Raw genomic sequence first — 144,179 nt, 5'->3', positions numbered from 1 at the left:
TTACTTTATCAGCGTCCAAAATCATCAAGAGTCATGGTCTTCATTCTCTTCCACATTTGCATTTTACTTCCTGCTCACCCAGGCCAGGTAAGTGCCTGCGTATGAAGGAAAAAGGTGATGTTTTCACTCCATTGTCTTTACAAAGAGTTTGTAAATGCATGAAAATGTGAATTAAGTTTGGTTTAAAGTTTATAGTAGCTTCTAATCCTTGCACTCATTTTAGATATGTATGTATATGCATGTGAAGAGCTATAAGAGGTGGAGGACAGGAAAGGGCTCCCTAGGTAGGAAAAAAGTGAGTGGTAGGGTTGTATACTGGGATTCATAACAAAGGCAAGTCCAACAAACTTATATTCACCTTGGTTATTTGACATGGCCCTTCTTTGTCATATACAATACACATGATGTCCCCATGTTGTCATATGATATCATCAAATTCAAACTCATCTACAGACATTCTTTTAAGAGTGTGTGTGAGTGGTTTTGGTGGAGGAACAGAAAAAGAGGAGGGCAAAAATGAAGAAGACAGACATTCTGTTCAGCTTTGCTTGTAAAGAACCACACTGCCAAAACACAGATGAGCTAGATTTCTAGATGAAATAACAGTTTGTGATACTAATATTTCCCTTTGCCAGAATCTCTGTACGTGCATCTACTCCTAGTTAAGTTCCAAAGATTGAATATTATTTTTTAAATAGAAAGCTATTTTTTGAAAGCATCAACATTTCCATGGTATTACAAAATCTGCACCTTGGTATTTGAGCCCAACTCAATTTCCCTTAGACTGGGAGACTGGAACATGAGTCGATGATCCCAATGAACTGCACATTGAAGTTGTAGGCTAAGAGAAAGGCAAACCAAAATAACATAGGTGTATAGATTGATCTAGGAAAATCTCACTGCTGACATGGTGATATAAAGAAATAATAGACTTCAATGAGCTTAAAGATTGCTCCATTTTATTAAGTTTACCACCATATTATTTTTAAAGAGGTAGGATAAGGAAAAAAAAAAGTATGATACATGGTTTCTAAATGTTTTAAAGTATATTAACAAGTTCAAGTGATAGGCCATATCAAGCCAAACCTCTAAAATAATGGCTGGTTCTCTAGTCTTTTAAAGAAACCAATACCCAGGCTTCAGGACCTTTGAGGCTTTAGGCTTTCGTGTGGCTGCCCTCACCAGAAAATCAGCATATACTCTAAGACAAGCTTTCCTCAGTGAAAGAGCCTATGAAATGATAGCAGAGAAGTTTCCAGCTAAATGCCAGGGGGGTGGGGGAGTGGTGGTGAGGAGAGGAGGGGCAGAGAAAGAAAAAAAAAAAAAAAAAAAAAAAAAAAAGAGAGCAATCACTTCTCTAATTTCTGTGGGAACTGTGCCTGGGAGATGGATGTAGTGTTTCTCACCACTGCTCAGACACCATTACTGAAGTCCCTTTCTCTTCTTTCCTTGAAGGTCTAAAACTTCTAGTCGAATACTGAAAAATATCTACTATCAGTAGTTGTAATATAATAATTCATAATGCATTTGTTACATAGGTGTCAAGAATTTCCCAAACAAGATTGCTAAAACGTAACATGGGATTTTTTCACAGACTAAAGAAATATCTATGGATTGCTATCACTCAAGTCATCTGGAGTTGTTAATATACTTTAGAACAGCTAGAAACCACTTACTTAGACCACCCCTAAAGCCAAGAAGAGTAAAAATAGCTTTTGGTCTGCTATTTAGTCTGAGCTCTAAAAATACTTTGTGACAAGGTTTTGACATATGTCCTACAAGTAGAAGCTCACTTCTCTACAGGGGAAGTACCTGGCTGCTATTAAAGCTGGATGGGTTGTTAACAACACAGTGCCCCTGTAATTTCACAGCTGCCTGGAGGGTTCATCAGGTATCTCTTCACTTAAACATCAGCAAGTGCCTGGAGGCAAAGCCATATGGGATGAAAAGGACTCTCCCAGTAATTTCTTACTTGTAAATCTTACTAATTTATGACCCTGTGTTAATGCTTGAAGCTCTTTGAAGAACTATTACATAAATCTTTTTTAACTGTATTATCATCTCTTGCACACAAACCATAATTTATTCTAAGGACTTCAAAGGTCATCAGTTATCCTGGTTGCAGCTCCAGACTGACATGGCAATCCATTAATAACAGAGAGACTTTTCCCAACAAAGTTTTTCACTTTAAATTGCCAGATGACTGAAACTGTTAAGAAATCACTCCAGAAAAAAAGTCATCATATTTTTATCATCTTTAAAAGCTTCTGTTCAACTATGCAGTCTATTAAGACATCAGCCATCTTCCCCATGGCCTGTATTTTTCAAGAATTATACAATATCCTTATGATATGTTAATGTATATTTGACCTTGATGAATTCCATCCCCAGTATTATCCCAAACAAACTCTTAGAATGGAGCACACATCAGGGAAGAAGCTCCTGCTTTGTAAATCTATTCAGAAGAAAGGCACACTTTTCCAAGTATTTCAAGCAAGATGTCTTTGGTGTTCAAAAAAAATCTGCCTTCTTCACATCTGTTTATACCCCTGGTTTGAATATGCTCTCTGTATCAAAAGGATAAAACTTCTGTAAAAATATTTTGAGTGTTTATGATAGAAAGTCCAAAAATTACCTCTAGAGGAACTGGAAAAATATACAACTAAAAGAAAAAACAAATTTAAAAGGCTTGAAAGCAACTCAAAAAAAGAGAGATTTACCAAATGGAAAAGGCAGCTGTAATGGCTGAACTCTCTTTATCAGTATTCTAACAAATAACACCTCCTGTGCTTTAAATATTTAATGTGAAATCCATGGATTTATATAGCTTACAAAATGCCAGAGGCTTATTATCTTTACAGATTGCATGACAGGAATATTCATATCATTTTATTCCACTGTTTAAGACAACAGGAATTCCTCCAGGTGCTAATGGTAGATAACTTGTGTGCTGCTTCAATAATCTACTAATTATAGAATCCCTCAGGTAGAACAATGTCATTAATCTGATTAAATTATTTATATTTCTGGAAAGCAAAATCTTATTAGGTCCTTGGCATTTGACTGTGTATATTATGCAGCTGTGTTTGTAGTTTATGGTGTGGAGGAAAAGGTCTGTATTTTACCCAGCCATCACCAAAGCTGGAGGAGGACTAGAGTGTCTTATATCCTAACTTATAGTGCCATTCATAAATTCCAGGGCATGGTCTGCATTGCATAGGTTGCCCATTTAGAGCACTATAACACTTCTGAGAGTGAAAGTTTGTTGTGAGGCATTTATCAGGCACCTCATCTTCTCAAGTGCACTATAGCAACAGATGGGGATGGATTCTCGTCCACCCCCTACAGGATAACAATGCTAACGTTAGGGAAATTATCAGACACTAATGTAAGATCAGAATCAAACCAACTGCCAGAATTAAAGTGAGGGTTGTTTTCTATTAAATACAGCAGGAAAAACACAAATGCAACACATGTTTATATAAAGCACAGTCAGATTCCACTTCAGTAGCTATGATTTTAAAACAGGAGGGAGCCTAGGGGATCGGGAACTGGTATCTACCTTAACTTGTAACTTAACACATAATAGTGACACTAAAACTAGATGCATTATAAGTTAGCAAAACCAGAAATTTTGCTAAGTACTTGCAGCACAGAAGATATTTTCTGCAGCAAGCATCTTCACATCACACGGGGTAACGTGTTGATTGTTTATAGATAAGCAACAAATTCTACTGTCATCTCTGTACACCATTGTGCAGCGTATCTAACTTCTACTCTGCCACACAGCTCCATTTGAAATGTATCTTCCTACATTTGCACAACAATTAGAACAACTGTAAACATAAAGATATTCCCGTAGTAAAGAAATAAAACCAACAGTACATTTTTAGTAATTTAAATATTAAAGCATTTGGAGAGATCTTAAGGATATGATTTGATGTTGCACCTGTTTTAGCTGCCATATCAGACAACTTACACATACTATAATTTACAGAATAATATCAAGCTGTCTCTGTAGGTCATGATTCTGCTAACGTTTATTTACAGTCAACTTAAATTCACATCCATTTAGGGCTAAGAATAGGCTTAAATGTTAGTAGTATCCCTTCAACCAAAAGGTTGCTGTTCTGCTTTTATAAAAAAGCATCAACTAGTATGATCATTTAGCTTTTTGCCCTTCTAAACATCTAGAACATATAAGTACAAAATGTACATCATAGAAAATTTGAGAACACCAGTGTCCCATCGGGCACGTGTTAAAATACATGATCTAACAGTCGCTTCTTTCTTTAAAAATCTATGAAATTTTACATTTTAGATTTTAGTATGAAATTCAGTTTTCAGACTAGAAGTAACTCATACAGTACATACTGTATGTAGTCAGCCACTCTAAATACTATAAAGCATTACAAGTCCTAACATTACTGGATAAGCTACAGCTTTTTATTCCTTTATACAAATTACCAAAGACTCCTTCCAGTGCATTACTGGCCATCTACCAAATGCAAAAGATATCTGGAAAGGGATTAGAAAGAGCAGTTTCCTATATTCAGCTGATTCTCCTAACAAAAAATAATTTTGTTTTGTGAGTCATCTTACTTTCTGGCAACAACAACAAAAAAAGCGATAACACATTTCACCTCTGTCCTACGCAAATCTGGTCATATAAAATGTAGGATGTTCATCACAGTGAAAGTGAGAAAGAAGAGTGCTCTCCACCCTCCAATAACAGCTCCTGCAATGAGTCATAGCAAAAAGTCACCTTGCATAAAACACGGTATCTCTCCTGGGCCAAACTCTCTGCTAGTTCATCTGGCACAGTATAACTGAAATTAATTAACCAGCAACCATTGGTACTATAAGAAAGTTCAGTGCTCCTTTAATCAACAGGTTTCTGATGTGCTTCTTGAGAACAGACTTTCCTAGGGAAGCCTGGCTTGCATGGCACAGATCTGAATGACAGCACATGCCTGCAGATACCACCATGTCAGTAGACTTCCTTAAAGCTTCTTAACTGAGAAAAATGTCCATTCTTTTCAGACATGTCCACTTGAGTCATTGCCAGAGAAAATTTACAGGCCATCTTGGAGATGTAAAAGTGATAATTCTTCCATCTGCCTTAAATCAGAGGGGTACTAAGCGTGCTCTCACAATCAGTTCACTGCTCAGTTGGACAACATGCTCAAGGTTCGAGGCTTTCTTATGTTTAAGAAAGTCCTCTGGGCAGAATGAGATACATAGATAGATACAAGTACACTTTTCTTGTGACGGTACTCACTGTTCCTCAGGCCACGAAGGTCTGATGCATGTTTGCTCTATACGGTAAGCCTCTGCTAAATAGCCAAGTTTACAGAGAAGATAAAAAACATGTAATAACTTACCTTCAAGCTTAAAGACCTCATTTTCTCCTACTCTACAGCTACTGTCATATCACAAGGCATTATCCAGCATATGTAATGTTACAGCAAAGTCTGCTATACTGGGTGACAAAAATCCAAGTGGGTGGAAAAATAACAAGATTATTCAATGCTGAATGAGCAGTAAGGACCTGTTACAAGCTCTATGCTGAAGGATTTTAGCATTTTCTCTAGAGGTTACTCTGATTTGTTTTCCTATGTCCACTAGCCATCAAATCCCAGAACAATGACTTTTTTTCACCTGTAAAATGTTATATCACACATCAGAAGACAAATCTAGATTCAGAAGGCAGTAAAAACAGCACTGGTTCCTATAGCTGTTAGTGGGAAGGAGAAAGTGAAAAGAAATGACAGAATCAGATGTAGATAATGCTGCCACCCTATTAATAGTCCTCAGCGCACAAAGACTTTGTGCCCACATACATTCAGAGTACATTGTGCTCTGCTCAAGGATGAGAGGGATAAGAAGTGGCTTAAACTATCATGCCTTCATATCTAATGTGCTACAGCTCTCTTCCAGTCTTTTGCAGGAGAGAGAATGAACGTCACTAGGAGGATAAGTATGCGAACACTGTTCTTTCCAAAAAACTTCTATGGCTCCACTTTCAAAATTAAATTTGCTTTTGCCCTATACAAAGGACAGTTTCTACTTATCCTCAAAAAATAGAAAACTAAGTCTAATAGAAGTTGTTAAAGGTTTAAATCCTATTTTTTTTTTTCACTGCAGTTTAAATATGTCCTAAGTTCTTATGCGTGTGTACTCCTTTACTGCATAAACTTAAACTGCAAAAGCAGGCAAATGGTTCTTCTGAACCAGATGCAAGTTGAAATACTGGGAGAGTAGAGGGAGTACAGGGCACAAAAAAAGTGAGAGAATGCAAGACGGAACAGCAAAGGACAGGAGGAAAAGATTATCTGTTGTTGTAAACTGCAGAAACTTCTCTGGCTCCAGTAGACTATGACAATTTGCACAGCTGAGAGCTGCCCTAGGATGAGAGACAGGGAAGAGAGATCGGACAGAACAACAGTATGTCACAAAGCCTGGTGAAAACTGGATTTTAGGTGTTAATCTTTGTATTAAAAGATCTTTCATCGTCAGGCTATCAAAGATGGGAGTGCAATGGTGGTAATTAAAGAGAGGTGAGCAGGTAAAAACATCTGCCAAGCCAGAAATATCCTTTTGCAATGTTAACTGTCTGCTCACAGTGGGTATTATAGATGCACTGTTTGGCAGGGGGGGAGGTTGCCATTTTGTTTTTTCTACATGACTGCATACTTGACTATGGTTTTGTGTTTACTATTATTTTTTGACAGATTAAATAATTGTGTGTGTAAACAGAGGATATATAGAACTGTGCATTTTAAAAAATAACTACCCTTACAATATCAGCAACAGGCACATAATTCTTGTATCTCTTGCTCATTCAAAATTATAACCTCAGGTACAAAATAATTCACATTTTAGTCACTGAAGAAAAAAATTAAAAATCTGATTCTCAAAATTGGAATATGCTCAGGCAGCTCTGCTGCCTCCGGCAAAATGACACCTGACATCCTTTATAGGATTTAACAACAAATATCTGCAAGTGTGAATGAACTCATTAGATGTCTGACTGTGTTCTTTTCTACTCCATCATTCTTCAGGCTTCTTTTCCACACAGAAAAACACTTATATCAGTATCACTCAGACTCACTCTTGTTTTTTGTGTGTTTTTTTAGTTCATAATGTATATTGTACCTCAGTCTACTTGATTGTTTCTTCAGATTAAACTGGGATGAAATGCAGTAAACACACAAATACTGGTAGCCCTAACTAAAGAAAGCTGTCATCTCAGATAGCTATAGCCTGTTACCTAAAAATCTACCAGATTAGACCACTTACAATAAAACCATTATAGCACAGAATTATAGAATCATATAATGCAGAGACAATGCAACACAATATAAATTGTTATGTGCACTTGTGTATGGTGGGTAAGGTAGGGACACTTAACTTAGTTCTAATATCCATATGTGCAAACTCAGCTCAAAAACATTTCCCTAAACAAGCTTATAAATTAGAACAGCTTTGCTGACAGTTGAGCTTGTATAGAAAATTTTGAAATTCAAATATTTACCATGCTGAAAAATATCTCATTTCATTATACCCTCCTCCAATTTACATACTTATCCAATTCACCTTTGGACTCAAAGTACACCATTTAGCCAAGAGCAGAGGAGCAGGCTTCATTTCACTGTCCTCTCTGAGCACAGACACAATAACCTACATCTACATTATCATGTAAACATACTGTTCTAGAAACATGCAATACTATACAGTGTGCAGGAAAATACAGCACTTATCTTTTTATTGCTTGGTTTAGCCCTCACATGTAGGCTGAATGTAACATTTAGTAGGCTTTGGGAAAATACAGGGGCTAGTCAGCCATATCCACCAAAGGAAGGAGGCAATTCTGAAGCAGTAGAAATGAGGAGTATGTATATTCTTATTACTTTTTCTACCTCTAACTTTCATGGTGGGATGATCAACTATTTATAAATATTTTCTTTTCTCATAATGCCCTCAGCAACATGTAAATATAATGTTAATTGTATAATTTGTTCTTGTATAATTTGTTCTTGGTGCTTCAGATGATTCAGCAATACTCCAAGCCCCAACCCTCCTTGTGTCGCTCACAAACCTTCACCAGTGGACTACAGTACATACATAGAATCATAGAATCGTTTAAGTTGGAAAAGACCCTTAAGATCATCAAGTCCAACCGTTAACATAGCACTGCCAAGTCCACCACTAAACCATGTCCCTAAGCACCACGTCTACACATCTTCTAAATACCTCCAGGGACGGGGACTCAGCCACTTCCCTGGGCAGCCCCTTCCAATGCTTGACAACCCTTTCAGGGAAGAAATTTTTCCTAATATGCAATCTAAACCTCCCCTGCATCAACTTAAGGCCATTTCCTCTTGTCCTATTGCTTGTTACTTGGGAGAAAAGACCAGCCCCCACCTTGCTACAGCCTCCTTTCAGGGAGCTGTAGAGAGCAATGAGGTCTCCCCTCAGCCTCCTTTTCTCCAGACTAAACAACCCCACTTCCCTCAGCCACTCCTAAGACTTGTGCTCTAGATCCTTGACCAGTTTTGTTGCTCTTCTTTGGACACTCTCCAGCACCTCGATGTCCTTCTTGCAGTGAGGGGCCCAAAACTGAACACAGTATCTGAGGTGTGGCCTCACCAGGGCCGAGTACAGGGCCACTATCAACTTCCCTGGTCCTGCTGGCCACACGATTCCTGATACAAGCCAGGATGCTACTGGCCTTCTTGGCCACCTGGGCACACTGCTGGCTCACATTCAGCCAGCTGTTGACCAATACCCCTACGTCCTTTTCTGCCAGGCAACTTCACAGCCACTCTTCCCCAAGCCTGTAGCATTGCATGGCGTTGTTGTCACCCAAGTGCAGGACCCAGCACTTAGTCTTGTTGAACCTCATACAATTATTGGCTTTGGCCCATCAATCCAACCTGTCCAGGTCCCTCTCTAGAGCCTTCCTACCCTCCAACAGATCAACACTCCCAGCCAACTTAGTGTCATCTGCAAACTTACTGAGGGTGCACTTGTTCTCCTTGTCCAGATCATTTATAAAGATAAACAGAACTGGTCCCAGTACTGAGCCCTGGGGAACACCACTTGTGACTGGCTGCCAACTGGATTCAACTCCATTCACCACAACTCTTTCGGCCCGGCCATCCACCCAGTTTTTTACCCAGCAAAGTGTACGCCCGTCCAAGCCATGAGCAGCCAGTTTCTCCAGGAGAATGCTGTGGGAAATGGTGTCAAAGGCTTTACTGAAGTCCAGGTAGACAATATCCACAGCCTTTCCCTCATCCACTAAGGAGGTCACCTTGTCATAGAAGGAGATCAGGTTAGTCAAGCAGGACCTCCCTTTCATAAACCCATGCTGACTGGGCCTGATCCCCTGGTTGTCCTGTATGTGCCACGTGATGGCACTCAAGATAATCCGCTCCATAATCTTCCTAGGTACCGAGGTCAGGCTGACAGGCCTGCAGTTTCCTGGATCCTTCTTCCAGCCCTTCTTGTAGATGGACATCACATTTGCTAACTTCCAGTCTATTGGGACCTCCCCGGTTAGCCAGGACTGCTGACAGATGATGGAAAGTGGCTTGGTGAACACTTCTGCCAGCTCCCTCAGTACCCTTGGGTGGATCTCATCTGGCCCCATAGACTTGTGTTTGTCTAAGTGGTCTAGCAGGTCACTAACCATTTCCCCTTGGATTATGGGGGCTTCACTCTGTTCCCCTGTCCCTGTCTTCCAGCTCAGGGGGCTGGGTACCCAGAGAACAACTGGTCTGACTGTTAAAGACTGAGGCAAAGAAGGCATTAAGTACCTCAGACTTTTCTTCATCCTTTATCACTATGTTGGCATGGCATTTCTCCATGGTATACTGTATCCTGCACTACTGCCAAACACAAAGACTCCACCTCACCACCTGAATTATTTTCTAGTACTTCAACTGAAGTAAAGAAGCATAAATAAGGATGGCAAATGAAGCTAAGCAATGAGGTTCAATTCTCTGACATTAATGCTCCCCAAGGGTGCATTATCACCATTTAAAATAAGTGTAATTAATTCTAATTCTAATCCTACTCAGAATTTGCATATCAGGAACAGGCCTAATCTACTCTGGAAAAATGTAACATGCCATATATCTGTTGGCCACTCCACGTCTAGCACTCATCACATTCATGCACATTATTCTTCTTCAGGAGCATCTGCACTGTTTGGGATTGTTTCTGAACAAGTCAAACACTGCATGGTAGAGCTAGTTCAGAAATATCCTGATTACTTTTCTGTTCCATAACCAATTCCATAAACCAGCAAAAGACCTTTAAATTTTCCTGACATTTTGTTAAAATTTATGGCCACCTCTGAATCCTTCTCAGTATCCATCCAAAGCCTGTTGGTGAGTTTAGGCCTCAGGAATTCACTTCTCTAGCACAGTTCTGCCATGAATGAGGGCTGGATCATGGAGCTCCCAGTCCTCAAGCCCCCCCAAATTCTCACAGCTACTTACCAAAACCACCAGTGAGCCATTTTGCAGATTGCATGGTGGGTCTGCACAGCCTGTAGCATCCAAGGGCATCCCTTACCACTTGCCACAGATCAAGAAGTCCATGTAAACTGTCCAACCAGCACCTCAAGCACTTTATGACGCTGCAGGAACTGAAGGCATGCAAGAACTGTGGTCAAGAGGATAACTTAGAGGTTGGGTGCTCTCACTACATTTCATCTTGAATTTTTCCAAGTAAAGTCATCAGTTGTTTTCTAAGATCTTTACTTTTCCTTTCTGTGGGAAATTTTGGCATTTCTATTTCTGGTTCCAGAAAGCTAGAACTTTTGACTTTTGGACCAGTTGAATCATCTTTTCTATTAAAGTAGACAAATCATCATCATAAGAAAAGGAGCACCATGGAAAAGGGAGAGCACCTTCTGTGCAAACCACCTTCCTGTTTTCTCACATGCGTCATTTTGATGTTCTCAACATAAGAATTTTAACATAGGGGTCAGACCACACCTCTGCAATCTTCTTTACATCCTTCTAAAGGCTACCTGATTAGTAAAGGCAGCTAAGACCTGAGCAGTTGTCTGATGCAAGGGGGAATCGGGACCTGTTCATCTGCCACCCTGTCTGAGTGTGAGAAAAGAGGCAGATTTTGCTGAGGTGACCTGGCCCAAGGTAGGCCAGCAGCAGCACCAGCTGCAGCTCAGGCGGCCAGCACTGGATGTGCCACCAGCACCATCATAACCAGTGGGGACCCACAGACCACTCGTAGAGCTCAAGTCTCAGCAGAAGGCAACACCTAGCTCATCCAGTTGTGCTACCAATTCCCCCCTGGCTCCCTTCGGGGAAAGGTGGCACCCCTCCCTGAGGCCTCCCATAGCTGCTCACACCAAGCTGATGCAACCAGTACGCTCACCTTGAGAAGGAACATTTTAGGCAGCAGTCACCTCACTATGGGGCACAGAGACACCCAGGTATATGCTCTGCTCCCAGTCTACTTTCTGCAAAAAGTCTTTACACTGCTCCACTGCTGCTGTCCACTCTGCATCCAGAGGAGATGAGAGAGCTGCCAGCTGGCACTAAGCTGACTTATAGCCAGCGGTGGCCATTTGGGGAGACGAGAGGATCCAGGGCTAGCTAGATTTAGTCATAAGATAATTTTGGTGTTTATGACTGTATGTCTGTGATGGGCATTACTCAGAGGTAAAAGCAGTGCCAAAAGGAGAGATCAAGATTATTGCGAAGCCCAAAACAATAAAAATAAATCCAAGTTTGGGGAGGGAGATGCACACATTTCATCCTCGCCTAGACATGACTCATCAGTACTCTCCTCTCCATGCAGCCCAAGTTGCTGCCCCAGCACTTCCCTCCCTCCCCATCCAGCCTCTCACCTATTCACTTACAAACCATGTCAAGCCATGGCTTTACAGCTACATCACTTTCCCTGTACACAGCTGGGCATATTGTGCATAATAATTCAAGGACTACAATTATGCTACTGTTAAATAACTTTTTGTCTGCTAATCAGGATGCAATTGGATTAGCTTTCACTGCTTGACCTCATGGCCACACTACCTGGCCACTTAGAAACACTGCTTCATTTTCATCACAATGTTGATGCAACAAGGAATTATTATAACCGTTTTATAGAGGCACAGAAAGATTAAGCTGTTTGCTCAGAGTCAGCAGCAGAATCCACAGCCTAAATTATAAAACCTAAAATCCCGTAACTTGAAAAATACAGTCATCCATCGTCTGTCTCCTTGATAATTCATGCTACATGGGAGAATTTCCAGGGATGGTCATGTTCCACTGCTTCTCTCTGACCTCAATGACTGTTTCCCAGATTTGCAAATAATAGAACAAGAGAAGGGAAATATTATAGAACAAGTTTATCTTTAAGCTTAAGAAAAAACTGCAGACTAATTACACAATAAAACCTCAGGGGATTATACAAACAAATACCACATTGTAGACATTGAGGCAGAAAGGAAAATAGTTTGTGTACAAAGGAAAAATATTTCAAAAGTACAGCTATAGCCAAAGAGCTACAAATAAATTTATTTAAAGGTATTTATCAGAAATCTTACTAGGAGATGTTGATGACCCTGGAGGTATCCTCTTAGGGGAATTTCCACATTCCTCTAGCCTTTAAAAGTAGTCCTGAGCAGGAATTTAAGAAGAGAATAAGACCTTTGAGTGTATTCCTGTTGCTTCAAATTCCCCCACCTCTCACTCTTGCCCTTGACAGTACACATCTTTCTGTAAGATCTCTCAGTTCAGAAGAACAAGATACCAACTCACTGTATGTCTTTCATCTCAAAAGAGCAAGTTTAAGCACCCAGACAACACCTAGTTGCCAAACAGAATCTTAACCCTGAAGAAGCTGTTTTCTACAGAGAAATGCATTGAAAGTGGGCCAGAAGGATCATCTTCCAGATATACAGGATCTAACTTGAAGACTCCTGCTGTTGTACCACGTCCCACGAAAAAAAAAATTTTCCTCCTGTTTACTTCACAATTAGAGACCATATGAGATGAGGAGGAGTTAGACAAGAACCACACAATTTCAAAGTAACTGTAATGTAAGCAGAATAGTTTCAGTGCTCCTTTCCTTCCTTATGCTGTATCCAGATGTGTTTCTCAGATCTTTTGATCCAAATAATTTTTCCTTGTATTTTTAAGGGGCTAACCTTTTGTTTTGTTTCAATGTAACTAGTACTTCAGAAATGTATTAAAAATTGCACCATTTTTAATTGTAAAATAACTACATGAGAGAAAAATATAATCTTCTGACCATTTATAGACTCTTTCTGCCATAAAAATAAGTAAATTATTTTGATAGATCTGTCATTTTAAGGTAGTTGTTATAGCACTTGGGTTGTAAAGGTGGTATGTTCAGTTAAATTCTGTATTACAGTGAATAGTGTCATTGTTGGGTAGACTTTAATGTTGATAGTTTAGCCTGGCTGATCTCCAGTGATTCATGGAGATCAGCTCATTAGAACTTCAATAAGGAAACTGTATATCACATGAAGGATCAAAAACCAAAGGAAGATTTAGCTGGAGTGTCAGGAAAAATGGCTATAAGAATAGAGAATAACTGCATTACATTCTTCAGAACAAGAAAACAGCAAAGGAAAAATACCATTCTCTACCAAAAGAAACATTCCTTTTTAGGAAATTTTCATGGGTTAAAAGCAAGAGAAAAAAGAGAAAAGAATTAGATATATAGATATTGCATAAACTATATTTCAAGCCTAAGTAAAAATTTTGGCAAATATGATAAATGTTCATTATCCCTCCCCCTGTTTCTTTGTAGTTTTTCTCTAGGTAGACAACTTTGAACTGTTTATGAACTGGAATCCAGAAACCTTTCTTCATGTCTAAATATCCACAGAGCACAACAATTTCTTGAAAACAACTTCACAATAGAATAGCCTAGAAAGAACAATGGAAATGACACCATAATCACTGTCCTTTTAGTGAGGCTTTTTATATTATTCTTGTTTGGGGATTAAAAATATCAAGGTATGAGATTTATGATGGGAAAGGAATCCCACTTTCTGCACAGTTCCACTGTTCAGAAGGAGATTCTGCAGTATCTGCAGAAATACATGCCCCAGATGGTGTGACTTACGCATCCCCAGTACAAGCTTCCTTCTTTTCCTGTGTGAAACAGTTTTCTCAGCACTCTTTTCCGGCAGTTATGCCTAAACCATACTGTAATTTGCAAACCCTTCATAGTATAGCTGAAAGCCTGCTTCGTGGTTCGCAGACCACTCACTCACCTCGTCTTTTGCTTTTCTCTCACTGTCCCATGCTTCTTCTGCAGCTGCACAATATTACCACCACCCCAAACACCTTCTGCTATCTGTCATACAGGGGACCTTCACCTTCTTGGAGTCACCAGCACTAGCAAGGTACTTCTTTCCTCAATGGTTCTTCAGTACTTGGTTGACATCTTGCACTTTCTTGTAATTTGACATCAGGCATTTCGGTATTTTCCCATCTTCCACACAGAATACCCATAGGTAAAACTCAGTTGAAAATTATGAGTTTCTCTCTCTCTCTTTAAAAAAAAATCAGAATTTACTAATCCCAACAAATGCCACTGCTTACAGTGGACACTGATGGGGCCCCCTTTCAGCACTGTCGTGTACAGAACTTCCCACTCAAGCCAGAAAAGGGCATCACTTAATTTTGGCAACACATCAACTGAAGAATAGTTTTCTCTTCCTCCCTCCGTGTGGCCTCCTTCTCACATGGGCACTTCTCTTGTCCATGACACAGACTCATCAGGAAAATGTCATGGTGAAGGACACTCATAAATGAAGCTGTGCTAATGCACAGGTCTTGGTGCTTGGGCATTAGCTTGTTTCTTTTCCCGTAGAGAGATCAACATATTCTTACCCCACGGTTTCCTTCATTTCCTCCAGAGAATGAGAAGTGTTTGCAGGTCTCAAACATATGCATATGCATTTCTCCCCCAACCGCTTTTAAAACAACCATTTGTCTTTCAGTCTTGGATCTTTAATGTAACATTTTCATTTTTCAGGTAAAAGCAGTCTGAGATGCTGTAACCATAGACCTCAGATGTCCTCAGGAAATTCAAAGTGCTTTAGCTAAGCTGTTCTCAGTTTCAATAACGTGGGTGTTTGGAATTAGCACTTGTCACATTTATCTTATGTTAGAGTGGTTACAAATGCATCACTGAAACCATGACACTTTAACAAGCTGCCAGCATAGATTAGTACTACCTAGCTTTTACATGGCATTTTAGCTGTGAATCTCAAAGCATGCTACAGAAGATGGTAAGCAACATGCCATTTAGCAGACAGAGAAGACTGACAGACAGCATGGTGAAAAAGCCTGCCAGAGGCTCCTCAGGAAAGCAGTTCGTGGCCACTGAAACTGGGGTTGGTAACATCCTGAACAAGGGTGCTCCCTGCCTGCCTGCCAGCAAACCTTCAGAAACACCTTGCAGCTGTGCATCCAAAGAGCAGGGTTTCCATGCCATGTTATGGATGTCGAGCTCTTGTTGCTGCAAAAAAGAAAAAGCAAGGCACAAGGCTCCCTACAGGAATCCATTTCCACAGACTGGCCTTCTCCTAAAATATTTTTTTCCAGTTGATTTTTCACCAGGAGTGCTTTTCGGTTCCAGCACACTCCAGTGCTATATTTCAAGACTCTATTCAAGCCTAATCCTACTGCTGAAACCACTAGAAAGCTTCCCAGTTTATACCTGCAAACCAAAGTAAGATTCTAACCAAAATGTGCTCCCATATGAAAATGCCAGTAACCATTTCAAACTGCAATATATTTCTTTAGCAGATGATTAAAATGAAACTAGCTGTTAGCCAGCCACTCTAGTCCTCTGTGTTGTACCGTATCTTCGTTCACTAGAGCATATAGAAGCTTTTTTTACTAATCATGCAGTCTCTAGCATTGATAAAAGACAGGTTAAGCAGCAGATAAAAAAAAAAAAGCATATTTAAACATCCTTTTGATAGAATACAACAAAGGTAGTTTATGCCAGTTTAGAGGTAAGGTGGCAAAAATAGCAGGACCCTAGTTTTCAAAAGTCAACACCTTTTTTAAAATGTTTATTTCAAAACATGCTGGTGAGAAGACTTTGGCTTGAACAAACAGAATTCCAACTATGGCTTTCAAGAAAGAGAAATCTGTGAAGCAGAACTGGATATCCAGAGCTGAAATTCTTGGCTACTTATAGTAGGAAGCAAATGCATAGCATGCATAGAGGACCATGCTTAAGCAGCTTTGAATCCCTGTACATCTGACATGTTTGAAGCATACTCAAAAGGCATCTCAGAGAGGACCACAGCACTAACATCTTTACACATGTGCATGCCTCAGTACCACCTCTTCTGTCTCAGCAACACCTAAACATTTACTAAGGTCGGAGAGGGGATCAGTGTGACACAGCATAGGCTCCCTGTTGCCTATTCTTTCTAAGTCTTTTTGCACACTTTGAAGTGCTGATTCATGCTGCTTCAGGCATATAACATGGTTTAAAAGTAGCCAGAGTGAGAATTAAAATCCTAATTCGCATACCCACGGTACAGCACTCAAAACAGAATGAAAAACACTCTAAGATCTACTTTTGAATTGTTGGACTTTCATGGCAATGGCATAGTTCAAAACAGAACTCGTGTTTCCCCTCAAAATTACTCAATATATTAGGAAGAAAGAAGCAAGAAGGAGATAAACTTTAAAGGACAAAAAGTTTTACAAATATATTTCATAATGATATTACATGGGGCTTGTGGTTTAAAGATTGCATGCTCACATTCTCCTGTGTAGATCAGTCTTCCCAGTTAGCCCAAGTTCTCCTGTGATGCATCACTTGTAGTTCACAGTGGTTGTGTTCCCCACCCCGCTCCCCCCAGTGAAGCCCAATCAGGACTTGTGAGCACTAGGAAGAAGAGGAATCTGAGGACCCAGAAGACTGCAGCATCTGAGAATAAAAAGAATTACATTTTCAACAATAAAAATAGATTTGCTGTGGAGAAGATAACATGCTTCTTGCCAAAAATTCAGATTTTCAGTTAGCCTTAGTTACAACCAGCAAGCCCCTTTTTTATTGGTCAGCAGCTATTCCAACCAAATTTCAGCAGTTAATCATTACAACAACAAATAACAAATTATCTAGTTAGATACTGATATGGAAGTAATATACATTTCTAAAGGAATTACTTTGCAAATGAGCAGGTTAATATAGTTCTTGTATTATAATTTTAAATTTGCGAGCCTGACAGACAATGCACACAGAGAAAATGATGAATTTTGGTGTCTACATAATTCTGCCCCCCCATTGATATTTACTGTATATACACACGAGTGCATGGAAGAAGTGGAATCATTCAGTAAATTACACTTAAACTTCACAGCCAGAGTATCCAGTATTTCATATTAAACACTAGTTGTCAAAGAAGTAGTGAAGATATCTATCAATATTTGTATCTGTGCATTGGTAAGTTTATGCATTTGCTGCTGGGTGAAGAGTTTTTTGTTTTGATTTACATAATGTAATTTATTTTTTTCAAAATGTTGAGAAACTGGCAATAACGTTATTTTTGGCTAAGAAAGGAAATCTCAATATTGTCTGAAGGAAAAGCTGAAAGTAAACAAAAGATAAAAGTAAGAATGTGATATTAAAAGGCTTTAATGGCGCATAAGATGGTACTCAAACCGTCCCACTCTTAACTTCATAAAAAAGAAGAGAATGGAAAATACAACAAAAGTATTTGCAAGGACAGTGTAGGATTATTTATTCCAGCAAACATGGGAGTTCACAGCCATCTTATTCCCTGAGCTAATATTTGGAAAACACTGTATTCTAGAAGCAATTTCTAAAGCCCTCTACATCTTCTTAAGACAGAGGAGGAGGAGGGAAGGGAAATTTCAGTCAGCATCATGACCCATATAAAAGAAATACAGTAAGTAAAATTACTAAAATGATACTCCAGGGGTTACTATACTGAATAGATGTTGGATTTTTTCTTAGAGGACGAGGGTTAAGAAAAAGTGGTTCAAAGCTCACAGGATAATATTCACGCTACTCTCCGAGTTACAAGCTCCATTTTCTTTTCTATGCCCCAAATCCAGTTCTATAGAAATGCTCAACTTTCCATTCCTAGTTTCTTCTTCATACTCTCAAGGCTGCTTTCCTCCTTCTCATCTTTTTTCCATACCAGTTTCTTCAAATCCTATTAGAGATGGTTAGGAAGAAATTATTTTTCTCAGCTGAACTAAAAGTTGGAAGCATTTTTTCATAGAGAAATGACAAATTTACTCTCCAACACAAAAGGAAAAAAAAAAAAAAAGAGGAAATTCAAACATAATTATATGCACTTGCCAAAAATAGCTTTTTTCCCCTGTGCTTTCTTTAAAAAAAAAAAAGTCCAGTACATACTTTCCACTGAAGCTTAAGCTTTCAAAAAACAAAAAATTCAATCAGTTCCTACCAATCTCAAAAAGTCTCAATGCATAAGAGAATAAAAAAAGGCTAACACAAATCCCACAAAAAAGCATGACTCCAAAAACTTGCTTTCATGAGAACATAACCATCTAAAACAGCAAAGTAGCCAACAGCAATCACTCTCCTGCAGTTTCTTCCTTCTGACTGCATAAAGAAACCTAGTCCTTTGCAGACTGTCCTTTCTTCTTCTCCAGCTCCCTCCTCATTGCCTTCCTTTTCTTTCTTTTTCTTTTAGTTCTAGCTCAAACCTGTTTAAACAAAGTTTGGGGTAGGCTGCAGGGAGTCATGCCTGAGGCTCACTGACTTCAGCTACATAGCTAGGACAAGGTTAGCCTCTTTCTTGTTTAGAGTTATTTTCAAAGCTTTAACTTTTAGCTGGAAATCAGGACAGGTGGCAAAATTAAGGGTAACCCTTTATTCATCTTTTCCCTTTTTTTAAGCCCTTCCCCAGCCCTGGTGAAGAAATGTATATGGGGAAGGAAGCTTTGTGCCACATGCCTATGGTCCCTGGGTAGGCAGCGGCTCAAAGCCAACACAATCACCAAAAGTGGCAGACATTGAATTTTGTCTTTCTTGCCTTTTTAGCCTCTGGGAAGGGGTGTTTGGCAGGACTCTGGTCACCTCCATGTCCCCTGCTCCTCACCTGCTTCCAGACAAGATCTTCCCATTTGCAGAAGAGCAGTTTCTAGGCCTGGGAACTTCCTCCTGTTCTCTCTTCTCCCACATGAGGTAGCAGCAGTCACATAACAACTATGTTAAAAACAATTTTTCAGATTAGGAAGAGTTAACTGAAGCCTTTACACAGTGCACACTCCTGTCGATGCTGAGAGTGCCACCTTCCTAGCTTGCTTTCAGATATCATTAAATACAACCCATCAGGTCATTTTTGCCTTGGTTGTAACAATGAAGTTTTAATATATATTTCCATTATTAAAATTGTTGCATATGTTTCTGGTGTTACTTAGCCCTGGTTTTGTCAAATGCAGCTAAAATAACATAAACAATCACTATCATATCCTTGTTCCCAAATTATTACATATTTATTTGACAGTAACAGTTCTTGCCTTTTGCCTTATGTTATCTTCAATAAGAAGTACGGTTGCAATTAGCAAAGACTTGTGAAAGCAGAGCCATATCCATCTAGCTTTTGAAAAACAAAGCTAAAGTAGTACTGATGCGATTCAGCTTCCCTTCTGGAGGCTGACAGCTGTGTAAGACGCCTTTCAACACAGTGAGAACAAGTATTTCCCCTCCTCACTTGTACTGAGTAACCTGGAGATGTAATTTATGATGGATTCACAAACAAAATGGTCAATGGTTCAGTACAAACCAAACATAAGCAGACACATTTCTAAACCCGTCCGTCATGCTGCTTACACAATCTGTTGATCCATTGAACAAATATATGTTGAAAGATTAGGCGGGAGTTGACTGCCATTCAGTAAGATAAATGTAGACTAGACTCATTTTCTGCCTGACTTAACACTTAAGGATTTGTATTAAAGGGGAGGGGGAGGGAATTCCAGCCACCTAGATCTTTGAAATGAGATTACCCTGCCAAGGACCTCACACAGAGGTCCCTACCAGCCCTCTTTCACATACTGAACCATCTGTTTTCTGAATAAAATTGCTAGGCAAGCGAACTGGTACTCAAGGAGCGCTAATTCTGGCTATTCAGTTTTTTTCTTGGCAGAAGAGAAAAAAGGCAGAAGGATGAAGTTGTATGGGGTACAGTTGTAAGTTAAAAGCACTAGCTGTGCTGTCATGGTCTTTGTTACACTGTTTCACAAAAGAGTTTCAGGCTATCGAGCCAGAGAGAAAACTGAAGACCATTAAGTGGAGAAAAGCATTCATGCTGCCTAAGGCCATCCCCTGGCATATAGTAAACCTAAGCTTTACTTGGCTTCTTCTTAGTGACAGTCCCTCTGAAAGCAGCAGCTTTCCTAGAGGAAGACTACTTGGGTTTTGCCAGAAAAATCTTTTACTGAAAGAGATACTGCTTTTTGGAAGTTGGGTCCAACAAGATTTTGGTTAAAGCATGACTTCTTGACGTTAGAAGTAACACCCAGTGAGAAAAGAGCTTGTTTTATGACTCATGTTTCCCTGTGAGACCTGGGAAACACTGGCATCCCCAGCAAAAAGGGCTACTGAAAGTTTAGGTGGGCGAGCTGACAAGAGCTCCAACAGGTTTAAACCATCTCAGGTAACTCATCATCATGAAGCATTTCCTTTTCTGACAAATAAAAAATTCCAACAAAAGAAGAAAGTTTCACATGTCTTTTTATAAACTTCTGATTTGCAATCCTGAATATTTCAGGCAGGTCTGCAACAGAGCCCTGAAGAGACTTTGAAAAGATAGTAGATACAGCTGTTTTGTCACACAGACCTGGCTTTTAGAAACATGGCATAGAAAATGTAAAAATCCAGGTTCACTGAAGTCAATGGCAACATTTCCACAAGTTTCAATTTACATATGTTTTCACAGGCTTACAAAAAACATCTTTCCATTGGGTGACCAAAGTTTGAATCCCATATGCTTCTGGGAATGTGTCTTACTCTAATGATTCCATTAACCTATACCAGGTGTCTATCTTGTGCTCCTAGATCTCCTGGAAGAGATAAGTTACTCAGCATCTCAGAGCCTTCCATCCCATGGCATCTGAAATGCACCTGTGAAGATTTTGGGACAAGTGACAATTTTCTAAGCATCTTGATTCTAACCTCTAACTCTTGCTCCATTTCTCACACAAGACAAGATTTGTCAAAAGCAGGTTGGATATGGACATCATTACACAACCCCTTGTCCTGCCACATTCTCTTGGACTAACACTGGCATGTTCCCTTGGGTGTTTTGCTGCCTCACAAATAAGAACAAACATCTTGCATGCATCAGTGCCTACTTTCCTTGTGTTATAGAGAAGCTACTCTTTCAAATATTTTTTCTTCCACAAAGAAGCACTTATAGTGCTAAAATATTCTTAACCTAGGTCACCTCTCCACCTTTCTCCCAGCTTGTTTAATTTACTCTTTCTAAAGCAGATCCTGTGGTCTTTAGCATAGGATGCCTTTCTGTTTGTTTGTTTCGACAAGTGGAGGCTAATGGAGTGCTGATCTCTACTGGACACTACTGTAATAATGAAAGCAACACCTCAGAAAAATAAGCAAGCCCCTTGTACCAGATACAGTAAACATTGTCCAAACATTACTATGGTTGATTTCATCTCACTGTCTCATGTGCAAACACTAGACTCTGCATATTTAAGTTCAAATTCACTGTAGAAGTTGAAGCATTTTAGAAAACAGAGATGGTTTTGCTTAATAATCACTTAATACATACGATAACAAAACCAAGAATACTCACTTTTCTAATACATTCAATATTACCGCAGTACTCCTACCGCACTCATAATCTGTTCCTCCTTTGATCTTTGACTCACTGTTGTGGTACCACGTACATGGCAGATGGTTTATGTGGTCCTGGGTACTATCGTGCTTTATTTTCCAGCTGTGTTGCTACCACAACACAATGCAATTCTGCAACAGAAATAGATCAGACTTTGACCCGTTACTGGGCTGTGAACAGTCTTGAGATGATGGTCTGCTGCATGACTATTATGAGGCATATGGGGCATCACAACTTTGCACCTGGTATATTCAAGGGCATTCAGTGTGAAAAAATAGCAGACAGTGGCCAACAGCCAGGGTCTGAACTGGACTGACAGACACCTTTGAAGATGACATATTATATAGCTGCTGCGCTTGTTTTAAGAGGGGGAAAGCAACCTTGTTTCCAGCACTGAGCAGCTTTTCTTAGGATCTGATCTACTTAAGTAAGCAAATGGAAACTTCATCCTATGACTTCCAATTTATATGTATTTATTTGATGCTTTGTCAATGAATTAATTAATTCAAATTGGGTAGTTCAGAGGACATGATCAATTTAAATGTCATACCCCTCTCCAGAATTACTTCTGTATAATTAAACAAAGATCAGGAAGAAAAAAAAACATACAACCTATTCCCTTCAGTTCCTTGTCGTGCTGCATTAGACAACATCAGTTGACTTATTCATGTCAGTACTTCTCACGTACATCCAGGGAATAGTCATACTATTTACTGCAAGTAACTTAGACAGTAAGTCCTAAGAAATGAAAGAAGGAGTATGATGCAATTTAGATATTGAGAACTGCCCACTGTAGGAGCTCTTCTCATTGTAAATGGACAGAGTTCAGCTCCTTCATCTTTTAGGAGGGATGAAAGAGGGATGAAACGTAGTTTTGTTTTAAATGTGACAAAAAAAGAGTAAACCTACAAAGTAGTGACACCCAGAAATCTTTTCTACCCTATTCTTTTCCAAGTTTAAAAAGAGACATTGTCCCTTTACAGATGAGTCAGTGAGTATCCTATTATTGTCCCAGTATATGCTTGTTATGTTTCACTAGAAATTTGATTTCCTGGTTTCTCACTATCAGGAAAGATCAGTTAATGACACCTAGTGCTCTTCCATGAGACATTTGGGTGCAAAGCTCTGATGGTTTTGTGTTTTCTTGGTTTTTTAGTCAGATGGATTTTTTTCACTTTGCTAGTAGTAGGTATTAGAATTTCTTTAAGGATCTAATTCTCTCAGAATTAATTTGTATAAAAACATTTTATTTAGGTTCTCAGAATTGGTTCAGCTTTAGCCTACTTTAATTAAACAACTAAATAAGAACACCTGTCCCAAATTTTGGATACTTATGGCAAGTCTTTAAAGCAAACTAAAAAAGAAAATTCAAAACAATGAAAAGGTATAGGAAGAAACAGTCTGGAAACATGGGTAGACAAAGACATCTACCATATTTAGGACCAATGTTTCTTATTCAATATGTGACCCATCCATGATAAGAACAAGGCAGATACCCTGGCTGAATACATTATAACTACAGCTCCCTGTTATTCAAACATCTACATTAATCTCAGATAAAAACAATGTATTAGCTACTCTAGATATCCTAAGCCAATGATTCACAGGGTTGCACACTGGTTTAATTAAAAAAAAAAATAAAATAGAAAAGAGAAGGAGGGAAGGCGGGAAGAGAGAGAGACAGAGGGGAGAAACAAAGAAAGAAAAAGAAAAGCACAAAAGAAAAGCGCGAGGGAGAGCGTGAATTGTTGAAGAGTTTAAATCCTTCAGAAAGAAAATAATCAGGCACTTGAGATTAGTTTGGCAGTCCCAGGCTTTTTAACCTAGCCGCTAACATTATACTAGAAAAGAAAGCTACAATATGGTTCTAATGAATTCACTGGAGACAGTTTGCATTTTAAAGAAAACATAAACTTGACCATCTGGATTAAGTTATGGCAGATTGCTGAGTATTTTTCTTCCTTCAGTCCCACGTATATGTCTAGCAACATCATATTTGGCACTGCAGTAACCTGTGATAGGCTCCATGGCTCTTTTGAAAGTCTGCTGGTACCTGCTCCAAACTTGGGAAGTCGAATGGTAATCATCATGATAAATGACAGTCAAGGAAAGCCTCATTTTGTATTTCCTTTTGCTTAAGATAGCCACTACTATTGCTGTTTCTTTTCTTGGTGCCATGACATATACACAGCAAGCAGCGTCTATAGACAGCCAAGTCAGTATATCAGACCAGTTAATGTCTAAAATAAGTGCCTTACACCAAGAAAAAAAAAAAAGGCAAAATCAGTACCTGCCCATAAGACCCCTGTAATTCATGAGCTCCTAGGAGTGCAAAACATGCATAGTTCAGAAGAATTTATTTGAATTCATCACACTTCACTCTCCTCAAGACAGATGCATGTTCCAGTTTTCATCCCTACTCAGCCAAAAGGAGAAACAGACAAGCTATATCTTTTATATTAGAACTAACAAACAACAACACAGAAACCAACGAATAAAAGTACCCAGACAGAACATAAGATGTGCTGAGTGGGAAAAAAAAAGGTTCAACAGCTACTGAAGTAGCTCAGTTCTTCATTCAGCACAAGGTACTTGCTCTTCACCAAACTCAATAAAATTATGTACAACTTACAGCCACATCAGGCTCATCTCTCTAAAAACCCTTTAATTTTCCTTCCTGGAACCGACAGACAGATTTGCCAGCTGCGAAAAGCAGGAATTTTACAAGCAGTTCCTTACACTGTACTACACAAAGACTTTGAAGCTTCAAACACACTTAAATGCAACTTTTCAAGGACAACAAAAAAATCCTGTTTGAAACACAGGAAGTTGAGACTCAAAGTTTTGCCCAGAGAAGGAATCCCACAGTGTTTTAAAATACCTGATTCAGCAGAAGGTAAGCAGCAGCACGAAGAATGTATTTATTATGTCTTGAGAACACAGCACAGGTCACCCCTGCTTTCTGTTTACACTGCAGTGACCCCTGAAGCTTCTGGAGCAATTTGTTCAGCTGTGTCTACAAGCCACATTATATGCTGCATTTTGTCTGGGAGGCCACATTTTATCTTACCGTCAGTATTCACACATAGTTTTTGATCTATGGTCATTACACTGGAAGAACAGTGTTTCTGCCTCAGAGGAACAATTGATAACTAACAAATGTAATCTGTGTATCTCAATGCCATGGTAGAGTACACGGTGTCTAATTGGACAAGAACACACTGAGGCTTTACAATAGCTGAAGCTACAAATAGCTGAATAAGGATTAGGAGGAGAATAGCTCTCTCAGGATCTTCTCTGGTCCATCACACTGCATCTGGACACACATGCATATCAGACAGCACCAATGGTAGAGCTGAGTACTCCCAGGTCTTCCCCAGTAAGTATGCCCAGAGGAAGATGGTCATGCAAAGACTGCTATCCTTTTGAATTCACGTTTTGTACTATCATCAGTAGCCAAGTTCATTCCACTGCATACAATGTTCCCGTGACTGCTCAGGTTATACAAAGAGCTTTTAGGACAACTCGGACACAATAAGAGCACATAACAGCTTTCTAGTGCTTTTGCACTTCACCCAAGAATAAGTCCTTCTCTATAAAGTCAGTGCTGCATGCAAGTGCTGTGCTTGCAGTTAAGGAGAATTCATCTCAGCTACTGCATGGGAGGGAATGATTTATATACAGAAGAGGTTTAACAGTTCTCAAGGATGGAAACCACAATGGTATTTTTAAGGTATAAATTCCTTCTTCATATAAGGAAAGGGGAAAAAAACATGACAGAATTTTACAGCCCACTCAAGACTGAGTCATATCCATGGAGGAGTTAAAATTACCATTTCTTTTTTCCCTACATAAGGTTGTTTTTTCCAGCTCCTCTCATCCCAGCTGGCTACCACCTTCACTGCTGTTTCCCCATGCCCGTCTAATCTTCTGTCTTTCTTCTTCATCCCATTTGTCTCCCACCATTCGTGATGGCAGGTGATACACCTTGCCATCAATGGTGAATGCAAGTTACCACTTGTCCCACTCCAGTAGATGAGAAATACATAATACAAATTGAGCAAGGACTACGTTGGGTGCCAAAAAGGACTGTGGCTGTGGATAAGTCTATGCTGCAGCAGATATACCTCTGAAGACACTGTGGCTCATCAATAAGGCTCCAGTTGGAGCAGGTACAACCCTAAGGGACTGCAGTCTGTGGATAAGTCCAAGCCACGGCAGGGGCAAGGAGAATGTGCTGGTTTTGGCTGGGATAGAGTTAATTTTCTTCATTGTAGCTAGTACGGGGATATGTTTTAGATTTGTGCTGGAAACAGTGTTGATAATACAGGGATGCTTTTTTTATTGCTGAGCAGTGCTTACACAGAGTCAAGGCCTTTTCTGCTTCACACACCACTCCACCAGCGAGTAGGCTGGGGTGCACAAGAAGCTGGGAGGGGACACAGCTGGGACAGCTGACCCCAACTGACCAAAGGGATATTCCATGCCATACGACATCATGCTCAGCATATAAAGCTGGGGGAAGAAGAAGGAAAGGGAGAACGTTTAGAGTGATGGCGTTTATCTTCCCAAGTAAGCGTTACGCATGATGGAGCCCTGCTTTCCTGGACATGGCTGAACACCTGCCTGCCAATGGAAAGTAGCGGATGAATTCCTTGTTTTGCTTTGCTTGCATGTGCGCCTTTTGCTTTACCTATTAAACTGTCTTTATCTCAATCGACAAGTTTTTTCACTTTTACTCTTCCAGTTCTCTCCCTCATCCCACCGGGGAAGAGGGTGGAAGTAAGCGAGTGGCTTTGTGGTACTTACTTGCTGGCTAGGGTTAAACCACGACAAAAAGGTGTCTAAGCACTGCTCAGCAATAATGAAAACATCCCTGTGTTATCAACACTGTTTCCAGCACAAATCCAAAACATAGCCCCCTACTAGCTACTATGAAGAATATTAACTCCATCCCAGCCAAAACCAGCACAAAGTGGAACAATGAAGAGGAGGAAGATAGTCTCTCTTCTCTCAAAGAGTCCTAGGGAGAAAGAACAGCCCACAAATCATTCTGCCTCCTATTTCTGCCTGTCAGGACAGGGCACAGCTCTCTGGACTGCACAGCCAAAGGAGAAGAGACAGCAGTCCTTATTCCAACCGAATTAAAAAAAAAAACCAAACAACTTATAATGAGAATGGTTAGGCACTGAGATGTGTTGTCCAGAAAACCTGCGGTATCTCCATTCTTGGAGTTATGCAAAACTCAACTGGACAGGTTCCAAGCAACCTAACTTAACTTTGAACCTGGCCCTGTCTGAGCAGATACTGCGCAAGACATACAGATATCCCTTCTAACCTTAATTTTATTCAATGACCCTATGACAGACAGACTGCCCGACTCTTTCCAAGCTAAATCAGTAACTTGGGTAAGAATTGGCTTTGTAGGAAAAGAAGCTAGCAGGATGTCAGAAGCCTTTATAATAAACATCAACATAAGGATTATGTTTCCTCCTTGGTTTTACTGAAGGGGTCATGAATAGAGACTAGGAAGCAAGAACAAGCACGTATGAAGCTAGAGGCCTACACTAAATAAATGGAGTAGTTTTAAGGGACAAATACAAGAGAAGTGGCTGAAAAATAACTAGCTTTTAGCAAAGGCTGGCATAGATATATAATTGAGGAGACCTATCGTGGATGTGCATGTGTCACGTTCCCCTCAGTAGAGCAAGTGGGTCTACTACCCTAAGAGAAAGGCTTTTTTCCAGTTGGTTGTTGGCTTTGGTTTTTTGTTTTTTTTTTTCCCCCCAATAGATTTCCTGCTGGATGCCTGAATTGGTAGTTATGAGACAATCTCCCTCCACCCGCAGCAGGAAATCAAGCACATATTGATTGCACAACATGACATTCATTGCAAAGCTAACAGAAATAACAAAACAGCTCCTTTTTCCAGTATAACAAGATACTAAACACTGTAGCATCCTAAGCTGCCAAAGCCCAGCAGATTGGGAGTTAATACCATTTCTAACTAGTTTCATCTAAAGAGGTCAGTCCTGATTTACCCATTCATGCAGCCCAACCCACTCATCACACTGGTTCCTCAGGACTGTATAAAAAAGAAATGTATATTTTTCTTATGTGCGATCCCAAGACAAACAAAAATCAAGGGGAAAAAAGAGTAGAAGTGTTACAGATGTTAGGCAGGCCTTTCAAATCCTCCCAATCTCCAATTAGAGACATTCAAAAAGGAAATGCTTCTTTTAAAAAGCTCAAAACTGCAACAGAAAATAAATCAGTGAAAGTAAGATCAAATTAAAGTACTTCTAGAAGGGGAAACTTGATTGCTGTGGGATACTCAAAGAATTGCTCAGAGCTGAAGCTGTTCTTATTGTTTATTTTCTGTTTTCTTTCATTTTGCTTTTGTAACATGAGTTTCTTCACACTGGCATAACAGTAAGCTACCTCCCAAGGAGCTGGAGAGACAGTCAAATAACTGGCAATGTTATACTTTTGATTGAACGTCTTGCTTGAGGCATATTTTCAGGCTTTGGAGGAAAGCATGGGAAATTGCTATGATAAGCCTCAGACTTTAAAGCAGCAGTGTAGTGGGGAAGACACTTTGCTATAGCACATATTGTGGAACATTTCAAAGCAACACAGCAGAACACTATTCTGTTCCTGACAGAAGAAGATTCTGTCACTATATAGGAGATTAACAGAACCCACACAAACATAAAACCCACTTTTAAGAATTTCTATAGTACCAGCCCTAGAAAAGCAACAGTGATTTTGAATGATACCTGCAATTTTCTGTATTATTTGCCAGTTTGCAAAGATTAGAGAGCAAAGAATTTTCAGTAGGATTGCCAAAGGATTTTATGTTTTGGAGGGAGGTAAATGCCATACAATGTTCAGCACTTTGTGACACTGGCCTGTATTAGTTCCAAAACAGAAGCTATTAATGTCACATTATAGTTACTGCAAAAGGCAGAGGCTTCACCTGGGCACCTCATCCGTTTCCTGCCCTATATCCAGGTTCCAAAGTTTCTAGCATGACTGATCAAGAGTTAATCATCAACATACTTGCACTGGGAATTTTCAGTCTTTTCTAGATATTGTGTTCCTTAACAGGAAGGTGAAATTCCTTACAAGTAAGATGTTTTCCTGGGAACAGAGAAGAGGACCTCTGACGGTACCTACATACAGTCTATTTTCATTAGAACAATTCCAAGCAAGCTGGCTCAAACCAGAACACTGAGGTCTGTGCCAAAAGCACATTACACTTTAACCATAGTGGTTAGCCATCGCCTGGTTGGATAAGACCATTTCTCAGGAACTTATCAAACATGCAGATAAACATTTGCTTGGATATTTGCTCTTCTATTGCCTTCTTTCCTGAGGGTACTAAGAAAAAATACAGAACAACCAACAGTGTGTCCTGGCTTCACTGTATTTAGTTCAATAACAGAAATGTAATATTCCACCCAGATCCCTTCAATCAAGTATAAAGTCTTGGCTTACCTTTCTGGTGTGACATCTTCATTGCTGCTCAAGTGTGCTATTTCTAACGTATCTCCATTTCCTCTGTAAATGGAAAAGTCTTCCCTGCTGGCAGAAAATAATGTTCCTTTCCAATCCAATCCACAGTCACCTTCCTTTCCAGTAAACAAGCCCCAGATAAAGCAGTTCTTCGCCCTGGCTGTGGAGAGGCAGCAGAGCCAGGGTGTGCAATTCCTTCCCCTCAGGTGCTTCAAATCTGCTGCAGAGCAGCTTGCTGCAGGGAGGTGAGGGAGATGACAAGTTTGCTGTTAATTTAGTGGACATCCCACAAGTGGAAGCAGCCACAACAAGCCAGACACTTGATGCCACCCCACAAACCCCTTTCTTCCAGGTCTTTTTCTTCACTTGCCCCTGGACCATCTTGAACAAGCCTAGACCCCACACAACACTTAGTGATGGGGCTGTAAATTATTTATTCACAAATTCGTTAGCTCATCCTCATCCACAAAAGATTTATTTATACTGCATCTTTTGACCCCGATTTCCCACTACCCGACCCTCCTCCCCTAAATTTCCCCCCAGTGACTCTTTTCCCAGCAGGCCCCAAATGCCAGTCCTGCTCTCTCAGTTCCCCATCCCTGAGCTCCTTGCCCAGCATTCCAGCGCCAGTCCTTTCCCCAGCAGCACTGGGGCTGGCTGGGCAAGCTGGAGGCCATACTACGCCCCACCACCTTGTGTGCACACCATTGCTCACCCCCCCCTCCCCTGACTTTACTGGGGGTCCACCAGAACATGGCACCTGGGCCCCTCCAAACCCTTGCTGGCCCTGTCCTTGAAGCCACACACTTCACTGGCCTCTCCCACCTCACGGCCAAGCACTAATGAGAAAAGTCTGGTCAAAAGGGAGGCTTTGCTCTTCATCTTTCCCCCCTCCTCCCTACTTCAACCTGCCACCCGCCCCATCCTGGCACCAAAAGCTTTAAGAAGTGCTATGGTCATGCTATATGCCTGCTTAGTGCCTTTTTATAAGCAGAAAGCTGAACCTTTATTCAAGTATAAAGAAAAGCTTTGGGATAGTTCATAGAAAAATATGCTCTTTGGTTAACTGGACCAAGCACTATAGGATTTTGTCTCATAGTGTTGGGTTCTTAAGAGCAAATGGTAGGGACTAGGTTGGTTTACTCTCAGCTGGAGTGTCAGAAAGGTATGGTGCAGGAAAAAGGATATTTTGGTAGACTGCAGGAATGCTCAGATCAACTATTTCATAAAAATTAAACACTCAGTGGAAGCCACTGATGGAGAACTTGAAAAAAATTATGAATTGTTTCAATGAATGACCATGAATATGATTCTGGGTACAATGAACTATTCATAGTTAAAAAATTTTTGCTGGGGCTAGGAAAAATGACACCAGCAAAACATTTGATATTCAACAGGATACTGCAGTAAATTAGAACCATTTTATGACATTTGGAATATTGGAAATTTGAACAAAGATGGGCAAAAAAAAGATTCATTTTCCTAGTGTGGCAAGTGAGAAGTATTACACAGGAAGGCATCATTAAAAAAAAAAAGTAGTCAGGCTGATTAAAGAACTCAGATTTTGTTTTTCTGATGTGTTATTGGCTGTATTTATGCAATATGAAAAACATGACCTGACCAAATTGAGACTGACCAGCGCTTAGATTGACAACAAATTCTCTTTGAACCAATTACAGAAAAAGAAAGCAAGCACAGCTTAGTGTCCTGTCTTTTGCTGGAGCTCATAAGCTGTTACAGGATGAAGAGTGCTACTTATGGCTTGCAGATCTTTTCCAGTCATTAAGTGTTGGCTGAGAACTGGTTTGTCTGAGCTGTTTTTTCCCCACCAACCCTCTCAAACTATCCAACTATCCAGAGTAGCATTTGGTGCACTCCAAACCCCTCACGGCCCAGTCTGAATTTTTGTTCTTTCCACAACAAAGCAAGAGCTTGCAACTTTGAATTTATGACAAGAAGTTTCTGCTTTTCATACAATAATAATTTCTTACATCCTTGCTCTGTGTAGAATAATGGGCTTGGCCTCATTAAAGCCAGAGCAAGCATGCAGGTAACAGTGTTCATAATCCCATCAGCCAGGAGAAATGAATTTCTGGATGCTATATCACTCAATTTGGTTTGTTGGTTTGTTACAAGAGAAGGCAAATGCAGTGATTAGCCAGGGCAGATTTTCTGTGTCCTCCAAACTGGGCAGATTTTGTGTCTCCTCTGAATGTTCTTTGTTCATTCCAATATAGGTACTGCACTATACAAAAAACCCATATTTGTTACTAAATGGCAAGGTTTATTTTGAGAATGCAATTAGTATGTAATACCTTGGAAGATGAACAGCTATTGTAAATACAGAATAAAGGCTCAAGCACCATAGCTCTTCTATTCCTGTATTTGTGTTTTACAAGAAAAGACACACAGCACTAAACTGCATAACTTCCATAAAAGGTGCTATAACTAATTTAGAAAGACAATGCCTCAATAAATTAGCATTTCAGATCAACACACGTGTGCATGCATGATCATAAGAATTCAAAACAGGGGCCCAGAGAGTCCTGTAACATGAAGTGCTCTTGATCCCCTTCATCTGTGCTTTGAATTACGAGCAGTACCTGTTTTGTCATGCTGTCCTACGCTCAGCTCCTCTGCCTCAGCTCCATAAGGCAGGCCACTAATTTTCTCTCATCAGTTGTGTGACTGTTCGTAAGCCTTGTCAGCTCATTTACATCAGTGGACACTAATACAATAGGAAATGAACATATTGATTTCACTCAGATCCCTGAGCAGCCGCCAGTTACCAACAGATCTCAGCCGAGTTTGAAAACAGCAATGCTCTTGATTGCAAAATGACTTTTTCCCTGCTGCTGCCCTCCCCATGCTCACTTCTGATCAATACATCATTCTGATTCACACACACATCTTCCTCAGGAGGCTTTGAACCAACTAAGTACAATTGCAAGCTCAAAGAATATGTTGGCATTTATTTTTTTATGTTGCAAACTAATTCTACTATCCCCTCTCTCAGGATTCATGGAAAAGTTGACTCTTTTATTGAAAGGCCCTATAAAACTGAGGTAAAGTACAAGATTAGAAAGGTAGCTCTAGTATGAATGACAGAGGATGAAACTCATTGCATATCACACCATAAAGAACACATGGGAATTTGTTTAAACAAGACAGAAGTGAGCTTCCTAGTGGCAAGGAATTTAATGCTAAAATCTATCAGAACTAATGTGTGTCCCATGACTTTTACACTCAGCAGCTACAGTATAAATCAGCCCCGTTTCACTGTAACTGCTCCAAAATCAAATGCTTATTACAGATATACACATAGAATGAAATAGCCAAAAACTTGTTCCTACTCTTGACCAAGGCTAGACCAAGCAGAGACAATGATGAATTTTCTTTGAGATCAACTTCATAAATTATCTTTCAGTTTTGTCACTAAACCTTTGAATGACATATGTATTAACATCATTTAAATACATGGTGGCTTTTGCCCATCTGTACAATGAAATTTCTGGATAAGGCTCTAACATCTCATTTCCCATCTTCCAATAGAAAGGAGTTGGGAACAGCAAAACCTATCACTAATGCTTAAGCTTCCTGGAGCAGGCTGGCTACAAGCATAGCGAGGATAATTTGTACCCTCTGTCAACCACACATAATACAGTCTTTATTCAGCAAATAGCAAAGTCGTTTCACACCATGCCAAAGGTCAGCTTTTGCTGTATTAATAGCTGCTCTGGGAGGATCAGTGTTGTGCTATCCTACATTTTTTCCAGGGCCTGGAGATGCAATTTCCTACAATCTGCAGGCAATTTCCCACCAATTTTCTTGGGGAGCTAATAGGCTGTGACAGGAGATGGAGCTAGCAAGCAGCAGGCAGCTTCAGAAAAGACAAACTGCATCTCTGCCACCTAACTGGGCAATCTAGAAAGAGAGAGTTTATAGCTTTGTAGTGTTACTGGACCCCATGCTAACAGCAAATCATTCAAGCTGCTATCTGAATTTCATATTCGTTTCCTTCTGAATTTGTTATCACCACATATCACTTTGTAGCACTTTTTCTACAAACGACAGTTAAACACAGATCATGTATGATTACTAGTTTAACTGCCTTTTAACTAGACAAGCCTTGCTAAATGCTATTCACACTCAGAAATATACAGTTTCACTGTCAAACACAGTGATATTTTTGATTATTTTCATACTTGTCAAGGTACAAAGCAGATGCCTACAAAAAGGGATTGATTCATAAGCTAAATTCAAATGAATCACACAGTGCAAACTATAGGAACATTTAAAAAAAGCCACTACAGTGAGCACACCTATTGTGGTAAGAAAGTTCCACTGATCATATATAGGACAAAATGAAAGCATAAAAAAAAAGCTAAATATAACCAGTAAGTACTCCCTCTACTCTAGCAGTGCTTGAAATCTAAAAAGTTAAACTGAACAGACTACGATCAGTTCAAAACCATCCACACAACCATTTACCTTACAGATTTAAAATTATTTAAAGTTAGTAAAGCTAGTAAAGCTCTAAGAATATATCACCATATCCACTTTAATAGAAATGAAACTGATTTAAAGCTGCTAACTCTCACCTAAGATATAAAAAAAAAAAAAAAAATCAATGAATTAAAGAAAATGATTCAAAGGCACCTAACACTAGCAACTATTGCAAGTTCTATCTGTCACTGTACTTCCCCTTACTGTTACAGCAAACCCGGGGATAAATACTGTAAACACATTCTATTACAGAACCCTGTATATCTGTATGTTTTTCTTCAAAATATAGAAGAAAAAGTTTCTGAAGGCATGGAGATTATTAAAAACAACCATCAATATTAATGAAATTATTATAATTAGCAAAAATTTGCAAGGTTATATTTTCCCCTCCCCCCCAATAAGAATAAATTAGGTAGAGTAAAAACAATCCCATCTAAATTATTGCTGTCCACTGGGAGACAAAATTAGTACTGAGATGTATAAAATTTTACTATAATTCAACCCTAAGGATCTTTTTTAATTATTTAAGTAATGAAAAAATGTAAAATTACAGTGAACAAAGCGTTGAAATATTCTAACATGCATTTTGAAACTCTCACATTTAAACCACTTGTCATTAATATCCCCATTTCATATTTGTGGTTTTTAATAAGTTACAGCTAGACAAAATACTGAAGAATCAGGCAGAATTATAAATAGAGTACCAGGTCAATAACTTGCACTCAACAAAGAAAAGTGTCTACATAAACAAATAAAAAAGCTATGAAAACCATTCAAAAAACAGAAGTACTTCCTTAAACAGATTCACTGATAAAAACACAAAAGAATATCAGGACTTGAGAATCTTGAATTTAACAAATGAAAATTAATGATTTCTCTATACAAGTCTATAAACTTCTTGAAGTACACATTCAAAAACTCAATTATATCATAGATTAGCGAATATTCACTCAACTGCTGTCAGAAATACACATCTCACATAATTAACAATCAGACAGACAGAGAAAAGTAGGAGCATTATGAATGTATAATGCATTAAAACATCTCTAGAGGACTAATACATATTCAGGAGGAAACACAGGAGAGCACAGTAGTAAACTGGCCCCTGTAAGAAAAGGAAACTTATTCCAGGAAGTAAATTTAATGTGGCCACAAAAGTTGAATCACTCCAAAGTTTTGTTGCATGCACGGCATGCTAAGCAAATACCAAAGTGACATTAAGGTCCTTTACATACGTAACAGCAGTGTCTGGCTGATTCATCAACAATCAAAAATGTTTTGAATTTGTAAAGCCATCAGATTGTATATTTACTTGAAACCTAATTAAGAAAATACTCAGGTCCAACTGCAAAAAATAGCAATAGCTGATTATTTTTTAAAAATAAAAGGAAGCTTCATTGCTCTCCAAAATATCTTGCTACAGCAAACCACAAAATAAGAATTATTAGATTATCATAATTGCAGACAATTTTTAAAGTAATGGGGTAATCCACTGTGGATTGCTGTAAGGAAGTGGGACAAACACTGTGAAACGAACAGATGATTTTATTTTAAACAAATTAGGCTCGCTACCAGGAAAGTAACTAGTGATTTCTAAGTTTCCCAACACTACGGGTTAACTTCCATTTATGACCCTGTCATTCTGCTTGTTAACTTTTTTAAACTGCCATTAAAATCAGTTCTTGAAGGAAAACCAGCATTTATTATTTGCAGTTACAAGCTATCATCTCCACTTTCTTTGTTAATGACAGAGTATACATAAGGGATAATGATAATAGTACGTTTGATTACTTAATCTCCAAACTATGCGTTATGATCGCCTCTAACTCATTCTTAGCAGAAAACAAAGATAGAAATGAGGTTCAAGAGATCCTATACCTCTGTACTGTGAACATAGCAAAGGCAATCCTTGCCAAGCTCTACACAATAGCAACTGTCTAGTGCTCCTTGCAGCATCTCTTTCATGAATGAACATAACCTTACTGTGGGCAAAATCACATGTTAAATTTTAGGACAGGAAAGATCTCAAAATTTAAGTTTTACCTCAGAAGCCATCACAGAATTTTTCTATGGTGACTCAACTACACCAACCAGCAATTCCACAAACAAGGCAAGTATGAGTATGGAACAATGACGCTATCTTATCTCTGGATGCTTGCTTTAGTAAGGGAAATTATTACAACATGCACTGGCTGATATTATCCATGCAGCTATCCACTAAAAGATTCAATCAGATTTTCCTGTAGTCTACATATCACTAACAGACTTGTTAGCAACAAAATTCTTACTAATGCATGAGCCAGAAAGGGCACAGACTGTTGTTCAGCTTCTAGGACCTGGCAATAAGATATATGGGGGGGAGGGTGGGAAACCACCTTTGCTCAGATTTGAAAATGATAACTAACATTGGTCCCTACATCACCAATTTTTTGGTATTCAGTTTTCTGAGAATAGCACTTTAGCTCCAAGGAAACACAAATCCAGCTCTCTCAAGAATTAATATATCGTAGAAGCAATATATTGTTTTGAGATACAGCATCTTTAAGAGCGTTCTGCCCTCTGAAAACAATTATTTATTCATTCTTATTTCCCTTCATGTTTTCTTGTTGTATTCAATTTACAATTTTTTAAAGTTATGTAAGAAGAAAAAAATTTTAAAAATCAATGCAAAAAAGCAAAAAAACCCACCCCCCACACCCATGTGCTTAAAGTGTTTTCTAAGCACAGTTTTTGCTGGTTTAGAAAACGTTTAGGTGAGCGTTTGAGCTCTCCTGTATAGTCAAACAGAAATTCTGAGTAAACTTCTCAGAAATGCCAGTAAACTAGACCCACAGAGCAGATTTTTAAAGCACCTAGTTCCTACTTGTCTGGTTTTCCTTGCAAAATCTACCACACTGCACTAAGCACTTAAGCTGCAATGGGACACCTGGGAGCACATTGCTGAAAATGCAATTATCAATTGCTGGAAAGCTGATCTTGAGCTACAAAAATATTAGGTTATGGGAAATGTTGAGAACTAGCTGTGATTTAACTCTCTTTCCTCTTAGGATTAGTTGACTGCTTATGGATGTCAAAGATGTTACTATTCAGAAACATCTGAACAACTTTACGGAGAAATAGAGTTCAGTGAAATTGCATGCTGGAATCTCATTCTAGGTGAATTTTGTAGATTACAAGTTTACCACTAAAATGTATGTGTGTGTATGTTCCCATTCTCCCTCATCCCTTCGTGTATTCCCTGCCATGAACTCTTTCTTTCATTTTGGTGTTGATCAGGTCCTACTCTGAGCTTCTTCATCTTTCTCATTCCGTAATAAAAGACCTCTCTCTGGCAGGACACCATGACTCAAGTCTTGTATAGGCCTACATTCTCAGATTCTTTCTACGCACTTGTGGCAGGAAAAAAAATAAAATCCTTCACAGAGACAGCACATTGGACCCAGTCCAGCTTCTCCAGTGAAGCTGCTTAAGGGGTAAACACTTTATCAGTAGTGTGAAATCTGAATTCAGTACCTTCCTTAGCCTGAAAACATTAAAATCCACCTTTCTTAATCACTAGAATGGTGGAGCTTCCCCATCGACTCAAAATTGCACCAATACAATAGAAAATATGAAGGACTACTCTACAAATACATTACATGATCCCACAGGCTCCTAAGTGGGGCTCTCTTTGCACAAAAGAAAAAAAAAAACACAACCCACACCAAAAAAAAAATTTTTGTCAATCTGTGTTTATGTTACTTAAGTAACTTAGACACTTCTGAAAATTCTACCTGCATCACTAATACAAAGATGTGACAGAAAAATCACGATCAATCGTTTATACACAAAAGTATGCACGTGACTAGATGACAGATTCTACTTTGATGTTTATATTAAAAAATAACATTATTATTTTAACAGTCTATGAACTTCCTATTCATTTGGTGCTCCCTCTTTCCCTTAAAGGAACAAAAGCTTTTCAAATGCCAAACGAGTTTAAAAGAATTAATGTGGATGAAAATTCTCTCTCAAGGACCAGCAGCTTGTGGGTTGATGTGGGGAACTATCTTTGCTTGGAACTATAATCAAAAAGAAGTACCCTGACACACTGACAAATGCATTGTGTGGAATAATATAATGATTTTCTGCACAATTGATTTATAAAAGGTTATGCCTAGTGCACATATACAAAATATACATATTAGAGCTGGCAAAGGATTTTGTTCAGTTGAATTCATATTACCACAAATCTCCTCTTCATCAGTTATTGTTTGCACTGACATCCAATATGTCATTTCTAAGGACTCCCTGCTTCTATCTGGCACTAGTGTTTGCCAGAGTGGCATTCAGACATCTCTGAATACTGAGGGCCGCCCAGCAAACAAAGACTGTCCCAGAAAGGGGCTAATCAAAGGAATCTTTTAGCATCGTAATTAAATTGACAAAAAAAATATTAATTACCTACAGCATAGTTACTGCTGTACCTCTTTTTTCCATGTGCTTTTCCCAGTGCTTTTTCTGTTACTGCTGGTCTGGGTAGGTCTGTTTCAGTATGCAATTATTTCCACCCACTACTTTACACAGAGCTGTAAGAACTTACAGAAGTTCTAGCTCTGCAAGTTTTAAATCTTGTAGGTAATAGTGTAGACAGACATGCCAAAATTTCACCAAATGTATCTTTTCACTGAAAATTACATCTGCTGGTGGAACAGGCTTTACTGTTTGACAAATGAAAAAAAAGTTTCATAAACTAAAAGTGAAACCTGAAACAAAAAATTGAGCGGACTATTATATGATGCATCCCCAAGTTTTCAAACCCAAGGCTTGAAGTAGATCTGATTGGGGAAAAAAAGAAGTACTTTCTTAATTACAACCAAGAAACATATGGTACATATGATTAAATTAATTCACATGCATAAATAATGTCCAGTTCCATAACTGCTCTGACTCACTGTGCATTCTAGAAGCTAACAAGACAAGTTATTTCATGATTTTCCTGATACTATGATTCTGAACCTCCTAATTGCCAAGAATGTGGTCTTACTAAAAACCACTATGTCACAATTTAGAGCAGATCCATTATATACATGTATATTTTTTTAAAAGTTACATGAATGTGTTAGAATACTTGCATTCTTGGTTCCTCTTAAATAAACTTTTAAGAAAGGGAAAAGAACACCTATAAAGTAAAAAACAAGGTGATAGTAGTTTGGAAGAAATCCAAATGTTCCTAGCTACAGAAAATTTGCCAGTGCTGCTAAACAAAGTCAATGATCATTGGCAGAGTCAACGTTTGGAAAAACTTCAATATGAAAACAGGGTCAGCATAAAAATCAAGTAACCTAGTACCTACTCTTTTTTGAAGTTTCCCTTTTTAAAATGGCATAGCACTTCACGGCATTTCAATGTAGCAAATATAATTATTTCTTTGAAGCCTGATGATTCTGCTTTTTGTCTCACTATGTGTGAAAGGAACATGACCGCCACATAAGCTGGTCTGTCATTTTCATACAGATAGATATTCACAACACAGCAGTAGACAAAGATATAGATACATATGGATAGAACATTAATTTTAAATGTCTAGGAAACCAGATTATCCTGAATGGTTAATATTTTACATTCCAAATGCAAAGTTAATGTATTAAGGCTATTACAATTCTAGATGCTATAAAATGGTTTCAGTAGAATGGTCATGTAAATTGAAACGAAAACTGATGTCTCTTCAGACTGGAAATTGAGAGAAAATTTGCCCCCAGATGAGAAAATCCCTATCCAGTCAATGCATCTGTCAGTCAAACTTGTTTCTTCCTAGTTATGTGTCTTGAAAGAGCAGGGATATAGGTCATTGTCAAAATGAGAAAGCAGCTCTTCACAGATGAGTCTTAACCTGTCTGCCAGTTTGTGTAATCTGAATTATCTGTTCAAAGATATCCTTCTGTTCACCTGTACTCTCCATTAGCAACAGAAATACTAATTAAATTACAGAATGTAGGAAATGTATGGCCCTCACTGGTGCAATAGCTAGGTTTGTCTAGCACACAGTGGTAGAACTTGTTAATCTGAAAAAACAGAATAAAACGTACACGTTCTCTCCTCATCCATTTCTCTTGAGTACACCAAGAAAACTTGACTTGAAGATGCATAGCTTTGGTAACTGGCTTCTTAGCATGGCTCTTCACAGGTGTTACACACTGATGTGACAGTGGAAAAGACTCAAAGATTGCTCCATATGAATACACAGAACCTATAGGCCTCCGTAACATGGGACACTCAGGAAAATTAATTCTAATTAATTTGTACAGTGGATTAGTTAAAAATCAAAATATTCCTTTGTCAATATTCTCACAAGAAATTAAGAGGCGAGTTTAACTTATTTAGGTTAATTCACTTCACTTGCAGTGCTGCAAGTATTTAACATTGTTTAAGTGATCCCCCGTAAAACTCACACTTTTGGTAATTTAATTAAATTTACCTGAGTATCTAAGTATAGACAAGACATTAAAAAGGAAATGGTCATTAACTACCACTTCTCTGTAAAATACGAAGGATACAACTTCTCTAGCTTTGTTTAATCATAGACATCCTCAGTTAATGAATAAAGGCTCTGATGTACTTAGTTGAAATGTAGTCTTGCATGAATTCTATTCAGCTGGGGGAGAAAAGAGAGGGAAGTCACCTCTTCTTCTAGAGAAATGACCAAATGAGTTATGATCAGGCACATATTACTGTATCTGCCAAAGAACATATCCATGGGACATCAGAATAAACTTAAAATAAACTGCACAACTTTATGAAATGTTCAATTTTTATATTTACACTATAATTAGTACAAAATTGCCTTTTAAGTTTTCTGTAGCACAAGACAGTATCTACTGGACTTGATACCCTAATATGTCAAAACAACTACTTTAAAGTATGATAAAGGAATCTAGGAAGAGTTATAAAGAATAAGACACCATTTTCAAACTATACATAGTGTTTGCTTTTGCTTCTAAAAAGGTACTTATATCCCCAAAAGGTTTTTAGTTTTAAATAAGCAGGGCAGGCAGGGAGGGGCAGGGGGGAAGACTGGTTGTTGGTACTAAAGCCTTTACTGTAATAAACTAAATATATTTACAATTTATACAAATGTTTGACCTTCAACAAAAATACAAAAACATATCAGAAGATGCAAAACCAGGAAACAAGTTCATCTGAGACACCACTGTTCTACACAGGACAGAATGCAACTTGAACTGCAAGAAACAGAAAGGTATTTATCCCCCATATTCAGGCAATGAGAACAATTTGCATGAGGTCACAAAGAAAGAAAAAAATAAAAGGCTCCAACATTCTTCAGTAGACTCGGCTTTTAAAACCTTTGTCAAAAACCTAGGCTACATCTGTCCATCTTGCCTCTGTGTTCCGTTTGGTCCACGTAGCCAATATTTAGTTGCTGGATGTTGCCTTCTATTTTGAAAAATCGGAGTAGTTTCATGGCAAGGTCTGGAACCTCAATACTTTTGTTCCTTTTTAAAAGGCAAAACCTTTCTACTTCTACAATTAAAAACAATTTTGGCCCAGTTCAATTTCTAAAAGTTATATCCCCATCATATTTTTCAGTAGATAACTTCATAGACCGTAGCCTTTTTGTCTCCAGAGCCAGTGACTATGTACTTATCATCCACAGAGATGTCACAGCTAAGCACTGATGAAGATTCTTTGGACTAGAAGAAAAATAGAAATATATTACATCATTAAAAAAAAAGTCTGTTACCCTCATCTCAGCATCCCATTTTGGGTAGATTACATAGGTGAAGATATCCGAGTCCACTCTTGGGACTCTGGGTGTTCTAGTTTTTTCTTTAAAAGCATTATCCTCCTTACCTGGAAGATACTGGCTCCATAAGGAGTTCTCCATGCATTAAGAAGGTTATCTTTCCCAGTACTCACAAACCATTTACCTAGAATATAAAACAGAAGGACTATGAAAACATATGAAACAGACATCTGACAGATTTTGGGTTTTCAACTCACATCTACGTAATCCGTTAACTAATTACCATTATAAAAGCTCTCACCACTAATCAACATAGTACTTTTTTGCTTACAATCAATGTGGACACTCATGCTTTTGCAGTGTATTACATACTGGGAAATCCCTACACTCTGTAAGTAGAAATAGCTTTTTACACACAAATCAACCCTCACAGCAGCCTTTAGACGAACAGATGGTTGTTTATGTAGATAAGTACGTTTGAATTCATAAAGCAGAGATATTTATTCATAACTTAAGAAACTGAGATACTAACTAAGTTTTGATTATCAAATGAGCTATGACTATGTAATAACTAATCACCAAAGCAGGAATTAGAGCCCTGACCTCCACTTCTGTATTCAGGGCAACTTACCACAGTAAGCAAACTTGAGTGACAATACACAGCTTTCATGAAGGTGCAGTTGATATTTGTCTGGTTTATTTACATGTAGCACTTCTACGTTGCTGCTCTCCATTCCCACAGCTAGCCATTCACCAGTAGGACAATAACCAAGGGAAAATATCTGAAAATTAAACCACATTTACACTTTTTATTTTTTCTCCAGATAAACTTTTTATTTTTTTCTACAGTGGTTAAATTAATTGGGAGAGGGAGAGAGAGAAAAGGGCCAAATAAAATTCACATATTTCAATAGCAAGACTGCTGTTCAAAATTCAAGCAACTAAATAACCCCCTTTCTTACCTATTAACTAAGAAAAATAGGAAGAGAGAGAACATATGAAAGCTCCAAAATATTGTGTTGTGAGCAGCCAAAAGGAAGAGGGAACAATCTGCCAGTTGCACTGGGCTCAATCTCAGCTTTCATCCTAAATGTTTCCCTCCCACTCCACCCCTGCACTCAAGTTGTAGGAAAATCCAGTTACCTGTGATGTGAAGTCATGCTGTTGTAGCTGTCTCCCCTCTCTCAAGTCCCAGGATCTGACAGTGTTATCCAAACCTCCTGTCCAGAGCTTGGTACCATCATTAGAAATGTCAATACAGCTGGCTCCGTCTGTGTGGCCCTGGAATTGCCTGATAAAACAAACCAGATTGAATAATGATTTCCTGCCAGAGCTCAAGGTAAACACTGTTGTGGTGTTAGTTTTGGACTCTGTATGTGTGTGTCATCTCTTCTGTGTCTGCTGATGGGCAAAAATCAGCCCCTCCCTCTTACTGAGCATGAAATATAACAGTATTACAAAAACATTTTCCAGGTGCTAGAGAAATGAATTGCATCATGGCTAGCTGAACAAAGTCAAATATTTCCTATCAGGTTTTGAAAAGAAAAAAAAAAAAAAAAAAACCAACTTGTGAGAACATTAAAGTACAGTAACTATAGTTAAAAGCACTAACGACAACTCAGATTAAAACAAGTGCTGAGGGAACAAAAATCCTCCAGTTTCAGAAAACAGCTTCTGTATTTTTCTTTGGCTGCAAGTCAAGATGATAAATAATAAGCAGAGATATTAGTAGGAAGGGGTTCAGACAGAGATCCAAATAGTTAAACACAGGCATTGCTGAGTCAGCAAAGCTTCATTCTCTGTGGCAGGAGATCACAAAAATCCAAACGGTGCAGTTTGTTTTAAAATCTTCTCACTAGTAATACTCAGCTTTCAGCAACCAGAAGGTCATCTCAAGTTTTCCTTAATCCTTTGGCAAAAGCCTTCAGGGGCTCCTGCATTTCTCATCAGCAATTAGCTTTAGGAAAGTCCTATGCCTCAATGTGAAAGGGGGAGGGGGTGGGGAGGAGGAAGACAACTAGCTTGGGAATGAAGCACATGAATCACTAAGAGCTGCCACAGAAAGGTCAGGCGGCACATTGTGTTTTGTAGCTCTGGTCTCAAAATTCCATGTGTTATCAATTAACAAGATCAGCCAGCAAGTGGTGGGAACACCTACAGCAAACATTCAAAAAGCAAGACAGTCATAGACGAAGAGAGTGCACCTTTACAGACACTAAGTGTGCATAGGGCAAACTGCAGATTTTATATAACTGAAATCATCTTTGTTGACCTCGAAGTTCAACAGAAAGTAAAATTTGCATGCACATTAATATGACTCTCTGCACATAAGTTTAGACTAATTATTGATATACAGGCACTTTAATTGAAACACAGCAGACTAAGCAGATTCTTCAGTGTTTGTGTTCAAACTTTTAAAATATCACAGCCTTTCTCACTTTAGGCTCTCTCTTCTCATAATATTGTAAGCCACCACTACTTTGGTAAGCATAAACCAAAATTTATCTTCTAGTAAACCACACAGCTAGTTGCTAAGAGCTGTTTCACACATGGTCCTATCTTTCTTTCTCTGTCATAGCACTAATGCTGAATATTGACCTGCCAGACACTTTAATCTTCTAGTAATATATTCATTAATCAAAGGTCTAACAAAAGATTTCAAAAGTAATTTACATGGCAATGCATTCATTATACTCTTTTCAAGCCATTCTGAAAGTTTTAGAGATCAAATTCCCCCAAAAAACTCAAACACCTTTCTCTCATGAATGACCAAACATCAGTCCTTTATGCTTTCCTAAATAATTGAGGGGATCCACACTTTCAACTGCTTTTGTAACTTTAATTTTATTACTTATCATCACTAAATAAGAACGGAAAATTCTCTTTATTACTTAACAAGGCTTAAGACAAAGGAAAAGAACAAACCTCAAAGAGTTCCCTAAAAGGCATGTTCAGTCTACATCAATCACAAACCAGCAGAAATGCTGCTTGTAGAAACTTGCAGACAAATCCCAACTAATCGAAACCCAACAGGAACTTTTACACTGACTGCAGTAGGTTATGGACCAACCCTTTACGTCCTGAAAGCACATCTTCCAAGACTAGGTTGAAGCTACCAAAACCAGTTTCTGCCCAACTCGTGTGTAAACTGCATTCTTTGAATAAGAAATACTACTTACTTTGCTGTCATGAACCACTATTCAGGGAGATAAGTATTTATGTAGCTGTCCAAAGAGTAACTTCTATTAAAGTTTTCTGTAAACAAGTAATGACTCACCTGACCAATGTCTGATTGTGCAGATCCCACACTGCGATGTTCCCATCACTGCAGCAGGAAAAGCACACCTTGGAATCAGGGCTGATAGCCAGAGCATAGCAGGCAGGGGCTGAGGATGTCAGCTCTGCTTTTATACGAGGAGTTGGTGCTGCCAGGTCCCATATGGATAATGTGCTGGCTTCCCCGCCAACTATTAGGGTGCATCCATCAGGCAGCAATTTACAAGAGCGGATGTAGTTATCTCTGTTCTGTACAACACAAATCACCTCAGTTATGTTAATACGTGCCTGCCAATAATGACCACTAATATGATTCTGACTGCATCCAAGTTTTAAACGTACACTATCTTTTTCCATTACCAAAGTACTGAAGAGAAACCAGCAGATCGTAAAAGGTTTCAAACACCTCCTTCTCATCACTAACCAGAGACTGCAGCTGCAGAAATTAAACTGCAGAATCCTGTTGCCACAGTCTACTCTTGTTTTAAATTTGATGAATGGCAAGTCTTCCATCTCATTACACAAAAACAGAGCTAGCACTCCATCAGCTAAGGTCACCAACAACAGAAATATTAAAGCAAATGACCTTTCATTAGGCATTTAGGCAATCCTATATGAAAATGCAGTTCAAGTCTCATGCCTTTCAGGTTTTGGAGTCTTCTTTCAAATACTATTTTGCATTCACCGTTTTGAAGTTAAAACATTAAGTATTCCCATACTGGGCCTCGATTTATGTTGGTCCTTTGTTGTTCAACATTATTTTTATTGTACTTGTATTATTGGTTTCACATTTGTGATACTACTGCCGATTAAGAGGTACTACAGAAGATTTAGAGGTGGAAAACATTTCAACCTTCACTTATTACAAGCTTGACTCATTAAATTTATTTGACGTCCATTTCTTCATAACAGCTGCCAAATTAACATTATTAACAGTTCTTTAGGAAATGGAGGGTTAAGATTTGTAACTCAAAACATACAAAAAAACCACTGCAAGAAGTAGTCAACAGCTTTCCTACTACTACTACTTTTTTTTTATTCACAGCAAAGGAGCAGTAATGGAAATGTTGGCCAAAGTAGTCAGTCAGTCATTACTGGTCCATAACTAAAATGAAGGCAGCTAGGACTGTGCATCCAGCCACATACCTGCCACAGAACACAGCACATATTCAACCATACTTTTACTACTAGACAACTAACATAAGGGTAGCAGTAAATAAAGGGTAAAGGCTAAAAAAAAAAAATATCAAAACAAAACACCCACCACATTTAATTGGATCAACATTGACGCTAGAATTATTTTCATTCAGCATATATATTACTGTGCTTTACGACATTAAGTCTTCTCAGTTAACATCTCACAAACATCTATGCTGCTTCTAAACGAGAAACATCTTTTACTGAGCTGTTAACTTTTTCGAGTTATATTTTCAGCTACCTATACTACCACACTCAGTCTCTTTTGTATCCTGTAGATATGAAAACAACCAACCAAAATGTGTAACTTGTGGATCACCAACAAAAGCATAGCAAGACTTACAGTGACCGTGGTACCATGTCACATTATTTCATTATGTGGTTGGTACCCTCTTAGAAAAAAAAGAGGTTGTCCCTCCTGGTGTGAGAGAAACACTGAGGAAGATTCTCTACAGCCCTGCATAAGCCAGGCTACATTCCTTTTAAACTCATGCACAAAAATCATCATCATGACTAGAAGGAAAAAAAAAAAGAGGAAAAAAAAAAATCACATATGCTTTCTGCTCAGAAATCTTATCTAATCTGTTATTTGACCCTTAGTGATGATATTTATCCCTGAACAAACCAGCACTCTTCTCTGTAACTCCACCTGTTACATGTTAAAAACAAAAAAAGACAGCTAAATACATAAAGCAGGAAACAGAACTGCCTGCTATTTCCTTGTAATATGAACAAAATCCAGACAAGGACAGCTATTTCCTTATTGAATGTCTCCAAGGAGAAGCTACCCTTGTGCACAAATTCCTGATCACATACCAGGCAGTCCAGCTGAGAGACAGGGCTCTTGTTGCCAGGCTGGCTGATGTCCCAGACTTTGACGCACCCCTTCCCACCCGTGTACACGTGTCTCGTGGGGTTGCTGATGGTAACTGCACACACAACTTCCCCATGGTTCAGAGTGTTGATCTGACGGGCATGGCGAGGGATTCCTGGACCGATGAGGGCATCAGGAGGGAAAGGAACCGGCTGCATCTGACCATCTGCAGTAACATGAAAGGAGTAGGCTCTTTCGGGGAAGGGAGAGAAGAGAGAAGACAAAAAAAATCAGCCAGTTACAGTGCTATAATGCAAGAAAAACATAGTATTTTTTTATTTTATTTCTTTGCCAAGCTTTTTCTCATGAAAATCAGAGCTACAGTGCCAAGTAATGCAGGCACATGAAACCTCAGAAGACAAGGATTCACAATAGATATTTTCAGCTTGCCTCACCTAAAGTATTCGTGCGGTGGAGAAGTACACTAAATTCTACCCTTAACTCTACAGACCAAGGCCATGGCTGCTATCCCTCAGCCACCTGGATAATCAAATGACCTTTCAGCCCCTGGTTTCTAGCCAGCAGTTCCAAGTCTCAGCACCACAAGTCCTGCAGCAGCAAGCCCTCACCAGGCACTACTCTTTCAGCCCTCTTCCATGGGGCTTGCACCTGTTGCCTTGCAGTAGCACTAGACAAAGTTCAACTTTTGCTCTGTTTCTGCACCCCATCTTTAACATCAGCACCAGCTGTGCTCACATGCCTCTCTTTCCAACTGGTAACTAGTGCTTTAAACAGAAAATAGAAACATGAAGAGTGGTTGCACACACCTTTCATCAGAAAGCCGATACCATCTTCTCATAATTATGTTTTCTTGAGTAAGTATTTTGGAAAAGCTGAAAGGCTCAGTTTCCCAGGTAGCTTTGGCACTTCTGCAACACTTTTTATTTGTATTCAGTGCATGATTTCAAGTATATGGAAACAGAGTTGAGGAAGTGAATCCCAGCACTGAATAAAAACACTCCTCCTTGGGGAAAGTACACAAAATGTTCACTGTAATGTTTAAAGTCAGCTCTACTCAAGGACCAGGGCACAAATAGCAGCTAATAAAGGTTTCAGGTGCAGGGAGTTTTCTTTGTTGGTTTGTTTTAAATAATAATGAAAACACTACTGCAAAAGGCTGCTTTTTGTTCTACTGGTGAGCTCCTTTTTTGCTTCTTCTGTTATAAGCACATCCACAGGTCACGTTTTTGATGCTGCTGTTACATTAATAGCATTTTTCGAGGCCAAAGTGGATAAAAAATGGTGACATATGAGTATCCTTTTTTTTTTTTTTACTAATGAGCTACCATCTTCCTAGTGATACCTTTATTTTTCTAATATATTCTTATGTTCAGAATTGCCCTTTCTTTTCCAAATGTACCTTCTTCCTCAGAAATCTTCAGTCACTGTAGCTCAAGTATTAGTACTGCATCCCTCTTCCAAGGACCCAACAATAGATAATTCAATTTAATCTTCTGTTCTGAGCTCTGAGCTAGTATTTTCGAAGTATTTTATTGCATGTTTCCAAGTATTGCACAGTTTGAAAGGAAGGAACAAGCAAGGTGCCTGGATCCCTAACAGACATCACAAAGCAACTGAGTATGCCCAGGAGCAGAGCAGAAGATATTCCTTTAAAAAAAGAGTGAGAAGTGGAGAGATGAAAGAACTCCACAGTTCTTTCATACAGAAGGTAACAGTGGAAATAGTCACCCCATGCAATATTCACAGTTTTCTCAGAAGGGAAGGGTAAAAACTGGTTAACAGTAACTCCTATTAAACAAAGAAGAAATTAATAACACATATACATGCAACTCCTGTACCTCATCCATGTTTCATGGTTGGACACGTGAGTGGAAAGCCTGCTCCAGGAATTTACAGAAATGGAGAATGAATGAGTACAAAAGATGACAAATCTTTTTGTCACGGAAATGTCAGGAATGGGAAATGCAAGATAAGAAAGGAAGTGCAAAGTTCACTCCCTTACATGTATATAAGATGCACAAGGTATCAAAGGTATTTTTTCCCATGGGACCGTTTCTCTTTTTTTCTATGAAAAATTACAGCAACAATAAAGGCTTAACTAGAAATCTGTATCACTTCTGCGAAGAGGAGTAGATACAGATGAGACAGAGGATGGGTGAGGAAGCAGAAGAGGAGTGGTAACAAGACTGCTTGAGGCTGAACAATTGCTCAGGTTCAGGTACAGAATCCAACTAAAGAGTCATAGCACTTAAGAGGCTGAAAAGCTGGGCCCCATCCTGGGCTTCAGATCAAAGTCAGTTGCAGAATATTTGTTAGCAGTAAGAGTACACAGAACTGCACAACTTTGAAGTCTCAGCCTGCCCTTGCTTTTATCATGGACAGAAGAAAAACAATTAAGCAAGTATTAAGCAATCTTTTCCAGCATATTTAAGATGAATAATCCACTTGTACATGACTTTTTTTTTAATGGAAGGTTACAGCATAAATGTTCTGTTCAATTCAAAATACCTAAATAATTGGTGTTTTGAAATGCTTCTGTGCGTACACACAGCTTTCCAGTTCTTGCTGAGATGGGGTGGGAGGAAGACAATAGGAACATTTTTCAAGTGCTTCATGCACACTGTAGAATTACGATGACTCTTCTGCTCTGAAATGCCAGAGACTTACCCAGTGTACTTTTAATCATGTAGAATTTTACCAGTATGACCGCGTTTAAAATGTGGTTACATAAATCATAAGAGTATTCTCTTTTTTATCATCATGAGCAGGCATTTGCTTCCAAGACTGGCTGGTCAGGACTCAGGATGACTGAGTTTGAGGGCTTAACAAACAGACCAGCGATAGTTTCTGAACAATCCAAGACAGTTTTTCTACGGTGTAAGTTACCAGCAGTCCACTGTGTAAAAAAATGGCTACATATTGCCAAATCCCTCTGCCCCTGCCAAGACAAGTACACAAAAAAGTAAATGTTCCTGTTTGCTTGAAGATGTGTGGCATGTCATGCTAACATCACCACTGTCAGAATACTTATGTGGTCTAGTAACTTGTAGCTTTTATCTACTAGGTATTGTGGTGTAACTTTTCATTACACATACCTTTTACTTTGAAAAAACTTGCATTATTTGCAAGACTGACACTCCCTAGACAAGGAAAGCTTCTGTCTCCAGAAGAACACAGTACTGGAGACAGCAGTGCAAACGACTACAGCTCAGTGCTGTTGTCCTTGGCTACCTCTCTATCAGGTCACCATGATAGAGGGCCTACTCTGCTGCTTCTGGGGAGGACTGTACTTCCAGTGCTACACCTACAAAGCTGTAGATGTACTTACATACGATTAAGAAATGACTCAATTTTTAACGTGCTAGATATATTCACAGGCCTGAATTGTCTAAATTGACAAACATTTTGGTTGTCCAACCTTAAAGGAGTCAATAGTAAAATTTGGTAAATTCTTGAGTTCTCTAAAGCTCAAGATATTTCTTGACAGGCACCCTTTGCCCTCCCATCTTTCTTGTCAACAAATTGCTATTGACATCTGAATTCCATGACACTGCAAAAATTAACATGCATTTTTGTCTTTTTACTCTGATCTTTTAGAACTGAAAGTGTATGCCAGAAACTGCTGTTCAGCTTCATGATGATCATGGATTTCTGTCTCACTCACGGCATTCTACCTCTATGAAATGACTGGGTGCCATGACTAGACATCTTTGATCAAATGACTGTTAGCATTAAGATAGCCCTTCCTCATGTTGGGCTAACAACCACAGCGAACAAAGAAAAAGTTCTTATACAATGCAATTATAATTTAACATAAAACAAGCTAAGTACATATCAATTAGTATGTAAATATATACTTGTAATTAATTCTATATTATGAAAAAAACAGTTACAAGACAAAATTGCATGCCTTTTATTTAGGAAAGTTCTGAAAAACAGTATACTGTCACTTATGATTATGTTCTTTCTGAATAACAGAAATAGTCTTCTGATCTATTGCTTCCAAAGAGTTCTCCTCATTTGTGTCAAAGCAGCACTAAGAACCTGCAGAGTTCCTATACATTACAGTGTAGTAGGTGATACTAATACAACCCAGTTTCTCAGCTTATATCTGTTAATTATGGCCCTCCAATTTCCAAATAAGTATCTAATAAGTATATAATAAATAACTATCATCTGACATGCTGAGGAGAGTTCAGAATAATTAAGTCACTGCCCAAGAACATGGCAAATCAACTAAACTACCTAACTGCCAGCTACTCCTCTAAGTATTCAGATTGATATAATGCATGCAATTCCTGCCTACTTGAAGTACCATGGCTTAAAAAAAAAAAAAAGCTTCCACTACATCCCTCCAATTCAAACAGAATTCCTTAACTAACACAAATACCCCAACTATAAAACACAAAAGCAGATAGTTCCTTGTACTGATGAGTGCATTTTACTTTCAGCTCTTCTTTGTACCCCAGCTTATTTCTAGTTGCAGTTACCACAACAAATAGTGAATATCTGAGTATGGTGTTTCACTATATAGAACAAAATGGCAAGAAATAAGGATAAAGGTATTTGTACAGAAATAACAAAATCTTTAACTTCATACATGTCATCAAATAATTCTACCCAAAGATACAAAGGGGGGAAAAAAACAACCTATTATTCTAGAATATAATAAAATTAGCCTTCCTTTAAAATATTCCTCATTGAACATTCACTGAATAAGTGTGAAGATCAGGAGAGCTGAAATCTTTTTATTTTTTGCCTTGAGCAATTCCAGAACAGTATACTATTCCTTTCCAAAAACACAAAGAGAAGTTGACTTATAACCAGAAACTGAAAGAGTTAACATTTACCACATGAAATTTCCCTTTCCTACTAAAATGAGAAACATGTATTTTTGGCTCTTTCTGGTGTCTGACACCTCATGCTTCAATTAAAAACACATTTGAAAAAAATACTGAGAAATATCTTTGCCCTCAATGCTACCATTAATTCACAATTTTAGACACCAGGGAAGCAATACTGTGGACATAAATGTTACCACTGAGCTTGAAAATCTATGTTCAACGCATAATCCAACTATTAGGTGTGGTTCACATCAAGGAGAAATCCACAAGAACATTAATTTAGCAACTATAGAAGACTAAAAGCTAAATAAGTACCTTGCTAGAAAGCCTACACAAAGCAAAAAAGATGATTACAGCAACACGCCAAGAACTTATAGTCCAGGGCATAGTTAAATTTATCAAAACAACTGAGTGCAAGACTCAGACACCACATGTCCATGTCCAAAACTAGTATCAATTTCCCACCCCCAACCTAAGACAAAGATAATTATTGATTAGGTGATGGCTCAAGGCAATCTGGAAGGAAAAAACACACACACCCCCCAAGAAAAAAAAAAAAAAAAAAACCAACAAAACAAAACCAGAAGAGCTGCTAAGACAAGAATAATCTACTGATGGGACGCAACTTTGAAACCAAGAATATCAAAACTTGTTTTATGCACATTCATACACACATACAGATATCAAGTCCTTGCCCATAAAATTAATTACTAAACTACAAACAGCTGAAGAGAGATAACAACTAATATAAGATTACATGTGTGTACACCAAAATATCAAAGTAATACGAAAAACCTGAAAGGCCTCATAGGAAATAATTTAAGAAAACAAAACAAAAACAAAACACACAACCTGCTACCAAATGCAAAGACTAGCTCATTTGTATAATTAAGAAATTGCTGAAGACACTTTGACTTTCTAGATTGCTACCCAGTTTCCCAAGTACATCTGTACCACTGCTAACAAGGTTAGACTCTGCAAAGAGCAAAACTGAAAGATTCACATTCAGGAACATAAAAAGATGGTAGTAAAGACTTACATTTAATCAAATTACAAAATAAGACAAGCAAAAGACAAACTTTGCAGACAACAGTCCCTTGATAAAAGGAGACAGACAAGTAGGAGTGGGTTCTTAAGAGGCTACTAATTTTTCTAACAAGCTGGTCATTAACAGATGTCAGAATACCCAGGGGTTAAAGAAAACTGGGTGCTATCAGAAATGTCATTCCTTTGGAAAGGAAGGAACTCAATCGTCTCTTGGAAGCAGGGCTGGGTGAATAAAACAGTCCCAGCGTAACCATTGATAAAAACGCGCAGCTTTGAGTACACACATATGGCTGGGGATTCAATAGTTCAATCTGAAAATTCTCTGTACCACTTGCAACAAGACTCAGACTAAAACTTCACATCTCATAAAACAAATTCAATGTGGCACCTTAATTGGTGCCACAAACCAGGAGTACTCCACTAGTTTGCATGATTAGATAACCCATGTACTTTGTACAGAAAATATAGGAGACTTCACTAATGTAGGTAAGAGATACTCAAAGATGCTGCAGGTAGCAGATATTATCTAGCTAGCTGTAGCCAGAGACTAAAACAAGAGATCGTTCTAAAGCTGCCAATGGAAAGGTAACAGATCAGTTTATGGAATTTTAGGTTTGCCTCACTTACTATAAAGATAAACAACGAAGTCACTTTAGAGGAAAAAACTGACTCAGTCCAAGTAACGTGACCACAAAGAAACATTACAGAACACATCAAATCAAGTGGAGAGTAGGGAGTATGTATCAAAGCAGGCAATCTACAGTGTGAATAAAGTGCTGAAAACACTAAATAAAAAGATTAAAAAAAAAAACACAAACCACACAGACTGTAATTTAGCTATGAAATACCAGGATACAAAGTGTAGCAGCATACATGCACTGCTTTTGTGCCTTCAATAGTGCAACAACTAGAATTCAGCCACAGAACGTTTCTGACTGAACAAAAACAGGTTTTCATAGCTTATAATATAAAATATTGCCAGGCATTACTAATTGAATAAGTCATTGAAAGTTTATGAATATACTTGTTTAAAGGTAAAAACTTAGAGCTACCGGATTATGCGATCTCCAAAAATATTTTCTAAGTATGCCAAATTTTACTAAAGTCAGCAAGAATGAGTCTGACCCTTAATAGAAGAATGTTTTGAGAACAAAGCCTGTTCCTTACTGTACTAAATTTAAATACACCACCATCTGATACATAACACCAACTCACGGAGCCCTCAGTTCAGTAATCTTGTCAACATACCACCAACTTTTCTTTAAGTAAATCCAAGATTTAACAGTTTTCTCACATTGCCAACAGATAGCTAAGTCTGTTCTCAGAAGCATGGTGGATAACAATGAAAACGCATTCAGGATGACTCTCCTCATCTAAGTCTGCTGCTTTCTTACTGTTACAGAAAAAGAATAGAAGAAAATACACACTTTTTTGCATGTAATCTGGTGTACTTTTAAGGATGTTTGCATGACTGACATTACAATGTATCACTAGCTATTAACAGGCATTCAGAATGAAGGCAAATAGAAATATGTTTGTATACAACTTTCACCACAGTGTGTCTTGTAACTTATAACTTATAACAGTACCCTAAAAGTAATAGCTTCTGAATTTTTCCTGAAGCTGCAAAGGAAAAAATTAAGCCATGATAAATTGCTAAAGAAGACAGTATGTAACAGGGACACCCAGCACAGAAGTGCAAAGCGTTACAGGAGTTTCAAAATTATGGAAGTACCTAGACAGAGAGAAACTACTCTAACTGCAACTTTCTGTTGAAAGAGAAGACAGGACTGAATGCCAAGCGTGAGAGGGCAAAGAACAGGTTCTAACAGCGTGTTGAAAAACGTGTTATAATTCTCTCTGCCCCACTCTCTCCAAGAAAACAGATTAGTCAAATTTGCAGCCTATGCTCTGTTTGTACCTGCATGGACTAGTTTGTCCAGAAATACTTTAAATATAATCACATTTTTTAAGAGGTCATGCCTGTTCATGACTCTACTGCACATGGATAAGCTCAGTCTCAACAGACTACCAAAGCAAAATTACTGAAAAATGTGATGTATGCTGTTTTGGTGAATTTATTTTATTGTAACATCAATAAGCCACAGCATCACAGAAATATTTTATTTAACCACCTCTTCATCAGTAATTAAAACTTTTAAATAAAAAGAACCTGTTGTGAACATTATCCTACATCTATGCACCACCTGCTGCACAACTGCTTCATCATTCTTTTGCTCTCCAGCTGCACACTTACACAAATATTTTAAAGAGCTTGCTCCATTACGCAAGGCGTGCATCAGTTGCTAAAGCAAGTGCTTCAGATACCCACTGTGATCAACAGTTACAAACTCTCATGACCGATAACACAGGTGCCAGACAAGGAGTCTGCAAGCTTGCACCACACATTTATGCTCAGTATAGTACGAAGTTCAGTTTCAGTATGTTTTTATTTTATACATTTTAATACTGTCTCCAGTTTGTAGTTCCCTTAACTTCCCCCAGGAAGAAGGAAATAAAAAACCTTAAAGTATACCTTCAACAGCTTTTCCTTGGAAATAGGTATATGCAGACCTGTTTTGGGATATGACAACTATCATTTGAGAATTCTTACCAGGTGAAGTCTAAAACAATCTCTTGAGAACAACCAGACACTACTCCCTTTGGAGTTCTTGTTCACTGACACAAGATAAGTTTATTCTCTCTAGATATTGCAGATGTTACCAAAATGTTAAAAGTTACTTACGGTTTTCCTCCAGGAATCCCTGCTAGATTTGGAGGGATTCCAGGTACTCTCATGTGAGGAGGAGGATCAAACCCAACCTGACAATGAAAAATGAATTAATCTCACACTTGCAATTTCTCATTCAGCAAGCCCCTTTTCTTCACCCCCAAGATATTACGCATTTAACCAAAATGTGTCTTTTACCCACAGTATTAGATAAGTGTACGTCCCTTCACAGTAGGGGAAAAACAAGTCAATTTCCCTATGCATGCTTCTGCTAGAAGTATTAATGTGCAAATAGAAAACCAATAATGTATATCATGCGTTCACACCACTGAGTGTAACACAAATACCCCTGTGTTAGGACAGACATAGCCCTGGAATTAGAGTCTGTGGTGTGTCGGCATGTAGCCACACCAGTGCTCTTTAGCTCTGCGACAGCTAGCGCGTACCCATGCAGGCACAGCACAATGCTGGAAAGCAGCTTCAGGCCCCAGCTAGAATCTCTGCATGGCTCCGCACTGCACTGTGTGGGTACATCAGCCAAGATCTCTCTCACGGAGCTATGCTACAGGGTGCAGACAAATTTATCTACAGCTTAAATATACTATGCTCTCTTTACACACTGCAATTCCACTAAACTTTTATATCCTGAATAAATATGTACATCAAATAATCCAAACAGAAATTCTGGACCAAATAGACTTAGTTTTTCTTCTGAACACTATACCTGAGTTAAAATTCTTATTGCTTTAAGAAGCGCATATGCTATTTATAACTTCCACGTTTTCACATAAAAGCCCTGTTTACCAGTTTGAAAAAAGTAGCCATATCTACAATAATAAGAAGATGACAAGCTTAAGTCCCATCTTGCAAATATACAAGTAGGTAAGTTTGTCTAGGCATAAAGCTGCCATCAAGCTCATGTTTGCAGAATCAGGCCCCTAGGTTATTCTGCTTGACAGCAGCTATAACTGCTATGCTCCATTTACTTACTACACCCACAACAGCCTCTATTCTTAACACACCTTATCACAGAGCTCCAAGGTATGTACAGACCAACTTTTCATGTTGATTTCCACAAAAAAAAAATACAAGGACAGAGACGTAGATAAAAAGACTTCTACATGCTTGAAGATTAATTTGAGTGTGTCTGTACAAAACACAAATCTGGTTCAGCAAGAGAAAAGCAGATGTCCACAGCACCAGTGAAATACTTTGTAGCTACCAAAACTATCTTTTAATTTAAAGCACAAAATAATTTTTTGGCATTTATTAATCACTCAAAGCATTGATGAAGGTGAAGAAAAAAGGAAACATACATAAATACACTGAGATTCTTTGTTTTCAAGGTGCAAATTTGTTTCTCTAGCCACTCAGGAAAGTGAAACACACAGTAAAGCTGTCAAGCCTCTGGCGCTGTTGTAACTTGGGAATTCAACAGTGCTAAATGAAGCATGTAGCTCTTCTCAGTGAGCCACAACTCACACGACTGAGATTGCATGCAACGTATGGCCTACCATAGGAGATCTTCCATAGGCAACCACAGCAGCTGCAGCAGCAGCAGCACTCATCTGGGGTGACATATTGTGCAGACTGGCATAGGCTGCCCCTGGACTGGTTAACTCTCCATTCATGCCAGCATGAGGTACCATTCCAAATGGAGCAGGGTACGGTCCTGGTACTGCCAATGGTGTCCGCAAACCTGCAGCTATGGAATAATGAAATCAAGTAGTTTTATTTATATATTGCTGGATAGAGGGAAGAAAACAGCCCTTTTTTTTCCCCTACAATACCTAACCTTCCCCTCCCACATACACATACTACCAAGAAACATTGCCGTAACTTATCAGTACCACCACCTCTTTTCACTCAGTGTAAATAAGATCTACTGAAGTCTGAACTTGCTGATTACTTCTAACAATTGCTTCTAGCATTACCTATTTCCATTTCTGTAATATTTCCCTGTTTACATTAATCTCTCCTTTGCCAAATTAAGCAGTAAAGCTGACAGACATGGTTTACACAGCTCATGTCTGAAGCAACTGTGCTGTACCAGCCTGAAAGCAAAAGTAAACTTCCCCTTGCATTTGTCAAGATTTACACTGCAGCAAATATTAGTAGACTCAGACAAAGAGCTAGAGAAGAGATTGCATTCAGAGTAAGTACCAGAAACTTCTAAGAAGTCTTTTTATATTGCATTCAGTCTCTGGATTATTTGCAAAAAAGATAAAGACAAAAGTAAACAAAGAAGGATAAGAGATAGAGAGATATTCAAACTCTTGATAATCCAAACATCTGCTTCTCATCAAGCCCTGTCTTGATATCAAGAACAAAGCAATACATTTAGTTAACATTCACCCAGAACTACATATGTAAAAAAAGATTAATTTTGGAACCATAAAAACATGTGAGGTAATGCATTACCAGCTTGGTTAACCAGAGGGTCCATTGTTGGAGGCTTGCCAAGGCCTGGACGAAGTCCTGGAGTTGCACTAGTGCCTGGGGTTGGCACATCACTTCGAGGAGTTGGTGTGCTGGATTTCAGAACAGGCGTGCTGGCTTTTTCATGCTGGTATCATTAAACAAATTAAATGAGTATTATTTTTAATCCAGGCCATATTATACAATTTATCACAACAGCAGCTGGGATGCTGGGCATCTACTACCTACTCCCTCAGCCAATTTTCATAAATCCACGCAATGCTGACAACATTAACTTGTGAGAGAGAAATGCTGACCTTTTTGATTGCTGCCAAAATTAAAATAAGAAAAGAAACATAGAAAGTTATTTTTCTTTCTTCCATTGGCATGAAAAAAAATGCCTGAGCTAATTTTTTTCAGGACAATATAGTATGCATCACCAAATTATTTTAGCCTGAAATCATTACTGTCTCAATTATTGTTGGACCCAGCAAATCTAAGTACAAAACCAAAATACCACCATAGTTGATAGTATCAAAAAATTGTGACACAAAAGCTACAGACAATCTAATAAAATTATTAAGGATACTGCAGAAAAAGTTTTTGAAGAGTAACAGCTTATTTAGAAAAGTTTAACAAAAGCCTGGAGAACTTCTTAGTGACTATATATAGACTATGTTAAACCACACAGAAAAAGAAGAAAGAAAAAATAAACAATGCTTAAATTCGCCAATCATTTGACAGAAATGTAGGAAATAAAAAAAATCAAAATGAAACAGAAAGTATTGCTGAGAAGGAAAGTTGAATAATACTATAAAGGTCTGGAAAAACAGTAGTCTATTTCAGCTTCAAATATTTGAAGCCATGTACTTTCTGCCACAAGTAGTTGCAGGAGAATGGAGAACTAACACTTTGCAAGAATAAAAACATTTATCTGGACAACAGACTGCTACCCACCAGACTCATTTCTTTGGATTTAAGGGAAGTAGAACTTCCTGAAGAGGCCGTAGATGCTGGACTGCTAGAGGCATCTTTCTTCAGCAGGCGGTTTTTATCTATACCGTTTTCACGTGGTGAATGAGTGGGACTTGCCCTTGGGGAAGAAGGATCCTAAAACAATGGGAAGGGAAGAACAGCACAGAACTGCGTCATAGGTTGGTACACAACCACCACTAAGGAGTCTATGGGAAAAAAAGCTAGAAGAATTTAGGCAGTACGTTCAAATGACATTTTGTTATCCCTATAGAAAAAAAGCTGAAATCCCTTCATCAATTTAGAGACATAAGTAAGTTCATATAGTAAGCAATCTGGTTTTATTTTACATTACATGTAGTCATAAACTGTTTCCAAACATAGAGCTTGCAATCTAAGTATACCTAAGTACAAACTAAGGCAAGCACACACAACACATAGCAAGAGCAAGAAAGACCAACAGTAACTGCACTAAGTTTACACTGTTTTTTTCTATGTACATTCTCCACACACTCCTAGTGACAACAAACATTTCAATAATCTCTTTTAGGCCATACAAACCTTGCTCATCTCTGTCTTCAGAAGGAGAGGTTAAGACACATGCTTTATATGCCATAATATCTGTCACTCCTCGCTAAATACCATCTGTAATAGCCTCGCTACTTAAATCTACAGAAAAAACTGAAAGCACCTCTCAGGTGATTATCTCTCTCTCTTCCAGAGGTACTCTCTGTATTTACTTCAACCTGAAATAGCGAGCCCAGCAAGCTACAATGCCATCAGAGCTCTACAGGTTCTCCATGCTCCTTTGGCTCATGAGAATAGCAGCAGGGAAGAAGCAGTCCTCACAAGAGGGCACTAAGTCTACTGACTGATTATTGAGCAGTTTCATCATAAGTAGGGCTTCTGAAAGGCTCACTAAAATCCCTAGTTGGATACCCATTTTTCTACTTGGCAGACATCATTTGGGCACTCGGAGCTGCTGAAGACACTTCTTCTCTGTCAGCTTCTCTCCCTGTGCTTTTCACAGGGCAAAACCACCTCACTACCATATTCAGGCTTCCTAAATCTCTTTGTTGTATGAAATAAAAGATGAAGAAAAGGGAAGGCCCATCAGTTCACCTTGATGCCACTGCCAAATCTCTGCACTGGAGAAAGTTAAGTGGCTACAATGTCTGGCAAATTTTGTGAACTGACTGACTTCATTCTGACTTCAGCTGACCTCATTATAAAAACCAACACTTCTGGAAAATGCTGTATTTAACATACAATGTTAAAATACTAGTAATATTTGAGGTACCAAAAATGTTCTTAAGAATACTCCCGCTATTAAATACAAGGTTAGGTATTGCCTTCTTTTTTCATTTGAAGACAGTAGTTTGAAAGCCTCAGCCCTCCACCAGCATCTCACCACAACTCTCTCCACTACAGAGCAGCTGTGAAGCATCAGAATGTAACTGCAGAGGGAACAGAACTGGACAAAACAGCTGAAGGAAAAGCCAAGAGGGCAACCAGATAAAGCTCAGAGGAAGACACGGCAACCGCAGTACTAACAAAAAGGAGAAGTTGTGAATATTTTAACATATCCACACAGAGGATTCTTTTTCTTCTAACATCTAAATGCACTTTTCCTTTAACCTTTGGGCAAATGTCAAGACTACAAAAATGAAAAAAGTTACCTCATTGGATACATCTACAACCAAGTTATCGTCACTCTTGTCCCCATCACTGTCCTATTAAAAATAAATAAATATAGTGTTCATTTCAATTAGTACATTAAGAGCCCAGAGAGAAAGACTACGCATCTACTCAGACATTTTTTGTTTTTCCTAAACAAAAAGCAAACAACCTTTCATTACCTTATTACCAATAGGGAAAACAATGAAAACAGGAGCTCAGCACCTTATTTGTGCTTCAATAATAAAACGCAAATAAGGCAGAACTAGTTGAAAGGTGGTGGTCTCACCATCAGTGCAAGATGGTCCAAACCCCCTCCTTATTACCATCAAAAACAGTGTTGTCACTACTCCTGAAAGAGAAACTCATTCTGTTCGTATGCTAATCTTACTTGTTAATCTTATGGAAATTACTGCTTGTGCATACCTGAAAAAACAACAGATCTCAGAAAACTGGAGCTTTTTGGCATTTGTTTGATGAATCAACTTCCTCAAAGTGATAGGACAATTTTTCTCCTTTTCCAGAAAGGAAAGTTTTGAAATGGAAAGTTCTGGGGAAGAAAAAGCTTCAGGAATGCCAAGCATTTCAACATTTCTGCCTAACAAAACCAAAATACTTCTGACATTCCTAAATAGAAATGTTTTATTGTGGCTTGTCAGTCTGCATTTTGACTGTTTCACATAAATCTGTGTTCACCTGAGCTGCTCTAGTGCCTCGTGATAGCTGTTACTCAAGTGCCTTCTGGTCCCTATCTCCAAAATGGGCTGGGATGCCCCAGTAGACACATTCTATGATACACAGTGGTTTAGTGATTTCTTCAGTGCACCATGGTGGTTCACCCAGAAGGTGAGTCTTGACTCAAAAATGAGAACAAACAAACAAACAAAAAAAACCAAGTGAATGACAAAACTTAAAATTTTCATGTGGGCAAGTTTGACATTTCCAATAACAAAACTTTTAGTTAAAAAGATTCTAGGCAAACAAATCAGACGTACAAGATTGCTCAAATTGTCTCCCATCTCTTGCTTTCAAAGTGTCTGGGCTATCACACTTAACACTGGCAGACAGAAAGTAAAACAACAGTTCCTTCCTCTCACTTTAGGCCATAAGTATTTAAAAACAATCCCCCCCCCCCCCCAACCCAACGGGTAGTTTCAACGTTTCCCTTCTGCTTTAGCAGCTGAATATTGCTCCAAGAAATATTGCAAACATATTAGGGACCCAAGAGTGCCACTGAAGACAGAATAGTGGCTCTATCTGCCACTCAGGAAGCTGTCCAACCAAAGAGTGCAAAAGGAGAAGGAACAGGAAAGCTTCAGGCCTGGTTATCTGCCACCTCTTGAAAAGTATGAAGCACCCAGAAGGCAAGAACAGGTTAGAACACCTTTGAGCATGTGGGAGCACAGTAGACGGGACACTTGTTCACCAGAAATACCACCCCTGAGGAGGGCAAAAATAGCTTCCAAGCAATGATTACGTGCACTCCACTGACTTTGTCATATTGAGAAATAGAAATTTACCGGGCTTACCAAAGGCATCTCCTACAGGTACTATTAATGTCAGAAGATTCTCCTCACTAACAAACCCACAGGCTGAAACTATACAGGTCCTAACATGAAAATTAGTCAGAAGTCAAAAAGGAAAACAAAACAAAACAAAAAATGCATTTTGCATCGTATTTCCAAAAGCAACAATTCCTACAACTCATTTATCTCTCTTCTGACAAAAGCAGCACTTCCTTGTCCCTACAAGGGCCTCAATTAAAACGAGCTTGAAATCAGCAGCTCTGTGTTTGCAGAATTGGGGAACCTTTAGGAAGAAAAATCTTCTTCCAGATTAGAATAAGTCTGGAACTTTCAAATATCATTGTTTGGCTCAACTCTTTATTTTGATGCTGCCTTTGTTTGTAAAATCCATTTCAAGCGAACAGCAAACAGAACCACACATTTAAAATAAGGATTAAAACAAACTGTTTCTACAGTGCAATAGTATCCTTTCCATTTCTTTCCAGTAGAAATACAAGAAAAACAAGCAAGTTAAGCTTTTTCTTCCTTTATTTTTTATAGCAAATGTAGCTTAAGAATGCTTAATCTTCAAATATTTAAAATTAAAAATGCCCATAGAATATCAAACCCTCAAAGTTGAGGGAGTAACACAGGGAAGTTTGCCAAACCTTTCTGTAATCAAAACAAGATTATTAGAAAGTGGTGGAAATAGAACTTGCAAAACCGTAACAGTACTACACCACAATGTGCAGAAAGGGGAAAGGAACCCCATCTACTCTCAGCAGCTCCAGGGATATCCAATAGCTGCTCAGAGATATTCTGGGTCCAAGCAGAGAGAAATTACCCTACCAAATACCAAGGAAATAAAGCACCCCCTGATTTTCTCTTGGGTTTCATTAACTAGGAAGTAGTAAGTGACTAGATTCATATAAACCAGACAATTTGCCACATTATTGCTATGTCAAATAATAGTATCTTCTGTTAAATTTAAGTTCTGCTTTTCAGTACTCTTTCACACCAGCCCTAGTCTCTAAAGCCTGTTCAAGTATCATCCTATGACGATGCATTTAGACTTGGCTGAGCATTTAAGACTTGAAGTTGAACACCCGTGTGAGCCTTCTGAGGTTCACATATGCCACGCTGTTGTACTGAAGCATCTCTTTGAAACCAAGTGAGAAGCAAGCTAGTAAAAAATGCAGATCATAAACTGTGAACTTTTTATATTTCAATTTGCTTTCTGCTGAAACTGCCATATCAACCAAAAGCAAACTTTATAAGTTGGTACAGCCTCAAAACATATGCACTTTGCAGTAGTAATTATTACCCAACATGGTAATAGTTCCACAGCCCTGGGATATCTGAAAAATGTAGTGTGTCTGTCCGTCATCCCCCCCCCCCCCCTGCCCCCGCCAAAATCAACAAAATCCTCCATTTCAAACAAACCTGCAGGTTTTAGAGCAGTCCAGAAAGGATCTCTTGCTTGAACTCTGAGAAGTGACCCAGAATACCTGTGAATCCCAAACAGTTACTCCTGGCCCATAATTCCCTGTTGAGGAGTATTGCTTCACAATAGCCCAAACTATTGAGTCACTACTCTTCCCACAACATGAATAATGGTCTCTCTGGCTCATGTATTAATGTACTATATCAGCCATAGGAAACACATTGCCTTGTTCTTCACAGCTCTTTTACTCCTCATACAAGCACAGTATGTGCAAATAAATTAATCATTTCTTTGACACAGATTTGCTTACATAGTGGCTGGAATCCTTATCATCCACCTTTCTCTTTTTGATGTCGTTGGTATATTCAGGGCCATTCCTGCGTTTATCTGTGCTTCGCAGACTGTCCGGGACCAACAGAGAATTACTCTGTGAAGACAAAAAACAAGGTCAATCAAAAATTCCTTTCAAGATTCCTTCTTTTATGCTTAAAAACTCAAATTGGATGTGATAGATGCTTTAGAAATGTGATACCTACGTAGTCTTTCATTCCATTTAATTCAACTCAAAGTCCTCCAGGCAGACATCTACAGTGTCATGCATTCTAAGAAGCCTGGCTTTTCATTGTTCAACTTATCAAAAGTTTAGTTCACTTGTCAGTCACCATCTATTTAACTAATTAATTCAACTGAATTTATTGTTTAGGAGAAGCAAACTTGCTGTTTATTCATGAGCAGGTAACAATGATTTTTTAATTTATTTTTTTAATATGCAGATCCCATATAATAAAAGAGACTTACTAAATATAATCTGATTGATTGCTCACTTCTAGACCATCATAAATATATGAGGCTTTGGTATGTCTACATCTGCAGGCATGGACAGATATATGGCAACTTGCCTTTACCTCTTAAAACAACAAATATTTACCAAATAAAGTTATGCAGTAATCATGTTAGCAGCAGTAAACTGCAGTTGGATGCCTTCAACAAATGTATTGCAAACAAAGATCAAATATTTTTACTTCCAGCATAACATTCACTACTAGTGTGAAATTAAGGCTAAAGTGTTGTTTAATCAGACTTGAGCTGAAAAACTGAGGCAAACACACACACAAAAGACAAAAGCAAAGACTAATCTTTTCCTCAAACTACATGGACTGCTTTCATTCATGCTAAGTTATGCTAAGTACAAACTGTTGACCCAAAGAGAAAGGTATTTTAGACATTTTTCAGTCACATGACAATTTGACATGCCTGCGATTCCCATCTCCATCTCCGTTCCAGCTAAAGCATTAAACGTGTTACAATGAGTTCTTTTAAGTGCAGGATTAGCATATGCAAGAGGGCAATTTGTTCAGTCATGTGTTAATGCTGTGAACAATACTGAATGAGTCGAGAAAAAAAATCTCCTTTCACAAAGACCTGGTAAGCCTAGTTCCTAAAAGCCAAGTACACGCTTACATAAATAAATATATGCTTACATAAATATCTAAGTAAATACGTATTTACACGCATACACATATATCTCACAAGAGAAAGCCTAATACCAACATACATACTATGATACAACTGTAAGCCCTCAAAGGAAATACTTAGATTTACCCAAGAGCCAGAGATATTTACTCTTAATATATCAAACATATACTAACAGCCAGTGAACAGTGCACTGAATGGCTTCCCCTTTAAAATCTGAGGACACCACGGTAGTTTTGCTCAGACATTAATGTTAGTCCCAAGGAGAATGAAAATAAAACCGGGTACATAAGGTAATCTGAATCCTCTTTTTCCTACTTCAGAAGCTGCACTTTAAAGCCAACTCTAAGCTCTTTTATTCATGACTATTCAAGCTAAACAAATGCCAACGGGCTTACATAAAGCATATAGGAGGGTCTAATGAAATTCAGTATAAAGAAGCTCAAAATAATGTCTTCACCAAATGTTTTGCAGCTACAACATGGGGTTGTTGGATCACTGAACTAATTGCCTTGACAAATACAGTCTGAATTTAACCTCTCATCTCCTCCCAGATGCACACAAACTCAGGGATTCACTAGTTTGAAAAATATTAAAAGCCATCTTCAGTATTTTAATATTGAATCCAAGGCATCATGTCTGTAGCAGTAGAAACATCTTAGGAAGCAAGCTGTCGATTCAAACTTGATGATAGATTTGAGTACTGCAAATGTCTTTTCTTAAGGAGGAAAGTCTTTTAGTTAAGAGATACTTCCCTTAAAAAAAATCATTAAAAAAAGATCTATTTTACTACTGAAGAGCTTAAAATAAAACAATGAAGGCAAATGCAGTAAAGTGAATAAACTCAGTTTCTCATTTTAAATTGCCCAAATTAAGCGTGCATAATGGAAAGGTGGCAAAAGGGTAGCAGCTGGGAAAAATATAGCAATGTTGCTATTTTAAGTTATTACACAGAAGTGTAGGGAACAGCTTGCAAATTTTGGGATCAAATACATGTAACTACAATGGCTGATATTTTTTTCTGGTTTAATGTAAAGTCTACCTAGACAACACTGACAATATTCTGTACAATTTGTCTTGTAGGATTTAAATACTGTGAAACATACCTAGGAACTCCTAGGTATGCTTGGCTCCCACTGTGTCCTAAATGCCAAACAAAGATTATTGGATTTGATTTTTCCTGAAAAGACTGATGTCTTACTTAGCACCTAAACATATAATTATAACAATAATTTACAGTCCTCACAAGCCTATTCTGCATAACATCTCCCCTATGGTCATATTCACACTGCCTTTCTCTAACTTACCACATCCATTTAAAGCACTGTTCTCTGGAATCAGAGCATCCACGCTAGAAGCTGTTGTGAAGCAGCTTATTTCACAATAGCTATACTGGCAGTTGCAAATACCATGCTGTTACTCTGGCAAAATTTACCAGTAAACTCAATAATTAAAAAGTTACTGTTTTGTTTCCCTTAGGAGTACAAGGAAGTTCTTACAATTCTGACTAAAATCAGGTAAAGTATAACTTTTGATGAAAAAATAGCTTGCTACTGTAACCTACTACCATAATTCAAACCACCAATTGTGTAAGATTTCATTCAACAATATGAAAATATGCACCTTTTTAAGTAGTACATATGGTAGATCCAGAACACTGAAGTAACAAAGGAAATAAACGAAAATACAAAAAAGAACTGGGAAAGACATGATCATATAAGCCTTGGGCTATTGACATCTCTTGCAGCTGTAACATTAAGGTTCAGGGAACGGTGACGACAGCCTACTAAAAGCCACCTTTCCTCATTTCAGCTCTGGTAGAGTTTATATTTGCTATATGTTCACTATCAAGCATAGGACCAGCTAGGAGACAGCAGCAACAGCTTTACAATGACAAAGTTCTCCTTAACTTCTCTTTAAAAAAAAAAAAAAAGTCTGTTTAGTTCTTCTACCAGGCCTACTAACATCTGACTTATTTTCAAAATAAGGACAAGTATTTTTATTTTAGCTATGATATTTATGCAATTTTTTAAATACCACCACATTTTCAGTTGGGATTGATCTTCAATAATAATCAGTTGGTACAAAAAGGGCAAAAAAAGATATATACATGCATAGTTGATTTCCTAAAGAGAAACTGCATGACATCAGTTTTCGTTTTGTCTGAATTTCAACAGACTAGACACACGATTGAGGATAATTCTTGCTTTCATACTAGGAGTTCAATTTATTAGGGATTACCAATGCAACATCTGTAAATCATGAATCTCAGATCAGAACAAATGGTCAAAATCAATTTTATGTAAATGTTTTCTTTTTCTTCCAATAATTGAAAATTTATTCACATGAATCCCTTTTCTTCAAATAAGTCCTGAAAGAAGAAAAAAAGCCTAACGTAGCACCGCTTGCTGTCAGAGTTACCAGACTGCATAAGGGCTGTATAACAGGCAATTTGGGATCCTAAAGCAACTTTGCTGCCAGCAAAAGTTAAACACTGAAACCACCAGCAGTAAATGTGAAACGAAAACCTAGTCATGATGCACAAGAGAGAAGGCAGGTTCCCCATTAGGAATATAATGCACATTATTCAAACGCACTCCTTCGACTGCCATGCCGTTTCCCATAGGAACTACTTCCAAACCACAAGTACGTGTGCCAGGGGTACAGGCTGAGAGCCGACAGTATCTCATTTAGCCCGAGTTATAATACAGCACAGACAACTCACTAGAACATTCAGAACTGACAATTAACTTTATGCTGATCATTACAGCAATTAAATAACAGTATTTACATCACACCTGTGCTCATGGTTCAACTACACCTGGTCCCAATTAAGATCTTCTCTAGCGCTAGGCTCCTTATCCTTCCCACTCCCCTTTCCCCCAAAGACACACACACACGCACTTGCTCTGTGCTTGGCCATTCACTGACTCGCTATACATCCAAACCAACTGCACCCAGCTGCCATTACAGCCAGTTATTACAGCTGACAACTTGCACTGGCCCGTATCACCAAGCAGGGCTGCTGTGTTTACTTAACCACTACGCTGGACCTGTGCCACTGCACCACACACAAGTGCTATCTATAGATATCCATACGTAGACAGGAACAAATGCAATCCCTTGTTGAGTAGGCAAAACAGGTTCAAGTCTGACATCTACAAACAAAACATCAGTTGCTCAGCAGTCCCACTGCTCATTGTCAGGACTCACTGATAGGAATATAGTGGATGTCGGGAGAGGGACTAGTGCTTAATCATCCCCCAGCAAGGCACAAGAAGATTGCACTCAAAGTTATTCAGCTCAAGAATCATTAATATCCATTTGTTGAATATGCTTCTTGTAAACACATGTCAACAACCCAAAAGTTGACTTATAAAGTCAGTTGGTTTTGTGTTAAATTACCAGTGGTGGAAAGCTACTGACTTTGCCCTCTTTTCGCCCGCTACTTTAAGTTACATTTAGACAAGTATGTTCATATTAGGAGCAAGGAAATCTAGAAGCCTAAATGGATTTGATTCACTCTCCACATTGATTCAATAATCAGGAGACATTAACAGAGAATAAGGCTTCTCTTGATTTCAGTATTTTCTAGCTAATGTTTGTCAGAATCAGGATATCCATAAAAGTTTATACCAAACCACCCCAATCCTCTTGTCCTTCGTCATCAGCCTCATGCTGCTTTGTATCAGCTACAAACTAAACTGCAACATAGCATCCCACAGCTCTTCTGTGTGAGCAACTCCTGCTGAAGCTATTTTGTGGTTTGCATCTGTAAAGACTAAGATTTGACTTATTTTTAAGCTGACAGAGCCAATAAAAATAAAAGATACAACTGATAAAGAAACTCAAGTCTTTCCATTACAAGCTATATAATGGAAAATAATACTTCCTCACAAAGGCCAAGAAGCATACACGTGCTACACTGAAGAGTACCCTACATTTTCATATAACTCCTTTTATGATTCCCATTTAAAAGAATTAAAACACAAAACAAAACCAGCTTGCATATAGTATCAACCAAAAAGTAGTATTCAATTGCGCATGCCACCTTCCTCCAAGACTGGGAGGAGAAGAATAGGACAGAGACCAAAGGACACAAGAATATTTTTCTGCTGTAAGAAAAGAGCATTTGTTTTAGAAAATAATAGCAACATCTATGCTTAAAAATGAAGGCAAAAACATTTCTTGGAAAATTTATGAATACTTCCTAAGTCTTAAAAAACAAGTTCAATGTTTTTCATGAGGACAAAAGATAAACACCAACCTTAATGTAAATCCCAAGCACAAGTCAGATTTCACTGTCTACAAATTGTTACTGATATAATAGAGCATTTCGGAACATTTGCATTTCTATGCTGTCCAAACAGGATACTATAACAGTGGGAAGACGAGTGATAAATGAACACCCAAGATGAGTTTGAAAAATGTTGCCAGTATGTTCCCTAGAGAAAAAAATGTGGACATCAAAGTTCTTTCATACTGATGTCTCCCAAAACTTTATTAAGCTTCAGTTGCAAAACTTGCTTACTTTGCCTGGCTTCATTGGCTTCATTACCTGCAGCCAGACTGTGTCACAACAGTAAGGACGCCTGCATAATAACATGACCCAGTTTTAGATGGTTAGAGCTACATCAGCCAAAACTCACCTGCCGTTGTCCATGTAGTCCTATAATTTCATTTTGACCAAATAATTTTAGCAGTTCATGTATGAAGTATACTAACTTAAATGTTATATATTTCATAAACATGCATTTACAAAGAACTTTCTTTCATTTTATTTCCTGAAACTTTAAGTAATATAAAACAGAAAAGTGTCGCCCTTGCTATTTAGATATATTAAGTAGGTAAAATGGACACTGATCACAATCAAGAATAATGAAATCACTACATGTTTATATTCCTTTACAAATACATGAATCTCACTGCATTATGAAGTATTTCTAAACATACAAGACGTAAAAGCTCGTGACTGCTTATTTGCCTAAGTAGACTTCAAAAAAGTAAAACCAGATGTCATTTAAAAATTAATATGCCCAAATAATATGCCACAATATGCTTTAACTCAAAGTTATGTAAAAAAAACCCTCAATTTAAAACCAAACAGGCAAGCATTAAATTGTGATCTTTCAACCTTGCACATTTAAAGCTGTCAGCTTCTACTGATGATACTGGAAGGTCACACTAGACATATTTGATGGAAATCATACTGTAGAACTGCACAGTAATACCAAATATCACGGCTAATTTAGGTAACTAACAGACAACATGGGTTTTGGTGTCTTGGATGATGAAAGCAAGCCTTTGTCAGGATTTCTGGCAGCACCATTGCACTTAAAATGTTACTCTGAAAATCAAATTGATCTTACCTTGGTAACCCAGACGTTATAAAGTAATTTGCAAAGTAAAAGCCTACTGCTCAGCTGGAACCACATGTAATAATAAAACAGACCTGCTGGTATGCCTCGTGTACTCATGACCAACTTTATATTATCCTTAAAAATATATTTTCAATTAAAGAGAAATACATTAAAGATACAAGAGAATTGGAGAAGCTAAAGAGCAAATCATTCCCAGTTGATCATTTTCGTCATAGATTTGAATTTGACTATCACTTGAATTACGATTCTTTCATTGAAGGCATCGTTTACCATTAAGCCAAGATTCTAATGCAACACTGTATTTAAACAATTTTAAGTTCAAGTTCATCTGTAATCAGCTATTAAAGTTTAATTTAATTATGAAGTCTTATTCTCCACTGGGACCAAAAAGAAACTACGGCCACCATAGTGTAGTAACCTGAACTCAATATATCCATACAGCAAAGTTCTTCTATGTAACAAAGCCTCAGATTGTTTAAAGGTTACTTAGTAGTAAACCCAGCATAAAAAAGCCTACTCCAGATAATAACCAAGCAATCATGAGTTACACATATGGAGACAGAAGTAACTGCAGCAACAATTGTATGTACTTTAATTAAATAAAATTTACATATATAGTAAACTAAGCCAGTGATATTGCACATTTCCCACAACACAAAAGCTGGGTTTAATTTTTGACAGTTCTCCTTCCATAGGCAAGAACTACTCTCAGCTACAAGATGAATTCAGAGTCTGAATTTCACAACACTGTGAAGCATCTGATTTTAAACTCAAAAACCCTTTAGCAAAGTACATAACAGACAGGGCAGGGGAGGATGTGAAGAGAGCAAGGACAGAAAACACAACAACCATAGCAAAACACAAAGCCATCACTCCCACGTCTGCACGTGTGTGTACACACACAGACACACACTGCAAACCTCCTTCCTTAGCTCTTATGAAAAGTTGTTGAGAATCCTGCTCTTGACTAACATCACTCAAAGAAATATGTCCTTCCCAAAGAAATATGTCCTTAATAAGTCTGAGGCTTCAGGAAGACCCAGCTTAAAATTATTTCCACAGTTACACTGTCATTAATAACATTAAGCAAGCTGAAATGAATGCTTCTCGCTTAGTAATCTAGAAACAAAAAAGACTGCCGTAAAAGATATGCAGATAGTTTCCAGTAAATAATTGTCAAGCCCTAGTACAAAAAAGAAAGGCAGCAATAAAAATCAGAAATTTAGTACCATAAAGATACCTATCAAATAACTTTTCCTAGTTCTTGTCTTCTCTAATTGAGAAAAACAAAATAGAGCCCAAATTCATCTATGACATCAACAAGGAGAATTAGCTTTGTTTCTTGAAATGACATGAAAGTTGCACATGTCTATCTCCAACAGATTAATATAGCAGTGCCACTCAAAACACAACATCATAAAAAGCTGTAACAAAGTAGTTCTTTGGCTGGTTTTCGGATAAGATTTTCTCAGACCAATTCTATTACAGCTTATGTCTAAAGGAAAATAAAGTATTGCTATGGAAGTTATACCTGAAGCACAAATTAGGCAGTAAAGACATTAGTACAGCTTAAATAGATTCAGTTAAAGAAACTCCTAGGGCCTAACACCATCATGACACATGAATTTTATATTTCCCACCTGTTCTGCAACTCTTAATTCCTGAAAATCCTGCAGGAAAAATCTTAACTCTGACTAATAACATTTAAGTTGCAGTCAACGTTCTGTCTGATTTTCAGCTTCCCTCCCACTCCCAAAAAACAAACTAAAGTTCAAGCTTCCCCAAAATCATTCTGCTCAGAAACAAACCTGATTCATACAGTTCTCCAAACAAATGACTTGGTGTTCTGCATAAACTAAGAGATATCTTAACAGAAAACACATAAGCTAGTATCATGAAACTGACTAAAAGGAAGACAAAACAGACAAACAGTGCAATGTCTGGTTATTTACATTACGAAGAAGTGGAAACATTAGCAGGAATGTTGGTACTTACTGTGCCCGGCTCTCTGTCTGCTCCCGCAGTAACCAAGAAATGCACAGACATGCCCGTTCAGACACAGAGGCAAGAACAGAAATAAAAAAGGGGGGAAAAAAATTAGAACACAAGCCGCAAACAGTTTTAAAATGGCTTTTATTTATATAAGTCATTGCACATTCCTAATACAGTGATTTCCTGAAAATTACAGTATTTTGTAAACATGATTTACAGTTTAACCATACACAAAGCCTACTTTTATTTCATGACAGAATAAATTATTCTCTTTTCAAAAATTAGTCAAGTGCAATTTTGCCCAATATTTAATTGCGTACTAGAATTTAAGCCTATGAAACTAAAGTAACAGATGCAATTATTTAAATCTTTTGTTTGAACACATTCACTTCAAAATTTAACTTCTCGTTCCCCCTACCTTCCCACCCACCCATTTAACAACATTACTTTCTTTGAAAAAATTACCCATTATGCAGTTTAACAGTTTTCCACAATATGGTGCAGGCCACTGGAGTTACAACTAAGCATTTACCAGGATGTCAAAATGCCCTGCAAACTATAGAGCAGGTGACACCTAGCGATCCCCTTTTAAAATACTGAAAAATTCCAAGCTGAATTTTGCTTCAGTGGTATATATGCAGACATTTTTAAGTTTGCAACAGTTTTTTCTCATTCTATATAACTTGAATTCTTTAGAGATGCACATAATTTGCAGCAATGCGCAAATTTGACAATGTCCTAATCAGGCCTGCCATGCCTCTCACCTCTGTGGTGTTCTGCATCGTGATGCTTCTTGTCATCTTTTATTGCCAAGTGAGACTGCCCACCCAAAGCACTAGAAAGGGCGAGAAGGCCAGCACTGCTTCCGAGTGGAGGGATTCCTGGAGGCTGAAGTCCTGATGGATGTGGTGTTAGAGGCACTGGAGGTCCATGGCCATGGGAGAGATGTTGAGCCTGCAACTGCTGCTGCTGTTCCCAGCAGTATCACCATCCCCAGAAGAACAACGCATAGCACATAGTTTGGGAAGAAGAAGGAAGAAGTTTGGTTAATTATTGAAAATCAACAGTGGACTTTTTCATTTGTTTGTCCGTCTTAAATCTAGCCTCTCCTCTTTGTCCCACCACACTATACATACTGCATTATATCATGCTGTCTGTGGGCACCTCTGCTCATGTCCCATAAACCAAAAAAGGCTAGCTGGATACTTTTTCTGCAGCCCAAGGAATAGGTTCAACTACGGTAGGTTGTTTTGGGCAGCTACCGCCTGCCACAGCATCACCAGTGACAAACAAACAACAGCAGCAGAAGGCCCAAATACCTCTCCCTTTCTGTAGAAAAAAGTATCACTGCTCTGGGAAAAAAAAACAAGTTTCACTGGCAACGCTGATTTAAACTCACCCCCCTCTCTTCCCTCAATTTGGAACCAGTAAGTAGTTTTCTATTTTGAATATTAAAAAACCTAAAAGAAACTGCTCAATTTCATATTTAGTGTAGTTAAATTTATATTTTATTCTAGCCAAACTTTTGGAAAAAAAAAATTATTAATGAACTAACACTGTATTTAGGAACCAACTTTGAGCTTAAAATCCAGGTATTCCAGATAGCATCAATAAGTCATGGAATTCCCAACAAGAAACATGATATTAATGAATTAAAATACCTCCATCTGTTTCAAAAGCAGCTTGCAAGATCAATATCACAATGACTGGACATACAACCCTGTAACCAATCTGGCAAAATAACCTGTAAGCAATTTTAGAAACAGAGTCCTTATAATGGAATGACTTCCCTATGGTTTAAATATTACGATATTTTATAGTAAAGCTGTTATGGTTCTATTAATATTTTCCAAGTTCAGCTAACCATTTAATTTGTCTAAAATGCTCAGCACAGATTTATTTAGAAAATTAAGCTTCAAAACCATCTTTAGCTTAATCATAGCTGCCCTTTAGTCTGCTACAGGTAAACAGATTTTCAGCCTCTTTCCTGCTTCCTTGTGCCTGGGGGTATGAACAGAAGACAGAACAAACGTCTCCACCTTGGCCATGCTCCACCATCTCTCTGCTGAAGGTGGATAACATGGAAAAAGCTAGAGTACCACCCAATTCATGGGATCAATGAGAAGACAGATAAGCAAATGTCTAAAGAGGATGAGCTCAGCTGGACATGAGAGTTTGACCTGGTAAATGCTAGTGGTCCTATAAGAGCTGACAAAATTGTTACTGCTGACAGCTACTGAAACCATACCCAGACTAAAGCTCACAGCATTTCACAAGTTACTCCATAATAACTCAACTCAAAATAATCCAAAAGTATTTTATCTGCTTCCATAGGTCCCAAGACTCTTCAAGACAAACTGTCAACAATACCCGCACAACATCTACTGGCACATGAATGACTTTGACTGACACTGAAGAACTCTGGACTAGACCTGCTAATCTTTCACTTCTGTGCTGTTCCAACGGTAATGCAGCCATCATTTACTATTTTTGATATACAAGACAAATCTTAAAATTTACCACAATTCCTTTAGTCTATTCTATAAAGCCACAACTTTACTAAATCTTTCTCACGCCATGTATCAGGCATTTGTTTTCATGTGCTGCATAAAAAGCCTCGCTAGTCTTCACTGTAATACGTACATCTGATCACTATCCTTGCCAACTTTTCAGCATCTTTAAAAAGCAAGGGAAGAGAGAAGTAGTTCTTATTCTTCTATTTTAATGTGTTTACAACAACCCAAAAAGTAACATTTTGAAGGAAATATTAATTATTTTTATTTGAAGTAGTTAAAGTAGTAGACCACCTTCTACAAAATGAAGCAGCTATTGTTAGTGCAACTTAATTTAACTGAAGAACTATCAGTAAAGAGCGCTGTAAAGTCTGACAAGACTGTAGAGTTTGGGGTTTGTTGGGGTTTTTTTGATCCAGCCTCTAAAGAACAAGAGGACATCTCTCTTCTCACAGACTTCATCAAGACTTTAGTAGTTTCCAGCATGTTTCCTCAAATCACGAGATAACCTGATGTTTTGGCAGGCTCTCTCAGAGAGATGGTATCTCAGTTGTTCCCTTCCTTGTTGACCACTTAAGCTAGGTCAGTCATCTGCACTCTAGCCACGAGACAACATGCATCAGCAGCACTGTACTGCATTCATGGCATTGCTCTTACTTGTCCCCAGCTGCACTATCACACTGGATTACCTAGTTGTGGTGTGCAATTGGCTAAGAACAAAAAGTGATTTATCCCTTCCAAATTGGTTTCGTGGAGAAAAACCTCCTCCCTTCTCCAACAGTGAGCTCAAATTAGCTTCTTTTGCAGTGTGCACGTGGGAAGGTCAAAATAGGGAAACGAAGTTAAATTGTTTCCGTTCTTGTCCCTACCCCTTCAGGAAGCCTGTGAAGATTCCCATTATGCATGCCTCTTTTGCTTGGTTTAATTAGCAAACAAGTTAACCCACACGATTTCAGGAAGCATAGCTTAATGTCTTTAGAAATCAAACTGTTAGGGACATGTTACCTACAATTTCCCTGGCTCTGCTCTGTAGCCTACAGACAGGGTATTTTGAAAGTCTCAGAAATGAGGAACAGATTAATCCCCTCTAACAAGTTCTGAACCTGAAAGCACATGACAAGAAGGGCTATGTCCTGTTTCTCTAACGGGACTGCATACGAACAGTGGGGAGCAATATCCAGTGTAAGGTGTAGAATGGTATATGAGAGCTGTAAGTGGAAACACATCACTCTGCGTAACATCTTAGCAGCTTTGCAAAATGGTTACTGGGGGTAGCAGAGGAAAATGGTACCCAAAGATGCTTAAATATCCAACTACATTAAACAGACTTAATACTGAAAACCTGATCATGGTCTTTTAAGGCAACAAAGGTATATTGTGATTTAATGTTTATTATCTGAAGCTCACTGATGTTTAAGACTGAAATATATTGATTTCTTGTTTATATATTACCTATTCATAATAGGTTTAAAGTTCTCCCTGACATATAGATAAAAATGATTCTTTCCAGAAGTCCATGCTCTTTTTATTTAAAAAACTAGAATTGTTAAAAGTATTGTATTCTCTTTCTAGAAGGGGAAAAGGGAATATGTGCTGCACACAAAGGAAGAAACTAAAGACCAGGGAGATGGATAACAGCAGCGCTCACCAGATGTATTTAGTAACTAGACATTTGCCATAGCAGATCCTAGAAACAATTATGTTATGCATATAATCACTTCCCCGTCACTTCAAAGACACTAATGCCTGCTCTGTCACCTTTTAAGAGCTTAGCAGCAGTGAGATATAAAATGAAATAAGTTGGCAGCAGTATCATGGTCTACTAGGCATGTTCATTAGCAGTTAATTAAAAACCAGACACCTGCCATAAGAAATGTGCTCAAAAAAGGATGAGTAACAGGTCTGTCTTACTACCAATTATTATCATTACTTGCAGAGCAAGGGCTGTGTCCACTTTCAGAGGGAAGCAGAAAGGTAGAGCAGAGTGCAATGATGCATACATAAGTGACTGCACTGAGATAATTAGCCATGGTGGTCATTTTATAAGCATCAGTAGTTCACCCACCATTTTGTTGCAAAAACAGAAGTTCTTCATATTTGCAAAGGGGGAAAAGGAACACCAAATTCAGCTTACTGTGCTGATTAGATGTAGTTTTTATTGTCTCGAATTTTTTTCCCGGTATCACCCTAAACAGACCGCAAAGACCCAAAAATCAACATATGAAAAACACAGCACGTGCTTCTCAGATCAAGCACCTCCTAACAACTTTAAAGGCAGTACACTTTTTCACCTCCAACATCCTAGGCAAGTTCCAGCTATAAAGAGCTCTTTAACTAGGACTTAAAATTTTGAATTAATTTTCAATCTCTGCCAGAGACTTCCAGAGACAGAGTTAGTAAGTCTTTGTGAAACAGATTTCCTATACATAAACAATGACATGTCTGCTTTAGGCTTCTTTCTTATCAAGATAGAGCATGAGCTCCTACAATCCCACTTCCCACCTTAAAGTAGCTCTGTTGAGGTCACAAACACCTATGGCTTACTTAAAAATCTAGTTTTGAATTCCTGGTTTTAAACAGTTAGAGCATTCTTCTGTTCTTAAACACATGTGATGTACTATTCAGTATCTAGTGAAAAGCACTGAATTAAAAATTCAGATGTGATTGTACATGAACAGTGGAAAAAAAAAGTTATACCTGGTCTCAGACTACAATAGCTGTCTTCTCTTGTGCCCTTCTAAATAAACACTTGAGAGTAGAAAAAGTTTTCAAAAACCTTATCAGAACTAGCACCAGTAACACTATCAACAGATTTCCCCCAAGCTCCACAGGGGTGTTCTAAAAAAAATATCTGGCAAGCACAGAAGTCATTCAGAGACCTAAAATGTAAAGGGCACTATTTCATGTCAACTTCTGTAAAACCGAAGAAATGTGATTTTTGTTAAGCTCAAGCAGGCAGAAAGACATGAGAGAAAAACATGTATTACTGTGTTCAATTTCATTGCCATATTCTCTCTCTTCCCAAAGGGAAATCTTCAGGGTTTTTATTTGCTTGCATAAGTAGCAGAAGGAAGTGAGAGCCTGCATCAAATGTCTACAACCAATGAACATATGAGACCACTGTCTGAGCACGTACAGCTAGCCGACTAAGCGATAACCCTCTCCCTCACTGTTTAGAAATATTCTTAAAACCAACATTGCAAATGTAACCTTCCAAAAAAGGAAACAACTCAAGATTATGCTCCTGTCAGATTCAGTCTTCTCCCTCATTCTAAAAAAACCCCAAACGCTGCACACACCACCCACACTACCAACAGTCAAATCTATCAGGAGTAAACGCATTAGACAGTCTAAGCCATTAATACATACCCGCATTTAAGTTTCTGTAGGTACTTTCAAGAGTATTTCAGCTACAGGGAAGAACATATTGCAGGATGACAAACAACCTCTCAAGAATATATCCACATTCTTCTACAATGGAGTGATTGCATCAGTGGACAAGGAAACAGCTACAGATATCATCTGCCTAGATTTCTGGAAAGCCTTTGATACGGTCCCTCACAACATTCTTGCCACTCAGAGATATGGGGTTGATGGATGGACTGTTAGATGGATAAGGAACTGGCTGGATGATCGCATCCAAAGAGTCAGTGAGACTCAAACCAAAGAGTCAATGGCTCAACATCCCTGTGGAAACCAGTAACTAGTGGCGTCCCTTAAGGGACCGTAATGGGACCAACACTATTCAATATCCTCATCAATGACATAGCTAATAGGATTGAGTGCATCCTCTGCAAGTTTGCAGGTGAGAGCAAGCTGAGTGGTGCAGTCCATTCACTTGAGGGAAGGGATGCCATGCAGATGGACTTTGACAAGCCTGAGGACTTGGCCCATGCAAACCTCATGAGGTTTAACAATGCCAAGCGCAAGGTCCTGCAACTGGGTTAAGGCAATCCCCAGTATCAGTACAGACTGGTGGATTAATGGATTGAGAGCAGTCCTGCCAAGAAGGACTTGGGGATACTGGTGGATGAAAAATTGGACATGCACCAGCAACGTGCACTTGCAGACCAGAAAGCCAATTGTATCCTAGGCTGCATCAAAAGAAGCATGGCCAGCAGGTTGAGGGAGGTGATTCTCCCCCTCTACTCCACTGTCATGAGACACCCACCTGGAGTACTGCAACCAGCTCTGGGGCCCCCAGTACAAGAAAGACATGGACCTGTTGGAGTGGGTCCAGAGAAGGGCCAAGAAAACGATCAGAGAGGGCTGGAACACCTCTCCTATGAAGACAGGCTGAGATAGTTGGGGTTCTTCAGCTTGAAGAAGAGAAGGCTCTGGGGACACCTTACTGCAGCCTTTCAATATATAAAGTGGGTCTATAAGAAAGATGGAGAGAAACTTTTTACCAGGGCCTGTAGTGGCAGGACAAGGGGCCATAGTTTTAAACTGAAAGAGGGTAGGTTTAGATTGGACATGAGAATGCAATGTTTTACCGTGTGGATGGTAAGACATTGGAACAGGTTGCCCAGAGAAGCGCGTGCCCCATCCTTGGAAGTGTTCAAGGTCAGGTTGGACAAGGCTTTGCACAACCTGATCTAGTGAAAGATGTCCCTGCCCATGGCTGGGGAGTTGGACTTGATCTTGAAGGTCTCTTCCAATCCAAACCATTCTGTCATTCTATGATAGGTGAACAAACTGATATATGAGCTACCCAATATGGATTACTTACTAGTCCATTTCCTAACTTTGCTTCAGCAGCAGAAGCTGCATTTCCTCTTCATTGCTTTTGGACGTTTCTTTTTCCTTGATAATCTCACCATTAGAGTAACTAATCACAAAGTGTGTTAGCAGTCCCTGCAAGACACTTTTTTCTGACCTATCTGAACCTTAATCTTCAGTACCATAGCAGCAATCTGCAAAACTAAGCTCTGAGTTTGCTTTCTTTTCCTGATGACACAGAACTGGGAAGAGTGGCCGATATACCACATGGCTGTGCTACCATTCACAGGCACCTCAACAGGCTGGAAAAATGGGCTGACAGGAATCTCACAAAGTTCAACAAGGGAAAGTGTGAAGCCTTGCACTGGGAGGAACAATCCCATGCACCAGTATATGCTGGGGGCCACTCAGCTAGAAAGCGGCTTTGCAGAAAAGAACCTGGGAGTCCCAGCAGACACCAAGTTGAACATGAGCCAGCAATATGCCCTTGTAGCAAAGCAGGTGAATTGCATTCTGGGCTGCATTAGACAAAGTATTGCCAGCAGGTCAAGGGAGGTGATCCTTCCCTTCTACCCATCACTGTGGAGGCCACACCTGGAATACTTTGTCCAGCTCTGGGCTTCCCAGTCCAAGAGAGACATGGACATATCGGAGAGCATCCAACAATGGGCCTAGAGAAGGCTAAACCATCCCAGCTCTCTCAGCCTGTCCTCGTATGTGAGATGCTCCAGACCCTTAATCGTCTTTGTCATCCATCACTGGATGGCCCAACAACAGGGCAAGAGGCAATGGGCACAAACTGAAACATGGGAGGGTTCCTCCTGAACGTCAGAAAACTCTTTTTTTTTTTTACTGTGATGGTGACTGAGCACTGCCACAGGTTGCCCAGGAAGGTTGTGGAGTCTCCATTCTTGGACATACTCAAAAGCCATATGGATATGGTCCTACGCAACTGCCTCTAGGTGGTCCTGCTTGAGCAGGGTGGGTGGACCAGCTGACCTCCAGGGGTCCCTTCTAACCTCAGGCATTCTGTGATTCTGCAATTCTTATTGCTTACTGTTTTCTCCCTGTTCAAACATCTTTTAGAAAAATTAGAGTCAGCTACTACTATCATTGCTTAAATTTCTACCTAATTCCTTTGAAACATCTGTGTTTATTTTGTTCATTTAGTTTCCTTACTTCCTGTTCTTCTAAATGCTCAGATTTCATCCTGACAGATAGGAAGGTACACTATACCACAGTAAACAAACTTGAAAGTGCTCACCACTGCATCTCTAGCTAGTGAGCCCAGAATGGAGCCTTTGTAGTTTTGTAGAAGTTATTTGAAAACTATCCATTATGTGAACAAGCCACAGTGCCTTGGGTGCAGGAAGAGAATGTCCCTTCAGTACAAAGAAACAGTGTCTTCAAGCAAGCCTCTTCCATCTATAAAACACTTGAAATGTCATTGTACTACAGAGATTTAAGTCCACAGAAGGACGGTATTGGCAAAAGCTATCCAAAGCCATATATTTTGTACATATAAAATGTGTAGCAGTGGCATGATTATTTAAAGACCCAACTGTCTCATGGGAAAAATCCTGTTCCTTTTTCATCCTTTGTTACAGAAGATGCATAGGATAGCATCTTTGGGTCTTACCATTTGTTTTCCACTCCCACAAAAAAAAAAAAATCCAGCTTTTTACTGTGTAGAGAATTGATGTCAGAAAGAAAATATCCAAGTCAGAAAGAAGATGAAAAAGTTATCTTAAGTTTGTTATTATTTTCTACTATGGGAATCTGCTTTAAACTAATGTTAAATTTCTGAACAGAAGGCTCTTCGAAGTTTTTAACAGTTCCTGTTCCCACTTGTTCAAACAACACAAACCACACTAATAAGTCTCAATTGCACATCAACTTTTTTGAAGCAGTAAGGGGTTGCATAAATTCCCTCATGTAAACCAGAAAACTGATGCTATACTGGGATAAAGGCAGCTTCCCCCCTTACACAATCCCCAAGCAGTCCTTTTCTCACAAATTAACTTCATCTCTAAGCTAACTGAAATAAGGCTGAGAAGTTGTATTTCACTGCTCCGCTGATACAGCGATGATAAGAACATAAGCCCTTCTGCCACCTTATCTATAAAAAAAAAATCAGATACAAGACCCTCAGCATGTCCAAAGTACTCCATGAAGCTACTGCAAAACAACATGAAGTTTATGGGTCTCAGAGTCTTTTATCTGTTTTCCTTTCTGAACTTCTTTTCTACTCAGTCATTTGATTCCTCCCTCCCTGTGCTGTTTCCCTCCTTTTCAGAATTCACTTTCAGTCCTATCTGAAGGATAGGGATCTAAGGGATCCCCCTTTAGGAATCAAGTCTTGTCTCCTATTTGTTCTTCAGAAAACTCAAGATAGGAAAAGCAATGCTGACTTCAACTGGCTCATGAAGATTAAAAAGACCACTTCATGTTCTGGTGCTCTCACTACACTTTTACACTAATGAATACCTGTCTCACTGTAAAATGTATTTCTTCTGCAGATTTATGCTACACAGTTTTGCCACAGAATACTAAACGTGGCCAGCTCTAGAGTCTGGGGTTTTTTTCTCCTTACATTAGAGATTAAACTACATTCTTTAATCTTGCTAAAGTAAGGAAAGTTAGCATAAACACAAGAATAATTCCCCATATACTCGCTCTATAAGGCTAAAAGTTCTTCTCTATCTAAAGAAAATAAAAACTACTTGCAGTCATGAAGCTGCTACACTAACTTCTCCAAAACAAAAATATATATTTATTGATTGGCAGTGTAGTTCAAGAGAAAAACAATTCCATAGAAAAATTACAACACAGGAAGAGAACACAGATTCTAATGTGGGGTCAGCAAACCACTGGTGTACGTGGGTCACCTCTAAAGAGCCCACAGAAGGCAAGTGAGCCAACAAGGGTCAAAGCAGTTATAGCAAAGCCTGCATCTACCTAGCAAAACTCTAAATTCAATTTTTCATTACAACAGGAGAATTTTTGAGAGCTCCTTAAAATCCTTATATAAGACGTATAAATACTAAATATAATCTTCAGCTTGTATTTTAGAGTATGTTCTGTATTTTATGAGAAATTTTTTTTTTTAAACAAGGAAAATTAAGTCTTTCAACACAAGAAAGGCTTGGGTTGCTATCAGTTTGAATTATATAGCCAGTACCACCCTACCTGCAAGTATGCACACAGTACTTTTGTTGAATCACAAGATCCTGTTTTTAAATTTTAATACTGTCATTAGCTTTACACCTATAGAACTGAGAAAAAGGTCTTCAATATTCCCCAGTATAATGCAAATAGCAAATATAAAAATAATTTCCAAGGGTAGCTTATTAACCATTGATTGGTTCCCACATCACCATTATAGATGGCAGACATATAGACTGCAATAGAGAAAGAAGCACTGTCTTTTTTCTAGCATTATGCTGAGCAGCAATTCTAATCTTTGCTGTGCTTTTCTGTCTCACTTTAAAGAGCCAGGTTACTCTGCTCTTCCTTCTGGCATTTTGAAGGGCAAGCCCAGGCACCAGAATTAGAAAGATGAAGAGATATTACACTTCAGGGCTCTTCAAAAAGCTCACTCTTGTAAACAGTAATGACAGATGTGGGTGACCCCACCCAAATGATTTGTCACCGCACCCAGTGAATGAGCACATCAGCTGTTTTTCCGCTAAAGTGATCAGCAATTAACTATTTAACAAAAGTTTAGTGATAATTGTTAAATGGCAAGATTTTTAACATCCCATTGACACAGAGGGAATAATTATATAGTACTGCCAGCATGACTGGCACTTTCACAAGAGTAGCTCTGCACTAGCAACCTAGCTACGCTGTGGAGCCTCTGCAGATCGTCCCACACCAGCAGAGCCCTGCAGCGAGGATGCAGGATACTGCCAGCAGATGGAATTCTTCCAGTTCAGCGACATCTTCTCCCCAAGGTGCATTAGCACTCCACCAGTGTAGCTGCATGAACATAAGGGCTTTTGCCAACAGAAAAGAAAGGTTTTCTTCCCTCTTCCATGCTTCTACGCACTGTAAGTCAACCTAAAACTTAGTAGCTTGTACCTAGCGCAGACCCATTGAAGCATGGCTAGTGCTTGTATCAGCAGCTATGCTGGCAACACAGGCAGCTCATGAGCTACAGAAGCCCCTTTGCTAGCATAACCTCATATATACACACATGTAACATTCTATATATCACATATACACAATGATATACTTCATATCTTAATGAATCATTAATATATTGTTATATACTACATACGTGTTACATATTATATTATTCTGTACACATTACATATATTGGTAGTTTATACTTTTATGTAACAATATAAAAGTTTTGTGTGCTTGTATATATAGCTTTTTCATTGATAGCTATTCTTCTTAAAATATGTATTACAGGGCTGGCGTAAGAACAGCTCCTGTCTCAAACAGTTTATATAAAAAAAGGAAATAGAAACAAGTCAGAAGAGCAAGTTCTAAGGGCCCTTGTATTAATAATGTTTTTTTTTTTCCTTAGGTTAAATAATGTTGGGGATTTTTTCCTTAGGCTAAATTCTGAAGAAATAAGGGACAAACAGAAAAGCTGAAGTCACATTGAAGGAAAAATACTCTGCAACAATGGAGGAACCAGAGAAGCCTACATAAAGGACAGATGCCACAGGGCAGGAGGGAGTGGAGGGGTAGTCAGAGTAAAAATGGAAAAAATGATCCTTGCGCAGGAAAACATGTCTTCACCAAAGGACTTCCCAGACTCTAAAGGAAAGTAACAAATTCAAAACCACATTCTAAAAACCACAGAAGATGACCTTAAATTCTCTTGGTCCAGACAAGACAAAGGCTGGTTTTCTGAAACCAGTTACACTGACAGTGATCAGAAGAATGCAAGTCAGTTCGAGAACAAAGCTGCTCTTTAATTTTAGACAAGTACATACTGCTTTCTCTGAAGACTCAGATGCAAGCCTTAAGCCTCTACAATGAAGCTGTCAGCATACATTGCTTCTGGTTTGCAGAAACTGCCAGCTCTTTTTTTTTCTGGGGCAACCATAAATGCCTGCTATTACTCACCTTCTAACCCCAAATCTACGTATTTGCCTTTTTAGCTACTGTTAGTATGCTGCTACCATCCAATGACACTTCAAAAGCATGTTCCTGCTGCTACAGCAGCCAAAACCAACCAGTTTAAGCATGCACCAATTTGGAAATGACTTAAAGATATTACTCGGGGGGGGGGGGGGGGGGGGTATTATTGATACATGATTATCTTTAAAAGTATTTCTTTTCCTTCCATGCTCTTTTAGTCTCCAGAAATTTAAATCTTGCTGAACATGAAGATAGTAATGATGAAGTAGAAAGGCTTTTTAGCAAATTTGGTAAATCCAGAAGTTAAATATAGTATTTTAAATTATGCTCATCACCCTTTTGTCTCAGCTACTACTAACGGCAAAAATATTTCAGAGATATCAAAGAATGAAAAATATGACAGTCATGAGAAAAGCATTACATTGATTTTTATTTACTGTTCCAAGCCACAGACCAGATTCTTGGAAATTTCCTGTACGATCTTATGACGACTTCCACTACCAAATGACGATCACTTCTGAACATGCATTTGAGCAATCCACTTTTGCTAATCCTTGTTTTACTACCTCAATACTACTGCTTATAAGTATTCAATTTAAAGAGCAACAGTTAGCCAGCACCTTTAAAAACAGTACTGGACATTCTCAGGAAATTGTTATACAGGAGAGCAACCTTGGTATTTCAGTTAAGTACTCTGAAAAAATAAAAAATAATGCAGTTGCCAAATACCAGGAATCCTGCAGTTGATACAAACTCTTCAGCACGTTGAAGAGTTACAGCAAACTGCTGTGCAAACTGTGTCTTTGCCCTGCCTTTAATATTTCCTGAAGTTATCATAAATGCCTATGCTAGTCTCGCTCTGTGCAAGAGCAAGGAAAGCAAGCTTCTCTCCCTCCTCTTCCAGTCCTCGCCCACAACCCCTTATCTCGACAGTTTGCCTTGCTCTTCCCCATGAAAAACATAGTGGGTTGCTGTTTTCTTGCACATTTCCAATGTTTCATATTTACAGTACTTGAGTCCCCCTGTATCTTCCTCCCGCCAGCCCCCCTGCACTTTCCTACTCCCACTGACTCTATCTTTGTCACAGTCACGCAGTTACAGGCACATATTCTGCCTGTGCAGTCCACACCACTCCCATCAGCACACTGACAGTTTGTTCACATCAGCATATCAGTGTTTGCTTCTCAAAAGCAGACCTTAGTTCCTTTCAGATCTGTATGCTTCATTCTTTGCACCTCTCCTACCACAAAGTAGTCCAACTTACAGCCCTACACCATTCAACATGTAAACTCCCAACACCTTTCTCTATTCCCACTCATGTTGCAGGACAACTCCATGACCATCCTTTGCTTCATCTTTACTCAGGTAACTTCTTTGCATTTGGTATCACCACATGCAATCCCAGCTGAGTTTCTCTTTTCTCTGCGCCAACCAATTCATTCTTCCCATCCAACTCCTTCCTCCTCCAAACCTACCAGATCTCAGACTTCTTCCAAGAGAAGCACTGAAGGTCACATCACATTTTTATCTCAGCCTACTGACTCTTCACCTACTCCAATTCCCCCACTTGTCTCACTTCAAGTATGAATGCAAAGCAGATATTTGTAAGAGAGAAGGTATGCTCACCTCTTCAGTTTGTCCCCTTTTACTTCCTTGATAACTTAGGGGAAAAGTGGGTAATATTCACAAAAACTATCTTCAAACATGGAAAGCTATTCTGCCTGCATATGCTTTAATCAAAACAGCGCTTTGAGAGGAAGTAATCCTTTCCTCTGGGATTAAATAAGCTACCCTTCTGCGCCAATGACTTTTATAGATGCTCCTCTGCCTCAACCACCTTCAAAAGCAAACCGATCCCTAACCCCTATTTTGTCTTTCTGTCAACACTTCCATATTGTCTTTGTTAAAGCTCACTGCACACACTTTCTGTAAATCCTTGCCTTGAACTGTACTATTCCAGTGTTTTGACCCAACTTTAGTCCTTTCCATTCTACCAAAACTATTCCTTCCAAATCAGTCTGTTTAACAGAATCATTTGGAGCCAAGTTCACAAAAAGAAGGAATCATCTCTTCTAGCATATCAATCTCCTCTGCTTCTATCTACCTAACTTTCCTGAAACCGCATTCTCCATTGACTTTTCCAGTCTTCTGTATATTATTGCCACATACACAGATTTTTCTAATCTTACCAGTCCCCCCTGCACCCCTCTCGATGCAAAACAGACCAACTTACAGCTCTACACCATTCAAACATGTACATCCCACATCCCCAACATCTGCCCAGTAGACAGGAATCTAGCAAGTGGTACCGACTCACTGTTGGTACCTCACACGCTCATCTCATCACAATCTACCTTCTCTCTGCATTCACAGTTGCAGCTGCATATCTTCAGGTTTGAGCTCTAGCTACCACATTTTTTTCCAACCATCTCCCTTTCACTCCTTTCTTGAAAGCTGTTTAGCTCCACAAATTTGTAACCATATACTTCATCTCACCTTTGACTTATAGCTTAGATATTGGATATAGATGAGAGAGACACCTAAAGATCTTTTGTTTTTCTTTTTGGACAAGATCCAAGATGTAGCTTTTTCTAACCACCCACCACGAAACCTTGCAAAGTAAGGGAGATCTGCCCTGCAACTCAACTACATTTGACTTGTGGATCCAATTTTCCCCTCTTCAGAATGATTGAGAATATCTTCTTCTCCAGGAAATTACTGTCTCATTTAGACACTACCCTCCTCTGTATTGCTGCTCCAAGGCCCTCCATTTCCCTATCATTCCAGAGAGCATGGGGAGGGTGGGGAGGGGTGGCAGGGGTATGTGTCAAGTGGAAACCAAGTTTGGTTAACACTATCTATTCATTCACATTTTATACACTTTCTCCCAGGGCTTCTGTTTTGAGTAGGACAACTACCAATACACATCAACAATGCTTTCTTATTTTTCCTCAAAACTTAGTGGCACTAACAATAAAAATCTGACCATTTTTTCGGGACTGGTATTTTGAGAATACCAATTGACATGCTGACAAATACCTTCTTCCTTTGCTACCTATTTTAAACTTAGTTTACAAGTCTGGAGCCTTTGTATTCCAAAAGCACCTACCATAACAGAATCCTAGCATGTAATTAAGATTTCTACGTATTTTTAAAAAGCAAAATATGAAGAATAACCCAGGATGTTGCCACACAACAAGAGTATCTATTGCCAGAGTTTAGTAATTTAGACTTAGGGTTAGCTAGTTTATGTTAAAAGTGAAGACATAGTGTCTTGTGCTCACTAGATCTCATTTTATTTAATTTAAAAGAACTAGGCAATTTCCCCTCCCTCAGCACATAATGCAGATCATGGCTGAAGAGGATCTAAAGTAATGCTACAGCTGCTTAGCTCTTCCCTTGCACTAAGTTCTGCATTCATTTCTGCTCTAGTCTGTATTTCTATTTTATAATGAAACATACAGCCTAGTTATTTATAGGCTTTCTAAGGATTAACTACACACTCATAAGAATAAACCCTCAAGAGGTTAACCTCATCCTCTTAAGCTTCACACAGTACAATCCCAGAGATAGCTGGCAACCACAGCCAAGAGAAAAAAAATAATCCCACATCTTGCTAATCCTTTAGCCAATCACCTCATGCAACAGTGGAGAGGCCTCTCGGAAGCCTACAACTCAATCTGTCTCAAGAGTACTTCAATCCAAAAGATACATATTTCACAGAACCATTAGCAACCCACCTCAAAAGGCAAAATAAGACATACCTGGCTACTCAGTGGTACACTGAAATAGAGTATCTAAAATGCAATGCTAAAAAAGATTCTAGTTTGTTGCTTACATTTCCCGTTCAAATATTTGCATATTCTGCTCATAAAACTACCTGGTTTATTAATTTGAAAGTAAATCTAACAAACTTTGCATTATTTGCATCTAGATAGACCAATTTAACTGTCCCTTATACTTCCTAGCATGAACTTTGAGTACCTTTGATTTTCCAGCCAGATCATATCTCTCTCTCAAAAAAAAAAAAAACCAAACACAAACCACCTTTAAGGTAAACCACGATAATCTATCTAATTCTTTCATACCATGATCTGGATTCTTTCTTAACGTCAAATGTGGACACTGCCTGCAGCTGCAGCAGTGCCAAAGAGTTAACAGGTGCACTTATCTTAAGTCAAAGGTTTCTGTTTTATTATTTATCTAGCAAAACTGCTACGTCACTCAAGTTTAATATAACAAATATTAAATGGTGTCTTATTAAAAAAAATAGCAAGCAGATTGTTTAGCCACACTGCTACTCCATGGCTGGAAGTTAAAGCCTTCAAAAACATGCAAGAAAAGTATAAGGCCAGAGGTATGACTGTTAATAACTAAATATCATCCACAGTTCTTTCCTGAAGTTAAGAATTTTTAATCAACACAGAGGATCAGCACTGCTTACAAGCTCACTGAGTCCAACTATATTACTGTTTTGTTTTTTTTTTTAAATGTGTCAATTTATTCATTCTCTTTTGTAAGTGCTTAATATATACCTGGCTTTTGACTTTGTAGGTAAATTCTCTGAAAAATCTCAGTCCCATGAGACTGTAAAGTCCCTATCCTCACAGTCTGTCCTCTAATAGGCTTCCACCTTTTCAACTGGTGATAAAAAAAAAGTGTAAAATATAGTTCAAAATCATCTTGTATTTCAAAAAGTTGTTCCCACTAATTAAAGGCTTTGTTCCTTCCAGAATTGACATATGGCCCAGCAGCAACAGGAATTGCTCTAACTCAGGCAAGCCAAATGGGGAAACTCCTAAATCATCTACTGTCAGGAAACAATGGCCCATAAAGAGGGAAAGGAAGGGAGGGAAAAATGTCAAACCCCAACAAAAATGCAGATTTTATCTAATCAAGAGAAACTATAAAAGTGAACATCAACTAGGAAAAGTAAACTTTCCTCCTGTCCTCAAAATTTATTGTACATAAGTATCCTCGACAGTATGACGCCACAGCCTACTCGATCGCGTCTTCTACTGTTACAGATTGCTCCAGCCTCTTTGCATTCTGAGAAGAAGTTTCATGATCTTTCATGCTCATAATAGGTGTCTAAACCGTTAAATTACTATTTCTTTTCTTATCTTGAAAGACACTGCACTTTAACAGCATGGCCCTTCCATTGTTCTTTATACTAAGTCGGCTCCCTGAACAATACTGACAGCTGCTATCAAACTGGGCCGTGCTTACTCTCAGTGCAGCTGCTGCTTGTAGGAATAGACAGGCTTCTGATGTGTCCTCCCCTCTGGGGAGAGGGCTTGACACGCTGCGTGCTCAGTGAGGGGGAGCAAAGGTCCACTGAATTGTCAACCCAATTTTATGCTATTCAGATTTTCCAGGATGCACACCGTCCCTTTCAAACAAAATCAAGCATATGTCAGAGCATGAAACTTATTGTGCGGCACAAGATAATTATTGATCATGTAAGACTGTAAAAGACCACTGTGACATACATCTAATTTTAGCATTATGTATATGCATGCATCTACATGGTCAAAGAAATTTTGTGCACAACGTGTGCATTTCTTCATTCAGTTTTGGATTTGTATGGCATCATTCAGAAGTCTCTCAGAAGACACAGGAAAGCATCTCTTCTGGTGAATCTTAGATAATTTAAAACCAAAAAAGTTGGAGGATTCTATTCTTGCTTCCAAAGAGCTTTCCCTCCCCCCCAAAAAAAAGTTCTTAATTGCATGTGATACTTGTAGATCCTATTGCTTTTAAAAGACTATATTGCATAGACTTTAAAAAGAGGTACATGACATGCTTGAGATAACAAAATTTGGTTTGGCTAAGTAGCACTACCCTAAGTCCAGCAAGAAAGTTTTAAAAAATATTTTAATACATAATTCCATTTACTGCATAAAATATTCTTTAAAACTAGTTCCTTAAAAAGGGTTTTCTATTCCATTTTCATCCTAAAGAAGTAATTAATTTAAAAAAAATGCAAGAAAGTACAGTTCTCTCATCTTTGCTAATCAAATACCACAAATGTACATGTGCTGTATTTCAAAGATCAAATCAGGTATTCATAAAGTAATTCATTACACAAGCAAAGCATAGAGGAGATTGTGACAAATACAGATGTAATTGTGTGGGTTTCTAAGATGTGATTAGCAAATCAACTAAGTAACAGTCAAAAATTGATACGAAGGGAAAAAACAGCACAGATTTGAAGGGGGGGTATGTTTATGCAAAGCTAATCTGTCAAGTGTAATAAAGCAGCTTGAATAAAATTTAAGCTTAAAATCCACTGAAGCTCCCCATTTCAGGGAGGAAAAGCTATTAAAAGGAAATGAAGGTCATCCTCCCAGTTTATTTCACCTAATTGACTGCCAATAGCTTACCACAGGCAAACCGACTGCAGATCTGCAATTGAGAAACTGATGAAAGGAGAGTTTTCAAGCTGAGGCTCATTCTTTTAATCCTCCCTCACTCCTATTTTTTTTTTTCCATCTCCAGTTGGGATGTAATTTTAAGCACAGATGGATTAACTGGTTCCATTGTCTGTAGACGTCATTGGACTATGGCACTGTTAATCCGTACAGCAGCATGTCTAATTATCATTACAAAGTGTCTGAGGGAACTATAAAGACCAGCAGGGCATCTTCTCACAAGCAATTAACATAAATTGATAAATGAGTAATTTGAATCCGCTCAAGGCGCTCACATATGAATAAAATCAGAAAGGACGGGTTCTTGTTTCAGCTACTTCTTTCACTTAGTCTGGAAGGGCAGAAAACATGAGAAATATTCTAGACTTAGTAGCAGGGGAAATGAACTCATGCAGTGGAAGGAATGTATGGTTCAGAAAGTTCATTAATACAAAGCAAATGACTTGTGATTGACAACCAGTCACAAGCAAATAGTATTAACTTATTTCAGCATATTTAGAAGCACATACTTGGTGAAAGGCTATTAGAACACTGTGTCAGACAATTAATACTACTTCAAAAGCGAGTGAAGTTTCTTTTCAGTAGCTTGCTAATTTAAAATTCATGAAAGATTCACAAGAAAGGAAAAGAAAGAAGAATGAATAGTTGTACAGGCTCCAAGAACTTAAGTGTCACAAAAAGCAAAGGTAACTAGATCAACTGACATACAATACCTACAAATAAACAAGCAACTCTCCTAATCATTATACTTCTTGAAGGAAAAGTTTTGTTACGCACAGCGTTGCTGCACAAAATGATGTTCTGACAAAGTAAACTATTAACTTTATACCTGCTAAAAATCTGTGTGAAGCAAGGCAAACACTTCAGCAACACTGGGAATCAAAACAGTCTTAGATATCAAAACATTAAGCTTATTTTAAAAATAGCAAAGCAGTAAGATATGAAAGCAAGTTATACACACTGTAGGAGGTAGACCTGGAAGGCCACGTACCCCGATGATGGCATTCAGTTCAGCCATGGTCACTTGTTTGGCACGTTCTACAGCTTGGGCCACTTGCTGCTGATGCTATTAAAAGAAGAAAGGGTATGGGGAGGAATTTGTGTTAAGGTATTGACCACACCAAATCAAACCAAGATCACAAACACCTGAATAACCAGTTTGTCTGCAGAAGCCCAGGCTACCTATTGCAAGACATCTTATGAAGGTAAAAGGTAACAGTGCCCTATTTATCACCTGTCCAAAAGCAAACAAGAGCCTTGAAGGCAGCCAGCTCACCTCGTCCCCCATGTCACTTCAATATTAATTTTCTGGCAAATGAATAATCAGTTTCTAATTGAGTTGACAGGACAATAATGTCAACTTCACACTAGCATCAATTTTAACCTTTATATACTGTGCCCACACAGCAAAACATACTGAAATTTCAAACAGGGAAAAGAAGTGCTTCACTGAACTCAACAAGAATTACAAATACTCCTAGTAAATTGTAGAGTTTGAAGCAGCATATCCAAAACAACAGGCTTCAAAATGTAACAGCAGCTGCCCACAATATGCTACAATCACAGTCATTCAGACCAGATGCAGGTTTGTAACCTTAAACAGCATTTTGTACCTGAACTAACTACTCACCTTTTACACTAAAATTTGATACAAATTACGTAGACAAGATAAGCATGCATATTTCACTAGATGCACATTTGACAACTGAATATCAATTTTGTTGCATTGGTAATATTTTATAGACTCCCACTCTCCTCAGGCAATGAATGAGGCTGAGCCATTGTCACTAGTTTGAACTCAGATTTGTTAGACCAAATTAGCAGGGGGTTTGCACACTTCAGCTATAACAGATGTTCCTTACACTTGTGTATTGTGATAAAATTAACATCTTAAAACTAGCTAATTTGCAAACAGAAAAGCAACATAATTGCACTTTAACAGCTGAACAGTTTTACTTACTTCCTGAGACAAAAATGGGATGACTTGTGCACAAATTGTATTCAATCTCTTGGCGATTTCTGTCTATAGAGGAAAAGTATTTTGATTAAAACTGTGGTTTAGGTTTGTTGCCATATATTAACTAGTGTACAGGAGTATATTAAGTTCACACAGTGAAGAAAGTAATAAAAAAATCCACATCTTCATGCTACTGCAAACATACTACTGCAAACATAAATAGTTAATATATAAGCCCCGATGAGGACAGAGATTTAGTTAGCTACTCTAGGACATCTGCCATGTCTAGAGAACCTAATCTGTATACACATTTAGGCACAAATCTGGTCCTTGTACATAGCTCATTAACAAGCAAAGCATTTTTGAAATCCATTAAGTCCAAGATAAAGCCTTTTAAAAGGTAGGTTTACTATTACTCAAATTATCAAGCAGCATAACATGAAGGTGACAGGCATGGAAGAAAAATGTTTCTTTCATGATCAATTTTATCTGCCTATTAGAAGGTAAAATTAGTTTTGCTGACAGAAACACACCATCAGGAGAACAGAAGAAATACCAAAATAGAAGTGAGACAGAATGGAGACAAAAGGTACAGACTTCTAAAACATCCATACTGAGAAAGAATTAAAATAATGCAGACAAGAAAAAGAATCAGATCAGAAAATGTGATAGTCAATAACAGCAAATTAGTGAAACTGTAACAGAACAATAAGGCTAGGAATCAGAGAACAGAACAATCCTTCACTGAAAGCAGCAGAGAAGACAGCAGGATGAATTGTTTGAGTCCCACTTTGACAGTTTTAGGTATCTCCCACTCTCGTACCTCCCACTTTTGGCATGTCAACTTGAACACAGGATTTCTGGTGGGGTACAAGGATCTTTTTCTCTCATTACAGTTTTACCTGTACTTACAGCTTTTCAGACCTATACATCTGCCCACCATTCAGAACAACCATTATAACTAACCCTCAAGGTACTTGCACAACTCCTACAGTTTTTCTTAAAAACATCTCCTACAGTCACTGTAGCATAGTTGTGCAAAACCATAATTAGCGTCCAGATGTGAACATAGCCTACATACAAGACACACTGAACAGCTCTTGTTGGTCTCTGTAGTATCATTAATCCATACAGACATTTCTTGGGAGTTTTGTTCTGTTTTAAGACACAAGAAGCAAGAGATCCCTGCTGAGAATCGTTAGGCCTTCCATGAAATTACATGCATAAACCTGAGCAAAGATAAACTCTTTCAAAGAAGTCAGATGAAAACATTACTAACTCATCTGCTGAGCCTTTCCCTGAGCCTTCCCATCATCCTGAGCTTTTTAGGAAGACACTGCTATGTGCTCTGTATACATCAGTCAAGCAGTAATGAGGATACAAAAACCACCCTCTGCTTTTATGTCTCAGTAGACAGGTGATTTGGGATTTAAATACAACTAGCAATAGCTTTTAACACCTCTTTCCCCACCTCTGACAGAGGCAGGGAAAATACTTGATAGCACTGAGACTTGTAAAACACCAAGTCTGTAAGCTGAAGTACTCCATCTGACCAAACTCTGGCATTTGACACATCTACTCTAAAGTTTTGCAGAGAGAGGAGTCGCTGAAGCAGTTCTAGGATGGTTTCTTCCTAGGACAGAAGGGTACCCCTTAAATAAGGGCAATGAAGTGACAGTCGCTTTACAGCAAACCTTTCTCTCCCTGCAACATGGGGAACAGATCTCTATTCTCAATAGAAACAGCTACCGTTTCACACAGTACCACAGAGGTCTGTTTCTGTTTTGTTTGGGCCATGACCATAAAATATCCATCATTCTGTGCAAGGCCTTCAGTACTGGTACTACATACTTACCAGCAAAGGCAATACAAGGAAGTTACCAGCTTAGCTATTATCAGTTATCAGACTTAACTATTACCAAATCTGTTGGTACTTTCTGTGTCTGTTAACAAGAAAAAAACCCCACACAATTGTGAGAATCTATGTACTAAAGGGCATTTTTCCACATACCCGGTACGTCTCTCCAGAAGGCAAGGTCTGTCAGCTATGGAAAGAAAGTCTGTTACACAGCAAGGTGGTTGGCTGATGTTTAGCTAGGATGTTTAGGGGTCCAAGAAGTCCATTGCTCTAGACCAATGGGATTACTTTTGTTTTCAGGACAGAAGCCAGGATGAATCATAGCAGGTGATAACAGGGGAAAGAAAAAAGCAAAATAAGAAAACCATTCAGTTTCTACTGAAAAGTTCTTTGGCCTGTGTTGCCTACACAAAAGTCTCCCTATTCTGTAATACTGAGATAAGTAGGCTTATTGTAACTATAAGAAAAAAAAATATCTATTTTCAGTAGAGTCTCTAAAACATGCAAGTTGTCCATGTTATTGGGTTTTCCTGCACAGGTCCCAGATATCTGAGCTTCACTGTAATAACACAGCATACAGGACAGCACACCGTAAGACAAAAGAATACAACATCATGAGGTAATTACCAGCCCCAATGCAGGTCAATTAGATTTTTTTTTTTTAATTTTTATTACTTTTTTAAAGAAAGGGGGCATAATCAACTTTCCCCCTTTTCCAGTCAATCTTACTTTAAAATTATTGTCGCAGTACTCTCATACCTGACTTAGTATCAGAACTGAAAAAAATCTATCCCTCTGAGTTTATCTTTACCAAAGCAGAGCATCACTGATGATCCACAGCACTAGATAAAAGTACATGCTGTGATAGGTTAACGGTTGGACTCGATGATCTTAAGGGTCTTTTCCAATCTTAACAATTCTATGATTCTATAAAGAAGTTTATTTTGAGATTTATTGCTGCTGTTACAAGTGCCAGTTAAGAGACATTTACACTGAAAGGAAACTGGAAAGGCTATTCCATACTTCATAACAAAAGTCTGCTTACTTTTAAGAGACAGTTTGCCTACTCGCACTATTTCCCACACACAATTAAATAAAGTACTTAAAATTATTTATCCACTATGAGATCTCATACATCTCCTATTTGCTGCTCTCGAATGTTTAGTAAAAGCTATTCCTATTCACAAACATGTTAAATATTCTTATTCTCTAGTGAGTTGTGAAAGTTAGGTTTTAATGCACAACTGACCTAATCTTGCCCATCAGGAGTTGCAAGAGGTTGTTTTCGGAACTGAGAAAAAAGGAACTTTCATTACTTTAAATATAAATCTAGCTGTTCAAAAGGCAATGTACATTCACCTTTCAAGGTGAAATATCTTTGAGTACATATGCACGTGTGTGTGTGTCTGTATATATATTCACTCTTGAAAGCAAAAACCTTTTTTGATGGAGTCTAGGAGAGCCTCTTTAATCAAGACTAGACATCAGTAAATGGTGGCATTAGAGTAAGCTATATATTCCAGATTTAGGGCTCATACATTTGAAAGTCTTAAAAGAAATGTACGTATCAGTTACATTGGGAGGCCTCTGGAAGTAACAAAGCTATTACCTAACTCTTGATCTTGAGACATGTAGGGCAGTCAGAAGAATAAGTAAATAAAGAAAATTTTGCAGAAAGCTGCTCGAGCATAGACAAACATGACTAATTGCCCATGTTCTTTGGCTCCTTGGTAAAGCAGACTGTAGAAGCCTGCATCTCTCATGAAAGCCCTCCTAGCTCTATGGCAGCTCTTAGCAAAGCATCTGAAGTGCCCTTAATTGTTTGTGTTCTTAATGCAGAGCCTCTTGAATACATTCATTTTTAATAGAGGACTTGAGTGTGGGGCCCATCAAAGAATGGTAAAACTACATCATTCACTGGTTCTTGCTGTTGTAGTGATTGTCTTTTGATGTATTTGCAAATGACAAGCTTGTCAGACCCCTGACTGAAGTGCTACCCTCCTTTCTTAAGTATCATTAAAAATTAACATGAAGGAATTCAGCTGTGTTTTGTAAAATTAAGTTGAGCCGAAGGATTTTTTTTCACTCGTAATTTTTTTGCCTCTGTTCCATCTAATTAAGGACTTAAATGTTTTGACCTAACCGTTGCCAAACTCAAGTGTTTGTACTTAAGTTTGTCTCTTGCTAAAGTGAATTCTTAACATAATGACAAAGAGCAAAGCAGCCAGACTAGTTACTAAATATAATATTCATTTAAATAAGTCATTTTACTAAGCCATTAAGAGATTGTATATACAATTGTAACTTTTTTCCTTCTGCATTGCTAAAAAAAGTGTTGAAGTGTTTTCCTCTACAGTATTTTACTCCAGGTCATTTTGCATTTTGACAGCCTGTACTTTCTAAAGCACTATGTAAGATATCATACTTCAATCAATACGATTTCTTAAACAAGTACAGATTTTTGCACTGGAATGAAAAGAAGAAAGTGTAATACAAGTCTCCAAACTATATTTGTATTTCTCAGCACACCTAACACCCATATATATTTTATCACTAATGCTGGAAGTCCTAGCCTACGGGAGCCACCATTCTCACTTCCGAGTGAACAATGCAACCTTCCTCTGAGGAGAATTAGTTAATCACCTTTCAGCTTCAGAGGTTTCAACAATAATAATTTTGGTTTTGCTCCAATCAGTGTCTACCATACATGTTCCAGTAGTGAACTTAGCTACAGCATCTGTGGTGATCTAAAGCAAAACTTAAATCTTACAACACATTATTTTTAACAATCCATTGTATTGTGACAACTGCTCTATTATTAGTGCTCAGACTCCTTAAAGCTGTCTAGACCTACCTTTACAAAACAATGCTCAGCTAAAAATGTCCATTGTATGTCAGAAGCTTGTTATTCTTTCTTGCAAACCGTGCTTCCTATATCACAAAGTTAGATCAGTATTTCAAACCACTCTATCACCACTTCTTAAGGACAGGCTTATGTATTCTCATTTATTACATTTTTATTTACTTTAGTTATTTCAACCCAATTTTGAGACTCACAGTTGTCATTAGATTGGGAAAAATACAGTTTAAGAACAAGAAAACCCAAAGTTCTGATGATACCAAAAAAAAGCATGTCCTAATCTGTTCCTTTAAAGCAAAAGAATCAGAGAATCAGCCTTTAATGCACAGAAAAGAATATACTGTCAAATCACATTCACAAAAGCTTTAGAAGGTAATTGTCAAGTACTCTGCCTCCACTTACACTTTCAACACGTAGAAAGCCAAGTACAACACTGAACTCCTTCTGGAAGAACAAAATGGACTTCCTGCCATTTACAGCATGTAGCACAGTAATCCACCAGGGAGTAAAGGTCAATGTTGCACTTTTGGTCATTACTGAATCATTTGAGATTATCTGTGGTGGGGATGAGGAGAAAATCGAAGGCTATGAGAATGCTGCAAATGGCTTGACCTCAGACCAATTTTCATCTCCATCTGTCTACCAGACATGTGGATAAAAGCCCTCTTTATTGGACATGCTTGACCATTTTTTAAATCTCTGTTGCAAGTCAGAAATCAGTTAAATACTGCATTTCCAAAGTCCTTGGGTAAGAAACTGCATGTGTATATTTTAGTCTTGAGCTAAAGTTTAGTACCCATTTAGTATTTTTCGGTTTTTCAGCAGAATCATTGGAACAAGCAGTACACTTAAAGGATGTAGTCTTTATTCTTTTTGTGATTGAGATCTTCGAAGGCAACAAAAAGCACACATATTCACAGAGCAATTACAAAAAAGAAACATTCCACTGTGCTTAGCTCTCTGCATGCTTTGTTAGAACTTTACTACATAAAGACTCAAGCACTTCCAAAAATTTGTTGCTAAAAATTCAGGGGGTGAGGGGATGTTATAATTAAATCTCAAAACTTAAATATTCAAAAGCCTCAAATGATTAAGGCTAGCATTCTGTGAACTTTGCTGTTCATGAGTTATTGAATCCATGTTGAGCACCGAGATATGCATATATTATTAATGCCCTTTTATTTAAAACTAATACACGACAATCTGTTTTGGCAATGGCTGCAAAAGGAAAAAAAAAATAAAGGCAACATGCCATTTAAAAGTTTAGGCCCCCATAGTATATCAATGTCAAACAACAGCGTGTCAAGCTAAGATTCAATTCAGGTAAGTGCCACTGCCAAATTTTCTTGTTCCCAGACGTGCTTTAAGATTATTTTATTGCTTAAAATTTAATTTGTTCCAACTCGCGTCTCCATGACAACGTTGGCTAACCCTGCAAATCATTTGGGTAATTGGATATCTTATCTTTCTATTGCTCTCAAATCGAATGATTCTGCTAGAACTGCAGCAGCCAATCAAATTTACAGGCCTCCTGAGAAATAGACTCGCACAAGTAGCCACATTCATCTCCCCTTTACCACCGTATTAACCACCCTGCGACAAACTGTGGAAGTTGGCCTTCAAACTCTATTTTAAATTATAAACACTGTCATTACTAATATTCTCACCAATAGAAGGGGGTGGGAAGGTTTATTCTCAACAGATACTTGAAATTCAATCTGACAAGCAGCAATGGGTAGCGCTGATTTCCGCGACAGGAACAATCTCTGTATTTTGGGCGTAAACTGTCAGTTTAACATGACAGATCATTAACAAATACAGCTTTCCCTCTGCCCCACATTTGTACTACTCATTTTAATTCCAAGATCAGCCACCCACAAGATGATGATATTAAAACCCCCAGAAGACTGGCATGAAAAATCTTTAGCTATGAAAAAACCCAAAACATCACCATATTGCAAGTGGGAGTGGGGAGAGGAAGAAGTAACAGAAATATTAACAGAATAAAAACTCAAAATGATAAAGCTACAGAATGCTAGATAGTTTCCAAAGTGAAATTAGTATTTTTTTTAATTCAGTACCTAAACTACATTTATCTAAATCCTCTTAGATGTCAGTTTAAATTACAGAAAGGTCATGTCAATTTAAACATAAGCTACATATGATGCACAAGTCAACAGCTACACTTGCCAAACATCTACTACAGGTTTGGACTTCGTTCCACTGTAAAGTGAAGTGACTGGATATATTTCAGACATCTAATTTTAGTGCTTTCTGTAATAATAGAGAGAGGCTACTGTGTAGCTCTCAATGAACCACTGTACACAACTGCCCATCCCATTTGCAGCTGTAAATCGTGTTGAACCCAAGCCAACTGGCAACAAAAAGCTGTTGTCAGGATGTTAAAGTGCTCCTTTCACATATCTTCACTATGTCAGGACTCTCCTTAAACTTTACTGAACAGGACAGTTATCACAGTTCTCCTTTAATCCCACTTTAGCCCATCTTGCTCAACCACTCACAACTACAAAACGTGTGTTTATCCAAATTTTAGTTCCACAGCTTAGTTTCCACGCTTAAGCTAGCCTTCAATACACAGAGAAGTATTTAAATTCCAAAGTGAGCACCCAGCTTTATTTTACTTTCAAGCTGTTTACCAGCACACACAGTTCCCACTTTTATGTAGATTCCATGAGATTCTGAGTAAGTCAGAGGCTAACTCCAATCCAGAAGAGAAGGTCTTTCTACCTTTGCTTCCAGATGCACACTTTCTTCAAACCACACTGGAGACATTTTGACTTGTCCAACATCTCAACTAACTAGTCAAGCAGAAAACGTTACCATAGGAGGAGGGAAAGGGCCAGCTTAGTAGACCACCACATCAGCAAATTAAAGAGGCTCACAGGAGGCGTCCATCAGGTAGCAGGGCAGTCCGAAGTACCAGGAGAACTGAGCTGGGAGCAGAGGTTTTTGGCGGGAACAGCGAGCTACCAGAAAAGCTCCCCTCCTCCCATGCAACTGCACCCTCATGTGCTCGTACAGTGCTCTGGACAAGTCCTTCTGGCTTTTCATGCAGTTTTGGACATTATTTTAAAACTACTTCCTATTTTGCTCTCACTCCCACAAGTCACATCCAACTTTCTGCATACATCCTTGCAGCACCTGCCACACTGAGTCACTTTATTGGGATGGCAGTAGAAAGTCAGAGCCCCTGCATAGCTGGAGAAGTGCCTAGAACCACACAGCTTCTAAAAATTAGAGCATAAAGTTCCTCAAACCAAGCATATACATTCACGGTATGTAAGTCAATAACAAAACTCCCAGTCAGGATTCAGTCCTTATAAACGTTCAAGTAAGATTGTAACAGCAGTAGAATCTGGACTTGACTAGAACAATAAGCATGCCATCTGACTACATACAAAATACATCAAGACAAAGGCCTGAAATATGGGGAAAAAATTCAATACGCTACATTCACCAGGACTTTAGAAATAACTACCAAATTAAACTTACTAAATAAGTCACATGCACTTCTGTATCTTAAATGTAATTTCATTATTTTACAATAGTTAGTATATTCACAGCTCAGTTTCATTACATCTGTCAAGACAGAGAAACAATTTAAGGCCTTAAAAACATGTTCATATCAGTGCTTCAGGTGCCATCAGGTGACTCACTAATGAATAACAAGTTCAGAAGATTGACAACACTGTTGTTAGCAACTAGCAAAAATATCCACCACACAGGATCTGGAAGGAAGGTGAAAATAATGAAGATTTTTACTACATGGGAAAAGGGTTTGAAAATCTTTCAGCAAAATCTTGGGAACATGTCAGTAAGTTTCTTCTCCATTGTATTATTTTTTTACATATATTCTGTTGCTCACAGACTAGAAAAAACTAGTAAATATATCATCTAGATTACATTCTAATAGAGAAGAACTGATTGAAACTGTCCCAACAAACTAATTTGATTGAGACTGACAATCATTGCAGAGTTTAAAATCATTGGGACAGGAGGGAAGAATGAAAAAGACAGTAAGACTTCAGGAAAGCAAATGCCAACTGGTAAGGTCAGCTTTATAGGGCCTGCTGCTGAGGGGGGGAGATAAAATGGCATTACAGAGAGCTGACATATTCTTCATAAAACAGTATTAAGGACACTGATGACAGTTAATACACCTGAGAATGGAAGAAGGGACAGAGGAAAAAGGGGAGGGGATGGAATTGTACCCAGACACTAAATCCCAAATTCTTAGCTGACTTCATACAAACAGGAAAGCGTACAGGAAGTGGAAACTAGGTCAGGCGAGGCAGTATGAACATATACAGCACAAGCACGTATTTTTGTAACTATGTGCCACTAATAAGTGACAGCTGAAGTAAAGCTAGTGCTCTACAGGTTGGAATAGTCGGAGGAGAACAAAAAAAAAAAAAGGTTCGATCCCCTCAATTAGAAACAGAAACATATGGTCAAGGGACACCGAGAAGGCCAAAAAGTCTATACTTTCTTGCACCTGTCTTAACTATACAAGAAACATTACCAACCACATAATTAATACAAATTACTAGTTATGTAAGGTCAACACTGCAGCTAAAAACAGGAAAGCAACAGATCAGAGCCTTCCAAGTAAGATGTCTTGAAATCGACTAGGCCTGATGAAATAAAAAGAGCACATCAGTGAAGACTAAGCAGCTAGTGGACACCTTGCAGAACCTGCAAATGTCAAGTGGATAGGAAACTACGAAAGGACAGTGCCTAACTGATGGAAAACAGCAAATGAAGGAGCAAAGACACTCCAGCTTAATTACTATTCCTTAAGTCTGGGGCATTAGAAAGCATCTTATCCATAAACATGTAGGTGAAACAGGGATATACATCACAACTCAGAAGTATTTTTCAGCAGTAAACAACAACAGAATTATGCAATGTCCAAAAAGGTAAAGTAATTATGGCTAAGAGAGGCAGATGATGTTAACATCCTCGCTAAGAATTTGACATTTGTAGCACTCAGGAGCAACACAAACAGCACAAGCCAGCTAAAACTTCACAGGAACAAGTACAAAACTGCTTGATGATTAAACCGTATATGAACACATCCTTCTCTTTTGCAAATTAAGAAGGTCTGCATGCATGATAGGCTCAGTATTTTTCAGTATTTCCCACTAACAAGCATGAAGATCTCTTCATTTGCCCTAATCCTTAATTTGCAGAGAGCTTCAAGCTGAGAAACACAGAATATGCTGGAGAATAGCTTCAGAACTCACTTTGCAGTGAATGGAAAAATGGACTACAAAGGCAAAAGAAGGACAGGGATAAATAGGGATAAAGGACCATAGTGTGCCTAGACAGGAACATAAAGGAAAAGGAAATAATGGGCCAGGAAGGAATCTCTCGGTCACAGCGGATCAGAAGTTGAACATAAGTCAATAGCATGCTGTTGCAAAAAAGGCTGCCACCACAGTAAGCCGTACGCTAAGTAAACCTTCTATGCTACTCAGCATGGCATTTCCTCCCCGGGAGTACTGCACTTATTTCGGGCACTGTACTTCAGCTGGGCAACAACATTCTGAGAATGAACATTAGACTGTACAAGTATACCAAATGGTTCTGGAAGGCAGGGGAATGATTTGCTCTCTCTATCCACGGCAAAGAAAATGCATAGTAAAGAACTGAAGCTGCAACAGAAAAGATTGAATTTGTAACTGCAGAAGTACTTCAACAGCAAGAACATAAAATCACTCTGGTACCTAGAGGGGTCGCGAGTCACCACTGCTGTACAGTCTTTGCTCATAGGACAAGCACCCTATCAGGAATGACACTGGTACAGCCGATCCAGCTAGGACACAGGGAAGCACTAGGTCCTTTCTAGTGCTGTGATTCTCCAGTTCATATTTCAGTTTAAAGAAACAACCTAAGAGCTTCCCATAGGTCTTGTTAATTAAAGATTTTGTGTTCGCTTAACTGGCAATTTACGTCCATCATTTGAGGCCACAGACAGCTAGCTGTTTGCAAAGTAACAGCTGGAAGCCTTATAACCAGTTACAAAAATAGAAATTCAGGATGACCTTACACCCAAACTCACACATGAAGAAAAATGATAAACATTTCAGGTTGTTTTTTTTTTTTTTTTTAAACAAAACAAAAAACTTTGTTGTAAATGGGAACTGTTGTGGCAACACCACAAAAGAATGATCTTTCCATTAGTTATTTTTCTCAAGAAACTGTGGGTTTTTCATGCCCTCCCCCCAGGGATTTAATTCAAACTTCTACATTTAAAAAAGCTGAGCTCATACCATGAAGCAGAGACCACAGCAATTCAGGGGTTTTAGAACACTTTAAAACAATTTCATAAATAGGTAGATTTCCACAGATCATAAAACCCACCCAGTTTCAGATGTCCTTTCCTTTTCTCAACCTAACAAAAGCAGGTTTCCTCATAGCCTTAATACCTAATCAAGATGCAGCTGAACAAGCATACCCATTCTTGCTCCCCTTCTCCAAAACTGAAAGCTATCTTTTTGTTTCTGCTTGCTAATCCATAGAAGCCTTTAAAATGGCACAAATAAAGGCAGCAGCATTTTGTTCTCTAAATCAATTTTATCCTCAGCCATCAACTAGATGTTCCAGCACAGAGAAAGAACAGTCCTTCCCTTCTAATTCAAAAATCCATACTACCATTGCCCTTGCAAACTGCTAAACAAGCAGTATTGGCAATTCACTTGTGTTCTGTAATATATTTACTGCAAATCCCAACGGCTTGCCTCCTAATGCAGTTTTCTGTTGCGTCTGTTCTTGTCAATACACTGACTGGTCACCTTACAAGTAAGTTGCTTTGACCGACTGTTTACACAAACATCAAAAAGCTCCAACAGGAACAAAAAAAAAAAAAACAAAAAAAACCACCACACTGAACAGAAAAAAAGAACATCCATGCTGCTGGGGGAGGGGGACAAACAAAAACAAAACCCCAACCCTACGGCAAGACACAAATTAACCTCAGTTTTCTGTTTTGTTACCACATAGCCAAAAAGGCTAGTTAGGTCTTCGGATCGCCTGAGAAGTACAAGATACTTCCAGATAAGCAGTCCTGACATAAAGCTTACCCAATACCCCTCAAAGAACTTTATAATTTAATCATCTGCACTAATTTGTTCACATGTCTGAAGAACATAAAGAAAAGGTGAGAACAACTCAGCCAATCCCCAATTAGAGATCAGAGTCATCTTAAACACTGTGCAATTTATCATTAGCCACAGAATACTATTATCATTATAAAAAGTTCAGTGAAACCGACCAAGCTAATTAATTTCCTGAACTGCTTTCCCCATACTAGAAAGTATATTTTATAACAGCTAGGCTTGCTAACAACTAAAATAATCCTCAACATTTACAAACTTAAAATACTACTACCCTATGAAATAATGCTATAAACCTTTTTCTATTCCAACTTCACTTAAACATACTGTGATTACGGTTCCAAGTGAGAGAATTCAACATTGTTTCCATTTGTTTGCCTGATTCTTGACACAGCAACAGGGGCAGGCTAGTTTTTTTAAGTACCAACAAAAGCACATCACTAGGCCTTCTTTTAAAAGAGACAATCTCAAGAAATAACTGATTTTTAAACCTATTCAGATTTAAACTATGGTTCAGTTAAGAATAAACTCAGTTTCAACAAGCTCTAATCTACTCTTCAACCATATTCAGCACTATGCCATAAGCAGGTCACCAGTAGAGTTTCACAGGGACCTTTACTGCAATACGTTTTATGAATATGTTCAGCAGTTCAGCCTGGAAAAGACAAGAAGCCATGAGTAAGAAAGCTTGCTCCATAAGAGAATTCATTCAAAGTAAAAACAATGGCTGAAGAACTGCAAAGAGACCTTACCAGTCTAAGTGGACAATGAACAGAATTGTATATAAAGCAAATTTACGCACACTGGGAGTAGCCATCCCTAGCCTCAATGTAAAGCAATGGCTCCTGAGCTTACAATCATCGTTCACGAGCAAGAACTCAAATGTGAAAGGTGACTCCAGCAGTTCAGCATTTCATGGCAGCCAAAAGAGAAATTCAATATTGGGAACTTTACTAAAGAAAAAAAAAAAGGTAAAAAAAAATCCAGAAAACAGAATTATATGATAATATAAATCTCTGGTTCACCTGCACCCTGAGAACAACATGTAGTTCTAGTCCTCTCATTTCAACAGGCCAAGTTAAAAATGAAAAAGGTTGAGGGAAAAGCAAGGAAGATGATCAAAGCAAACTACACAACTCTCTAGGCTGGGACTGCCCAACCTGAAAAGGGGTCAACACAGATGGGTTACAACAGAGAGATAAAATTTTGAGTGCATTGAAAAAGCAGCTAGGCATCAACCACCTGTCTATTCTGAGAACTAGGGGCCATCAAATAAAGATAGTGTGAACCAGGTTCAAAGCAAACAAAGGCTGTTTTTTTGTATGCACCTGGGACAACTTCCTCCCCACAACAGCACAGCCAGGGTAGAAACACGGTAGAAAGCAGTTTTGCAGAAGAGGGCACAGGTATCCTGGAGGACAAGTTGCATGTGCGTCAGCCCCACGCCCTTGTGTTGATGAAGGCTACACCTCGTGCTAGGATGCAATAATATGACTGTAACCAGCTGGCTGATTAAAATAAATTGTTCCCGTTTTTGTTCCCCTTGTTTGGCAAGAAAGAAGACATTGCTGAACTGAAGCAAGTCACTAAGTGATGCCAGTAAGATCATCAGGGAACCAGAACACACAACGTACCAGGAAGAAGTTCGTTTAGTTTGAAAAAGAGGAGGATTAATGGGAGAGGAGATCTGATTGCTGACAAAGAGGTGATTATGGAGAAGACTAAGCCAGACTCTTCTCAGAGGTAGACAGCAGAAGAACAAAAGGCAGACTGGTCACCAGAGCAGAAAGGCAAAGTCCCAGTTAGTGAAGGAAAAAATTCTTCAAAATGAGGGTGGGTAAAACACCGGGAAGTGTTGCCCAGAGATGTCACACAAGATTACCTCCCCAAAATACTTCAGATGGAAATCTGACACTTGCAAAAGCACAGGCTGCAAGTTCAGGTTGAACATGGCACCAACTTTCAAGTACTTTAAAAGCCATGGCTTACAAGTAATCGTAAGGACCAATCCGTTAAACTAGCTGTTTTGACAAATACATGCTGAAAAATCGGGAATTCTTCCTGTCAGCTGCTGTTTTCCCCTCTTCTGAAAGGAACCATGTGAGCAACTATTATTGCTCAAATAGTTACATCCAGAGTCCAACTAAGAAGTGTGATGCAAAAGATGAAAATAGTAGTTTGACATAATTGCCATTAGATATCCCTAAATCTTACTTCAAGTGGAAAGATAACCTCATTAGTTCTACTCAAAACTGTTATCATTCTTAAAATAACAGTAACGTGCAGTCTTCTGGTAAGTACCAGTTAACTTAAAATTGTTTTTAAAGGCTTTTTCTGTACACCAACAGTGACCTACTGTCAAACCTAGAAGATCCTATCTTGCATTTTGCACAGGAGACACAATGCAATTTTACTGCTTTGCTACAAACACTTAAGTGCTTGAGTAGGGTGGGAGCAAAAGCAATCTAAATGCTCAGATTGACTTGGTATAACAACTAGCAGAAGGAAGAAAAGCATTAAGCTTTTTCCCCGGACTCTGACAGAATGGGTACTGCACATTCACAAAGCATCTTCCCTCTTAGTCTTTTCCCTGCGCCAAAAAATACCAGGAAATTTTTTTGTCCAATTTTGAACTAATCCATAAAGTACATCAACAGGCCTTCCGTAATTTAAGTTCCAGCAATGCAAGGGAAGTTTAACAACGTAGCTGGGAGGAACACATTTCCTCTCTCCCTCCACGGTTCTGTGAGGAACCTGAAATCTGGTAGACAAAGCCTAAAATGCAACATGATCTGGCAGTATTTAACATATGTACAGTGTTTACACTGTGACATACTTTCAGATTAAGTTGTATATGGAGTTGGCATAATAGATGGTATCTGACAATATGGTTATCTAAAAGCCGCTTGGAGACATATTTCACACAGTGCCCTGAATCTGTCAGATAACTCCTTAACAACAATGCTGGTCTCGAGCTTGAATGTGGTTCAAAAGTGGAGAAAATTGAGGCCATTACTCTAGTCTTTCCTCCCCATGCAAACTAGCAGCTCTAGTTGTGGTTGAAATGGCTGCACCGGTGACACAACTGTACTCATTTAGAAGCCTAGTATTTGTAGAATAAGTACAATTTTTTGAGTGAAAAATATTATGTCCCAATCAACCTTACCATTTTCTCTTTTAAATAAAAGCAGGTTTTGTATGTCTTATGTGGCAGTGCCAACTGTAAAATGCTCTTGAAACGCTCACTGCACACCACCAAAATCTTAAGGATTCATGAAGTTTTTCATTCCAATAATTAAAATGCAAGTAGGAAAAAAGAAAAAAAAATTAATTTATCTTTAAATCCCTTTCAACAGCACAGCCATCCTACTCACAGGAGCTGTAGAGAGCTAACTAAGCTCCTTAATTCTCTTCTATTTAACCCACTCCTGAAGACTGATGTTCTAATGAGATATGAGTAGAAGATTCTGTCCTTTGCCGTAGAGCATTAGAAATGATTCCACAAAACAGTCCAGGCTAAAACAGACATTTAACTCTTGTACAATTGGTTAACATAATGCAGTTTGGGAGTTTGTATACTTTTCTACAAGAGCCAAGGTACTGAATGACAGGTCTGCCTCCAGGCAGGTCACAGAGATCACAATAACCCACCCAAAGAGAGGGAAACCTAGCTGTCACCGTTAGGATAGCAGAAACCCACATACTGTAGTAGTTTATATAGTCTGTCAGTTGGTTCAGCAGTGATGAATTTTTCTTTCTTTGGCTGCCTGCCACTGAACAAAAGCTAATCTTGCACCTAAACAATCTAGGCATTAAATGCACAGGAAGCCTTATCTTCTGACTTATGACAGAAGATGACAGACAGAGCTGGTGAAAATAAAGAGGCACTGCCCTAATAGCCAAGGGCAGCAACCCTTTAAGTACGGCGTGATTTTTAACACCCAACTGACTCTACATCTTGGCACTAACAGCTGATGCATCTGCTTTGCCAGCCATGGATGTCACAGCGGGAAAAATCTGACTTGGGCGGTATAACACAGAAGAGAAACTTAAGACCACATGAAACGTCCTTATTCATTCTGTCTTCTTGACACATACAAAAACAATATCTGAATCAAGTGCATCCATCCTAAAGGAATCCTCAGGTGCCTGTTTCTGTTTCAAGTATGCAAACCTTAGTCAGTAACTATTCACCTGAAAATAATTATCTCTGAAAACAGTGTAAGAATCCACACACAACATCCTCTTAAGAACTAACCTTTGAAATTCTTAAAAAAAATAAAAATTAAGAAAAAAAAACACAACACACAGAAACAAGACCAAAAAAAAAACCACAAAAAAAAGAAACCAACCACAAATAGGCCAAAAAGATTATTTCCTGACCACTGTTCAGCCAGCAGGTTGAAATACAGCAGCAGTACCTGATTTAAGCACACAGTTATGCAATTAAACCCTGCAAAGTGCCAAAGCTAAAGCTGTGAAGGAAGCTTTACGATGGCCGTTTCTGGACTCAAACGCAACATAGTCAAGTGGAAAGCTCTGCAGTACAGCTGTTTGTGTATGGAAAGTTCACCTCAATTAAGTCTGTTTATAGCAACATTCAAGTCCTGACTAACTTTGTTTTAGTCAAATTGTAATAGATTACTAAATCAAATGAAGAGGGAAGTGCTGATGCAACTGTGTCAGTACAGGAAATCAACCCTTTCACACGCAGGCAAACTGCAACTACTTCATTTTATTGAAGTGACTCTACCTTAACAGTGATGTATGCACCACGCTGCATAAAGAAACACTGCTGCAGTGTATTTTGTTTTTCAATCAGCAGCCCAAGCACTCTGAAGGGCTTCACACAGAGTGAGCGCAGCATCCACATAGGAGGCAGGCCTTAAAAACGTTAAAGCTTTTTCAGTGGAAAGTTTCCCCATCACTGCATTTTTCAGTAACAAAGATGTTGTCAGAAATGACAATTTTTCGTGTCCCCTGATGATGCCTTGCTAGCATTTGGTTATAAGCCATGAAGCAGGAATAATTTCAGCCTGTCAGGAGTCTAGCTAATGCCCAGTTTCCCCCTAGAGAGAATTCCTGTCAAACGTAATGAGAGCTCCAAAGGCCCTCTCTACAACATAATGAGCACTTAGGCCATGCTGGTGATCAGCCAGCAAAAAGCATCAATTTGAGCCTGGCTACACCCTTGGGGCTAGACTTCACCAGTTTTAATAAGAATTATGATTACTATCTGCCAAAAGCCTCCTCAGAACTTATCGTCAGCAGTGGAAATCCAGAAGAATGTCATTGGTAGATTACAGGAAACAAAAAAACTAAGACCACTTACATATTGAACTGTAACACCATTTGGCATCTTGATTGCAGGCATCTAAATCAAGAATCTTTAACAAGAAGGTGCTACTTTTGTTGGAAATTAGAATTACTTAACATGTAAAAGCATAGTATCTGAGACTCATATCCAGGGAAATGTATTTATGCCTTCAAAAGCTTATTCTTTTCTTAACAGCATACACAGAGCAAGTGTGCTCTACTCTCCCCAGCTAGAACCAACATAGGTATATGCTGTGTCATAAATCTTAAAAGCTTCCGAAGTATCACTGCCTACTGGGTAAGTAATTGTAGTTGCCATACATACAGAACATTAAACCCTTGCAATACACAGATGTTGAGGTCAAAGTGGAAACCTCAGTTCTGACACTCTTTAATCTTGTGGGCTTAATTGATTTTATCTGAAGTTAATTCCTAGTACATTTACTGAAGTCACACGTTCCCTTCAAAAATAATCTGAAAACAACATCCATTTTGCACCAAATGAGGCTCCTATACAGATGTTGGCTTCCTCACAGGTTACAGTATGCCAAAAGGTTGTTTAGGATAGGAAAAAAAAAAAAATATCCAAGAAAGAAGTTTCCAAATCACAAAGCCTGGAAAAGTCACCTTGAAGAAAAAAAAATTACGTTCTTCTAAATCACGACAACTAACGCGGCTACAGTACAGAACCAAGTCAAGCACTACTTTAGTTGCTCTGTCCACCTATTCGGTTCATTACTCAAAAAAGGGGGCTTGTCGTATTTCTTCTTCTACCAGCATTTTGGATTCAAACAAGTGTACCTCTAAAAACCAAGAGAATACCTACGCAGCCCTGCAGACGTAAAGTTATCATGGAATTACAATACCACCTTATCAAATATAATATTTTTAGGGGAAAACGAAACAAAATCAAAGAGTTCAGAGTTACAAAAGCAAAATTCAACTCTGCAATTCACTTGCTTAATGAAAGTCTTTGAATATACTGAAGATCCGAAGCCTGAACTAATCAATTGCTTCGCTGTGCCCTAGCCGGTCAGCCATGCTCTTTAATTTAATGAAACAAGAGTTTTAGATGAAATAGCACATACACATCACAAAAGAATTGTATTGTTGCACTTTGAAATGTGTCCAACTGTGCAACTTCATCTAATGATAATTTTTTTTAAGAGGCCATCGATTTCTGAAAGACTTATTGTACCAGCATCTTGATGAAAAAGTGAATGTCAGCATATCTACAGAATACTTACACCCTGCCATTAATGCTTTATTTGGCAGACAATGACTACTCAATTGAGGGTCCTCTGGGCTGAGCAATCATTTAGCTTTTCTTCTCTTATGAGGTCCTTAGTGTCTTGTTCCAGTTCAATACTCTTTTTATTCACCATTATAGTGGCCATAAGTGTGAATTTTATGGGAACTTGCAAACTCATAGCCATAACTAGAGCTTTCCAAGTCACTAATCTTTTCATACCTTTAAACAGCAAGGATTTGAGCAGCTATCACTACACATGCTACACACGCATAAGACCAGTTCTACATTTCAAAGGCTCTACCACCAACAAAAGAAAACCACGTAAAGCACTGAATTATATTTTTGAAGCCATAGACTCAAGACCTTTCCTATTTTTGCCAATGTCTTTCAGGACCACTACCAAGAAAGCCTTGTTGCTCAATCTAATCTGTACCTCATTTGACAGCAGGTAGGCAAAGGTTTACTAATCATGGCTACAAATCAGCCTATTGATTCAGACACACGATACAGTCATCCGAACACAAACAGAACAGCTACATTTAAATGCACTAGACAGACTGCAGATTTTGTCGTTTAGAAAATAAATGCCTTACCTGTTTGTGCATTTCAATGTTTAATCCATACGACATTTCATAATACTGCAAATAAAGGAGCATACATTATTTTCTTATGCTGGCTTACGTTGCATTGGGAGATATTTACTGAAATAAAGAAAAACCAAATATACTTACCATCACATAGTGCCTCTGCATTTCTGTCTTTTCGCTTGCCAGTTTCTCACATTCCAATTTAAGGCTACAAAATAGATCACACTTTAATGTAACTGTTATGTCATTCGCTTTGACATCTACCCACTTTATTTGTATTTTGACAGAAGCAGCTAATTAAGAAAAAAAAACTCAAAGTAACATACAACACAGAAAGACTTAATTCATACTTTAAATACAAAGGCTGAACAGGAAATTTAAAAGTTATTTCATGGGTGCTGTATGAGACCCAAACTGCCTCCAGAACCCAAGCATATCCAATCTTCATCCTTTGACAAAGAGCTGCCAGGAAGTGCTACAACTTTCAAGCTATAACAGGATCTGAATTTTTCCAAAACACTTCTCGGCAGTAAAACAGGGGTATTTCTTTCTAGACAAGATTTACTAAATTACCGCCAAGTAACACCACTCACGCTTACAATTACAACTTGCCCACAGCCTGAAAAAATCGGTAATTTTGACTATCATTTACCAGCAAGTTTGTTTTCTATTTTTGTTTTCATAAATGAAAAGAAGTTGCATTTGGCACTTGCATATCTCATGACTAACAACGGTCTAATTCTGACTACTTTCACTGAGGGCAAATGCTTCAATATTCCCTTTGTTCTCTGGCAAACTGATTTTTTTTTTTTTAATGACACTAGTAAGCATCCTAGGGAACAGCTAGTGCTTAAGCCAGCATTTTTCACTTACTGCTGTGATACCGAATGTTTATAGTTTACACTGCATTTCTAAAGTAATAAACGGCTTAAACAAGTTAACGATTTTAGATAAGACTACAGTATCATAGGTAAGAAAGAAGAAGCCTAACCAAAACCAAGTGATTTCTAACTGGGAAACCTCCAAAGCCATCCAGATCTTGCAGGTGCACGTAAGTACAAAATTAAGAAAGATTAATGCCCCTTAAGGCCAATTGCCCTGCATACACAAGAACCCGTACCGTAAATCTCTGTGGGGACCTCAGCAGCAAGCACAAACGCAACAAGAACGTCTGAAGGACAGCACAGCAATCAGAAACGCACACCACAGCTTCACTAGATTCACGTCAACTTTGTGTTAGTACTCCAGCACTCGTGTGCTGTAACAATCCTTCCTGGCTCTTTAAGCACCGCACGCTGGCATTTTATTAATCTTTGCATTAACACCACACACAAATGAGCAAACATGAGAATTAGCCTCCTTAATGCTCTGTGCCACAGAATTAGCGCAGGTCTTCTCTCGATATACTTAAAAAAAAAAAAAAAGTCCTCCACGTAAGGATCCCTAACAAATATATGTATTTTTTTAAACGCATACAAACGCCGAACCGCTCCAGCTTCGACATAACCACCCTGTCGCAGGTGCCCGGGCAGCACACCGGCAGGAGGACCCGCGCAGGGCAGGGGAGGGCAGGGCAGGGCTGCCTCCTCCTGCGCGCCCCGCCCTCCCGGCACCCCCCGCCAGCGCCGGGGACCGGGGCTCCCCGCGCCGCCCCGTACCAAACCGGGCGGCAGAGGCCGGCGGCGGCGGGGAGGCCGCGTCCGGCGGCGGGGCTCAGCAGCGACGCCGCACGCCACCGCCTGGACGTGGCCGTTCAGTGCAGCCCCCCGCGCCCGGCCGGGGACGGGGCAACGACCCCCGGCCCCGAGGCGGCCCGCCGGCGCTCACCTGTGGTACTGCGCCTGGAGGAACTGGAACTCCTCCTTGATGCGGTCCAGCGACTCCGGGATGGTGAATTTGAAAGGCTGGCCCGCAGCCTGGTGCGGGGTCTGGCGTGGCGGCGGCCGGCACGGGAGAAAGAGGCACGTTCAGACACAGCGCGGCCGCCCCGCGGGGAGGGGGCGCGGCGCTGCCCGCCACGGCCGGGCCGGGCCGGAGGGATGGAGGGAAACGGGGAGGGAGAGCCCGCCCCGCCCGCCACCGCCCCGGGGCGCTGCGCACTTGTTACCCACCTTCCCGTCCCTCATCTGCGGGGGGGCGAGGCGAACCGCGCTCCGGGAGCCGCTCCGGCCCCGACCCACCCGCTCCTGCCGCCGCCGTCTACCCGAAAGCGGGGCGTGCCGGCTCCTCCCCGCCGACCCCCGCCGCGGGGGCACGGCCGGCCCCGGCCCGGGCGCCGCGCTCGGCGGGGAGGGGGATGCTGCCCGGCCCGGCGGCGACCCCCCGCCGTCATTCCCGAGGCAAATAAGTTGCCCACGAAACAAAAGGGGTCGGGGGGGGGGGGGAGGGGAAGGAAGAGGGGGGCGTCCCCTCCCCGGCCGCGCCGGCAGGAGGGATGCGCCGCTGCTCCCGGAAAGGGACAAACTTGGGGGGGCGCCCGCCCCCACCTCAGCAGGGCGGGGGAGCCGGGGGTGCGCCCCGGCGGGGCAGCGCCGGCAGCCGGGCGCCGCCCGGACTGCCCAGCCCCCGCCCCGCTCCCCGGCCAGCCCCGCGCCCCCACCCCCGCGGAGCGGCGGCCCGGGCCGTACTTACGGGGTGCCGGCTCTGGGGGAACATGGCTGCGGGCGCGGCGGGGCTCCCTCGCAGCGCGGTTCTCGCGGCGAGCCCCCCGCCCTGCCCCGGCTTCACACCCGGGGCGCCGAGGGGGCAGGAGCGGCGACGGCCGCCGGCCGCCCGCCCTCCCTCCGCCGCCGCGGGCAGCAGCGGGGCGAGGCGCCGCTCAGTGCCCTCGCCGCGGGGACATCCTCCGGCCGCGGCGTCCTTTGTTGCTGTTGTTCCGGGGAGGGCTGGGGGTGCCGGGGGGAGGCGGACGGGCCGCCCTCGGGACGGTCACCGGCGCTGCTCCGGCCGGCGGGCGGCGCCCACGGCGCCCGGGCGCGGCGGGATGGGACGGGACCCGACGGGGGGGGGGGGCGGGGGGGGCCGCGGCCGCCCCGCCGCGGGAGCAGATAATCCCCCTTTCGGGCTCGCAAGTTGCCGATGCAATTGTAAGGCCGGAAAGCCCGGGCGCAGGCGACTCCTCTCCCCACTTCTGCCTCTTGCCAAGAGGGGAAAATCCAGCCGGAGGAAGCGGGACGCGGTGTCAGCGGCGGGACCGTCGCAAGCCGGGAGGGCGAGAGAAAGTCTCCAGGGAGGGCCGCGCTGCTCCCGGGCCTCGGCGGAGGGGCCAGGTCACCGGCAAGACACGGAGCGATGAACAAGGGAGGAAGGCGGGAGGAGGAGGAGGAGGAAGGGGGCGGGGGGGGCTCTGCACAGCCGGCCCCGATCGGAGCAGCTCCAGTAGCACATGCACGAAACGCAGGAGGGCAGAGGAGGGGGAACCACACACGCAGCAGAGACTCTTCCGTTAGTTGCAGAGAGGTCCCTAGGACAAAAGGAAAACAAAACCCCTCAAAATGCCCGTTGGCCCGACCGGCCAAGCAGCCCGCTCCGTCGGGGAGGGGGGCGGGGGCGGAAAAGAAGAAAGAAAAAAATAAAAGATAACAGCGTCCGTAACGGGGCTAAATCAGACGGAAAGCTCCTTCGTGCAACAGCACCGCTGCAGCCTCCTCTGGGCGGGCGCGCATCGGGGAGCTGCGCGCCTCACCGGAGCCCCCCGATCGTGGCACATCGCGGCGGCGGCGGCGGCGGCGGCGGCAGCAGCATCCTCCTCCTCCTCCTCCTCCTCCCCCTCCTCTGCGCTGCCCCACCGCTCCTCGCCGACCCGGGATAAAGTTCTCCCCGGCGGAAAGATCCGGACCCGAGCGGCCGGAAACGCCGCCGGCCTCCTTTCCCCTTCCCCTTCCCCTTCCCTCCCCTCCGCGCCGGCTGAGGGCGCGGGGCAGCAGGGGCGGCCCGGCGGGAGGCGCGCGGCGGGACGGGTGCGCGGCCCGGGCCGAGCGGGACGCTCCGTGCTCGCCCGCGCCGCTTACATTAGCACGCGGTTTCACACTCCGCCAGCTAACCAGGCGCCCGGCCCCGCCCACGCCGCCGCGCGGGGCGGGGGGGCGCCGCCGCCGCCGCCCAATCGCCCTCCCCGGCGCCAACGTGGGGTTGTGACGTAGCCCGGCGCCGCGGACCAATGGCGAGCGCCCGAGTCCCGCCGCCTCTCAGCCTTTCGGTGGGAAGCGTTTCTGGCGGAGCGGCGGGAGCGCTCCCGGCCGGCCAATGGGAGGGCGCGGAGCGCGCGGAGCGGCGGGGAGGAGGGGAAGGTCGGTGGGAAGGAGAGCGGGGAGGCTGAGCCGTCAATCAAAGTAACGTGGGGCCGGCGGGCGGAGGGGCGGGGCGGCGGGGCTGCCGGCGAGCCGTGGCGCGGCGCCTGCGCGTGCCCGCCGCCGGGGCCGGCGGCTACGCAGCGGGGCGGGGCCGCCCCGCCCCCCAGCCCACGCCGCTTCCCCGCGCGGGCCGCGTTTGTTCCCCACGGCCGTTAGGGCGGCTGGTGCCGGGCAGTGCGCGGTTCGGAGCGGCCTCGGCCGCGGCTCTGCGCCTGCGGCCCGCCAGAGGCTTCTGTCCGGCGGGGCTCGGCGGGCGGGCGGGCGGCTCGCCCTCCGGCGGGGAGCCTCTGCCCGCGATGCGTGCGGGTGCTGGCGGGTATTCGCAGCGCGCAGGTGGGCGTCCGCCATCTCCTGCAGTTAACCAGAGGGATGCAGAACCCGGCCGTGTGAAGGAGCCGGCCCCGCAGCCGGGCCGGTGGCCAGGCGGAACCTGGCCCAGGGCGCGCAGGGCAGAGGCCAAGCTTCCCTGTCCCCAGAACCCGCCTTGTGCCTCGGGCGGGCGGGTACTGCACCGATCCCCCGCCTGGTTTGTATGATGGTACCGGTGCGTGCTGTAGCACCTGCTGCAGTGCTCTCAGCTGTACAGAAAACACCGTAAAGAAGGGCGAAAGCTCACGCTCCTTCGCGTCACTCACATACACCGGCTGAAACGTTGATTGGAGTGACCCTCTGATCAGACGGACGTTGTCCTTTGGGGAAAATGGACTTTTTTATAAGACGGGTCTGCTCGAGGAAAGCCTTCAGGAGCTTTGCTGTTGTAAATGGTTTATAGGCCTGCTTGAGGTAGATGAAGGTCAAACAAATTCCACACCCTGTGCGTGACTGCTGAGATGACAAATGGTGACACAGCTTGCAGTGCGAAGTAAACTTCAAAACATATCCTCTATTAACAACCACCTAATCCACAGCACAATTACACGATAAAGTGTGAAATACTGATACCTTCAGACTTAAAACAATGCCTTAAGACATATTTATGCTGTCAGTACACCTGTATACTACCTAAAAAGAGGCCTTAAAACGTTGTATCGCATCATTCAACCACAGTAAGCGTAATTTTATAATTTGCATTTTCTCACAATTCCCCATTAATGTTTACTAGATACACTTATTTAGAATTGTGTTACGCTTCGTCTTGTATCCTAAAGAGGAGTCTATGTTTAAAATTTGATATGAAATTTGATGTGTTGCAATATCAAGATACAGCTTTACTCATTCAGAGTGCTCATTTCCATGCGATATTATTCCCAGTTTTACATAAAACTACCAAAGGAAAAGAAAATTATACTCCCTCAGTCTTCTGCAGTGAAGTTTGGACTTCATTCAGGGACTACAGAGTTTTGACACTGAAAACAGATGCATGTATGTCTCTGTGCATGTGTCTGTGTGCGTGTATATGCGTACATGTAATAGTGTCTGTACCTGTAGGTGTCTGCACCTATACATATGTATGTGTGTGTTCTTATTGATAAATACAATATATATGTGCATACGCCTTTGTGAATACATAAATAAATGGGAGGACTTTTAATGTTTTTTAAGACATGAGGCAAAATACCGTTGATAGTGACCTTTGATAGATTGTGGTTCCCAGGACGGGAATGTAAACTTCTCTGGTGTTCCGCGTGCATAAGTAAAGCTAAAAATCTTGCATTCTGTTCCCAGCTCTTCCCTTGTAGTCTTGGACAAGCCAACTCACTGCTCTGTTTATGGCATTAGAAAGCTTAATTAATTAATGCCTGTAAAGTACTTAGATCTTCAGATGAAAGATGCCATAAAAATGCAAGCTATTATTATATACTTTGTGTGTGTACCTAGTAGCTATGGAGTCTGTAATAACGTAACACTTACCTAACTTTGGTTGTACTTTGCTTAACCTGCTAGCACAAGTTGTTAATGAGATATTAACAGATACGACATTAAAACAACACTATGTTTTGGAACATAAACAAAAGCTTTTTTTTTTTAATTGCTTGCCTACATGAAAGTTGAAATGTCTTGTAACATTTATTTGTCATCATTAAAATGTCCAAGGCATGTTTTAACAGAAACTGAAAAGCTCTATTTTCTTGATTTTTTTTAACAAGTGCTTTTAACCTACTTAGATTCTGGAATCAGACACTTAAGGGCATTTTGAATCTTCTCCATTATAATCGAGGTAGAAAAGCTGTAAAAGCAGTAGCAGAATCAAATGTGATGATTTTTTTTTTTTAAATGAAAGCCACTGACATTACATAGTGTGAACAATAACAAACATGATCTGATATTTAATTAATTTATAATGCATCATCATTGGCTGATTAGAGCATAAAAATTTCCTTTTTGTTAGATGGGTAAAAATCTGGATTAATCCCAGAAAACTGAACATCCTCATTCCATGGCAATAGTCACTATTTACACCACTAAAAGACAGGTCAAAATATGGCTAAGCATGTTGCAAAGAGCTGTATTCCACTCAAGGTGGTATTTTATACCAGATCGTTATGCCACAATAGTGTACATACTCTACACAATTATCAAACTGGATTAAAAATAATTGTGTTTAAACCTTTGTCATGTGTTTTAAAAATAGAATAAAAAGATTACCTTCAGTATTAACCCCCCTCCCAAACCATTCTGTTAAATCGTCCATTTGACTCTGCTGTTTGAAATCAATTGGCTTTCACTGTAAGCATTTTAATGTAGTGTTCCCACCTTGTATAGAAAAGGGCCTAGTCCTGCATTGACTGTGTACTGAAAACTCACACTGGAAGCAGTTGGAGCTTTTTGTCGAAAAAAGCAGTATTGGGTCCAAAATGTAGTTTGAATATACTGAAAGGGTTTCAGATGTAGCATCTGTTCTTTAGGGAAATGACGTATTGTATGATGTTCTGTTTACCACACTGTTTATATTTTTTTCCTTTACTGTTAACAGTACTATTTACAAGCAATATTTTTTAACTTCCCACAAACTGGCACATATAGTAAAAATGTTGATGATGTTAATCACTAGGAGTTTGCTGCAGGTGGGCGGGAAACAATTTAGCAAATTTGTGATTTATCCCACTGTTCTACTACCTATGTAGTGAGAGCAAATCAGTGGAGGAAGTAATTATAGAATTCAATAGATTTTATGCTTTCAAAGTTTTATATTGAGAGATCATTGGATTTTCAACTGAAAGAGAAACAGAGAGTACATTTAAAAATTATGTACATGGGGGAGGGGGTTATTCTATTTTTTTTTTTAATGGCAGGACAGCACAGGTGGAATAGAGAAAAGAATAGTATCTGAGTCATACTGTGCTTGTGGTATAGCAGTGACTACCTATACAGCTGCAAGAATAATAATTATTATGAGGGCGTGCAAAACAACATTACTTTTAAAATATTTCTTTATTTATGAAGTGCAAATGATGTGAGCAGGGTAAAGCAATTACATTTCTAATTATTCGCTATCTTTTGGCTAATAGCCATTGCATACCCTCTTTGTAATTTGATTTGTTTTTAATTAGTAGCTTTCCTTGTAGGCAAGAATGTTCAAAAAGTTGCACTAGGTCATTTTACCATCATGTCTGTATTCCCTTCCCCCATTCTTTCACCCTTAAAAATTCCCCGAGTTGAATTAAAAAAAAAAGTCAGTAGCAGATCGTGCAGCAGTAAAACCTCAAATAAAATCAGATCCAAAGAATCCCTTGTGGTTTCACACAATATGGTAAAATTAGAGATTGCAGGAAACCAACAAAATTAAACTGGGAACATTTGAAGAGAAATGACCAGGCTTTATGAAAATGACACATTGACTGGCCAGTGTGTTTTTTTATCGACAATTTCTTTGTTGAGGCATAGATCAAAGAAACCTGCATATGTTTTCATTTTGTTCTAAGTCTAACTAGAAAATTACATCCAGATGTTTAATAGGCATTCTGTTGGTTTTTCTGCATTGATTGGATATGTTGGTACTGTTTGCTTACAAGTGTAGCCGGATCATTAGCTAATGCAAAGAAATGTTTGCAGCGAGTTGCTAATTAGGTCTTTTGGAAACTCTCCATACTCAGGAACAATTTGTACAGTGGCCAGAAAAACTTGCGGTACTTGAGAAGTCGCTTTCCCTTCTGTGTCTGGGAAAAAACAGTCAGTCGCTTTCCCTAATCTTCTTTTGCCTACAGGGATTGCAGCTTGATCCCAATGGGTTGAAGTGCAAATAAATTAGGAAGAGACCACACACACGCACGCGCACATGCACCCCCCCCCCCCCAATCTGCTCTTTCAGTCAAAGTGCAGTTGTACAATCTTACAAAAAGCTAACCAAAATGGAGTGTTTAAAACTAAAATGTGTTAAATTCTCAACCTTCATGTTATCAAATACACAGCATTTTTGAGCATACTTTAGAGACAGATGGGGAAGCCCTTTATGATAAATGAGTGTACTTGAATTCATTACTGTGGTACTTATAATTAAAGTAGCTCTTTCACAACTTCACTACTTCTGCAGGGTACTTCAGGACAAAGCTTAGGGGAAGTCTATACATGGATGACAGAGGGGTGAAAGAGGCACAGAAGAACTTTAATCTCTTGTGTTTTGTTAAGTCTAAAAAGGGGTCAGACATATTACCTGTTTACAATATTGTCAGAGAAATTGTTGTAGACTTCATGGCTCTGGCCTGATAACCTTCTAGGTGCAATGTCACCTTTCAAAAGATGCTTGACAATGTCAATGACCTTTCTAATAAAGACCACCTGCCAGTATATCACACTTCAGTCTGTTGCAGAATGAGGTCTCCACCACAGGAGATGACAGCAAAAGGAGCAGTGTGTGTCTATTTTGTAGAGTAAACGGGGACACATGCTCATATTAGCTCCCTGATCCTGTCGTCACACACATGACTAAGTTTACTCCTGGAAATAGTCCCTTTGAAGTCAATGACAATACTTGCATGAAAAAGGGTATCTCTGTGTCAGACTTCACCAGATCAGGGCCACGCATACCGAATGCCTAGGTTGTGTGTGACACACATATGCAAAACACATGTGTTTTTACCAGTGAGGCTACACAAGTGTAGAAGACTGGGTTTTATCCCCTTTTTTGGGAGTTTCCTAGGAGAGAAGGGTGTCACGGAGGTACAGTTAACCATTTCACTGCAGTGGACTAGTTGTGGTACACTGTTTTTCCTTGACTTGCGAAATCTTAGAACTTTTCCAGCCTGTTTTGGTTCCCTATATATTGTCTTTTGACATGAATAGTAGATTTATTTTTTTTCCTAAGGTGTCAGTAACATGTTAGAGTCTACAGATGACCAAAGATCCTTAGACTTAAAACCACAGGGGAAACAGCATTGAGACAAATGCTATTGTGCAATTGTTTCTTCCACAACATTTGTTGAAATGAGTGAAGGAAGTTTCATCTTAGAAAGAAGGGGATTATCTGAGAGGGAGAGATGGCTCCAAGTGCACTGGCATCTCAGGGTTAGGAACAGCAACTCCTTGCCGCTGCAAAGGTACAAGAAGCCCTGTCCTTTACCGTAATATCTGTTCTCCGTATATGAAAGCAACAGCCTTGAGGAATCTTTTAAGTATAGATGTAATACAGAAATATTGTGCACAAAATCATGACTCTCTGTCAGCCAATAGGAATTAGGTTCAGCTGGAAGCTGGCTGGAGTTTGTTGCCTGTTTCTCTAATACTTCTGCCTCTCAGTTCTTCAGAATATGTGTTCTTGCCTACACTGAGGCTATTAAACCCCGTATGAGCTGCTCTCATACCAACCTTCTACTCCAGACCTCAGATTTCAGTCTGGTGGAGTCTAGATGAGAGCAGATTGTGCTGTCCTGCTGTCTGTTCATAATGTGGATGCTGTAATACGCTGGCATGCTACGGCTGCAACATCTGCGGAGATGCGCTTCCAGCACTGGTGGCACAGAGGCACTAGGTCTGTTTCCAGCTTTCCCCATGCCGTAAAAGCTCTGGGCTCCCATATTCTTGAGGGAATGGATTTACCAATATGTCTTTTAGGATCCAGTGGGAAGTGGAGAGATTATGAGAAAGAAGTTGCTGGACAGGGATAGTGATGGGGAGGAGAATTGGGGAGAGGGAAAGGAATTATACGGGGAGGGAACATTTCAATGCCAACATGATGCAATTCTTAACAAATGTGGAAATTTCCTTAGAAAAACACCATTGAACTTCAGGTAAGATTGTAAACAGTTACAGTTGCTCACAGTATAAAAAGAAAATAATTAAATGTCTCAGTCATCCAGCACTGTCCACTTCTCTGTTTTTCTTCTTACCCTGAACTTACTGCCCTTCCACATTCAGTGCAGGTGTTTCAGTTTATATCCTGAAGGGCTAATATGTAATTACAATCGTGATTATTAATAGAACATATCCGTCCTCCAAAATATGAAATCATAAATTCCGTAGTTGGACATACACGTAGAACTATCACTAATACAGATGATCGACTCAGCCCTCAAGTGAATGCTCAAATGAAGCATCCCATCAAAAAGACATATCTTGCAACTATTGATCTTTTCTGATACACTGGTATGCTTGTAATCAGTGGCATCACCCAGTATAAAATTGGTATAAAGAAGAAGAAAAATAGATCGACCCCATGCAATTCCACTTACATATTACTGCCTCTAAAATACCAATAAACCTTCTACCACAGAAAACCACATGATATGATTACACAGACAGTAGAGTAACCATGCGCCAGTAATCCAAATGTCTGAATATTTAGCAGTTAGAAAGCACGATGAAGAGTTAAAATTAATACTGGTTGTTGAGGAGAGACCAGCCTAAGTCACTGAAAGGACATTTTTTATGAAAAGAGAGGCCTAATGAGTACAGTATAAGTAGGATGTTGTACACTAAATTGCTTGGGTGAGGAAGGGATGGTTGTGTGGGGTTTTTTTTCTTTTTTTTTTTCTTTTCTTTTTCTGGCTTGCACAAGAATGATTTGCCATCTATCCACCTGAGCTCAAAAGCAATGAAAAGTATGCACATATCCATAATTTACTGTTATAAATTCAACAGTTGGTAGTAAGATATTTTCTATCCAGCCTTTCACATTTTCTGCTGTGGCTTTACTGTCTGTTAATGTGCTTATGCATACTCAGGTGCTCAGCTGTCTGACTTAAGTAGCATCCATGCAGGAGAAAATCTCGATGTTACATGACCCCAGAGCCTAGCTCAGGAGAATGTCTATGCCCTAAAACTGGCAGTAGGTTGTACTTTGGGAACAGACTGGATCACATAAGTGAAATCATTATATCTTCATTAATTTTTCAATAAAATAGTTTGCAAATCTCACCAATGCAAACCACGAAAAGCAGAGAGTAAGCAGCACAAGGCATGCAGATGTGCATATATGCCATTTAGCATAATTATACATTGGATTAAATGTTCTTATATTGCCCATATGGACAGATAACAATTAAGTGTCAGTATTTTGCTTTTGAATTAAGGTCTTTCACTTAAATGAAAGAGATATATGATTAGTCTTCTGAAGGTGGTTCAATACAAGAGCACTTTTACCAGTGCTCTTCACATCTGCAAGTGAGATGTCCTTGAAAGACAAGAACAGTATTTGGGGATTTATAGAAAGCCACCAGTTGTGTAGACCATTATTAGTGAGGTCCTGTGAAGTCAGGCACGTTTTCTGAAAACATTCTATTGCATCATAGCATACTGACAATACTTTATTTTTTTCTTTTATTTTCTCCTCCTCCCCCCCGCCCCCCCTTTTTGCTTTTAGCTCAGCAAAGATGGGGAATATTTGTCTGACAAAAGGAAGAGGTGGGTAAGCATTTAGGGATATTTTCTACATGCATTTTGTATGGCAAATTCTGCAGTCTTGCAGAACAATTCAGAATATAGCATTTAATTTTCAAGAGCAATGTACTACCTGCAGTGAAGGACAGTTACTTCAATGCAACTCCTCTAAAAGAGCGGAGGTATTTCATTCATTTAATTAATCTCATAAAGCTTTGTCCATTTTGTTTTCGTTTACATCCTTTTCTTAGGAGCTTGATTTTGCCTGTGTTTCATATAAATTGTGGTATGTCTGAACTTAGGTAGATACCTGAACATCTATCACAATTTACCATTTAAGTAAGTAGATATTTTTATTTTGAAATCACATACTCTAGTTTGAATTAGAGGGTTGTACTCTTTCTTTTCTTATACTATCAATTCTACTGGGGAAAAAAAAAAGCACATAAATGTGGGGAGAAAAAACAAATCACGGGTCATTGTTCAACTTTAGGTCTGTCATAGGCTGAGATATTATGGGAAGAGAAAAGGCCGTGTTGTAAACCAGTTTTCTTTAAGTGGTTCACATAGGGCTCCTGCTGAACTGACCAGATGGTGCAGACAAGGTCACACATGTTTTTAAATAATTTTTGAATATTGGTTGGTTCTCTCCAAACTAGCCAGCCAAACCACAAGGCAACTTCTGAATCCTCAATTGAGCAAAACTCCCACAAGCAAATTGCTCAACAAAGCCTGTCATATTTTGCCCCTGTGTTTGAAAACAATAGGAATGGGAAGCATATTTCCTGACTTTTTTCTATCCCAAGCTGTGAGACACCTCAGAGAAGGCCCTAGAAGGGTAACAGACCATGAGCAGAAGAAGGGATATAGCACTGGGATGATTTTCTTCTAATGATTTCCCTTGAATGTGGGCTGCCAGTTGCAGCACAGCCATAAACCTGGTCACCTTTTCTCTGCACCACCCATCACTCTACCTTGTTTAATACCATAAATCAAGCTGATGTGCATCCCTGTCTCCTGGGTCATAAAGCATGAGAGACTCTCAATGCATGAGGTACAGAGCTAACTTTGTTAGGTAGGTAGGAATACCAGCTATGTAGGTATCTTGCTGTATGCATTCAACAGGTCCCATTCACTTCAGCTGGGGTAGGATTTCATCCCATACCTGACATGTCTAGTAAAATATACTGAATGTCCTAAAATATACTGAGAGTTTTCCTGCTTGGGATATGAAAGGAGAGATAAAAGCAACCACCCAGAATCACCTATCTTAACCTAATTGTCAAGCATACCTTTCTTCTCAAGAAACTGTGCAACTGCAGAAATGTTACTGGGTGTAGTTTGCAGAATTTTACTGTAGGGAATATTTGTCCCTCTTTGTCCACTCTTTCTTATTTTAAGGTCTTTCAAAATTTTGCTGCCCTGCATGAATGCCTTCTTCTTTTGCCTGCAAAGGACATCTGGGACTTGTTACTTACTTGCACAGAGAAGTGCTAGAATATAGTTTATCTGGAGTACAGTGCTAGAAAATACTTTATCGGCAGCTGTTGAGTTCAGAAAAAAATACATCTTTCTCTAGATAGCCTTCTATCACTTATTTTTGTGGTTGTTTTTTTTTTATTTATTTATTCCACAGAATTTTTAACTTCTAATGGGAATGCAGTGGAACTTTAAAAATAGAAATCTTCAAATCAATCAGCTTATTATGTTGGCAGACCCCTGGAACATTGTTATATCGTTGCAAGAAGTTGAAACTCTGTAGTATACCTCCAGTAAAAGCTAAGAACACATTTATCTGGATAATAAGTATTTGAAAAGCATGAGAGAGTGGAAAATAAAGTTTAATTTATTTTTAAGTGCTACTTTAGATATTTGCTTTGCTGGATTATTTTTTTTTTCATTGAAAACATTTGAGAAACCATTACATTAAGTCTTGGGCCTAATTAGATATTTTCTTAATGAGTGGAAGACTATTACAAAAAAAGCTAGACTACTAGCATCTGGCCCAAGCCAGAAAGATTGTTCTTTTATAGCAGATAGACTGTATGGCCCTAAACCTCTGACTGAACTCCATTTTCTGTCTAGTACGTGACTATTAGTTGCCCATTCGTGAATAAGATGTGTCACTTTTAAAGTGTTACTTGAATGAAAATGTGAGTGTTATTCTTTCCCAAATTTCCTGGAAAAGCACAATTTTGTAATCATCCTGTACAGACAAAATAATAGCAAAAATGTATAAATGTTATTCCCATCTTCCTCTTAGATCAGCTAAGAAGAAAGAGAGACTCTCAGGCACTATTTAGGGCACAAAGTGTGGTATATACTAAATGATGGATGTAATACAAAAGGTTACACAATACAGGGTATAATTTTGTGTTTATTCATTGTTTTGAGAAAAAGAGAGATATGTTCTTCAGTAAATCGGGAAGTTATTTATGCATATGTACATATATGTTGGTAATATACATACATGTACACATACATGTGTACATATACAACAGCATGAGGTAGCAACTGATCTGTTCAATTCCCAGGCAGGGCATTCAGTGAATCCAAAGGGCTGGGAAGAGAGAACATGATCCAGAAGGTAAAACTTTCAGTTCATGCTGTGATTAATTGAAAGTCAAACCAAAGTAACCTCACTTTTTTTTTTTCTCTATCCCTTTTCCAAACGATTATTCAAAATGAATACAGAATGCTGAAAAATGTCCCTGTTAAGAGCGTCAGATGCCAGGGAATGCTGTTGTCTTCTGCTTTCACCATTTTACACCTTCTGTTCCTCAGTATAAATGGCAAACTGCAACTGGCACCTGAGGAAGTGTTAAAACACACTGGAAGTATTGGAGTGATGTTGATAAATGCAAACAGCCTGCCTGAAGGAATACCACCTTCATTTAGATCATCTGTTTTCAAATGTGTATATCTGTGAAAGCAGACATATTAACGTAGCTTTTACCACCAAACCAGTACTTGGAGAATAACTTAAATGAAATCATAAATATCTGTTGATAGCTTAAGAAGAAAAAAAGCTCCTTAAGATAATTCTTTAATTAAGAGTCCAAAAGACCTTGACTTTTTATCATATGATAAAAAATTGTGAAACATTCTTCTCACAGTGTAAGAATTCCCATTTCTTTTTTTCCCCAAAGTTTTATACAAAAATAAGACAAATATTTCGCCCTTTTCAGTAAAGAATCTGATTTTATTAAATGCAAACTCAGATGTAAAAGTGCCACCATATTAACTGATTCAAAGTTATGCTTTAGACTATTTTGTTTTATTGTTGCACTTTCCTTTCAAGCCAGTCTGTCCTTTTCTGGGGCAATATGCTTCATTCAGATGGGATTTAACATTCACATTTTTAAATATGAGAATGTGTTGTTCAACTTTTCTCTTCCTCCATATGCACACGTGTGCACACTCACACACATCCATATATTCACATAAGCAAATGTAACGCTAATCAAAAGATGTTTCATGATTGTGGAGATGGAAAGCCACTGCGATTTGTGATCATTTTATGTAAAATAGAAGAAATTATAAAAAGTATTTGATTGTGTACTGGTGGAAAGGATATTCTAGCTGATATATATGCTTGGTCCTTTAGCTTATTAGACGGAGGTTGACATGATGTTTTACATTTATAGATAGAAAGCAAACAAACTGTGAACTTATCTTCATCCTTGAGTCTGGTTAAAGGAGAGCATAAGAATAGATGTACCTTTCATCTGCATACAACGGATAAACTGCGAGATCATGTAACTAGCTTGTGTATGGTTCACACTGGGTCTGGTAGGCAAGAGTGAAGTGAGTGTCTGCAGTATGCAGTACCAGACTGGGATTTCAGTATAGTGAAGAATGACACATTAGAGCTCATGTGGGGTGGTGATATGTCTATATTTCCTCTGTTAAATTGAAAGTCTCAGATATTGTTTTTGTAATACATGATGCTTTTTCTGAGATGACACTTTTCCTGTTCCACACACCATTCCCTCATTTCCCATTTGCATTACTCCTGCTGCCTACTGGTGACAGAGGGAAAAGAGATGTCTTGCAAGGCTGCAGAGCATTACAACGGGACATGCTCAAAAGTTACGTCTTGGTCTCTGGATGCTGTGCAACAAAATGAAAGAGTTGGTGGTTCATTAGAGGAATCCAGCAACTTCCACTGTGGCATACTCCTTTGGTTTTATGAAGGAACACTAGAGACAGTCAATTCACTGGTTTCTGCGGTACTTGATGTATATAGTCGTGCTGGTTTGGTCCCACAAAAGCACCACTAGGTGGCTTTTTTTTTTTTTTTTTTGTTTAACATGCCAAGTAACAGCCCCAGGGTTTCAGGGTAAAAACAGCTGCAATTATGAAACCTTGTTTCATCTAGTCTTGTAATTCCATATTGGAAAAAATGTTTGGCTTGGTGTCTAACCCATTTACTTTAAAGGGAAGGAGGAACGTTTCTGTCAAGCAAGAAAAAAATTAGTCAAATATTTTTTTCGTTATATTAAAAATATTCTAATTCAAAATTTTAGTTTTGTCAGTCTAGATCAAAGAGTCTGTTGTTGTGTTACCACTTAAAACTTATCTTTTACTTAAATCTGCTGAATATTCATGTGACAGAGGTATTTAAGAAAGAAGATTTAGTCAAGTGGAGTTATTAATCATTTTGTTGCAAGGAGGTTGGGCCCAGGCATCTCCCGGCTTGTTGTAAACCCAGCCTTTTATACATGGGTATATTAAGGACTGAGGGGTTTCTGTCGCTGAGGATAGGGCTGGTTATGTGTCTAGTGATTTTTTTCAGTTCAGAAAGGATGTACAGGTCCAGCTACAGCTCACTGCCAAAGGACCTTTTAGTTCAAAAGGAAGAAGTCTGTAGTTTGGAAATGAAGTACCAGGGTTCCAGTTACAGCATCTGTAGGTGTTGAAGGTTATTAAAGGGAAGCAATCATATAACCGAGATTGTGTTTTATCCCTTTTGTTTTTTATTTTTACCAAAAAGAAATCACATGGAATTTAAATTTAAGGCTATATCTTTGGCAACTAGAATATATTAAAAATGTTGGCTAAAAAAGTAAGTACTTCTTTTAAAGTATTTTTTAATAACTGCTTTGGAGTATTTTGCAAAGTGCCTAGGTTTTAGCTTCAGCTATCTGATTATTGTGACATCTTTGTAGGAAGTGATAATAGGGTTAACAACACTAAAAAATAAGTAATGCATATTTAATTTTTTCTTTCATGTCATCAGAGGTGAGTTTTAAGGGGCAGAAACAAAGATTCATGTGACCAAACTGTTCTTCACAAACCCTATTTAGGATTCTGCTGCAAAATACATGGGTCTATGCTCATAGCAGCTGTGGAAAAGAAGATTTTAAATGGAATAGGAAGCATGCTGAAGTATGGTAAAGACGTGCACAGGTCAGAACCTGCTTTGCTATTAGTGGTCACAGCTAGATCCCTTCCAGTGTCCACACTACCTCATTTAAAGCTTGTTATCAACCTTGTACTGAGTAGTTTGGCGGAAACTAGTCCTTATAGCTTTTCTGTAAGGAAAAAAGGTTTTGTGATGGGATGCAGTTTTGCAGTACACTGACATATCTTGTGGAGCAAGGGTGAGGTAGTTCAACCTATTGCAATGGGGAACTAGCTGGAATAACCACAAAACAACCTTGAAGAACTGAAGAAAAGTGACTGGGTCCTAATGTTATATATTAAAATAATTCCCAAAGATCACACTCGGGCCTCCACTGGAAAAAACGACAGTCAAAACATTTAATGTTTTGTTTGACATTTGCAGTTGCTGACATACAGGAACACCAACCCTGCTTTACTGATTAATGCAAACTACTGGAGTGACACCAGCACAACATGATAATGTGCCAACATGAGAGAGGAGCAACAGCAGCCATCGTGTACCCTGTCTTACCTCTCTACAGAATATCAGGATAGTCAGTAGGTACAACAGCAAGAGGAGAAGTTTGCTTTTTCAAAACAGAGTAGCGTCTATGTTCCTTTTCAAGGAACACTTCGTGCAGTTCCCTTCTCCGTGTGTCACAAAGGGTGCTATTATCAGGTACTTGGACTTGATAGCTGCATAACAGTGCTTTCTCATGTGGAAAGGGCCTGTGCAGGTCCTTCTGTACTGCCACAATTTCCTTCTACTTCTTGAAAAATTTTAGGTGCGTAGTCAGGTATGATCACGAAGATACCTCATTTCTTTTCCTTTTGGTTTTTATTTGTTTGTTTGTTTTCATCAAATATTTGCTTTGACATTTTAGGCAGAAATTCAAGACAGAAAAAAGATGCAAATGAAGAAATAGTAAAAGACAGCTGATGTACCCAGAGATACAGCAAGAAAACCAATACGAGAAGAAAGAACTCCAGGCATCATGGATGACAGCTTTGTGGTCTTACACATCTAGATCTAACAGAACTGCAGTAACTGCAAAGGGAAGGAGTCACATCAGCAGACACAGAGATTTCATGCTAGCAATCCCATGCTACGCTGATAATGTGTGGTCTTAAGCCATGTTGTCTTTCTGGTGGAGTTTCTCCCAATCTTTAGCCAAAAAGAACTTTAAAACAATCTTTTGAGGGAAGTCATAGCAATTTGGGGAACATAAGCAGACATTTCTATACGGAGTGCATGGTTTGGTTTATGTATACTAAAAAGCTCTCTTTTAGGTATACTTAAATGATAAAAATTATGGAAAGTATGAAAAACTCAATTGATCTAGGTTTTAAATCAAATGTATGTTGAACTTTCTCATAAACAGCAAGGCACAGGCATTCCTACATGTTTATATGTATGTTTGAAATAATAAAACTCATTTAATGTGAATATGATGCTCTTTATGCTGTTGTTCAGGTCTTGCATTATTTAACAAAGGGAACTTCTGGAAATTTTTTTGATATTATCCATTTTACAAGGATTGAGTCAGGTTTCTCAAACCTGTGAATGAAGCTTAGTGGGAATTGATAAGCCTTGCTTAAATAAGAAAGAAACCTAATGGCTGTGAGTTGCTGTTATGTGGTAGAAGTCAAACTCAATTATCTTTCAAGCCTACAATTCTCTATCTACCAAGTCACTGTTTCAAACCTCTACCAGGTGTCCTTCTTCATTTAGATTCTCCCATCTGAAATCCAGCATAGTGAGGAAAAGCAAAGAGCTAGTCTGTCCCCAAGGAAGCCTGATTCTTTCTAGTGGGAAAAAATACTTCTCTGTCAATCACAGATGATATTTCCTCAGGACTGAGACCTACATTTTCATAGTCCTCTCAGCTGGAATTAGTAGATCAATCAACAAATGGTCACAGCTTTCAGTATTCAATGACCTTGACTGCACTTCCTGACACATTATAGCTATTACCTTAAATTTACTTCCTTGTCCTTCAGAAATCAACTATTTTGGTTCTTTTTATAAAAAAACAATGGCTTGTTATAGAAATGCAAGTGCATTCAAATTGCTTGAAAGAAGAGACATTCAATTTCTTCATTGTGTAATGTAATGTCATTGCTTCTTGATAACGTATTCCCACTATACCTATCTGCAGATTTGCACATTATGGGGTTGAAAGCACGTATAATTTAAAACTTATATTTAATATATCACTTTTCCTAAAGGAAAATAATTTTTTATTAAAATGGTATAGTAAACTTTTCAGATGTTTCCTTGAGTCATCTGTTGCATGCAAGCATCATTGCTATACATCAATATGTAGAAATACCAAGGAAGGTCTTACTAGCACTGAAAAGTCACAGGTTTTGGTGTGCAGTAGCCCAAGAAGGGCATTAACTGTTGAAAGATCTACAGCCTCACATGGGCTATGTCTTCTGGAAATAAATATTTTGTTTGGAAACATAGGTTACTTCCGTATCTTCCATATCTCCTTGAAGGATTTTTTGCCACTGTCATAGTTTAACCCCAGCCGGCAACAAAGCCCCACATAGACACTCGCTCACTCGCCCCCAGTGGGATGGGGGAGAGAGTCAGTAGAGTAAAAGTGAGAAAACTCGTGGGTTGAGATAAAGACAGTTTAATAGGTAAAGCAAAAGCCATGCATACAAGCAAAGCAAAGCAAGGAATTCATTCACTACTTCCCATTGGCAGCCATCCCCAGGAAAGCAGGCCTCCATCACACGTTAACTGTTACTTGGGAAGACAAATGCCATCACTCTGAACGTCCCCCCCCCCTTCCTTCTTCTTTCCCCAGCTTGATATGCTGAGCCTGACATCATATGGTATGGAACAGCCCTTTAGTCAGTTGGGATCAGCTGTCCTGGCTGTGCCCCCTCCCAGCTTCTTGTGCACCTGGCAGAGCATGGGAAGCTGAAAAGTCCTTGACTAGTATAAACACTACTCAGCAACAACTAAAACATCAGTGTGTTATCAACATTATTCTCATCCTAAATCCAAAACACAGCACCATACCAGCTACTAAGAAGAAAATTAACTCTACCCCAGCTGAAACCAGGACAGCCACTGTTCAAGGTTTCCAGTTGAAAAGAACACCCACTTGCTTTAAACTTGAAAAAGTTGTTTAGCTTTTTTTTTCTTATTATGAGAGGAGTGAAGCATTAAGAAGCAACAAAGGAAAGAGTAAGGTATTTATGAGATAGCACACCATGTTTCTTTTGTAGCATGCTGTATTCAGTCTGACTTGGAGAACGACAGATGCCCTTGGGACTCTTTATAAATTTAAAGGTGAGTTTTATAACTTTGGCAAGTGGAAAATACAGATTTGTTCCAATATGTCACCAGATGTATCTTCTGTTGTACTGATAGACTTTCTAGACTCTAGTCACTGGAGAATGGACTTTACCATAGCATTGTGTCTTTTTCTGTAAGAGTTGATTTTGCCTGTAAAGAACTAATATGTATAGGATTCCAGAAGACCATAAAAAATGTGATAAAACTATTCACCCACAAAGAACCTAGAGCAACATCTGGGTGCTCCTATGAAGGATCCTGCTTCTGCAGATCCCACTCTGCAGGACTGTTGAGTAAGCATGCTTCCCTATCTCAGCTCCTTAGAAGGCAGACCCCTGTAAGAATTTCAAAGCAGTGGCTGTCAAGAAAGGGGGTTGTGTAAAATAAAATGCATACCTAAAATCCATAGATATTTGGTTGCTGACTGGGCAAGGTAAGGCACATGGCTTCCACTTCTGTTGGCCTTGCCTGTTAGATGGAAGCACCCCCTTAAGAAGACTTAGAAGGGTTTGTGCAGAGAAGGCAGGCAAGTCCCAAAGACAGACTGTGTGGGCACACCTCAAAAAGTAGAAGTGCAACAGGAAGATTTCTGATCCAACATGAAAATAAAAAGTAATAGAGAAACTGCTTATACTTCTGGGGAATATTTAGGAGCAGCATAAAGCCACAGAGCCTGTGCTCAGGCACATGGCTGGCAGAAAAATAACCTTGGTTTCTTGTGGTAGACTTGTGAGATTAGAACTATTGCCTTTAGAGCTACTAGAAAACTTCCAGTGGAACAGTATTTCATCTCAAAATGCTGATTCTGCAAAATAAAATTTCTGTGAAAACATGTTGCCTCTGTTGTAAGGCTGAGTGGATACCAGGCAGACAGGTAGTCCAGGATTACTACTGGGTGGGGCAAAATGTTATGCAGAAGTTCAAGCTACGTGAATAGCAGAATTTCCATTTTGTGGCTAAGATTCCTTGATCTACGGAGCTTAAGGTGCAACTTTCCCTTGAAATAAAAGTGTGTTGCATGCTTTGTGCCAGAATATTCCATTGTCCTGGTTTCAGCTGGAATAGAATTAATTTTTTTCTTAGTAGCTGGTATAGTGCTGTATTTTGGATTTAGTATGAGAATAATGTTGATAACACACTGATGTTGCTGGCTGGGGTTAAACCATGCATCCACAAAATACTTCCTAAAACACACAAAAAAAGCTGAGAACAAAGTTTATGTTCTGTTCAGTACTGATTGCTCCCAGTTCTGAGCATCACTTTTATAGTATGGGACTTTATTATGCTATATTACAATTGAGTTTTGATTGATCCTTAAAGTAAGTTCAATTTACTTAAAGAAAAAGAAGGTCTATGAGACTGGAAGATGATTCAATTTAGAGTACGAATTTAATAACTAAAAAATTCCTTATGAGCCTTATATTTACCTTAAGTATTTTTTCCTAGTTATATTCTTTTAAATACTTTTAAATAGTGCATCTCAATTTTGGCTTCTCTTTAGAGATAATTACTAGAGAACCACATTTGCCGTTTCCATTACATGGAACCCATTTTTCATGGGTTTGCAATTGCCTATATTAATTTATGCTGGAATTATTATATTTTAATTCACAGAGGTTGTGAAAATTTTTTAGGCATTACTATGTTCCTGGATTCTTGGCTTCTCTTGTTTTCTAAAAACAGAAATTTTTTAATGCTGTACAAAAATTCATTCTTACATGTGTGATAGACATTTTATGCTGCAAAATCTGTGCTCATATGATTGTGCTTCTATGTGTCTTTCACAGAAAATCATTAACATCTCATTATTGTAGCAGCCCTAGGTGAGACTTGGGGTCCCTTTGTAAAACACACAACACAAAGAAATAACAAGACCCTTCCTGCCTCAGAGACTCATAATCTGAAATGGGACTTTACATTCATCCCTCCTGGAAGATGTTTTCTGTTCTAACAGATAAACAAAATCTGATCTACCTTCTTTACAGACTGAGTCATCATGAAAGATGCAATGCAGGAAGAGAAAAGGGAAAGGTGGGCTCTCCTTAAGTGTCTTTCCATGAACTGCACAAAATAAATGCATGCTGAAGTTCTGCATCCTGCAATCATGGACAATTCAGAAATGCACATAATGAATAAATGCTGGATAAGCTCTTTAATTGAATTGACAACACAATTAATGTCCAGATGAACCAATGTTGTGAAATCCAGTAGCAAAACCTAGAAGTGTGTAATCATAATCTAATTAGTGGATTATCTTTAAAAAACTTTATGGAGGAGTGGAATTATTTCTAGATGGTAAAAAAGTAGGAGAGGAAAAGAGCTTCTGAATTATTCTTATGCGTGTTCTGACTCTGCCTTTTGCTGATTTTACAAAGTTGGTCAGTTACTCCATGGAGACTAAAGCTCTGCCCATCTCAAGGTCATTGCTTTTTAACACCAGCTTTTACTGTAGCAGATGCTGTGTCAGAAGTTCAAGCCCTATACAGTCAAACATCTGATGAATAGTATACTATATCTGATGAATAACATTCTAAATTAGTATTTCTGTCACTCCTTTTTATCTGCACAGGTGTGCTCTTGCATTGTTTGGCCTACAAGAGCTAGTTTAAGACTGTTATGGAGATTTTTCTTTTGTTTAGCTTTGATTTGAGTCAGCATATAGAAGGGAAGTAGTTCCTAATTTTAATCCTGTTTCTTCAGGGTTTAAAACAACTTTTGAAAGTCACTTTACATGAGAGAAAATGTGATGGTAGTCTCATGCAAGACATACAGAGCAAACACCCACTTTCAATAGTAAACACTCATTTTGAATAGTATCATTATAAGGGCATTCAGGCAATGAGCAGGAGATGGAACATCATAATTTTCATTTCTGTTTGTATGTCAGCCTATCAGGGTCATGTCAGCAGCAGTGCTTGCCTGGCTGCGTGACATGTTCGGAAGAGGAGTGGCAAATAGAAATACTGCTCTGAGGCAGAAAGCTGACACCTGGGATTGAATTTCTGGCAGATACTAGATATTTTTTATAATTTTCTGCAGGCAAGGAGACTTTTGAACAAAGGGACAAAATTTAAATTTTGTTGCATACACTCCTCCAATTTTGTCACCACCCTCTTTCTTATAGAAAAATGTCATTGATCCTTCTAGGGAAAGTGACAACAATTAAAGTTCTTCTTAAATACAATAACAGTATTACATATGAGACTAATTGTTCATAATTAAAATGAGCTGTTTCTCTTCAATGTAGTACACTGTTACACAGTACCGGGACTGCCAGATGGTTATTTTTCACTATGACAAGGCTAATCTTGGTTCTGTGCAATATTGTACTTGGTGTTAAGATGAAGGCCACAATCAGGGATTTTGAAGAATGTAGGAAGGAGAATGATTTAAAGAGCCTTCTGGGTTAAAGAATCATTCCAATATTTTTTAGTTACACTTTGCCCCATTTCAAGTAAAACTGAAGCCTTATTTGTAGTGCAGCTTGATCCTTTGTTGACTTGGGTAGGGATATGGTCAGGCCATGAGCTGAGGCACTGGTGCCTGAGGGGGTTTAGGCATTTTGACAACCGTTGTTTTTAGGCTCTTGTCCCTGTATTCCATGGTGAACAAGCAGCTTTCTGTTATACCTTCAGGCTACTGGTACAATGCATGTGAAAGGTGAGGTCCCATGAGAGCACTGGGTAGCAAACAGAGCTGCCTGGACAAGGATGTGGGGAGATTTCAGGACAATCCATGTCAAGGCTTGGGACTGTGGGGGGATATTTCTCACACTGAGCACCTACACACACAGCCCAGGACATTAGTCTTTTCTTTTGACAGCTGTGCAAGGCAGAGTCTCATAAGTGCATTGAAGGAATAGGGGGGAGAGAGAAAGAGGGGAATTTCACTCCCTTTTTTCCAGCATAGCACCCTGTTTCATTTGAGTGCCAGCAGCTGGAGTACTCCCCCGAGAAAGGGTTCAGCCTGAAGAATTCAAAGCTTTCCTCATGTGAGGATACTTTCATTTTTTCTATCTTTGCTTGAGCATACCTAAAAGGCCTGCGTGACATGTTGTTCAGCAAGTTGTAGCATAGGAAGGAACACTTTCTTTTCCTTCTCAACCATTAAGTTATGAGAATTCGCTCAGCGTACATATTAGGCAATTATAAATAATGAAAAAAGTCATGTACTTCAGAAGTGATGAGGGACACCATCATGCTTACAATGAGAAACCTGGCTTAGAGCTTCTTGACTTTTTGGACAACCAGAGTTTCCACTTTAATGTTGCTATAATATTGCTTTCCAGTATAATTTTTATATGTGTATTATTTTACCTTGCCTTCGTTGGAGTGGACTAAAAAAAAATCCTAGCTACAGTTCAGCCTCCCAAAGTGTTTCTGCATCTTCTGATGAAATACTATTTCATAACCACAACAGCGTTTCTTAGAAGATGTCTCTTACCCTTCCACAAATAAGAATATATTTCAGAGGACTTTTCTAGTTTGCATAGCATCTTACCAAACAAACGAACTGTTGTAACAAAACTGCTGAACTGTTCCTGTCTGACACATTACTAGTAAACTGTTACTTTGAAAATGCATTTTGTTATGAGCCTCCAGATAAAACTTTAATGAGGAAACCTGTCTAATGTCTACATTTTCTGGGTACAAAATGGTGCCTCAAGTCTTCCAGTATTTCAGGAGGCCCAATTACAAAGGTAATGACAAAAATACTCCCCTTCAAAAAATATCCTTTAACTTCCTTAATATGCTTGTTTATTTTTTTTATAACTGTGGTATCAATCAAGCAGCAGGTCTACTTACTAAAACAAGCAAGTACATACTAAAATCAAACCTGATATAAAAGGCATAATGTCACTGACTTCTGTGGGGTTGTATTAGGCTTGCATTTGCCCTGAATATGTAAGTTTCACATGAATCATTATCTCCTAAGGCACTGAAGGACTGTGATAGTTTTAAAATCAACTCTGTCCTACATACTACATATGAGTAATAGCATTTCAATTAGTGGAAAATAGTTCCTCCATTTTCCTCTTGAAAGCATATTGGCAGCATTATAAAAATCAGTTTTGTGAGCTTTTACTCCCTCTGAGTATTTTATAGTCTTTTCTCAGAACAAGAAACTGAAATGCCATCTGTTTTTAGCCAGTCTTGGCTAAATTTCAATGATTTAGAGATTTTGTGACATCTCTTTATAAATGATATGCTGATAAAATACTTTTACAGAAGTAACCACATAGGACTTCTGATCCCATGATTGTCTTCGTCCACACTTGAACTAGCAATCTTTATACTGGTGGTGTATGCATCCTATTGCAACACTCCTGAACCATGCAGTCCCTTGAAACTGAGATATCTTGTTTGTCACTTGTAAATACATCTCAGTATTTGATAATGTTTAGCTCTTGGCAATGGCATAACAGTATGGTAGACTATAATTAAATATACTGAGTCAGTTTCGTTAGCCTTCCTTGTGTTGAATGAAGCTATTATTTTTAAATAGCTGCTCTAGTTTTAGTGGGATGTCGTGGTGTAACCCCAGTCAGCAACTAAGCACCACACAGCCGCTCGCTCACTCCCTGACAATGGGATGGGGGAGAGAATCGGGAGAGTAAAAGTGAGAAAACTCATGGGCTGAGATAAAGACAGTTTAACAGGTAAAGCAAAAGCCACGCACGCAAGCAAAGCAAAGCAAGGAATTAATTCGTGACTTCCCATGGGCAGGCAGGTGTTCAGCCATCCTCAGGAAAGCAGGGCTCCATCACGCATAACGGTTACTTGAGAAGACAAACGCCATCACACCGAACATCCCCCCCATCCTTCTTCTTCCCCCAGCTTATATACTGAGCATGATGTCATACAGTATGGAATAGCCCTTTGGCCAGTCTGGGTCAGCCGTCCTGGCTATACTGCCTCTGAGCTTCTTGTGCACCAAGCACAGCATGGGAAGCTGAAAAGTCCTTGACTGGTGTAAACTCTAGTCAGCAACAACCAAAACATCAGTGTGCTATCAACATTATTCTCATCCTAAATCCAAAACACAGCACTATACCAGCTACTAGGAAAAAAATTAACTCTATCCCAGCTGAAACCAGGACAGGGATTATCTGTAAAGCATAAAAACAATGTAAAAAGGCGCAAGAAAAAAATAATAAGTATTCACCTTGAAGTAGACCCGAGTACTGGGTTTATCTAATTTAGGTTTGTCACATATTATGTTCTGTAAAAAAAAAGGAAAGAGATTACAATTTAAGAATATAGCACTTTTTATTTTTCCCCCACAAAATTTGTATTTATTAATTGCCTCCTAGGGATACTTGCTGGTTATCTGCAGTGCCTCATCACATGTATTATTAATTTATATTCCAGGATCTTTGTTAAACTCCACAAGTAAAGGCTGCTCCTTGTATATAGGAGCTGCCCAATGTAGCTAAGTAGAAAACATAGGGGAACACCAACATTGATCTGAGGGGAAAAAATTATAGGCAATTGTGTGAGTACAGCTGGGAAGTGAATCTGACTGCTAACACTGCAAAACAGCAAAACTACCTTTGTAAGTATCTACTTTCTTAAATTCCAACAAGTGTTTATGCCACTTGCATCTTTTTATGTGTAAAATGGCATTGACTCAATGAAAGGCAAAGATTTGACTGTTAAATAACTTCTTGAAGACTTTTTCTTTATATCTAGGAAAGATGAATGCAAAATTCTTTATTTGTGAAGCAAAGTCAAAGAGCAACTCTGAAAGAACTGTTCAGGAGGACAAACAAGAAAAAGCTAAGTATAGGAGAGTGAATCAATAGTAAAATATAATCTGAAGATACAGTTCCATTTAACAGCATCACATTAAATCCTGTTCAAATTAGAGGTAAGAACAGGTTTGGTGATAGAGTTTCAAGCACAACCAGCATGAAATAAGCTACTAGCTTTTTTCGTTGTAAAAAGTTTTAACTGCAGTTTTTCAAACCTGTGTGTGCACATGAGGATGTGGTCAGATTCCCTCTAAACCTCTTAAGAGAGTAAGCTCAGAAGTATGATACCTTCTGCGGAGGTGCAGAACTGCCAACGTGGCCTTAGGGAAACAGGATATACGGAAGTTTTATTCTTTAAGAGGGAAAGATGCTGGCCCCTTACCTAAGCTGTGGCCAAGCTAAAGCTTGCAGAAGTTTGTAAAAAGGAGGGCAAGTAACTTTAGCTGTGTAGTGCATGGGTGGGCACCGGTCCTGACGCTATGGACTGCATGCAAAAATCTGCCTGTGCCTGAGAGCCACAGAGACAGACCACATACTTTGCCAGGCCAGGGAGAGTGGAGCTGTGGCAGCTGCCTACGGGAAAGAGATGTATCTCTCTTTTTGTGAGGGGTGGGGAAGGGCATGGTGTAGATTCCTCTCAGTAATATCAGGGGTGCAGCTGACGGTGAGAAGACTTAGCCAGAATGAAGAATTGCTCCTGGAAATTTCCATTTATAAGGCAACCTCCTCAGAAGCCTGTAAATTCAGTTTGCATGCCACTTTATGCCACAGGGGTGCCAGAACTGGTGTGTCTCTTTTTCCATTGCTGGTTTGCAAGTACAGCCCTAAGAGCAAGAATTCAAAGATGTAAAAAAGAGAGATTTGATGAAGGCTAACACCCCCATTGTTTCCAACAAAATTCAAGATAATTCCATGAAATAATAAAGATTTTTATTCTGAGGCAGTTAAACTGCCAACGAGCTCCTAGCTAAAATCCAGACAGAAATGCAGTCAGCATTGACCCTGGATCAGGAGATTAACTTCAATGGCAAACAATTGTTCTGAATTTGGTGCTTTTACTGGCCAATCCCATTAAAAAGTATTATATTACAACATCTGTATTTGCTTAGACCAATGTCTGTTACTATGTGGGATGTGCCTATTTTTTTTTTCTTAGATAAATTTTAGAGACAAATCTTTTTAACTAGAGTTAGTATCTGTGGTTGTATGGAGTCCACAAGCAGTGTACATTTCTAATTGTGACCTACTTTAAAAGTTACTTAAAGTTAATGCTAAATTTCAGGGTCACTTGAAATGGAGATCCTACTTCTTTGGTTATCACTGTAAAGTCTAGGGTGTACATAATGGTGTTAGGATATAGAGAAGGAATTTTAGTAATTTTTTATAATAATACTATTAGTTGTGCTTTCTGGCATCTCTCTTGTTTTATACGCAAATTTTTGTTTAATACCATGACAGTTTCTTCCCACCTCCCATCCCCTTACGTCATAAGGTGCTGAAAGGAGCACCAAGTCCATTTTCAAATAACTGATCTAAGAGGCACCTCCCGGACTATGCAGACATCTGAAAAACATTTTTAGTATTCCAGAAGTCTGAACTGAGCAAGTTCTTTTAAATGCTTCATTACAGTTATTCTGGCAATCATTCACCAGAATGCCATATGTTGCCAATAAATAAGCCTTCACTAGATAGTCATTGTCCCCTACAACAGACATAAACACTTGTTAATTAAACCTAATTAAGCCAATAGCATACATATTGGAAACACATGCTGACCAATTTGCTAACCAAAGTTGCCCTGGCCAAGTCTTCAGCTTTTGGCAGATTGCTGACATCTCAAAGCCATGTGCATTAAGAAAAAAGTCAGGCTATTTGGGAAGATGGACATGAAAAAGGTTTGTGTACACAGACACAACCCTGATGTCTGTACAGATGTAAGGCTAATTTTCTCTATGGCCTGAGAGCCAGTAACACTTCCAATTCAGAGAATTCAGTCATGGAAAGTGTCTCAGAGAAAAAAGAAATCACATACAACTTTTTTGTCACTTTGTCAATGGCTATGGACAGGAAATGCTGGTGAGTGTATGGCCAGAAGAATTGTGCCGTTGCAAACTCACAGGCAGCCACATTGCACCTCCCAGTGCAGATGCCAAAGGCTGGTTCCCCAAAAGCACCTACCCACCAAATACTGCAACCCATTCACAAGATACTGAGAGTATAAAACTAAGTGCTCTTGGTTCACAGATGTCTGTGTGCTTTCAAGATCAGTAGCAGATCATTTTCAGTTTTTTTCATAATTACATTAATACTGTACAAACTCCATCACCCTTTTATACAAACTCCATCACCCTTTTATACATTAGCAGGCTACTGTGATGTGAGAAACAGTAGGGGAACAATACGTAAAGCTATGTCCTAGCTGTCATTCAGCTTTAGAGTTAGTACCCTATTGACAAAAATATTACTACTCTTTATGCTTTTCTTTTTTTTTCTTTTTTTTTTTTCCTCCCCCTATCCCCTGTCCCAGTTAAACATTTCAGCAGTCTGGTTAATATCTTATTAGTCCAGATACTTTAAGTAGTACTTTTGGGAAAAGTCGCCTGAGCTCTGTCACTTGGGGCCATCAGTGCAAAGAAGGACACAGGCAGTTATCCATTACACAGCCTGCAGGCAATGGTGAAAAGGCTGGCTGAAGTCTTAGTGCACATATTTAGGGTTTAGAGTGTTAGTGGCTTTTTTAGTTTAGTGGTAAAGCTGCCTGATGATTGCCGTGCAACAGTGTTTCTTACAAAGCATACAGTATAAAAAAGAGTGCAGTGGGCTTACATTTTCATGAGGTTATATTCTTATTTTAAAGTAATTCTTATTTTGACTAGCAAATTTACTAGTGCCATGTCACACCTGCTGCCTTTTAGAAGCTGTAAGCAGCAATATACCATGAGCAAGCTGAGGACATATCTTTCAATGCAACAGATATACACTGAAATAGAGACATTTTTAAGAATGTTGACAGGGAAAGTATGATTGTGTTTTGCCTCTAACTACCAACCATTGCAGTTTCTTATCCAGAGATATTTTTTAATAGTATAAATTGTTAATAAGACTGAAGAAGAGCAATATATGATATGATTATGCATGTTCTGTTATTCATAGTTGCCTTAATCTTGCTGTGCAAATTCATTCACTTTTCCAATGTCTAGTACAACATTTTAAGCCTAATGAAATAAAATGAAAGCACCTTTATTTTTTATTTAATTCAAAGCCAAATTTAATTCAGATGTCTCATATGCAACCAAGTATTTGTATGAAATATCCTGGGTTTATGAATATTATATTAGGAACATTTATTAGTTGGCAGTTTCAATTAACCTATATTTACATATGCAATATTAAGCCACAAAATTGCATAAGTTTCCAATTACTATAAAAGAACTGAAATTATTTACAATGTTTAAAGTAACAGCAGGGAAGTTATTGCATTGGAATAAAGGGGCAAGAACTGGATTTTAAAACACTGCAATATCTATGGATTCCTTAGAGGGCTGATTTACACATAATTGCCTTCACTCAGGAATCAAAGAAGTATCACAGTCATGTAAAGTTTACAATAGGGTGCCAAGAGATGGTGAAGTTATGACCAGATGATGAATGAGATCACAATACCACCTCATACAGAGTGATGGAAGTTTGCAGGAAAATGTGCAAGCAATTCTTCCTACTGGAAGTCATTTGAATTATTTCCCCTCCATATACAAAAGGGAGATAACAACAGGTCCAAGTGTTTCTGCTCGTTTTCTAGTTGTCTAGGACTACATGAGAGCCACTAAATGTATGTGTGTACTTCAGGAAAAAATAATTTATTACCAATATTGCTTTACCTCTCCTGATTTCTGAGAAGCAGCAAATAAAATAAACTAACTTTTCCAGACTATTTTTTTTCCTTTGTTAGAATTCAGGTAGAGGCAAGGACAAGCTAAAAATACCAGAACATAACATTTGAGGTCATAGGGAAAACATTCTTGTTGCTTTCTGAATAATTTTTTTTTTCTCAAAATGGTAACAGCGAAATAAATCCTTAACCTCAGCTGTGATATTTTCTATAGATTAAAGCAAACCAGCATTTGATATGGACAATCTAAAATAGACTCTTGTTTATAAAATTAGTAACTAGGTACAAAAGTTTGTAGTTTACAATGTTCTGGAAACAGAGCCATTCAAGCCAGTTGTGTCCATCAGTTTTTCTAATGAGTCTTCCTTGAAGAGCTATCTGATTTACTTCATTACTTAACTGTGCATCGTATGCTTACAGAGATTATTTTCAAATTAAATTTCTGTATCTTAACATATTTTTAAAATATGCCACATAAGTTTATGTGAACATTCTGTGTGCCTTGTGCAAACTATGTGTATGACTA

General features: G+C 39.2%; 1 protein-coding gene across 6 annotated transcripts; it reads right to left on the bottom strand.

The window, feature by feature from the left end:
• Positions 1-34,396: 34,396 nt before the first annotated feature.
• Positions 34,397-115,181, bottom strand: LOC104013345 (TLE family member 1, transcriptional corepressor). 6 transcript variants are annotated; one of them, XM_087741447.1, is made up of 20 exons: positions 114,834-115,181; positions 114,030-114,130; positions 112,347-112,410; positions 112,209-112,253; positions 93,194-93,256; positions 92,195-92,299; positions 73,229-73,433; positions 72,468-72,484; positions 63,929-64,045; positions 60,672-60,725; positions 58,978-59,130; positions 58,024-58,168; positions 57,117-57,307; positions 55,618-55,694; positions 46,962-47,211; positions 44,950-45,197; positions 42,816-42,963; positions 42,304-42,454; positions 41,780-41,856; positions 34,397-41,619 (listed from the first exon to the last, which is right to left on the bottom strand). In XM_087741447.1, the coding sequence occupies exons 1-20, from the start codon at positions 114,855-114,857 to the stop codon at positions 41,512-41,514; spliced, it is 2,343 nt and encodes a 780-aa protein (XP_087597573.1). In that variant the 5' UTR covers positions 114,858-115,181; the 3' UTR covers positions 34,397-41,511. The 6 variants fall into 6 exon arrangements, with proteins under 6 accessions (XP_087597573.1, XP_087597576.1, XP_087597575.1 ...); XM_087741450.1 differs by having other exon boundaries at positions 73,229-73,430; positions 92,225-92,299; XM_087741449.1 differs by having other exon boundaries at positions 92,225-92,299; positions 114,834-115,180.
• Between the last annotated feature and the right edge of the window lie 28,998 nt (positions 115,182-144,179).

Source organism: Nipponia nippon, unplaced genomic scaffold, assembly GCF_047370975.1.
Source record: "Nipponia nippon isolate SJK-2023a ecotype South Korea unplaced genomic scaffold, ASM4737097v1 scaffold_8, whole genome shotgun sequence".
Lineage (NCBI taxonomy): Eukaryota > Metazoa > Chordata > Aves > Pelecaniformes > Threskiornithidae > Nipponia > Nipponia nippon.
Note: the sequence above shows the minus strand (reverse complement) of the source record. Positions and strands in the feature narration are given on the sequence as shown.

Bases quoted from the DNA above. Each gene is read 5' to 3' on its own strand.
- LOC104013345 (XM_087741447.1), bottom strand. From the start codon at position 114,857: ATGTTCCCCCAGAGCCGGCACCCC. The intron at 93,257-112,208 runs GTAAGGCATTTA...TTTCCTCTATAG, and splicing joins ACATTGAAATGCACAAACAG to ACAGAAATCGCCAAGAGATT. The intron at 41,857-42,303 runs GTAAGTTGCCCT...TTTATATTCTAG, and splicing joins ACTCAAGTTTGCTTACTGTG to GTAAATGGTTTGTGAGTACT.